This window comes from Parambassis ranga, chromosome 21, assembly GCF_900634625.1.
Source record: "Parambassis ranga chromosome 21, fParRan2.1, whole genome shotgun sequence".
Lineage (NCBI taxonomy): Eukaryota > Metazoa > Chordata > Actinopteri > Ambassidae > Parambassis > Parambassis ranga.
The window spans coordinates 3,276,770-3,409,400 of record NC_041041.1 but is presented as its reverse complement, the minus strand read 5'-3'; the positions used below and the strand labels follow the sequence as shown (position 1 = coordinate 3,409,400).

The 132,631-nt window shown below is 44.2% G+C and overlaps 6 protein-coding genes and 1 non-coding gene across 15 annotated transcripts; 2 read left to right on the top strand and 5 right to left on the bottom strand.

The window, feature by feature from the left end:
- Positions 1 to 680: 680 nt before the first annotated feature.
- Positions 681 to 18,497, bottom strand: znf385b (zinc finger protein 385B). Of its 4 annotated transcripts, none has more exons than XM_028394318.1 (8): positions 18,354 to 18,497; positions 5,324 to 5,460; positions 5,125 to 5,235; positions 3,749 to 3,911; positions 3,255 to 3,671; positions 2,494 to 2,678; positions 2,251 to 2,346; positions 681 to 1,781 (listed from the first exon to the last, which is right to left on the bottom strand). In XM_028394318.1, the coding sequence occupies exons 1-8, from the start codon at positions 18,379 to 18,381 to the stop codon at positions 1,512 to 1,514; spliced, it is 1,407 nt and encodes a 468-aa protein (XP_028250119.1). In that variant the 5' UTR covers positions 18,382 to 18,497; the 3' UTR covers positions 681 to 1,511. The 4 variants fall into 4 exon arrangements, with proteins under 4 accessions (XP_028250119.1, XP_028250118.1, XP_028250117.1 ...); XM_028394317.1 differs by lacking the exon at positions 18,354 to 18,497 and adding an exon at positions 12,087 to 12,425 and having other exon boundaries at positions 681 to 1,778; XM_028394316.1 differs by lacking the exon at positions 18,354 to 18,497 and adding an exon at positions 12,087 to 12,423.
- A 14,445-nt stretch (positions 18,498 to 32,942) lies between these two features.
- Positions 32,943 to 33,024, bottom strand: trnas-uga (transfer RNA serine (anticodon UGA)). Its single transcript has one exon. It is a non-coding gene; the product is annotated as a tRNA-Ser (tRNA).
- An 8,950-nt stretch (positions 33,025 to 41,974) lies between these two features.
- Positions 41,975 to 53,795, bottom strand: cwc22 (CWC22 spliceosome associated protein). Its single transcript, XM_028394414.1, has 20 exons — positions 53,704 to 53,795; positions 52,895 to 52,951; positions 51,594 to 51,832; positions 50,830 to 51,119; positions 50,501 to 50,746; positions 50,245 to 50,373; positions 49,808 to 49,976; positions 48,627 to 48,680; positions 48,377 to 48,512; positions 48,037 to 48,243; positions 47,898 to 47,960; positions 47,725 to 47,820; positions 47,524 to 47,605; positions 47,035 to 47,095; positions 44,894 to 44,971; positions 44,467 to 44,619; positions 44,253 to 44,380; positions 44,025 to 44,126; positions 43,608 to 43,792; positions 41,975 to 42,640 (listed from the first exon to the last, which is right to left on the bottom strand). The coding sequence occupies exons 2-20, from the start codon at positions 52,947 to 52,949 to the stop codon at positions 42,162 to 42,164; spliced, it is 2,952 nt and encodes a 983-aa protein (XP_028250215.1). The 5' UTR covers positions 52,950 to 52,951; positions 53,704 to 53,795; the 3' UTR covers positions 41,975 to 42,161.
- A 1,211-nt stretch (positions 53,796 to 55,006) lies between these two features.
- Positions 55,007 to 80,170, bottom strand: itprid2 (ITPR interacting domain containing 2). 5 transcript variants are annotated; one of them, XM_028393108.1, is made up of 23 exons: positions 80,049 to 80,170; positions 76,244 to 76,372; positions 75,589 to 75,750; positions 74,896 to 74,938; positions 73,030 to 73,079; positions 72,795 to 72,848; positions 70,275 to 70,314; positions 70,040 to 70,135; positions 67,094 to 67,153; positions 66,860 to 67,007; positions 65,703 to 65,763; positions 62,285 to 62,392; positions 61,799 to 62,150; positions 61,520 to 61,721; positions 61,127 to 61,178; positions 60,698 to 60,780; positions 58,804 to 60,534; positions 58,285 to 58,344; positions 57,970 to 58,094; positions 57,752 to 57,866; positions 56,954 to 57,019; positions 56,484 to 56,846; positions 55,007 to 56,311 (listed from the first exon to the last, which is right to left on the bottom strand). In XM_028393108.1, the coding sequence occupies exons 2-23, from the start codon at positions 76,299 to 76,301 to the stop codon at positions 56,225 to 56,227; spliced, it is 4,116 nt and encodes a 1,371-aa protein (XP_028248909.1). In that variant the 5' UTR covers positions 76,302 to 76,372; positions 80,049 to 80,170; the 3' UTR covers positions 55,007 to 56,224. The 5 variants fall into 5 exon arrangements, with proteins under 5 accessions (XP_028248909.1, XP_028248910.1, XP_028248912.1 ...); XM_028393109.1 differs by having other exon boundaries at positions 76,256 to 76,372; XM_028393111.1 differs by lacking the exon at positions 67,094 to 67,153.
- A 2,140-nt stretch (positions 80,171 to 82,310) lies between these two features.
- Positions 82,311 to 85,737, top strand: neurod1 (neuronal differentiation 1). Its single transcript, XM_028393849.1, has 4 exons — positions 82,311 to 82,397; positions 83,622 to 83,884; positions 84,600 to 84,829; positions 84,915 to 85,737. The coding sequence occupies exons 2-4, from the start codon at positions 83,634 to 83,636 to the stop codon at positions 85,469 to 85,471; spliced, it is 1,038 nt and encodes a 345-aa protein (XP_028249650.1). The 5' UTR covers positions 82,311 to 82,397; positions 83,622 to 83,633; the 3' UTR covers positions 85,472 to 85,737.
- Positions 85,738 to 88,355: 2,618 nt separating this feature from the next.
- On the top strand, positions 88,356 to 108,692 carry cerkl (CERK like autophagy regulator). Its single transcript, XM_028394003.1, has 14 exons — positions 88,356 to 88,605; positions 89,139 to 89,248; positions 94,236 to 94,466; positions 101,189 to 101,320; positions 101,867 to 101,930; positions 103,194 to 103,324; positions 103,413 to 103,487; positions 105,789 to 105,966; positions 106,101 to 106,166; positions 106,263 to 106,299; positions 106,380 to 106,486; positions 106,574 to 106,670; positions 107,844 to 108,061; positions 108,466 to 108,692. Exons 1-14 carry the CDS (start codon positions 88,427 to 88,429, stop codon positions 108,542 to 108,544), a joined length of 1,704 nt encoding a protein of 567 aa, XP_028249804.1. The 5' UTR covers positions 88,356 to 88,426; the 3' UTR covers positions 108,545 to 108,692.
- A 382-nt stretch (positions 108,693 to 109,074) lies between these two features.
- On the bottom strand, positions 109,075 to 125,292 carry itga4 (integrin alpha 4). Of its 2 annotated transcripts, none has more exons than XM_028393912.1 (29): positions 124,851 to 125,292; positions 123,686 to 123,898; positions 123,096 to 123,214; positions 122,822 to 122,922; positions 121,093 to 121,225; positions 120,281 to 120,348; positions 120,040 to 120,172; positions 118,116 to 118,201; positions 117,944 to 118,006; positions 117,729 to 117,869; positions 117,539 to 117,647; positions 116,670 to 116,764; positions 116,376 to 116,466; positions 116,247 to 116,292; positions 115,906 to 116,060; positions 115,547 to 115,701; positions 115,303 to 115,455; positions 114,881 to 114,957; positions 114,175 to 114,316; positions 113,762 to 113,863; positions 113,062 to 113,138; positions 112,860 to 112,949; positions 112,662 to 112,749; positions 112,005 to 112,112; positions 111,745 to 111,870; positions 111,406 to 111,531; positions 111,207 to 111,305; positions 110,994 to 111,113; positions 109,075 to 110,861 (listed from the first exon to the last, which is right to left on the bottom strand). In XM_028393912.1, the coding sequence occupies exons 2-29, from the start codon at positions 123,883 to 123,885 to the stop codon at positions 110,754 to 110,756; spliced, it is 3,111 nt and encodes a 1,036-aa protein (XP_028249713.1). In that variant the 5' UTR covers positions 123,886 to 123,898; positions 124,851 to 125,292; the 3' UTR covers positions 109,075 to 110,753. The 2 variants fall into 2 exon arrangements, with proteins under 2 accessions (XP_028249713.1, XP_028249714.1); XM_028393913.1 differs by having other exon boundaries at positions 113,762 to 113,860.
- Between the last annotated feature and the right edge of the window lie 7,339 nt (positions 125,293 to 132,631).

Below are 132,631 nucleotides of genomic sequence, written 5' to 3'. Positions count from 1 at the left end.
ACACCTTCTTTTCCCCATAAATCTTCCTGAGATCCAGCAGAAGGCTCCGAATGAAGCTACAAAGTGGACCTTTAAGTTGACTAAATGGATTCAGGCAGTTGTTTGAAAGCCACAAAAACAGCTTATTTGGTAAATATTTAAATATCATACCCTGTAAAATAAATTATTAGAGCACAAAAAAAGCAACCAGAGAAATAATAATAGTAGAATAATAATAGCTTTTCTCGTGGTGAGCTTATTAAAGGAACGGCGTCTGTTCGGATGCTTCCAGCTGCAGGAAAATCTGACAAACAGGCCAGTGACTGTGAAGCAGACCAGTCCACAGTCTGCAGCAGGCAGCAGAGACAACAGGGGCGACATCAGATATAAGGAGGACATCATGTACAATCCCAGCATCACACAGCAGGCAGCGACAACGACCAAACTCTTATAGAGGTTTACCCCCAATCCTCCTGCACGAGGCGCCACTGAGGACAAAGCAGTGACGTCCTCTAATAATTTGCATACATGTATATCAGATTTATTAAAATATATTTAGTTTTTTAAGCTAATTTTGGTGCTTTTCAGTCTAAATTGAATGCATGTGATCTAAGTTTTGATAAGTTGCATATCTGGCAGTGATTAACACAGAGACCAGAGGCTGGAAGACATCAACGTGGGAGGATTTCTGCTGTTTTTGGTAGTTTGTTCTTTTTTAGAAATGTTTTTAATGACAGGTAAAGATGTTCAGACATGTGACTGATAAATTTGTAGCCAAAAGAGGGAGAAACCTTAACAAGCTATAACAGGAGCTGTGAAAGTCATCTCCTACAACAGGCCACAAACATATCAATCGCCACGTTGTGAGTCATGTTTGCACATTCAGAGCAGTCACAGAAAAACAGTTTTTGGTTTCGTTCTTCTACGTCTCCATCTGGGCATGATGAACATTAAAGGACATGAGCACAGGGACGTCAGAGGGAAGACAGCTGCAGTAGTATTTGTTTTATGACATCTTATTTGTGCTGGTCTGCTTGTCCAGCAGGAGGAAGAATACCGCCTCCAACCATAAGCGGATGATCCGACCTGAGCCGGGTTCTGGACTTCTCTGTCCAGCTTGTTCTCAACACTAGCTGCTCGTCATCGCAGCACGGTGGACTTCCTGCTTCAGCTGATTCTGGAGCAATCACGACGACTTTAGACGCGTAATGAGCTGCAGAAGTTTCAATGGTCACTTATTGCTTTCTAGACAGTTTAGTAGTTTTTCCAGGACTTTTCCAGGTCTGCATAAAAGTTTGATTTAGTAACCTTTCAGCTACTGGTTCTGTTCAGGTCTGCTGTGAGTTTTCGGATCCGATCCAGACAGATGGAGGATTTGTCCTCTCATGTTTCTTTGAGAAGCCTCCAGCAGGTTCAAAGTCAGCACATTTGAACCTGCACAGCCATGACGGCAATGTTTCTTCAGCCCCCCACAGCTCCAATAAACAGCAGGTCAAAGGTCGCTGTTGGACTCCCCACTGTGACCCGTGTGATCAGTACGGCGTGAAGAGGATCGATCCTTGGCTCGTTCTGATTGGTCCGGGAGCTGGACGCAGGAAGGAGGCAGTAAAGAGGGACGTGGTGGCAGGAGGGCGTGGGTGGAGAGAGATGGCAGGGGTGAGGGGCGAGGAGGTGGGAGTTAGGAGGGTGGAGGAGGTGAGAGAGGATGCAGGGAGGGAGATGGAAGCGGTGAGGGTGGTGGGAGGAGGTGCAAAAGGTGCAGACAGGAAAGAAGGAGAGAGGGATGGCTTCACCAACTCCTTCTGAGCAAATGAAGAAAGGAGAGGAGGGGAGGAAACAAGGAAGGAGGAGGCATGACACAGGGGCATCAGAGGAAAAGGGGTAAGGAAATGAGGAGCAAGGAAGCACAGACATAAGGGAATAGGAGGAGGAACAGAGAAACAAGAGGGGAGAAGTCAAGGAAACAGGGGGAAGGAAACAAGGACATGAGAGAAGAGAAGAGGACATATAGGAAAGGAAACAAAAAGAGGAGGAAAAAGAGAGGATGAGTGAAAGAGGAAGGTAAGTAGAGAGCAGGAAAGGAGGGAGGAAAGAGAAGAAGGGGAAGAGGAAGGAGAGAAAACAAGAGTTAGGGAGGAGAGGAGTAACTAAAGGCATAAGTGATATTTTCCTATTACTGTTGTATATTAGTTATTATCTGTATTCATGGATTTTTTGATCTACAAAGCACATCTGACCTAGAAAGAGAGAGAATGGTAGAGGGACACTTACAGTGAGTGAGCTGCGCTGCTGTTTGTTATAGGGGCTGTATTTGGGTTTGCTGGGTTTTCCTGCCACTCTGTCCTTGTGCCTCCTGCTGGAGATGTGCTGCAACGACAACAACAAACAGTCTGGAAACAAGCTGGGACAGGACTGGACTGGCAGAGAGGGACTGAGCAACATTTAGGAGAAGGAAGGAAGGAAGAGGAGGGGTGTGGTGTTGTCTCACAGCCTGCAGCTGCTGACAGTTTTCACCTGTTTCAGCTGGATCTCGGAGTTGACGTGGACGTCACAGATCTGGCAGTGGAAGGTTTTGTTCTGCAGGCCGGATCCCTTCAGGGCCGAGGTGCTTCCGTTCTTCAGCTTGGCTCCGGGTCGAGGGTACGCTTTGATCGGCCCGGAGCCGCTGCGAGCCTCCAGCATTGTTTTGTGCTTTGAACCTGAAAGCAGACACACAAACACACAAGAAAACACTTTATTAATTACATTGATAAATACACTGAGGAGAGGTGGGTCAGCATTTTGTTAATGTGCACATCTGATTATTGGTTTCGACTGAAGACTTTTTAAATAATTCATTTTGTGAGATTTTAGGATTATGGTACTACAGTTACCACACGTCTCCAGCAGGGGGAGCACAGGACTGCTGAGGAATGTTAAGGGACATGTTGCTTTCACGCTTCAATCACTGTACATTTATGTTTCACACAAATACTCAGATTACTACAGCAAAAAGGACAGAGCAGGGTGTCCTTGCCACTCCAGTCTACGGATGCTCTCCTACCAGATGAAGAAGGAGCTCTGTGGTCTGAGGACGTGATCACTGGTGAGGATCACTTCATGCAGGTCCAAGCTGACATTTCCTACAAAAACTGGACTGTCTGCCATGTACTGACACTAAGCATGAACCTTTCAGTGCTGTAGGAGTCACTGTATTTCCATTTTTTAAATGGTGGAACAACCTGGTGTTGTTGATGAGAAGGTGGGTTTCCATACATCTCCTCCTTCCTGCTCACCTGCGTTATGAGCCTCCAGCTGTGACAGCGAATTGACGGCGACTTTACAAAGAGAGCAGTACAGAAGCTTCTTCGCCTTCTCTTCCTCCGACTCCACTGAGAGAGGAGCGTCCTGTGAAGGAGGAGGAGGAGGTGGTGGAAGTGAAGCAGGGGAAGAGGAGGAGGAGCAGGTGACAGGAGCTGGAGGAGGAGGAGGAGGAGGAGGAGGAGGAGGGGGAGATGCTTTGGAAGATGAAGATAAAGAGGAGGAAGAAGAGGAGGAGAGGCCTGGAGCTGGGAGACCGGAGGGAGGGCTTGAGGGAGGAGGCTCACTGCTTGCTCTGCTAGAGGAGGGGGAGGAGGAGGAGAGAGGGGAGGCGGAGGGCAGGAGGAAGGGTTTGAGAGGAGAGGAGGAGTCGGCAAGGCTGGAAAGGAGTTCTGGAAGGAGGAGGAAACAAAACAATGTCAGATAAAGACAACCTCACAGATGAGTTTTATCAGTGGACCAGACCGACCTGTGTGCTGACTGTTAGCTGATACGGGAGGGGCAGGGCCAGCAGGACTGCAGCTACTCCCATTGGTCTCTGTGGTGATTGACAGCTTGGCCTTGGCCTTGTTCTCCTGAGACTTGAGCTTCTTGGCGTGGCGGCTGCCTCTGTAATGAGCCTCGGCCTGAGACTGAGAGAAGGATGCAAACAGACAGAGAGCAGAGTTTTATCTTCCTGTTTGGGCTCAGGTGGACGTAACGAACCAAGGTGATGATGTCACTTCCTGTCAGGCCGCTTCCTATTCCTTCAAAGGAACAGATCAGGAGGAGATGGCGTCTGCAAACTCCTGTGTTCGGGTGTGAATTCAAGCAGATGAGCTCCTCGCTGTTCATGTTGAGTGTCAGCAGACAGTGTAACAGTGTACGTCCACTGTAACAGGCCCTCAGGTGGACAGTGTCCTCATGTGACTGTCTCAGTGACTCAGCTTGTTAAGCAGAACTCATGCTCTCCTCCTCAGCACTGATTCCTGTTTTTATGTTCACTCATGAATAACATTACCAGCTCATTAATTAGTCACGTTTGATTGGCATGTCAGTAACGAGGCAGCTTGTTACCTCTCCGCAGTTATGTATAAAAGCTGAGTATGGTTTTCACAACGCTGTGTTATTACAGTACAGAAGGGATCAGTGTTACAGCTAATTATTTACACAGCACCAAGACTCGTCTGTGTTAAACATTCTCCGAAATAATCGCTCTGTTTAGAGGCAGGTCCAGAGTGTGTTTGGGCTAGTTTAGCTTTAAAGGGCTCAAGGAGACAGGAACTCCAGCTCGGGTACCAGTTTGTGCAACAAGAGTTTAAAGGTGAGAATAAAGAATAAATGCGATTAATTTTTAGGATTAAAACTTGTAAAATTACTTTTTTGTGACATTCCAGTAGGGCTCGCAACAGTTAGCAAGCAAGGTTAGTGTTTTCTTTTTGAACTCCATGTTGAATAGATTTGTCACTGCTACAACTATTTTCATTTTAACACTTTAATAAGCGTTAATAAGATAACAATGTGTAAAGTGCTAAAGTTAACAATATGTTCTGGACCCAAAGACAGGACCAGGATGTATTTTTGGATAAGGAGAAACTTCTAAATCCAGCAAACGTTTAGCAATGATGAAATCAAGTCCAGCAAACACATCTATACCGATAGCTAAAAGAGAAAGTGCTCATAGCTCAAGCTAATATTAGCCTGCAAGCTAAATGTTAATTTGACAGCTGAATCAAATTCTGGCTCCTCAGTTTCACAGCCTATAAGTGCTAATGAGCTAAACTTTGTAAAAATTAAGTGCCCACACTTGTGTATAAACAAGAGGAGGTTGTGTTACTCTGTGATGACAAACACACACACACTTACATCAGAGTTGAACCTCAGTTGGCAGACGTTACAGGAGATGACCTGCTTCTTTCTGGGTACCATGGTAACGCCAAAGGTGTGGTTGATGACGGCCTTCTGCACCGGGTCCATCTACATATGACACACAGAGGTCAGAGGTCACCAGCCTGATGACAGGGTACGCATTCCCTTGCAGCTACACACACACACACTTCTGTACCGTGTTGAAGTTTGGGAAGAGTCCAACCGGTGACGTCGTCTCAACAGGAAATGACAGGAACGGTTTCATCATCACTGAGGGACCAGTGGCACCGATGAGTCCTGGCAATGATCCGCCCACTGCGCCACACCCACTTCCTGAAAAAACGGAGACGGAGAGCTTCAATTCAGCTCATTTCTAATAACATGTAACATATACAACCACGCCGACACTTTCACTGACACCTCCTGGCAAAGCATCTGAAGAACAAATGGAGGAAATTCATCCGATGTTTATGGTGTGATGACTTGAACAGACCTGAACAGCTGATCTGATTTACATTAATATAAAGAACATATGGAGCTGCAGCTGCTGGAGGCAGAGTAAGGAGATGCTACAGAGACAGTGAAGGAGCGGCTGATGTAATGAGTCCATGTGTCCAGCTGCGTGTGGGCCAGCAGGAGCTGCTCCGAACATCTGACCTCTGCAATTTAAAGAAATAATTCTTCTAACTAACCACAGCCTGAAACCTCACATACAATATTGTCAGCGCTCCACATCTACGTGAGGCACGTTACATAACGAGCAGGTGTTCTACGCACACAACATACAGAAAGCACACATCTGATGGATATTTCTGTTTCCTCTATCTGCAGATTGTTGAAGGCCGGCAGCGAGCTTTCATAACAACAGGGTGTGGGTGGAAACACTGAAGGTAACTGAATCAGCCCTGACAGAGGAGGTAGAGAGGAGGTGGACCAGGAGTCCAATTTAACTACATTTTATATACATTAACTATATTTTAATGCTCTTTAATCTACTATATTGTATTCTGATCTCATATATGTAAACACTCTAACCCATGTCAGTCAGTTTTACCTCAGTCCAAATGCACTTCAAATAAATTTGTAACTCAATAGAACCCTTTTGAACACCCAGCTATTCTGTGAGATGAGATGAAGTGAAAGAGAAATAAAGAAATAAACACACCATGAAGTCCTTTTTAACGGCACCATAACGCATTCATAGCAGATTTAAGTTCACTGCAACTCATCAAGCTACACTATAACTCACCATCAACACACTAACCCCTCCTAACACGTTCTGAACCCACTATAAACCCAAGCTAAAGACACTATAACCCACTCGGACACATCTATATACCCTCTAGTCCATGCTAACCCATCCTAAATGCACTAATGTAAGACATGCCTGGAATTCAGTAACGCCTGCAGATGACGGCTTTATATTGATCTGAATGAAATGGATTGAGAAGTTAGTTACCCAGGTCAGTGTGTGTGTGTGTGTGTGACATTAGGATAGCTGTGGATTAGCTATAGTCCACGCTGCTGCTCTCTGATTTAATCCATGTGTATTAGAGCTGTGAGTCAGTGTCTGTATTTATAACTGCATCTTATTATCGAGTTCTGAACATGACACAACACAGTGCTGTAATCAAACACACATAGCTGGACACACGACACCTCAGACCGCTGTCTGGATCAGCCGTTATTAGCTGGGAGATTATTTATGATAGTAAATGCAGATTAGGGTCTATTTTAGAAGATGGTGTAATGTGTCAGCGGGGTGGCTCCACCAAAATAAAAGCTTTGTCATTACTGATGCCAGTGCAGTGAAGACATAGCAGTTGTTCCTGCCAACTGTCAGCACTTACAAAAATAAAAGTATATCACTTCTGAATGATGACTGACAAAACGCCAAAGCCAGCTTAAAGACAAAGCAAAGAACCAACAGATCTACCCTGAAAATACCTCAAACATCCATGAGAAGAGACCCTTCAAGGCATGTTGGCATTGCGGTTGAACCTTCAACTGAACCAGTGAAACCACGGGTTTCAAGGCCTAAAAACATGGAACCATTAAAGTTCCTACAAGAACCCACCAGAACATGATATAAGATGTTCAACACATGTCCCCCCCTTACCACTGAAACCAACCCAAGAACAACTTGAACAGCTAGGAGAGCCATCCAGACTGTCCTAATACTCTCCAGAACCACTGAAACCACTGACAGATCACTCATAACATCCAGGAGAACCACCAGAGAGCCATCAAAAAAAACGAATCCACTTCAAGACGGCCTAAAACACCCGCAAGGATCATTGCTGATCACTCCTAGTTTCTCTACAATAGACAATTTCTCAGAAGGCGCTTTTCCACTGCAGGAACTAATGGGCTGTTTTTAAGGATAAAATAGAACTTACTAAGAGCTGCAGGGCAGGAACTTGACTCCGAGTGGTTCTCTCGCCGTTAAACTCTGAAGCAGAAACAAGTGAAGCGACGCAAGAAAAGAACAGACACTGACGAGGAGGTGCAGGCTTTGACTTATCACTTCATCGCAAATAAAACCTGAGATTTGAGGGCTGGTTCTATAAACATTTGTGTCACCTTGTCACTGTGGTCCTGAAGGGGGAAACCCACCTACAGATGCGTTGAAGGACCTTTCCTTTCTGGATCATGTCACCAGCACCTTCTTTGACTTTTCCCAGCTGTGAGTACCCATCTGTGCTTAGTGCTGAAATCTGGGACAAAGGACGCCTGAGAGCTCAGACTGCAGTCAAACCTGGATCTGCTCTGCTTAAACCACCTTAAAGACCACAGACAGCTTAAACCACTTCAAGGACTCCGGAACATCCTGCCGGACTATTTGGGACTTCTTGAAGACCTCTTAAGCCTTCACAAAACCCTTCATCCTGAGCTGCCTCACCACTGTCTGACCTTTTTTAGCATTTCAGCGCTCGTCAACGCAGCGTTACTCATTTTCCAGAGTGAATTCACACAATGAAACTCATCAGCATGCAGCGTGGAAGCCACGTGCAGCCCTGCGCTTCATTTGTGATCAGCCTGAATCAGAGATATTTGTCAGTAGGTGTGTATGTGTGTGATAGACGGTGTGGTGACAGAGTCGTCTTAATTCTGTCCTTCTGTCCTCTGAGATCTGGTTACAGTTCACACACAGTAACCCGTCTCTCTTACAGTAAGTTGCTGTTCTAAGAAGCTGCTATAAATACTGATGTACACATCTGCTGCCGCGCTCAAATGGAAACAGGCTGTAAGGCAGCCTGGGAACCAGCCAACACAGAGGAGACGAGCTGCGAGCTTTTATTTCAGGCTGCTGTACATTCAGGGATCATAAATCAGTCAAAATCAGGACGACTCCTTTGAAATAAATCCATCTTCCATTAGAGAATCCTCATTCTCAAAGGGACAGTTCACCCAAAAATCCTGTTGTACAGTGTTTTTTTTCTGTTTATTTTTGCATTGCCATCCTTTATATATAATAATAAACCACTTGTGGTGCCACAATGTACAAAAACGCCATCTACTGAACTACAACTGCCAATTATTGTGTCATCGTATCACTGCAAAGAAGGCAGCGTGCCTCCACTTGGAGGAAATTGTATATAACACACTTGTTTTAATGTCATAAGGACTTACGTTGAATAATTAAAGCAGTGACCACATTAAGTGACAAGCATGCTGCCTGATTCTGTCTTCTTCTTGCCTGTATTTGGACTAAGCAGGAGTTCAGGTGAAGATGCTCAGACCCTCTCACACAGACTCTTTGTGGGTAAATCTATGACGCACCCATGATGAAATGTTGACATTGATTCACACTGTCAGACGTTTGTCACCATATATTTAGCCTTCAGCCTTCTGTGCAGCGATACATTAGCAGTGTGTGCTTAGGTAGAAAAAAAAATGTTATCCCATAAAGCTGCTTCACAGTCAGGTCTGTGGATTATGTCGATAAACTGGGTCATGATTTTTTGGGAAAGAGATATTGCTGTTGGCTCCACAAACTGAGCCCTAAATCTAATTCCATTTTTTAGTGTGAAGGCAGGTTCACTCTGAGGAGTCTGTTTTTCTGCATGCCATGCATCCATCTGGCTACAAAATACACGATACACCATCAGAAAATCTGTAATCTGAAAGGATGAGCAGCAAAGAAAACACTTGATTTTTGGGTGAATCCCTCCTTTAAGTCGCCCAGTTTCAGCTCCAAACATTGAAATGGTCAGAGCGTCCCTCCTGCTGTGTCCTTCGCTGACACCAGCAGCTGCTCAGATTATACACTGATTCTAATCCTTTTCTCATTTGTAGCATCCAGCGTCCTGCTGGTCCGTCCACTTTGCTCTGCAGCGGTCAGATTTATGATTCTGGCTGCACCCGGGGCCATTTCTGGCATTCACACCTCTCACACAAACACCGATTTACACTCACAGTTAGTGCTGCTGGGAGGCTCAAATGATGAAGACATAGGGAGCTGTGTGGCGCTGCGAGCTGCAGACCGAACCTGCTGTAACCGATCCGACCTGCAGCACACCGTGTCTCTGCGGGTGTGGTTACTCAGAAATGTGGCTGATATTTAATCACTCACATTCCTCCGGTGTATGAATCCAAAAGGGCCGACCGAGTTGCAAAATAACCTTTCAGGTTCAGAAACGGAATGAACCGACACACGGAGCAGCTCTGCTGTTTGTTAAACTTATTTGTAGTGACTGAAAGAGTGGAAAGCTGCACTAATGAGTCCACTGTACACGTCCACTGGTGTTTCCTGCACAGTGGACTCTACAGATGTAGTAGTTTAGGAAAAAGGTCTGATAACAATAACATTTTAAAGATAAATGTCCCTAAAATCATAACTAGCTGGGCCTCCATCGCCGAAGCATCAAATCAGAAAGGTGAGATGGAAGCTCATCAGCCGAATAAACATTGTTCCTTATTCCATAGATGAAATGTGGACTAAGAAAGGGGAAGACTGTCCCTCTGTCTCATAAAGGATGAAAACATTATCATAATGATGTTTTGTTTCCAGTTTGTTTACTCTTTTTTTACTTTAACTTGCAGCAGTGTTGACCACATAATGGAAACAAACCTCATTTAAATGTCTTTTTCCTTTTTGGATGGAAGCGAGTTATCTCTCTTCAGAGTGTTGTTTTAAACTGTCAGATGCATTTTCTCTGTTATGTAAGTGACTTTTTTGACCTGATTTTTTTTAATGCCAGCAGAGTCTCACTGACACATTCGGAGTAATTAGCCCACAGTGCCAACGACAGTTTAACAATAAAATTCGGAGAAACTCTCTGTGGATCAAGTATTAGGATGAACCAACCCACAGCACCAGGAATTTGCTCCCAAACCATAATGACTAAAAGCAATAGAAAACACTGAGGGGGAAACAAAACACAAAAACTCATACTTTCACATGAAAAACTTTGTTCTTCTGTGTCTAAGACCCCGTTCACACTGGGGAAATCAATCTGGCTAAAGCGGAGTTTGGGCCGTATCTAGATATATTCGGATAGTTTAGAGTCTGAACAACGCGAATCCGGCTATATCCAGCTTGATTTCAATCCACCTCTCAGAGGTGGATCTAGCTAGATTGGCTCAAATGTGGCTCAGGTCTGAACGCAAATGCGGCTAGCGAATCCTGCTAGCGACATGATACTTCCGGGTTCACAGGGACAGTGTCCGGGTTGTGTACAAAAGCCATATGTAAACAACCGTCGAAATTGACCCGAGTTTATTTCCGACAGGGCTACAAAGGAATCAACTGCTTTTTGAACCAATAAAAAAATCAAAGAACGAGCAACACAGGACCAAAAAAAAAAACGCATGACGCATACTATGGCCTAAACGGACTCTGTATATTATGAGGCACCACCTAGAGGTTTGGAGGACCACAAACAAGCCAGATTAAACTGGATTGAGCGCGGACACATGTGTGTGATAGCCAGATTTGAAAATAGGTCTGAACGTATCCAGCTTAAAGGCTATCTGGATTCAATCCTACTCTAGCTGGATTGACTTTCTCCAGTATGAACGGGGCCTAACTGGATCCGCTTAACCTTCTAACATTTACACCTGCTGACATAAAAGCTACTAGTGAAAGTGGAGTCTTTGTTGTGAAGCTAATACATGCTTCACTGCAGACCAACTCATTCTGATGTGACACTGGGTTGATGTGAATATGCAAACAAAACACATTTTATTTCAAAAGTTTCATTTCTGGACATGAGATCAGTCCATTTCCAACACACACAGCATACACACTGATATATTTAAAAGAACTTGGTCACACAGAATCACTTCTGAAACTTTCCTCCTTCAGGCATTAATCAAAAATAAAGTCATGAGGTGTCAGAACTGGGCAAGAGGTATAATCTACACTCTCCCCAGCTTCACTGGCAAAGCTTTAATCAATGCATCAATTAGAAACATTAATGGTTCAGGATTCTATACCTTTATCATCACAGTCAGAGTTCTGAATGACCCATCTTTTGGAGAATATCCTGAAGGAAACAGAACGTGTGTGTGTGTGAGTGTGTGAGTGTGTGTGTGTGTGTGTGTGTGTGTGTGTGTGTGTGTGAGCTTCCATGAAACAATAAGCTCTTCATGACACTCTTTTGAAGCACACATGAAAATATGTCACTTGAATATAAGGGATGCTGTGAAGTCCTGCAGTCTAAACACACAAACACACACACACACACACACCGCAGCACTGACAGAGCTTCCTCAGATCTCTCCGCTCTAACATTCATTTCACAGCTTGCTGAATGGACTCTGCTGCACTGACTGACTTCAGCCTCATATCATCGTCATAGTGAAGCGAAACATCTGGTGCTGTTAATCAGACTGTAAAGTAATTTGAACAGATCGAGTTAAAGTGAAACGACAGCGGCAGGAACAGACAGCAGGAAGTGATGAAGGCTGAGGGTGAGGAAGAGGAAGGTGAGGAGGATGTAGGAGGTTCCTACCTGAAGCAGACGTCTGATTGTCTTTATAACTTTTCTCCGTGTTCTTTCTGCATTTATTCCTTTCTACTCGTACGACTTTACCAAACAAAAGATCAGCTAAACACACCCACCACTCACTGTGTGTGTGTGTGTGTGTGTGTGTGTGTGTGAGGGAGAGAGAGAGAGAGAGAGAGAGAGAGAGAGTATCAGGTGTCCGGAGCAAGAGTGGCATGTGTCATCGCAATCTGAACCTCCAAACCCTTCACGTCAGGTGTGTGTGTTTGTGTATATGTGGGTGTGTATATGTGGGTGTGTGTGAGTGTGTGTGTGTGTGTGACTTCCTAATCCCCTGCTGCCATTTCCCCTCTGGGGATAGAGAAGAAACTCTATCCCCAGGGACAAGAGATGGAGACAGAGAGAGAGAGAGAGAGAGAAAAGACGACCACACACACTACTTACAGATTAAACTGAAGGATTAAAGATTAAATTACCCTGCTGCTGTCTCTGCTGTGTGTGCGTATGAGATGAGATCAGAGAGCAGTTGTTGTCGATTCACACATCTCCTGTTACAGAGTGTGTGTGTGTGTGTGTGTGTGTGTGTGCTTGTATTACTCGTCCGTGGGGACATAAATCTTTTTAGGCAGTCATACTGTCGGCATCGTCTTCCCCTCTGGGTGCAGAGAGCCAGACTCCACTTCAGAAACCATTACATTTCACACATTTTTTCAGCTTGTTTACATTTGAGTCATGTGTTAGAAACAGTAATGGGAATAACAGAGCTATAACTAAACGGCGTTACTGTTTTCAGTAAGGAGTAATCAAACAAATTGCAGCGTTACTGAGCTGATCTGAGCTGATCTGAGCAGGCTGAGTGGGTCTTTGATGAGACGGGAGGTCGCGAAAACCACTATAAGTAATGACTGGCTGAGGTAGAGGACAATTACATGGTAAACCAATCGGAGGCGTGGACTGGGACATTCAGACAAACACATGCACACACCAACAAAGAAGAAGTCACACACGCTCCTATGGCGAGTCCAGTGAGTCCAAAGTCACATTGTAAATCTCATTGTCACCTCGTCGCTGCTGATAGCAGCCCAAACTCAGGCTATACCTCCGCTAACAAAGGAGACGGAGCCGCCACATCCGGGCAGATCAAGCTTGAGGTTTCTGCTTCACAACATGTTTCATAGAAAGAACTAAACAGACTGAAGGTCAGGTATGTTGTGGAAAACATGCTGCCATTAACAAAAGCTCTAAAACTTCCATTGTGCTTTATTGATCCACCAGTAATGATCATATATTGTTATTTATTGCTCAAAAACCTGCAGTTCCTCTAATGGCCACTTGAGGCTGGCTCTAAAAGTCCCCACAGACTTCCATGTTAAAAATTCCTCCTGTGTGTATTACATACAGTCTTGTGCATCATGTGTTGCCGTGGCAGCTGTCTGCCTCCGCTCTGCTCACACTCCATCGCTTTGCCTATTTTTGGATTAACGGGGAGTCAGACGACAGCAGCATGTGAAGCCACCAAAACCTGCACGTCAGAAAAACCACGAGCTGACATCTTGCAGGATTTGTCCATCTTATTTTTAACAGTCTGGAACAAGTCTGGTCCTGGCACAGCTCTTGTCTGCAGCTCAGTCTTGATGTGTATCAGTGACAGTGTAAAGACTGCTATAAGCCAGAGTGGGTTCATTTTCAACAGACACAGTCAAATTCATTTATGGAGGAATGTAATGTAATGAAAGTGCAACACAAAGAGGCGCCCTCGTTTCTGACTCATGGTCTGAAAGCATCACTGAAGGAAGCAGGCTGGCAGTTTTTAATGTGACTGGTGATGCAACAGACTTCACTGGGAAGTGCTTCATTAGGAGGGATCTCCTTATCTGTGGGGCCTTCTGGGGGTCTGCTCGGGTCTCCTTGTGCAACATGACCATTTTCCTCTTTTATCACCCAGAATTGTTGGTTTGCAGAGCAGCAGTAGTCCAAACATGTGTTGCTGCTAGCCAGCTCCAAAAAACTGAGGGCAAAATATCTAGATCACCCCCTGGTGGTCTGGCTGCACTATAGGTCATAAACTCCTATGTAAGTGGATGGGATGCTCATATATGATCGTATACGGCCTCTTAGCTAAGTTTTTCATCACACTGATCAGTGTTCATATGTTTTTTCCCCAATTTGTTTTTATTTATTAGATTGATTGCCATTGCTAGGCAATCAAACTATTGTTCTTCACCCTCCTTATTCTTCTTTTTTATTCTTCCATATGTTTTTGGCGCAGCGTAGCTTCAGCATACATTGACCGATTTCAGCCATTCAACTATCAAAATGTTCATCTCACAGAGGACATTCCAGGTCAGGTTTTTTTCAAAAAAATATAATTTTTCAAATATTAAGCAATTTGAGTGTCATTTTTAACATGGAAGTCTATGAGAGAGCCCTTCAACGAGGGTCATCTGCCAAATGTACAAATTTCAAGCTACAGATTCCATTTTAGTCTTAAAACGCTCATTAGATGCTGCTCTATCAAACTTGTATTCAGAATTTTCTAATTCCGAATCGTTTCCGCACGCCAGGCTCTCAAAGTTGGAGTGGTTTTTGAGGTCTCCTATGCTGTTACCATGGTGACAGGCTGACACACAGAGGCATACAAAGCTCTGAATTGCTCTGATTCAATCCTTCACATCAGCATTCAAAGCAATGCTTCAGCTGCAGCAATCAAACTTGCATTTTCTTCAGGAAATGCCCTTTTCTAGTTAATTATTGTTGGCTAACAAATGGAAGAAGTAGCATTGAGGTCAGTAGCCAATTGAGCAGCCAAGCTGTAAGTGGATGGGTGTCTCGGTGGAACAGTGATAATGCAGCTTCACCTCTAAACCTCTATTACGCTGACTATACTTCTAAGATGGCGTCTGTTTCCAACATGGCAGCACCTGTGAGTGATTTCAATCTAAAAGCACAGATGGAATGAGTTCTATCAGTGGTGCACCAACCACATCTTTAACTTATTGTCCAATGCTATGCTTAACCTAGCCAAATAGTGATCCAAAACAGTGGCACAAAGTAAAAAAGATTGTGAAACCAAAACTCTGTAAAGACCCTTAGACCACCTCCCAAGGAGCGGAACAAGCACTAATGGTGATGATGATCATAGGATGCAGGTCAAACATCAAGTGTGTCATGAGATGCTTCTGCAGGCACATGTCAAAAGGGTTCAGGTGGGGATAGGTGGAGCCTTATGTGCCCATTTTTAGCCTCTGGCTGTCCTTTATAACACTGTGTATGATCCCTCAACTGCTTCCCACTGCAGCTGAAAGAGCTGCACATGAAGCTTGGAAGAAGGAGGGATATTAATACACTAGTGATCCTACAGGGAGGAGAAGCCGTCTCACTACCTTCATCTGCATCTTAAACATTCCTTATCCACAGAGAGCGAGCGGTCGAGCGACATAGACTGACTGTGGATTTGCTGACGGCAGCATTAGACATCACACTGCATTATTATTATGCAGAGAAACACACACATTAGCATAACAAGCCTGTGTATGTGTGTGTGTGTGTATAACTAGGTCATGTTCAAATTCTTCTTCATCCAAAATGAACACACACACACACACACACGTTGCAGACCAATCAGGAATATGAATGCAGACAGGAGAGCTCTTGTCTGAGACTCAGTGGAAAACAGCACGTTAACCTGCAGTGTGGATGACTTCAGGAGCTCACAGACACGGCGAGAGAGCTGGGAAAAAATGTAAAGAGTGTCCTCAAGTTACTACAACCATCACTCCACATCACTGTTAACAAACATCCCATTATGAAGGATGTTTTCCCCTTTCTGTCACTGTGTGTTACCATAGAAACGTGGGTCTAAGCCTACAGGAGCTTTTTAGGCTCGAAGCGTTACTTTTTTCTGATATTTAATACACAGTGGGCGAGCGTTACCAGTTCAAACACAGCACAGGAGATGAAAGACACGTCACTTCAGCCATGGTCAAATTAACAAATGCATTCATTCTTGTTTGCAATCATCCAGAACTTTAAAAGATTAACCCAAAGCCCCCCCCCCCCCTTCTCTCTTCAGCAGATGTTCGTGGTCCACTTCCTCCTGAAGTTTAATGCTCATTAACTTCCCATAAAAGCATCACAAAACCGAGGCTAATTGGTCAAATTGAAGAGGATATTTGTGCATTAAATCTATAAAAACGAATGAATTCATTTTTTGTCTCTTTGAGTGTTTGTGTACGAAATCTGTGTGCTCAGCTGTAATGATAACGACCACAGCAGCTGTTAGCTTCACATATTCATGGTAGCTGTTTGTGTGTGATGCAGACCTTTGTGTTACATGTAAACAAACTGAAAATTGTCCACACACACAGGGGGGGGCTGCTGTAAGAGGTGAATCTGAATATACACACACACAAACACAAACACACACAGTGAACAGGGGAATCCATTGTGTGTGTGTTTGTCTCATGAACTCAGTTTGCACTGCGGTGATGAGCAGCGGTGTGTGTGTAATCACAGCAGTCACGCTATCTATAATGAGAGGAATGCTAGACACACAGGAAGTGGTCACAGACTCAGTGGACCAATCACAGCCTTTATTTTCTCCTAATCTGATTGTACTGTTTTTTATTCTGGAATCTTCTGGAGTTATTATGAAAGGATCTATAATCTTCATTTAGGAGCTGAGATTCCTGGAAAATATTCTCCTCCTCCTCCTCCTCTGAGAAGCAGTCGGATTTTTCAGGTCAAACAGACGTAAGAAGATCACAGGGAGTGAGGAAATCAGGCAGCCGAGGCGGCGCAGCGTGCAGCTGTGTTTGTAGCAGAGATCAGAAGTGAGCTCATTTCACAGACTGAATATGCAGCGAAGCTACATTCTCTTCGTTAGTGAGGATTTCTGCAGGAATGAGGAAAATTTTCCACTTTACGGACGAATATTCCACCAATTATGACCATATATATTTATGATAAGCAGTAACTGCGGTTCCTCTTTTGGCCACTGGGAGGCGGCTACAAAAATGTCCCAGCCTGGTACAGCTTTTTGATATAAATTTAAGTTTAAAGTCAGGCTTATATTTAAGTGTCTGAACGTTCAGTGACAGCTGGGCGCCATCACAGGTTGCCACCTAATGCATGGATTCATCTAGAATTAGACTCATATGCTGCCAAGGTGGCGACGGCTGGTACAGTAAGCTCGTCCCTACCAGGAAGATGCATCATTAGGTTGATATTTAAGCCATTTAACATGGAACATGTGAGCGTGTTTCCCTGCGATCGCAAGGAGGTGGTCGCTGCAAATGGCGACCAAGGAATGGAACAGTCTTCCTTGTAAACAGTGTTTACAGTTATGAATTTGTGTGTTTTAAGATGATATTTACACCTTATACTGTTTATTAACGCCCGACTGGTAGAAAATCGACAAATATTAAAAAATGGGCAAAAACAAAACAGCTCACAGTGTCAGGGGGACAAAGATTGACTTGAATAAAAGACTTATTTATCTTCATTAATGGGATTAATAAAGTATTTCTGATTCTGATAAATTGTTAAAACAACAAACATTTAAAAGCTAAATCAGAGCCACTGTTGAGTTGTAAGTTAAAATCCAGTTACTCCCCTAATCGTTTGAACAGTTGATGGATTAAATACAGATTAAAGTCTAATATCCAGATCAATGTCAAAGCAGTGATGTTTTCTGTGCTGAAACGTGTACAAAATATTAAATAACATCAAAAATGTAAATCTAGAAGGTTGAACATGAGGACAAATGTAAACTAAAGCTTTCCTAATGTTAATAGAAAAGTCAGATCACATCACATCACTGATAAAGCTATTGTCAAGTTCAGTCTTCTTCAGCCGTCATCACGTATTTTCTTCAACCAGTCAGTCAACGCAGAACAAAGACCTCGTCAGAGATTTCAGCCTTCACCTGAAATTTCTGCCGCCTCCACTCAAGGATGTTTACATTTATTAGAACATAAATAAAATCCAAACCCACGAAATGTCAGCAGCAGAGCAGAAAACAGATTAAGCATCCTAAAATTATTATAATCTGTAATCAACAGCTGATTGTGAATCACTGTTTTTAGACTTGAGCTCAGTTCAGGGTTCGAGTCCAGGCCATGACCTCCGGGTCATGTTATCCCCCACACACACACACGCATCAACACACACCTGAGTGTAAAATCAACGCATCGCCGCAACCGTCAGGCACAGAAACATACACCAGCACCGCAGACCAGACACAGAGGATGGGGAAGAAGAAGGATTTCCTACCTCGACTCAGGAAACTACTCCACATCATGGACGGGGAGACAGCTGTCTCACCTCCTCCACCTCCTCCTCCTCACTCTCCTCTCTGTCATCTGCTCCCCCGATAGCAAAAAAACCAACGAAGAGACAACGCAAAGCAAACAGAGGAGAAGCGCTGTCTGACTGAGAGACACGTGTGTGAGGGTGGAGGAGAGGGACTGCCACACAGCCAGGAAGACACAGCGTACACAGAGAGAGAGTGTGAGAGAGAGAGAATCACTGAGGTGATGATATTCAGGGTGAGCGGCGATGACAGTCCCTCTATCTCAATGGAAATCTTTCTCTCTCTCTCTCTCTGTCTGTCTGTGCTGCTCACTCTCAGCTAGTTGTAGCAAAGGAAAGGAAAGGAAAGGAAAGGAAAGGAAAGAATAATTTATCTAAATCACAACTAAATTAATTAACTACAGATTAAAAAGCAAATTATCAAAACAATAAACAAACATTTTTGTCCTTCAGTCATGACTTAGTTAGCCATGCCAGTTTTATTAATGAATGACTGCCACTAATCTATTGGGAGGACCTGAACTAGTCCTATCATACACTAGCTGTGCTAAGGTTCTCTACTGGTTAGCTGATCCATTTTCTACTAGTCCTGCCAGTTTTTGCTAATCCCACAGATCCTGTTTAGTCCTATAGGTCTGGGCTTTTTGATTTGACCTGAAGTAGATCTAGCCTTCTATTAATTCCGATATCTTTACAGGCTGGTCCTTCACCAGTCCTACTAAGCTTACACTAGACATTGGTTATCGCTAGTTGTGTTAGTCCTCCACAGCCCTCCACATGTTCAGGTTTGAACTAGAGAGCAAAGAATCATAAACTCAACTAAACCTGGTCACCTGGTCCTAAAGAGCTTCTACTAAATCTTCACTAGTACTAACTAGTTTTCATCTTGACCTCAACTAGTCCTACTAGTCTTCTATTCTGTCCACCAACATTAGACCTAGCCCTTAAACCTCACTAGTCCTCACTAGTCCTACCAGCTGTGCTAGAGGTACCAGGTTTCTACTTTGACTAGTTTAGCCTACTAGATTTGATTGATGGAGACAGCACCAGGTCTATCACTCCCTAACTGCCAATTCACTAGTACTAGACCAGTCCTTTACTTGTTACCTCAGTCCTTACCAACCCCCCCACTGAGCCCACATGAGTGTTGGTTCCAGGGTTTACAGCATCCTGGTTCATATGTGGTCATACCCCGACCCACCTCCACCTCTAAGCCTGCTATCATCACCATCCAGCTCTACGAGTGTGTGAATCTATCAGCAGGGTCTATTCATACACTGCAGAATACATCCACACAGCAACACCTGCTCGATCCCTCTGACAAACACAAACACACACACACACACACACACGCACACGCACACACACAGCTGCAATATGTGTCTATTAATAACTGTCTATTTTACCAGCTCATTATGAATGGGGTATCAGCAGGACAACATGATGACCTTTATTAGCTCAGGAGAGCTAATTAGAGCTAGCTTACACACACACAGACACACACAACCGACACAGACACACACACACACAGATACACAGATACATAGAAAAGCTGAGACAAAGAGGTGAGCAGATTTTGACATGTCCACTGTGTGTGGAAGGTCCTTCTTAATGAAACCTCAGCTGCTTCAAACAGGAGGAGGAGGGGAGCTCTAATATAATATTGTTGATGTTATTAGTCTCATGTGAGTTAACCTCTTCAGCATGTGGATCACGGGAATTCACTTCCTTTATTAGTGACCGTGTGTGTGCAGCATGTGTGTAAATGCATGCAGTATATAGGTGTGTATGCTGCCTCCTGGTGGCCACTGCCTACTACTGAGAATCTGCACAGAAACACAGTATAAACAACAATAAGAGGAAACTTTGGCTTTATTCAAACACTGCAGAGCTGTTGGTCTTTGCTTGTTTAACGCTTTATAGGCTACAATATATCTGTTTTTATTAAAACAGAAAATCACCATGCTGGGACATCTTACTGTTATTTTGTTTTGAGATGTTAATTATATTTATCAGTTTGCATATTATCAAGCAAATTATTATGCTTATTATTTATATGAGGGTAAAAGTGTTTCTGCGACATCTTTCTGCCATGGGGGACATCAATCAAGTCTTTCTCGTTACAATATCTGTGATAAAAATGTTATGTTCAACTTGTCCATAAGAGAGAAGCTACACAGATTGTGAGGGTGGACAAACAAAAGTAAATTAAAGTACTAAAACGTTTATCAAGTAAATAACCGGAATATTACAATCAGTAATAATATCGTAGTATATCACATCATTATTCTGCTATTTATTTTTTATACTTAAGAATCTGTATTTTTTTTTTAAGATAAGAAACTTTACTTAGCCCAGCCAATCATCTGTAATCACTATAGCTCAAACAGCACAACTTAATCAATACACTGCTGCTGACTGTAAGTATATTTATATAAAAAATCATCACCGCCCTCCTGAAGCTGTGTGTTTTAGTTGTGATGTCATCTGACCTGACTGCTGATAGGCTGCTCAGCCAGGTCACTGTCTCTTTCTCTCTCTCACACACACACACACACACAGACTAACACACAGACTGACACACACTCAGTGTGGCCTGAAGGAGCACTGAGTTCAGGCCAAAGAGCTTTTCATGGTCGAGCAAGCATCACATAATGACAGACAGACAGACAGACAGAGAGACAGACAGGCAGGCAGAGAGACAGAGAGAGAGACAGACAGGCAGACAGCCAGAGAGACAGACAGAGAGAGAGAGACAGACAGACAGACAGACAGACAGGCAGGCAGACAGAGAGACAGACAGGCAGGCAGAGAGACAGAGAGAGAGAGAGAGACAGACAGCCAGAAAGACAGGCAGGCAGGCAGAGAGACAGAGAGAGACAGACAGCCAGAGAGACAGGTAGACAGCCAGAGAGACAGGCAGACAGACAGAGAGACAGCCAGACAGACAAAGAGGCAGGCAGAGAGACAGGCAGACAGAGAGACAGACAGTCAGAGAGACAGGCAGACACAGACAGACAGGCAGGCAGGCAGAGAGACAGAGAGAGAGACAGGCAGAGAGACAGAGAGACAGTCAGACAGACAGAGAGACAGACAGGCAGGCAGACAGAGAGACACAGAGAGAGAGAGAGAGAGAGACAGAGAGACAAACAGAGAGACAGGTAGACAGACAGAGAGACAGGCAGACAGGCAGAGAGACAGGCAGACAGAGAGACAGACAGTCAGAGAGACAGGCAGACACAGACAGACAGGCAGGCAGGCAGAGAGACAGAGAGAGACATAGGCAGGCAGAGAGACAAACAGAGAGACAGGCAGACAGACAGAGAGACAGGCAGAGAGACAGGCAGACATTCAGAGAGACAGACAGACAGACAGTCAGAGAGACAGGCAGACACAGACAGACAGATAGGCAGGCAGAGAGACAGACAGGCAGACAGAGAGACAGACAGACACGGTCATTCATTCTGAGTGTGTGTGTGTGTCCGTCCAGGATCAGTGTTGTTGTAGCCTGCACACTGATATGGACACACCGTATGTAATTACAGCTGCTGCTCACTCACACACACTCACACAGGTGTGTGTCAGATTATCCTTCTGTTTCTGCCGTCTCTCCTAACATCATCATCTCACCTGCTGTAATTAGGTGTGTGTGTGTGTGTGTTGCACTGATCATGTAAAGAAGTTGTCCTCCTGTAAAAAGCTCTCTCAGCACTAAAACAGCACATCTCCACAGGAAGTTCTGCATTGTGTTTTTTTTTATCCACAAACTGGAACACAGTGTTTTAAGAAGATTCACACACACAAAAAAAAACGCCATGACAGCATATTTGTGTGGAGACTAATACATTAAGGGACTAAAACCCAAATAACAGCGATGTATCTGAGAAGTGTCAGCGCAGTTTCGGAGCAGTGCGGCGTCCCAGTTTAATGACCTGCTGCTGTCTGCTCCACTTTAAGTCCTCTACGACTCACAGCACGTTCTCACTCTCTTGACCGGCAGCTTGGCTTTTAAAGAACTGGGTCTGAAGCACTGAAGATGCTCCAAAACTGTTCCAGTCGCATCCGATCAAAGAACCAAAAGGAAAGGGAACCGACAATGTGAAGCACTTCACCAGAAGAGGGCACCAAACATGCCACCAAAAAACCAGAAGAAGCATTTCCTCAAGGAAATATTGATTTATTTCCCATTACAAATAATAAAAAACTACACTACACAAAGGCACTCAGGTACACAGCTTTCCATTCATTCACAACACAATGGTGCAACACTTGGATGCAAGTTCAGGATATATAAAAATGCAGCCATGGCCGAGGATCGAACCACCGATCTTACAGTTTGTCGTGACCTGAGCCCCATTTTCAGAACCCCGTTTTCTCATGCAAACATGAGCGTGGAGCTAACAGCAAGGATCACAGAGTCGTGAGCTGACATGACGGAGCAAGCATTACCCATTCAGAGGCTATAAAGCTGCAGCAGTGATCTGATTTAATGCAGGGTCAGTGTATCCTTTTAGAGCTCAATCTGAGATACGACACACACACACACACACACACAGCGACCTCTTCCAGGGGGCAGCATCTGTTAATGATGGATGAGCCAAACTCACTCTCACTCAGCAGACAGACAGTCCGACTTTACGAATTAATCTCCTGTTTAGCTCTTAATGTGCCCCTGGTTACCGTGACAACTGCATGTTTTTCAGTGACGCTGACTGGAGTGCAGCATAAAGTGCTTATTTCCTCTGGTGCAGGTAAAGAATTAACCTGCCTGTGAGCAGCAGTCTTTTATTGTACGCATCAGTAGAAGCACCAGTCCTACCTGCAGCCATGCTGGAAGGAGCACTGAGGCCTGGGCTGAGGCCTGGAGTGGGAGTCAGTCCTGCAGGCTGGGAGCTGAGACTTGTGGTCTGAGGAAGAGACCTGGACTGAGTCCCGGCTGGAATCAAAGTCAACAAAACCAGTTAGAATGTAAAAGGAGCTGACAATATTAAAGCTCTGCTGCTGCTGCTGTTGTGGTAACGTTGTATTATTGCCTCCTAAGCTGATTGTTGTACCTCTTCGGGCAGGCATTAATGTGATTACCAGCACAATCCCAGACAGTTGTAATGTACCTGCTGACTGCTGCCCCGCCTCTCCTGCCTGGAGCTGTCTCACTCTCCGGAGGTGAGACCTGCCGTTGTAGTGCAGCTGGGCCTGAGCCGCTGAGGTCAGCTGCAGGTTACACACCTCGCACAGCGAGTAAGCCCCGCCCTGACCTGCAACAAAACAGCAAGGGATGAGTCTGACCGCACGACGACATGACACACCACTGACCCAGGAGTGCGTCCGTCACCTGGGGATGGAGTCTGCTGGACGGAGAGGCTGACGGTCGTAGGTGTGGGCGAGTCCATCAGCTCATGGCACATTCCTCCAAAGGCAAAGATCTGCCCACTCTCCAGGAGCTGGGAGGGGCTCAGAGGGGTCTTCATCACTGAGGAAGAGGAGATAAACATTAAAGGTTAAGACACACATAAATGTGAAGTATGACTAAATTATTAAAAGTATGGTGGCTGATAAGGGCCATGCAAATGCACAACCCATCAACACAAATAAAAAAGCCCTGTGAAAAAGCAGCAGTGGCTCAGTGGTAGAGCAGAGTTGTCCAATAATTGGAAGGTTGGCAGTTCGATCCCAGCTCTGCCCTAGTCATTGTTGTGTGTCCTTGGGCAAGACACTTTACCCAAATTGCCTCCAGTGCACTCACTCACTGGTGTATGAATGTGTATGAATGAATCGGCGGTGGTCGGAGAGGCCGTAGGCGCACCTTGGCACGTCTCCCCCTGGGGAGCTGTGGCAGTAGTTTACTCTGTGTGAATGTGGTGTCCATGAATAATGCATCTGTAAAGCGTCTTTGAGTGTCCTAGAAAAGCACTATATAAGTTCAATGTATTATTATTATTATTTTTGTATTCGTGTTGTGGGTTTTGCATTTGTGGTCCTTCTTGGCCACCGTACAATTTTTGGCAACATTTTGACACCTGTACATAAAAAATTGCAGTTCCACCAATGACCACTTGAGGGTGGCTCAACATATCCATGATAAAAAAACAATTTTACAGCAGCAAAAACTGGTTATCTCACTATTGATTTAAGCTGTTTTGACCAAGTGTTTTGCACATTAAGGAGATTTACATGACTGTGTAGCTCAGTTCTACTCACAGCCACGCTGATAGTTGGATTAACTGAGAATTAGGTGGACTCAGGCTCTGCCAAGAGTGGGAGCCAGCAACAGTGAGCTCAAAAAATCAAATAACGTCCATCTTTGTCTGCTATACTACACATGCACAGGAGACAGCGGTACAATCTGGGTGACGTGATGACCAAAGCATGTTTGTGTGCCGGCTACAACACTTCACTATATAACCACAGATACATTTCAGCTAAAAAATACTGACAAACATTAAAAAAATGACGCTCCACTGTGATCCCACACGGCAGCACCGCATGCAGCAGTGTTGTGAAGGTGACACTGATCGTCCACATGATCTAAAAGTAGACGCAGAGTGAGGGACAGACAGGACCGAGGCCGGAATGACACCGGATGCAGAGTGTGAGGCATCAAACGCTCACAGGGAGACTGATGAAGTAATGAGTAAGAGCAGAGAGAGCAGAGAGGAAGGATGACATATGTGTGTATGTGTGTGTGTGTGTGTAGGTCAGTCCATGACTGTGTCCATCTGTTGTTCTGCACCGCTGCCAAATCACATGACCTCTGACAGGACACAGTTTCCTTTTATTCTGTTTGGTTTATTGCCACGATGCACATGATGACCGCACGGCTTTGGATCAGATCATTAAGGATTTCACGTCCAGAAGTAGTTACCTAATGACTTTTTTTCTTATGTAATGTTGCAGCATCTGATGCTAGTTCACTGCATCATGGTGCAGCATTTTGCTTTCTGGCTGCACTGATAAATTGTCCTAAAAAAACACTTCAGAAAGCTTCACAGAAAGTCAGAAAGGAGAAACCGAACTTCACAGACTTCAGCCTAAATCCCATTAAAATCTGTAATAATAGGAATATCTAAGCTAAGCTGCTTAAATGTAGATACTCCTTTTTAGCCTCTAACCAACAGTATTTCCAAGAAAAAGACACATCCATGGTTCCTGCAAACTGCTGAGGAAAGATGAAATAAGGCAACATTCAGACCAAGCCGAACCGAACCTCCGAGGACGTGAAGCCTCTGTAGAGGTGTTAAAACCAGAGTTCACACTGCGACCAAGGGGCTGGCTCCAAAAGCAAGTCCATCCCCAGGACTTCAAATTATGCATAATTATGGGCGTGGTCACATTGAGTGACAGGTATCCTGTTTCTCCGACTGTCTGCCCACCCTGTGACGCTGCTAACACGGAGACTTCAGAAACCAACAGGAACCTTGAACCTTTTTCCAGGTGTGTATGGACACATAAATCAGATCTAATTTTAAATCAGGCTTGACTTCAGGATGTGGTCCTAAATTGGAAACACATCTGATTTGTGGCCATACAACATGAATGGAAACCAGAACATCGGGCTTCACTTTAAGCCTTTTTCCACTGCAGGAACTCACACCTTTGTGTGTGTTTCCACCACAGGAACTGCTGCTGTATTTCAGGGTCAATTCTGATGACAAAACATGGCAATAAACACAGAAACGTGCTCATTAGGGAGTTCTTCCTCGAGTTCCTGCAGTAGAAAAAGGCCTTTTTAGCCCGCTATACACACAGATTACAGTACAGTATGCACCAGTTAGCCAGGAAACAATTCCTTTTTCTCTTCCAGCTGGTTGTTAGTGGTCGACTTTATGTTCTGCAGACAGCTGGTTAATCTGCCACTGTGATGAATTAGCTACAAAATGCATACACACACATACACACACACCACAGAGCCAGCTGATGCTGACATCAGCTTCAGCGAGGAAAGGATTAAATATATCTGCTCTATTGAGCTGGGAATTACACACACACACACACACACACACACACACACACACACACACAGGTAAATACATGCACACACACACACACACACACACACACACACACACACAGAGGCAGACAAAGAAAGAGTAAGTGAGCGTTCAAGATCGAAATGAAGTGTGTGCATTAACTTTTTCTGTCGTAATGTGTTTTTGTGTGTGTGTGTAAGAATCTAATCCAGGCTGACCAGGCAGTCAGTAATCGGTGAGGCCAGCTGTAGGTTATAATCCCACACACACACACACACACACACACACTCATAGTGCAAGTCAAGCAACAACGTATTTCCTGACAAAGCAGAAGAAAACGTTCAGACTTCAAAGAAACGGCAGACGGAGTGTCAGGCTCATCTCCATGTCTTTCATGTCATGCTGAAATGGAGTCAAGAGTGTAAATCTCACACTGTGCCTCGACAACTAAATCCAGAGGTGTCGGTGTGTCAGGGATAGCAGACTTAAAGATGGATGGGTTAGTGTTTTCCTCGCAGGCCCCGCCCCACGCTCCCACTATAGCACAAGGACTTTACACTGGGATAAAGTCATGTGAATATCTCTAAGTTCTAGACTCTAAGACATTTTAACACAAACCTCCCTTTATTGATTGTGAATTTATGAGTGTTAAGAGTCACTATCTGCTGTTTGAAGTGCATGAAAACACTATGCAATATTATTATGTCAAAAATTTATGTGTGAAGCAACGGATATCTTGACTTTGTAGAGGAAGATGAGGGACCACACAACAGTTTAAAAAATGTGACAACAGCTGAGGAAGCTTCAGTTGTTGCAGGTACCTCTGTAAACACTATATGACGGTCTCAGCACTCTGAGGGGAATGACACTTCTCTCTTGCTGTTTAAGCCAGAAAAATCTGCTGTTCTATCAACAACTTCATGACGAGTTTTCGGTTGCAATACAGCCAGTGTCCACTGGGGACACTTTAGTGCCAAGGCTGCACAAAGAAACAGTTTAAAAAATGACAGGGACTCCTTGACAGATGATTGAATGAATCCTCAATCACAGACTGCCCTGCAAGGAAATGCAGAAGACAGGAGGCACTAGAAAATAGCAGTTAGCATGTGAGTTTGTTCAGTAAAGACAAAAATTTCAGGGCTGAAAACTGAAGATCATGCTCAAGTGTTAAAAACTGTAGTGCTCCAAAAGTGAATCAACCCCCCCAGGGACCTCTGTGTTAACATCACATCAGAAATAAACATGTTTACAGCCTGGGAAAATAACTGGTTTAGCATTTTTAGCTGTCCGCTACCCTTAGCTCCATTCATGCTGCACCGCTTTGTCTGTATTTGGATAAAGCAGGCGTTTAGGTGGATACATGGTATACGGGTGACATTACATAAGGTTCATCCATGTTTTTTTACAGGAAAATCTAGGCATAAAAGTACATGTAAATGATAAAAACACCAAGCAAAGAGTCAGCATCATCACATCAACACATGTCTATAGCTGCACGTTCTTCCTTGCATGATGTTGATTGGTCAGAACCGCCTATGCTATGCTAAGCTCACCTGATACTCATCTAATGGTCACCCAGAATACATACATTTGTGTAAGATACAGCTGACATCCACTGTCAAACTTAAAGATGGATGCATACATTAACCCCCTAGAAAGGGTTAAACAGCATCATTATCAGTGTTTTTTAAATAAATAAATTCTGACAGGCTGAGTGATATAACAGTAATACCTCCTGGATGAAAACCTTTTATCTCCACAACGTTCGTCCATTCTTTCAGGAGCTGCCAGGAGTCTGTGTCATCGTTCACTGGAGTGTGAAATCTTTTAGGAACCATTATTCTGGTCTGAGGAGTTTTTTCAATCCACAGACGTCCTGAAAGCACGTGACCACATGAGAAATCACACATCCCACAGATTTCTAATCTTCTCCTGCACACATGCTGGCTTTTTATATGTCAGCGAGTGGACAAATGAGGGGCACGCCTGATTGGTCGAAAGCATTCATGCTGCTGGTGTTAAAAGATAAAGAGATAGAGGGCACTAATGTATGTCACTGCTCCCTGAAAGAGACTGCACACACACATACACACACACACACACACACACACACTTACAGAGTAACCTAAGGGGCTGATGGGACAAAGAAACTAATGGAGATGTGAAAAGACAGAGAGAGAGGTCTGAGAGTGGCTGTCTCTAACCCTGAGGCCTGTAACTGGTAACAACAGTGGTCACACACACACACAAACAGAGTCAACAGAGCGGTGGCCAGCAGCAGCAGCAGCAGCAGAGATGTTGAAAAGAACTAGTTTGATGTTTGTCCCTGCAGGAAGCTGAGATGTGAAGCTCACATCAGAAGAAACTGGTTAAAACAAATAAAAACAGACATTTTTTTGTTGCATTTTCCCAATAATAAATAATTTTCTGCTGTATTTTTCTACATAAATTTAGCTATTTTTCTCTTTTGATGAAAGGCACGTCATGTTTGTATCCACCAGCTAATTCAACATTGGGCTGCATCTTATTTGCATATACAGTAGCCTCTCAACACACATTAGTTGACAAACCATTGCATCACACTGTTTAGTTTCTGAGGCAACACACATCCATTATTAACTCTGGGAAAATGGTCCTGCGAGGACAAAAATGTTTACATCCCTAACTTTAGGTCGTCCAAATCAAATAAAACTCAACCTCGTTTTTTTTTTTCCAGGAACATCTAAACGTCCAGCTTTGTTTTTTTTTTTTCCTCTTCCCCGGCAGAGTTTCCTCGCAGGCTGCAGATGACCTCCGAGAGTCTCAACAAGGTCTACTCACAGCGACGCTTTTTTCTATAGAGCAGAAACTGGAGCAGCTTTGACATGAAACCACAAGATATACACTGGATTTATTGAGGTTGTAGAGAGGGAGGAGGAACTACCTGGCAGGCTGATTCCGGGCAAAAAAAAAGGTTACATCTATTTCACAGCCACAAACCAACACTGTGACAATGTGTTTCTGGGTCGAAGCTTCTGGTCAATCCAAACACAGTAAGAGAGGTGGATCGTGTCGTTTCACCAGGCTGTAAATGTGTTTATTCCTGCGATAAGTTGGACCCTTTAACACAGGAGTCTATGAGGAGTCAGCCCCCCAGAGGCCATGAGAGGAACTGCAGTTTTTGACACATCTTAGGGCTGGGCAATTAACCGAAAATATATATCGAAACCGACATTTATTCCCAGTAACCGTGGTGATTAATCGTGTGTTCCTTGCAAAATAACACTCTTATCCAGACTAATCATCTCTTCATACACTAACAACAGCTTGTTCAACCACTCTCAGACCCAACTCAGGTTTCAATGACTCACTGCTGAGGCCTGACGTGGGTCAAACCACCAGACCTTGGAATAGTAAGATGAAATGAGCCACATGAAACCTACAAATAACACTTTCTGTTGCATTAGGAACAAAGCCAAACATCATGTCTATATTTCTATATAACCAGCACCTCACTGCAAGTGTATGTAAGCCAGTCTGATGAGAGTCAGGCTGAACATGAAGACCTGCAGGAGGCAGAAACCTGAAGATGCTCTGAGGCCACTTAAAGTGATCTCCATTCAAATAATGACACCTCCTCCTATCACTCCTCCAGGTAAGGAGTTACTGCTTGATTCATTCACTGTGTGTTCATATAAAGTTGTGTTGGCTAACACTGAACCATGAAGTTCACATCCCCACAGACAAAAACAACGTGAGCCGCGTTAGCTGGATGGAAAGCTTGGACAGGTGGGAGGTCTGCAGCCTCTGTGTGTCTGTTTCCAGGTTGTCAGGGAAACGAGGCGTTGCGGTGATGTCACTGTGGTCGGTCTACACAAATACAAACACTCCTGTTTCCATCACTTCACATTACACCGACACATTCTCATTTCCTGGAGACCAAACCTTAAACAAAGTCTTCACCCCACAATTGAATCATTTATGTTATTTTAAGGGAGGCAGGTGTCCACAGTGTGACTGAGTGGACAGGCACACGTCACCACAACATGAGTAATGCACACACACACACGCAGAGAGATGAAAGGCGGCCTGTGGTCTCTCTGTTCTCTGTCCGCATGCTCATTTTTCCATCCAGATTTCTGTCCATCACTAAGAAAATAAAAATCTGTTCTCTCTTCTGTCTCAGCAGGTTTACTGAAAACCTGCTTTCAACTGAAAATCTGTCCATGCTGTCAAGACCAGTTTGTATTTTCCATGTAGAATCATACATAACAGGACATAACGGCTCCTTCTAGTACATACAAATATTATGAAAAAGAATATTAAACCAGCACCATCCAGTCACACCTTTTACACAGCTTGGCCTATAATATATATATAATGGATGCTGAGGAGCTCACTATAGATGTCAGGAGGAAAACCACACCACACATGCCCCACCAGGTGGAGTCAGCCCTGATGGCCTGATGTGGACCGCACCAACCTCCCTCAGCACAACAGCATCTCCACTTCCTGCACCAGAGGAGGAGAGTAAACCTGACCATCAGAAGCATCCAGACCAGCTGCGCTGCCTCAGACCAGCAGTGTCTCCACAGAGCTGTGAGTTTAGAGCAGTAAGTCACGCAGACCTCTTTCTCCCATCCACACAACAGCTCTGGTTGACATGTTGTGTGAGCAGAGCCCCCAAAATAATCAGAAACTCACCCTGCTCTCACCCTGTGGATATGCTACCGCAGCATGCGACGCAAAGTCCACCACCAGGCTGAAAAAAAAAGCTTCTTCTTCCTGCAGGCTGTGAAGCTACGCGACTCTTTAAAATCATACAAACACACTGTTCTGTCTGCTGAAATAATCACTCTTCAGCACTTTAGGCCGCTACACTGGGCAATAACTCACTGACTGTACACGGACCTCTGCCCTTATGTCTGGTATCTAGACTAATACACCTCAAAACTGGCATTTGCACATCTGTTACACTGCACATATCATTTATGTTGAAGTAACACACTAATCATAACTGATTGCACAATGAAAGCAGAAAGGTATACATTTATATGCTAGTTAATATGTTAATTAATACATAGAGTGTAATAAACTGACTCTAATCCAGTGCAAATTGTTGTTATTTAATCTCAGCCTTAATGTTTTTTTTTAATTGGGGCTTTTATTTTGAAAAGGTCATAGGAAACTGACAGTGACCTTCAAAAAAAAAACAATAGAGGACAACCTAGAAATATATTACAGGTTACACTCGACAGCAGTTACCTCTGTGAAATTGATTTTTGATTATTATTGATTAGTGATGGCAGACTGTTCATAGTGGAGTGAAACAGTCAGAATCTTGAAGCTCAGAAAGCAACACAGAGCGTGTTTGCATGGATTTTAATCCTCTCATGTGTACAACTGACATCATATTGTATGGTTTACATACCGCAGCAGGGATTAGACACACACATGCGCACACACACACACAGCGGGCAGGTTGTTCTGTCGGTCCAACCTTCAATCCAGGACACTGTGACTTCAGTTCTGTCTTTAAATAGCTGCTCCGCTCCACCAGGACCTGACACCTACTGCTCAAGGTGAAACTCACGACTATTGCACCGAAATCCAGGACTGAACCTCCAGCGCTAAATGCTAACAAAGTCACCCGAGACCCAAAGGGAGAGGGGGTGGCTGTCACTAATGAGCCACCTCAGTGTGCCTCCACCGGCCGCTGCACAGCAGAAGAAGACAAAGAACTGGAACTTGTCTCCGCCTGCTGATGCTTCTTTTAATCAGTATATGCAGATGCTGCTGCACATTTGGAGACCGACACAGGAAATGCAGCAGCAGAGCATCACAAAGCTTCAACACTCCTGCTTTATAACAACTGAGCAAACATGTGGAATTAATATAAAAAACTAATTCTGTTTCCTGTCTGAACAGGAAACATCACAGAGATAAACCAGATGTTCCTCCATTACAGACTGTCAGGGATTACCACACACACACACAATACACTGCATGTAGGTTACCCAGCAGGCTCTGCAGGATTTGATGAGACATGATTGGTTGAGCCAGAAGGGGATTGTGGGATTGGGATTATAATCCACAGATAAGCGTGAATGGGTGTGTGTAGAGAGTGGGTAGTTGGGGGTTGTAGCTCTGTTAGTATAATCTGAGATCTAATAATAGAGATTACCACTCTCACGCCTCTGAACATTCACTGACAGCCATCTGACTTCCTCCTCCTCCTCCTCCTCCTCCGAAGTGGCCCTCAGAAAAAAAACCTCATCTGACCTCTGTGTGTGTGTGAGGTGAACATCACTGCATTTTATACCATTCAAGGTACACATTACTGTATGATGTAATCTGAATTCATATTAATTGAGAAACCTTCATTAGTCCCACAATGGGGAAATTGTTTAAGGCAGCCCAGCAAAGAGCACCATACACCAGTGAGTACACTGGAGGCTATGCGGGTAAAGTGCCTTGGCCAAGGACACACAACAGTGACTAGGGAGGAGTTGGGATTGAACCACCAACCTTCCGGTTATTGGACAACCCTGCTCTACCACTGAGCCACTGCTGCCCAAAATGGCTGAAAAGTTTGCGAACTCTTCGCTGTGAGCAGGGTTTGAACCTGCGCGGGGAGACCCCATTGGATTTCAAGTCCAACGCCTTAACCACTCGGCCATCACAGCTACATATAGGTGTGTACTGTAGTTTTGCACAGCTAGCAGCTAAAATCAGCATTACCAAATTTGGCTAGACAGGATTTTGCTTGAGGAGTGTTGACAGCATGTAAAGCCTACAATATAAAGTTCAGTTTTTTCTGATTTGTTTGTCTGAAATCTTTTTCTAAAGATATGTGATTTGTGACAAATGGCTGCAGATCATCCACAGGGTGCTTTTGAGGAGGAGTGAAAGGAGCTAAATGGTTAAAATAATTATTTATCATTTAATCTGATGTGGACACAGAATGTCCTTATACAGCTAAGTGTAACTACGACTCACTTCCATATTGGATGCTGATTGGTCAGATCAGATTAGGACTGATGGAGACAGGAGCTCTGCTGCAGCTGCTGCTCAGTATTAAATCAAGATACAGGTCTCTGATAGTTTTTGGACTGTCTCACAAGCGCCCCCTATGGACAGTAGAAGTCAGACACTGAGACTTTTCGCTGGCATCAACAGACTGTGGACTTGCTGTTTGCCTCCTGAAGGGGCGGCGAAGAGGCCCCGAAGAGGCCCCATGTGACACAGAAACAGGAAGTGACTTCCAAACTTTTGACAAACTGCACATCAGCGCACAAACACACTGTCCGAGCACCACACAGTAGTATCAATGAACGACCCGAAGCCGCAGCCGGAAAACATTGACTCGACCCGAAAGAGGAGAAGACGGCCGTGACATCACTTCCTTCTCAACATGCTGACTCATCAAACATTCAACAGATCCTCCACTCAACAAATGGAAGAAGAAACATGAGACAAACACACAGAAACACACACCTTGTTTTTTTTTTCTTTCAGATCCTACAAACTGAAGTTTGGAGGCAGACGAGAGTTTCTCTCTCTATAAAACGAGTCAGCATCACCTTCACATGAGGGACACTGTGACTGTGTGTTTGACAGGATTACCTTTTCTGCAGTTTATCTGCTGACACACACACACACACACACAGTTTGTCTTTCACGCTCTGAGCTGGCTGAACAAACAAATCAAAAACAAAATAATGTGAAAACACTGATGAGAACAACAGCTTCTGATTTGCCGGGTTAACACAGATCAATGAATCAGAGCTAAACTTCATTACATGGCCACATGTACTTCCCTCAGCATCCTGCTGCTGTAAACAGTCTTTAAAGCAACAAATGTAGGTTAACACCCGACACATTTTCTCCCGTGTGTGTGAGAGTTGGAACGAGCGTCAAGGAATAAGTTGAATTTAACAACCTTAAAGCTACTTAAGCGAATCAAAGGGGGAAAGTGTATGTTAAGAAGTGGGAGTTAACTCCTTCCTCTCTGGAGCTGACGGTGCTGGAAAACTGTTTTTTTTTTACACGGCTGCTGTCTGGGACTACAGCTGGTGGGGTCACCACCACAGATGACCTGACTGAGGCCCATCTGCTCCAACTAAGATTAAAATGGATGCTGTATTTATTATAAACATGTTTATGAAAATTAGACACGTTAACATGGAGGTCTATGGGGATTGGCTCAAGTCTCAAGTGGCCATTTGTGGAACTGCAGTTTTTTTAAGACTTGGTGTGGGTTTGATTTGTTATTAACCCTTTTTCAACTGAGCTGATAAATATATGGATGAATGTATGTATGCATCAGTGTAAGCAGCCCACTGTGATGAACACACACACACATGCCGCTGGGTAACAAAGAAAAAGAGTGAACCCTTATTTTTTTTATAACTTCAACCATTTTATTGGAAATCAATTTTAGATCCAGATGGATTAGTGTTGACTGGCTGGCTGCCTCATAGCAGAAACTCCTGATGACTTCCTTCAGCCTCCCAACTGATGACACAGGGTGTGTGTGTGTGTGTGTGACCTTCACAACCTCAATGTGCGCGTGTAATACCACAGAGACACAAGACGCAAGGAAACACTTCATCACTGCCGTCCTATTTACACACACACACACACACACACAATCCACCTTTACACACTGTGTTCTTTCCACACACACACACACACACACACACACACACACACACTCTTGGCTCACCGCCAGGCCTCTAATTGTGTTTTTTGTAATAATCGCCCAATCACATTTCATTACTGTCATCACTTCCTCTATGTCACATGACAGGAAATTAATTAAAACTTCCTGAGACAACATGGGGAGCAGGTGCACACACACACACACACACACACACAGGTAGCTTCATAAATCACAGCAGACAGAATGGGAGTAATGAAGTCGCTAACTGTTAGCACTCTGTGCTGTGGGCACCTAGACAGTCCATATACTGAATGTAATACTGAAAACTACCACAGAGGGAACAGTTGCTGCCGAACAACGTGTGTGTGTGTGTGTGTGTGTGTGTGTAGCCTCATCAGCAACAAAACTAAACTGAGCGCACAAAACTTATCTGAGCTGTGATCAGCGTAGATTCAATGTGTTCATTCATGATGTGTTTATGCTAAGCTAGGCTAACTGGCTATATGTATTTAAGAAAGAGAGCCTCACAAGAGCCATTCTAACCCAGCAGTAGAGCAAGATATATCTGCATATAACGTTAATCCAAATTAATCTATGCTTACAGAACAACAGCAAAAATATTACAGTGAGCTCACTGCACCTGTTAGTACACACATACACACACATCACATAGTTGTAAAACAGTTTGTGCTTGCTTTCATTTGTGTGTGTGTGTGTGCGCTCTGCAGGTTTCTAAACTAATCTGTCCTGACGTAACAACATGCTGCTTCTCAATCTGCCCACTGCAGGAGTCCTGGCACGCACACACACAGATACACACACACGCACACACTCACTGTTTAGTAATGTTGTCATGTCCATAAATAGGTAAAATTGATTTGTGTGGAGGAGAACAAGAGAGACAGAGTGTTACTGTAGGACAAATGCACCTTTACTGTACGACTGGACAAAAAAAAAAACAAGCTCACACCTGTTTGTGTGACTCATACATGCACATTTTAGTCTGCTGATGACCCCAGCGAGGTAGTCCTACAGTCCTACAGTCCATAAACAGTGTGTCTCTACATGCAGGTTTAGATCTAGTATCTGGTCTTGCTAGATAACGGAGTCTACTCTCTAGTTAGTATTATTAAGCAGTGCTCTGTAATGGCAGGTTAAGGTCTTAACCCCCAGTGAGTATGGTCTCATGACAGTCCAGGTTATTGAAGAGTGGCACAGTGATGTGTAGGTATGTATAGATGTATAGATGATTTAATGACCTCAGTAAAAGATGGTGGAGGATAAAAGCAGAATGAAGCTGAACACCTCCTTTCATTCTGGTCCTCATTGATTGGAGCAAATTGTAGCAATCAGGTTAAATTGCCTTTATGAGGCTGTGTGATTGTGTGTGTACAGAGACGGACATTATGTAAAGCCATGGAGGCGTGTCGTGCTGACTGAACCGCTGCAGTGTGTGAGAACACACAGTAGCTTCGCCTTACCTATTTTTCCTCCCCGGCGCCTCCCTGAGGAGGCCCCGCCTCAGGAGGCTGCGCACTGACGGAGCTTTGTATATATTACTGATTAGCCCACTTCACCAGCCTGTTTATCCTGACGAGCACCCGGATAAAGCAACCAACAGTGGTCCAACACTGGTCTAACAGTAACGGTGCAGCTGTGATCTGATTGGACAGTACATGTTTCAGCTTTTTCAGACTTCTGCTTTAATTAAGATTACTGCTGTTAATTAGGCTCAGAGAGGCCCGAGACACACAGAGTGAAAACAAAGAGCAGCAACAGGAGGACAGGAAAGGACGGGACAAGAAAGGGAAGGGCAGGACAAGAACAGGTAAGGAAAGAAAGGAAAGGAAAGGACAGGACAAGAAAGGAAAGGAAAGGAAAGGACAAGAAAGGAAAGAAAAGGAAAGGACAGGTCAAGAAAGGAAAGGAAAGGAAAGGACAGGACAGGACAGGACAGGACAGGACAGGACAGGACAGGACAGGAAAGGACAGGACAGGACAAGCAAGGGAAGGAAAGATAATGAAGGACATGAAAGAACAGGTAAGGACGGGAAGGGAAGGAAAGGAAAGTCCGACCAATTTCATATGATTGAAAATCAATTTCTGGGTCAAATGGAGGTGGGCTGAGAGGAAGTCGGTAATAGAAGATAATAATAATAGATTAATAGAGAGAAACATTGTTTTCAGGTCACAGGAGGAAGATGGAGAATGACTCACAGACATAGGACAGGAAAGGACAGGGGACAAAAGTCAGTCTCTTTATCTCTGTCTGTCCACACTGCAGGTGGTGCTACAGTCCAGCTGGTAATCAATATCAGACCAATCCACACACACACAGCCTGTCACACTGTCAACTATGAGAAAATTAACAATATCTCTGTGACAGAGAGAGGATGTGTGTGTGTGTGTGTGTGTGTGCGTAAACTGTGTAAGGGATTATCTGACCATAATGAAGCATGTTCAAAACACACACACAGATTATGCTGTCTGTCTGGCCGGCCGTCTGTCTGTCCCTCTCCTTGAATAAAGTTTTTTTAAAATGAAACTACAAAAAATATATAATAATAAATTCCAGTCTGTGACATCACTACATATTTTCTATCGTTACTGACGCAGTAACACACCTGAGAGTGAGTCTCTGCTGCAGGATGCAGGAACATCACTACATCAGTGAGGTCACAGTGACCTTGACCTTTGACCTCTCATGGAAAATGTCTAATTCCTGAATCAGAGCCAATGTTGGTGCCAAATCCAAAAGCTCCCTCATCGCCTTCCTGAGCGCCTCCACCAGCAGAACCCACAGACTCCTGCAGAACTCTCACTGCAGCAACATACTTCCTCTGGGAGTAACTTAAAATTGTACTTGAGCAAAGGATATGAATCAAAGTGTTTACACCGCTGAATTATCTGATATGGATCCACAACAGCTGATCATTACATAAAGAACACACTTAAAGTCTTATAACTTCACATCTTAAGGTTCTGCACACCAAGCAGCAGCAGGAGACCCGTCAAATCTGTCCAATAATCGCACTTTCATTTGTTTTGGTAACTTTAAGAAACACTTCCTACTTTAATCTTGTAAATAAATGTACTTTTAAAGGCTTTTTCTCATCTTGAAGTGCATTAAGCTGAATTATTTAGACTCTGTGTGTAAAACAAGGCTCCTGAAGGTGTCACCTGTCACTCTGTGTAAACTGAACACTGAATGCACCGATCAATAAAGCTGGTACCTGTGCCTTAAAATAATAACAACAACAAAAAACCTCTTACAGCTGACTGATGCTGAATTATAAATCAAAATAATAACTGAGTTTTCTTGATCCAGATCCAGATCAGATCCAGTCACATCCACTCAGTGGGGTTTTTAAGCACTTTTCACTTCTCTTCCAGAAAATCAAACAGGTTATAATCAGGCTGAGGGAAAAGCGGACATGTGAAGAGTCAGACTTGTTTTTTCTGACTGATGGAAGAAGCCTGAAAGTGATCCGGACGGACAGACCCTGCAGCTCCGGGACGCTGGTGCGTTAAAGCCGCGGCTGCTGCTGCTGCTGCTGCTGCTCTGTCTGCTTCATCAGCTTCAAGCAAGACAGAGAAGAAAGAAGAAGGATGAAGAAGACAGGAGGAGGAAGGTGACTTACCGGAGGAAGAGGAGGAGCAGGAGGTGAGAGATGAAGAAAGTAGAGTCCTGTTGGTTTGAACCGCTGAACTCCGCTCTGACAGCTGCCGATCAATCACCGATAATCAATACTGAGCAGACCCGTGTGTCCAGGCTGCGTCTCCGCGCGGGGTTTGTCTGATCACTCATCGGTTATCCATCCATTCATCCATCAGGTATCCGGACACTGATCAACTCTGTGGGAGCAGCGGAGAGCCGCGCGCTCTGCGCCGCACTGAGAACAGAGCGGCGGGACTGCGCATGCGTTACAGAGAGAGAGAGAGAGAGAGAGAGAGAAGGGAGAGGAGGGGGGAGTTAAATTGAATCCCGTCAAACACAATTGGATGGACTGTTAAAGGAAAAATATCTGACACCAGCTATTTACCTATATGCGTCTGCGCATGCGCGGGTTTTCCTTGACTTGTTTCCAGGTTTTGTTGCTGCCAAAAACAGATAAAGCCTTTTTATTTAAAAAAAAATAAAAAAAACTGTAAATACTGGCTGCGCGGCACACACACACACACACACACACACACACACACACACACACACACACACACACACACACACCTCTATATTTACTGTCAACTCACCTGTCTATGACATTAGCAGGTGTCAGCTTAAACCATCAATTTGCATTTTCCTCACAGTAAAACTGAAACTGCAGCACTAAACCACCCAAAAATCAGAGTTCAGTGTTCAAGTGCACAAAACAACAATAAAGAAAATCTCAAAAACAAAACTGCAGTTCATTAAGTGGCCACTAGAGCTTGCTCAAAAAGCCATTTAATCCTCATAAAATGTTTTTAAGACGTGCAGCATGAATATTCAGCTTCAGTATCGTGGTCTTCGGAGCCACTTATGTGGCCAAACATTGTCAGGTGACCTACAGGGTGTGACTTCACAAACCGTTTCATCCATCTTTGTTTACATATTTGATCATTTGGGCCTCCATAGAACAAGCTCTTAGAGATCAGGGGGTTCTCTGTTGGTCCAGGGGTTTGTGGGTTAACTGGCTGCAGATTCTTTGGTACAGACAGGTGAAGTGATGTCAGAGAGCTGCCACATTTCACACTGCTGCTCTAACACATCTCAGCCCATCTGTGTGTGCACTAACACAAAGCATGATGGGAACTTTGAAAGCTGAGCGGACTCACTTAAAGACCACATGTTCTACTTAAATTATAAACTTACTGTTACAGTAGCAGCTGTTTTATGACATTTTGTGAATTTAAATAAACAACACACCTCATCTGGGATTTTAGAGCATTTGATTGATATGAGGTAAATTATCAATATAAATATGAGGTTTCCGAGAGTCGTAGCTTCTTTTAGCTCGCTGTTTTGGTTCATTTGTGGTATTATTTTGTACCCATCATCTACGACGTTCTCAGCTTTATAGCCCAGATTCAAGGCTGGTCAGGTGACACCATGATGGTTATTGTTATTTATCAGGACAGAGACACGTAAATAAAACTCTGAAAGGCATGACACGAAAATGTGTTTACGTCGTCTCTCTGCTGCCCCCAGGTGACCAAAAATACTTGAGTACTTTAATGCAGAATCTTAAAAATAAAAACATTCTTCATACGCCTGATAACTTTAGGGATCATTAATACAATTTCAATTTCCATCTCCGTCCCTTACTCAGATCTCCTTTCCCCACTTTTCTCCCCCTCCTTCTCCCAGGTCCCCACTATGCTTTCCCAGAGTTCCTTGCAGCTCCCAGGTCCCAGTGGATCCGTTCCTCCATTTGCCACGGCAGCAAACCAATCCTATCTCTGTACTTGTAAAGACATGCAGCCAATCACAACGTAGCACTGCAACGACCCATTTACACACACACACAACCTCCCTTCTCACCTTGAACATCACGTCAAGGTTGTACAAGGATACAGCAGTGTGTGTGTGACAGAGAGCACTGGGAAGGCACTACTGTAAAACAAGTGTACACACAGATTTAAAAACAAATAGATTTTAAATTGTGGTGAATTTTATTAAAATAATTCTGAATAATTCAGTCAGATTACAATAAAGCTTCAGGGAGGAAAAGGTTAGCTTAGCACAAAAAGCTCTTAGCTCTGTAAAGGTTACAAACTTCTAAAGCTTGTTATTTAACACACTAGCGTGTTGACAACCACTGGAACATCTGGAAGCCTCGGCCATCAATTTAACCAAGGCTGAAATACAGTAATGAAATAATAATGTTAAGTGTGTTTGGCCTGTGAGGATCAAATCCTGCAGGCAGATAAATATTGCATGTGTGTGTGTGTGAGGTGAAGACTGTAGAGACCATCACTGCAGCAGCAGCCACACACACACACACACACAGTTATACTGACAGCAGATCACGTCACAAGCCACACAGAGCTCAGTGGGTTTAAACAAAAGAGATGTTTAAATGGCTTACCACCATGCAGCGAGCTAAAGGCTAACACCATCAGGGATAAAAACATGATTCTTGTCTATGTAAAACACTGAAAATCTACACAAACATGGAAAAAAGCTGGTGGAACGCAACGACAGACACAACATGTGTGTCTGAAAAAATGTCGACAGTAACAACAAGAAGGTGCATTTCAGTTTACCTGTTCATTAGTCAGCTCCCTGTAGTGGGGGTTAATGTGGATCAGTGCACAGGTCACAGTACCTGTGTGGAAAAAACGTTGCAGGTAGAGCAGGACAGATGAGAAACTCTCAGCACCATTGATCCTGTAAAGGACAGAGTGAGTGAACTGCAGATGTCTGCATGTTGTCAGCTGACACCAGCAGAAAACACTGTTTACTGTAAATAATGCTTTCATAACTCATGAAGTGGCGAGGCTGCATGGGGCAGTAACATACATTTCCTTTTGGATCCTTCGATAATTTGACTTAAAGGACCAATGAGTGGAATTTAGTGACATCTAGTGGCGAGATTGCAGATTGCAACCAAATGAACTCTGCCCAACCCTCGTTTCACATCAAAATCTGAAAGTTATAAGACAGGAAGGGTATTCTACAGAGAACAATGTACACTTATGAAAAACTAATATACCTCACGGGTTATTAGCCTGTCTAGAAGACTGATCTGTGACTATACAGCTGTTTTCCAGGAGCACAGCTGCAGCTGCTCTGTCTGGACATGGTGGATGTTACCAATCTACAAGAGGACATTTTATATATGGGTCAGGGGTGACACAAAACTTCCTGCAAGTCAAGGTAAAAAGTAGTCCAGAGACTTTATGCTAAGCTAACTAGCTACAGGCTGTAGGTGTATAAGCATAGTGAAGCGACGTGTCGAATGTCAGAAATAGTTGACAAAGAAACAAAATAAAAACATCTAAAACGACTTTAATTTTTTTTTCTGATTTCATAAACATCAAAAATTAACAATACAAAAGAGAGACAGGCGGAGTGAAAGGTCCCAAACCCACAACACCAGAGTGACAGGATGAGGTAAAGAGGGGAAAGATGGAGACGTTTCAAGTCTGTCAGTCATCAGTCCATCACTGCGAGTTTTATCTCCTCCTCCTCTCCTCCCGCTCTCTGTTTCGGTCTCTGTTCTCTTTATTCCTCTCTCTGTCCCTCTCTCTCTCCTTTTGCTTCTCTCGTTCTCGCTCGCTCTCTCTCTTATCCTCAGTCTCCCTCTCCCTCGCTCGCTCTCTCTCCCTTTCCCTACCTCTGTCTCTCTCCCTCTCGCCATCTCTTTGTCTGTCCATTTTCCGCCTCCTGTCCTCCTCCTCTTCCTCCTCTTCCGATCTGTCATCTCGTCGGCCGCGGCGGGCGCCCTCACGTGCACGCTCCTCCAGCTCACGTGCACGGTCTTTCTTGTCCTTCCTGGCCTGCTTCTCGTCGTTGCTGTCGTCGTCCTCATCTCTGTCATTCTTGCGCCGTTTCTTGTCTGGCAATTTCTGCTTCTTCTTGTCCTTGTCTTTCTTCTTCTTCTCTGCAATTTGTTCTTTCCTCTTTTTCTTCTTCTTGTGTTTGCCGTCAGAGTCTGGAGGAAAAAGAGGAGTATTACTCCACATAAATGTAAATATGACTTCATGTTAAGCAAGCCAGAAATCACAGTAGGCTAGTTATAACCTCTAAGGCAGCACAAAACATCAGCTGTCACAGAGAGAAAGAAGATGCAACATATTTTACCCAATGTCTATATAACACTGCACATTTTCAGACAGTGTCTCCAGAAAGACATTTTTTTAGTGTTGCACTCAATTGCACAGATGCAATGTGCCAAAAATACGAAACCAAAAGTACTTTCTCACCTCCACACAGCGTGAAGTGGGTGTGAATGTCTGACTGCTGAGGATCTGAAGCTCAACAGAAAAGCAACAAGCAGACTAAACACCAGCGACAAACTGGACTGAAGTAACACTTCAACAGTCAGCTACACCTCGATGTGATGCGGCTTGTTAACCTTCCAGCTAATAAATGTAGCCGTGCAATGTTTTGACTGTTCAACAAGCTCTCACACGGTGATGATGTGAGTTCAAGAGAGAAATGGAGGAAACTACCGTCCACACAGTGTCTCACCATAGATGGTTTTAATGTAATTAAATTTGATTAATGTTGACTAGTTAACAAGTCCTGCATCGTTGGCCTAGTTTAACGTGGAGGCTTCTTGAAAGTCCTTTTTTCTGCCATGAAGGAAATATATTCACAGGGTGAAAACACAAGTTTATGTGGCAGAAATGAAGCAAGAAGAAAAATCTGTCAAACAGCCAAGATTTTCAGCTGTCACACAACAAGCTCAAGGAGACAGTCTGCGAAATGCAAATGATTTAGAGAGGAATCAACACGCTGCAGCAAGTCAGTCAGCAGGCTGCCTACACAAGCTGTGCTGTTGCTCATATAGACATTTTGTAGTGTGGTTCTAAACCAGGTAAAAATCTGTTGGACAGTTAACATCAGATATTTCAGGTGGATCAAACTTTGTTTTTATAAGTTTCAGACGGCTGTACCTGAGCTGCTGCTGCTGCTGCTGGAGGAGGAGGAGTCCGAGGAGTCTGAGTCGCTGGAGGAGTCTGATGAGGAGGACTCAGATGAGGAAGAGGAGGAGGAAGACGAGGAGTCTGATGATTCCACTTCCTGGTTCTGAGTCATGATCATCTTTGGTGCATTCTTTAAATGTTCCCTCAACTCATCCCTACGAGATGAAGAGAAAGAGAAAAAGAGAGAGAGAGAGAGAGAGAGAGAGAAGGTCAATTTAAAATTGTTCAGCTGCTGATTATTCTGTCTGTAAAGGCTACAAAAACCTTTTTCTAAACTGTTCTTTGTTTTGTGTGATCAGAGCCCGACATTTCTAGGATGAAGTGGAACAGCACGCCTCACCACCTGACATCAGTTTATTTGTGATTATGTTGGTATGTGTCACTTACGTCAGACCTCCCAGTCCGATAGAAGTGAAGAAGTTAATGGCAAAGCGAGTGTTTCTGGGATTATCACGAGGAAAAAGCCCTTCGAAGAACGTCTGCAGAGTCCTGAAACAAACACACACACAGGTCAGGTTGTAACTTGATAAGTCTTCTATTGTTTTCGGTGCTTCTTAAACAGGAAAACTTTGTAGTATTTGGTAACAACTGTTCAATGTGTGTGTGTGTTCGTACGGGTCTTTAAGCCTCTGGTTGAGCTTCGGGAGGCCCATGTAGGCACAGAGCTCCTGGAAAAGGATCTTTACAAAGATTCTGCTGGACGATGTGGTGGTCTCCTCGCTCATCCGGATACACTCCAATACCTGGTCAACACATTAAAGGGTTAACATTGAGTGTAGTGACTGGAATTGATTGTATGATTGTAATTGGAGTGTGTGTGTGTCCTTACACTCCAGGGTACTGAGTCTGTGTAGAGCAGGTGAGCGAACAGCCGGGCCACGTTTCTCAGTTTGTTGGTCTCCAGACGGTGAATCGTGTCGTACTGCTCCGCAAAGATCGCCTCAAAACTCTCCATGTACTCCTTCTTCAGCAGACAGAACCTCTGAGGGCACACAGACACAGACACACACACGTTAACATGTGTTTCAGTGTGCAGCTGTTACATGTCATTTCACATGTTCCTGCTCAGGGTTTATCATTTAAAAATGTATCATGAGAACCCCAATGTATACATCACTAGTGATCTGATTGGCACAAACTAATTCCCACGAGAGGACCAATATATTTTATTATCCGGACAAACTGACCCTTTAAACCAAGCCTATGTAAAATAACACCAAGTATAGTAAACACCAGGCGTGTTTACTGCATCTCACCCCGGCCAGCAGTCCAAAGAACTTCTCATAGGTCCTCTGTTGAGCGCAGCAGTCCAGGATCATGTTACACAGCTCCTTCTGTTTACACAAACACAGAACATCTCATTTACACACATACAAGCACAGATGATGTCACTATACAACTGATAAAACACACAAATACAAAACATATTCTATAAAATAAAGACAGGATTCAGGTCACTGCTTGATTTTGGTGCAATTCAAAAAGACTTTCACTTGTAGCACAGTGCTACAAAGACCAACAACCAGGAGGCTGAGGTTCATATGATCATGTGAGATCATAACTTATTAATTAAAGCTACTCGTTTAGGTTTAGGAAAGACTCGTGGTTTGGATTAAAACACTTGTTTACATGCAACAATCTTCTCAGACGTCTTGGTTTTGATGTTAATGTTGCAGCAGAAACACTTTTTTTTCTGAGACAGTGCGGCAGAGAGGGGAGTGTGTCAACGGACAAACATCTTCAAAGAGTGTGTGAGTGTGTGTGAGTGTGTTCCAGCTGTTGTGTTGAATGATTCAGTCCTAATGCTGACTGACAAGGTCACCAGCTCTGACCTCTCTTTCTCTCTCTCACACACTCACAGCTTTTATGTCAGTATACTTGTGAGGACACATTCAGTGCAGCATACAGCAGGTGTTTCTTCTCATGTCACTGAAATCCCTCCTCACACATGAACAGGTGACAGTGTGATAATGCTACAGAGATGATGGCTTTCAAAACGCCAGCATGAACTGTGGATAATCAAGTAAAGCATAATTCATCTATAATAATCGAAAATGGTTAAAAGTCTCAGTTACCACTTGATCATATGTCGCATTTTTTCCTTCACTAAGACCTTTTGTAAACAGACCAAGTGATTAAACAACTAGCATAACCTAGCATGAGAAACATGAACATTTTATTGTCGATCAGCAGCTGAAATGGTCAGAAGGTCAAAGTTTGCAGAGTTTAACTTAATTTATAGAATGACAGGTGCTGGTACGTCCCACGCGTTCCCACAGTCTGCAAGTCCACAACACGTGTGTTGCATTTCAGCATTTATGATGGGAAGTGGGGATAGACACAATTACACGATGTGTCATGAGAAGACTGCTGCACACTGACCGTTCATAAAAATAGACTTTGGCTGCTGGATTGCCATGAAGGTACATGGTGATATAAGGGTCTCTGTTTTCAGCTCAGATAAATTTGAGAAATTTAGAAGATCGTGCTGTTCATCATAGCGGAAAAAACACTGGCAGACGCTGAACAACAGTCCTTAAACACATCATGTTCAAACAAAATCTACGCTTCAAGTCATGACATCAAATCCACCTTATTATGCACACTGCACAAACAACATGGTGCATATTTAACGTGTCAAATAATTAATGGCGGCTGGAAATATAAATATAAGCAGAGATCTTCTGGTAAAACCTCACAGGCTACAAACTCACACGGTCCTCACAATGATACAAAATACCACACACACACACACACACAGCGGACTGTCCTCTCACACATTTCTCACAGTGTCTTCTCACAGCTGACCTGCAACTGTCAACGCCTGAAACCAACTATTACAGCTACACAGACGGACCTCTGGACCACACACAGCTATTAGCAAGAAGCAGACACAAAGGCAGCATAACATGGCAGCAAGGCAGTCAGACAGACATCCACTAATGCTACATGTGAAGATTCTCAGTCATCCGGGTTACATTTTTCATTTAAGTCAGAGCTTTAGTTAATGTCTGAACCGATAAGGCTTCTACCTACCCATTATTTTAACGTCTAACCAGTGGTTGTTTTTCCCTATTCACAGCTGGGAGTGAACCCACTGTCAGCTGAGACTTAAGCCTGAGTGATTCCACTGGTGATGCTATCGATTGTATCATTTCCTTTGATTGACCTCACTAATATAGCACGCATTGTCGCTGCTTATTAACTCTTTCAATCAGCTGTTTCAGCTCCATTTTCTTTTACACAATGACAACAACTGCATGTCAGCTCGTGTTATTTACCCATATGTAAGTGTCTCCATTGTTTTCAGATCCATCCTCTGCTGAGGATTTTGAATGCCGAGATAAGACAGGCTAATTAATACATCAGTGAAGCGAGTGGGGGTGTGTAAACTCACCGTCTGGCTGTCAGGGAAGTCCATCTTGATCAGTTTGTGAGCACACTCCTCAAAGTCCAAGCTGCAAAGACAATCAACCAATCAATCAACATCAGCGAGCGCACGTGAAACTGTCTGTGTGTGTGTGTTGTCTTCAGTCCCTTTTTGTGTGTAAACCTGTGAACTGATCTTCAACGTAACCATGGTAACACACATTTGTAAGGATAATTCTGTGAGGACATTCGGTGGCATAATCCATTTTCCAAGCTCTTAACCATCCAGAAAGTTTTAACTTCTGGAGGTAAAAACTTGCTCTCTCACAAAAATAGCCATCCTCTCTCTCTCCCTCTCACACACACACAGATTAAACACAGCTCTGCATATTAGTCCAACTCCATTAAATATAGCAGGAGCTGTAAATAACTGCCAACATCCTAAGAGAAATGTGAGTCATGAAACTCGCTGTGTCAGTGTGGTTTTTTTGTTGTGTTTTGCTTTGCATGTGTGTACCTAGACTGTATAGCAAGGTAGATGGTTCTTCTGAAAGCAACCAGGTTCACTTCTGTGTTATCCAAGATGGTGACCTTCGCATCTGAAAGAGAGAGAGATGAGGCATCTTTAACAGGCATCAAAGAATAAACAAAAGCAAACTTATGGAAAGTACAGGCATGACTGAAGAGGTCTAGAGTTTCCAAAAAAATCTGGCTTTACCTTCTCCTTCCTCCTCATTCTCATCTTCTTCGTCATCATCCTCGTCACTGCCGTCTCCGTCTTCCCCTGAATCGCTGCTGCCTTCGTCCAGGATATCTGACAGAACAAGGCTTATTATTTAGACTGGTTGGCCATGGCTAATTGGACATGTAAGACCGTTAACGTATTCTCACCTCTCTTGATGGTTTTGTATTTCTCCTCATTCTCCAGGAAGTCTGGGTCCATCTTGAATACATCTATGTAAACACAAACGCACACGTTAGGGCTGCCCCTTCATTGCCTGCCTCCCCTCCCTCCTGCTCTGGGTCTTACTCAAGATGTCCTCGGTGTTATACTCGTCCTCCAGCGGCAGCATGTGGGTGAACTGGTCCTCCTCATCCACCAGGTCCAGGCCTTCTGGGATCACTGGATGATCTTTGAAACCGTCTTTTCTGATGGCGAACATCACCTCGATCATGTACTGGACCCTCTTATCAATGGATGACTCATGGAGGACATTCCTGAGACGCTCAAATATGGCTGAAAAGAGTGCTCACTCGTTAATTTGAGTCATCAAATCTTCCCAGACTTCAAGATATTGAGCTAATGAACTAACTGAGATCAATTTATATCCACACAAACTGACAGTAATGAGTTAGCAGCTGCAGCTTACCATTAATTCCTCGAGGGGAGACCTCGGTCAGTTTGAGTCCACACTCCTTCAGAAAGGCGATGGCGACCTCCACGCTGTCGTCAGTTGGACGCTCGAGGAGCAGCGTGAGTATCTCCAGGCACAGAACCTCATGGGCCTGACAGAGGATGACGTTGGAGCGGACAGACAGAGACAGAGGGAGAGACCTGTAACACACTGCATCCAACACAAAAATCCTTGTTCAACCTTAAAGTTGTAATTTAAGACATACCACATTCTGGTTGATGAGATGAGCCACAAACTTCGAGGCTGTCAGGCACTGTTGCTGGAAGACAAAACACAAACTTATTTTAATACACAACTTAACTGCCAAGTTAAAATTCAGAAAGTATGGATTTGCTACAAACAGCTCGAGAACAGTAGCTGCAGCAGGTAAACACAAACTCTGGAATGTGTTCAAAAGTTTCTGGGAGTGCCAGGTAATTATCTAATTCAGCTCCAGATCCTTTCTCATCTCAGCGCTTTGGACTCACACAGAGTCAGATGGAAGACTTCCATCTCCGTCTCCAGGGGAGGGACTCTTTGATCGATTCTCCATTCAAAACCATTTCTTGGCCAAATAGATAGAAATAGGGCGCTATTTTTGGGCTCTTACTCCACTGATCTGTGAGCAGAACTATACACCCAAAGCCCACTGGGGGCCGTAGCTACCACTGAGGTCCCTGAGGTCAGGACCTCAGTATTTTGTCTAAGGTGCGTAGTAAAAAAAAGTAATGCAATTACTTTGCTTGACTGCTTTGGTGCTGCAAAGATCTTGTAAAAGGCCAACATCCCACTTTTTACTGTTATCAGTTTTGGTCATTGCAAGTTTGTTTATTGGATGATGGATATGGTGCATAATCACAGGAGTGAGGCCTCTTACTGTTAAGATCTTTGTTCAATGTGGACGTAAACCGCCACGCTGAGACAGGCAGCAATGAGCCTTTGGGCATTCAGTCTGAAATCCATAAGAAGAAGTATATGGGCGTATCTGTGCAGAGAGCTGAATGCTGTGGGCTGAGAAAAATCACTTTTACGGCCGGATTACTTGAAGTTGGACAGGGATGAAGAAATGAAGGTGTGTTGTAACGCCCCTTAATCCTGATGCATTGGCGCTGACTCGTTAGTTTCACTTGAGTGAATTAAGAAGTTAGCTGTTGTTGCTAACTTAAGCTAACTCCATCCATGAAGGCTGATTAACTGTGACTCCGAGCAGTCAGGTGGTTAAACTACATTAATTGTTTACGGCCTCCTCTCAGTATAAAAACACGATTGAGGGTGATCTACACTGAATAGTGAAAATCAGCTTTGTAACTACTAACATTATATTTCAGGAAGCAGAGTCTCTCTGAAAGCTGCTGCCTGATTGTCATGTCAGCTAATTTATTCAGGCCATAACAGACAGACGGGTACCTTGAGGTTGCGGCGGTAGCTCCTCCTGAAGGTCAGGACGAGGCGTTTGAGAATCAGTTCTCCGATCTGAGGGAACTTTGAGTTGATGATGGCGACGACAGCAGCGTAGACATGAGTGAAGATGGGAGACGCTGCCTGCGCCTGCAGCACCGAGCGAGCGAGCAGACCCCTGACGGACACAGACAGACGTCAAAGAGGCTGTCAGTCAAACAACACAAAACCTCTTATCAAGCTTCTCACTGTCTTATTCCATTATACTAATCAGGAAGTGCAACTTTCACAAAGTCAATATCTTCTAATGTATGACAGTTTTACCTTTACACTTACATCCCTGAACGCATCTAATACTCCTGACAGCTAAAAAAAAAATGTCTCTGAAACTTTTAACATTAAAACCTGTGATGAGCATTAATGTGCAGGTCTGCGTTTGCGTTCACCTTCCCCTGACGATGTTTTCCTGCAACAGCTCCTGGATGATCATGACGATGTTGGACACATTGACTTTGTTGATCAGACCGTTGATGGACTTCTTCAGAGCTTCCCAGCTCATCCTCTGATAGGCCAAGCTGCACAAGGAAGGAACTGTTTTACAATCTGCCACAAGGGTGCATTCAAGTATCTAAGAATCCTTAAACATGTAACTCAAAAAATTAAGGTGTAAAACCTACAAACTGTTTGGGTTAGACACCTCACCTGCTCTTGTCAGTGATTTGCTCCTGCATCATGCGTAGCTTGGCAGGTGGGATGTAAGCTCCGCCCGTCCTTGTCAGGATCGGATCCACCTCCTCCTTTTTCTTCTTGACTGGCGGCTCATCAGCTACAACAGGCTCCCGGTCAGCTGAAGGAGAGACGGAGCGGCCACGCCTCCTGTAATCCGAGTTTGCATCCCGTCGGCCAAAACGTCCATCCCTATCATCACGGCGATCGTCATAGCGATCCCTGGACAGAGCAGAGAAAGTTACATGAATCCCGCACGTGACAACTTTCAGAAGAACCTGCATGAATATTTATCTTTGTGTTACCGAATATAGCGCCTCCTGTCATAGCGATCCCGATCTCTCTCTCTAGATCTGGATCTGTCACGTCCTCGTGACCTGGACCTGTCTCTCCCCCTAGATCTGGATCTTGTTCTGTCTCGTCCTCTGGACCTGGATCTGTCCCTGTCCCTGGATCTTGATCTGGATCTGTCCCTCCCTCTGGATCTGGATCTTGACCTGTCTTCATCTCTAGATCTGGATCTGTCTCTCTCTCTTGATCTGGACCTGTCTCGCTCCCTGGAGCTGGACCTGGCGGGTTCTTTGGATCTGGATCTCTGGAAAAACAAACAAGTAGAGTATCAGTATCATTTCTTACATGTTAAATAAGATCACACTGCAGCACAGGCTGCTCAGAGGTCAGAAGAACATTATTAAAACACAGACAACCAGGCAGCGTCAAGTCGGTCTGGCTCAGTTCCTACATTAAGTAAAAGCCTGTAGGTACCTGGGGAGCTCATGTCTAGTGTGACAGTAATGGACACAAAGTCCGATTGGATTTGTGGTTCCGTCAATCAACAAGCTGACTCTTTATTCAGTGTCCTTCTCATGAATCAGCACAGGAGAAGCTAACCCTGGCTCCTCCAACTCACAGCAGTGTTTTAGGCTTAAAAAGGTCTGGTTGCTATGGAAACTAACTTTTCAGACAAAGCAGTTTTTTCTTGCACCAGCTGTCCAGAACAGGAAAATTTAAATGCGATCATGCCTGAATATCCAGTTTAAAAGTAGCCTCCACATTAGAGTTTGCTTACTTTGATATGAGCCACACTGCTTCTGATCTTCCGCAGCGCACCCTGCTGTTCATCTTCATCACTGCTGCTGCTGTCGCTGTCTGAGCTGCTGGAACCAGAGCTCCCCGAGCCAGAGCTCCCGGAGCGGGAGCGTGCAGCAGGACTGGCCTGATGGGGAGGCCTGTCTTTAGGGCTTTTCTCCATTGAGCTGGCCTGCTGGGGCTGCTTTGCTGCTGGACTGGACTCGTCCTCTGAAGGTCCTGTAGTCAGAAAGAGAAATAATATTAGATAAGTATGAGAGCAACTGTTACTACAGCAAATAAATAAATACAAATAACAGGTTTTACACGGATGTTCAATCCTGCCTGTCACAGTTAAGAAAAATCTGACCGTTCCTCCCCCCAACCCCTGTTTGAAACTGTCATACATGCCCTCATTTCCTCCAGAATACACTACTGCAACACCCTTTACTCAGGTATCAGTAAACATAACATTCACAGATTACAGCTGATCCAGAACACCGCCGCTAGGCTTTTATCTCATACCAGGAGAAGTGACCACATAACACCACTTCTAGCTGCCCTTCACTGGCTTCCTGTGAGTTTTAGAATTGAAATTAAAATCGTTTTTAAAGCTGTGAATGGCCTTAGCTCGCTCTTACATACACTACTTGTTAATTCCATATGAGCCTGAACACAGCCTGTGATCCTCCAGCAACGCCCTCCCGTCAGTCCCCAAGTCCTGGGCTAGTCACTAGACTTCACTGTCTACGCCCCCCAGACTGTGGAACTGCCTGCCAGAGGATCTCAGGCGGGCAAACTCAGTGTCCTCTTTTACATCTCTTCTTAAAACTATCACCTGGCTTTTCCAAGTCATCGATCAATTATCTTATATATTATCTATATTATCTACCTCAAATTGCTATTTCACGCTACACTAATCCTGTTTCATTGTTAGACACACCTGGCCCAGTCAGCCAGATCATCACAGGTAAGTATGGAAACATTGAGTGCTATTGTTTTTTAAGTTTTACCCAGACCCAGCCACTGAGGTCTGTAACCACATATAAACCATGTTTCCCCACTAAACAGTTAGAACTGATGAAGCTGCTTGGATGAGCAGTGAAACGTCTTCAAGAAAACTCTACAAGTCCAGACGCCTTGCTTCAATCTTCTCTACGTATGATAGAGTGGATGACTGAGAATCTTCATCAACCTGTTTCATTGTTGTATTCATTGATTGCCCCTTTCGGTTCCCAAACTTTAATTGTGAAGTGTGTTTTTGAAAAGTACTATACAAATAAAGTTATTATTATTACTCACCATTCTCCTCATTCTGGGCAGGACGGGGACTTCCATTTCTGCTCGGAGAGTCCATACCTAAAAAAATGATAGAAAGTTGAAGATGGAAAAGGCCTTAACCACAGGTATTCCACAGACACTCATAAATTCACATGAAAATATCCAGTATAACATTAGGATAATTCCTGACTTAAATACTTTGTGACGGCGCCTACGCTGCCCTTAGAAAAAAACAAGGTTCATAAAGAAAGTGGTGGCACAAAATCACACAAGACATATTACACCAACTCTTCAGACCCACGTCAGTTCGGTTGTTGCTGTACTCAGGGACAATAACAGTTCAGGGGACAATAGCTGCGGAGAGGACGTAATGTTTACGTAAAGATTTGATTATCATACACAGTCAACTAGGATTCAACCTGAGATGAGTTATTGCTTTCACAACTTTGAATAATGGTTATCACTTCAAACAAGTATATATTAGCCAGTAGCTAAGACACAAGAACAGCTAACACTATTAGTGATTTGTTGGATGGAACAGTGCTGAAATAATACGATTTTAAATCTATTGCTCTGTGGAGCAAGACATTACCCCAACAATTCCACCTAATTGTTACTAAACCGTTTCAAACGAGCGCCTCATTTCTTTATCGCCATGTGTGTTTGGATGAGCTGTTAGCTAGTTTGCTAATCCTGTTTTAGCACCGACTAGCTAAACTGGTAGCTGTTTGCTAGTCTGTCGTTAAAACACACAACTTCTTCCTTCTCTATTTTAAAGGAGAAACGTTGACTTTTTATTGTGTGTGGTTTGTCTTCTAATATCGTCTTACCGCTTCGTTTTCGGACTTTTCTTAAATCACTGACGTTCTAATGGCGGAAAACTTCCTACAATGACCACTTCCGGTTTACAAGTCGCTTCCGGTGTTGTGCCAAAAAGTGATCGTCTGCTAAAAACTAATTTCTGTCGCGGGAGCGCGCACGGAGCTGAGCTACAGACAACTCGGCGCTGCAGCTTTAAGGCGCCGTGCGCGCTTCCGCGACGGAAATCAGTTTTTGGCAGACGATCCCTTTTTGGCAAAACACCGGATTTCACAATAAAAGATTCTAGATTTGAACGTAAGGCTATTTCGCCCCCTGGTGGTTAAATGTGGCCACCTGCGCCTGCCAGCATCTGGCATGTTTGAAAATACAAAATATTTTTATAATATAATATATATATATTTAATGTGTACTTTAAAAATATATTAAAGTACACATTTTTTTGGTGTTGATATCCTCACACAGACCCACAAAATAATGTCTGAAGCACTGATTTGTATGGAAAATAAATACATCTTTATTATTCTCATCTCTACAGAGTGACCCCTCCCTGTGTCCCGCTTACAAGACATCAGTACAAAATACACATCTGCATTATTAAGACATCAACAAAAATTAAGAGACACCAACAGTAAGGTGTAATTAGAAGTGTGGGAAAGATTCTTGATCAGTTAAAAAAAAAAACACAAAACAGTGAGTGCTGTTCCAGCAGAGCAGAGTTTGTGATCAACATGAAAAATAAACAAAAAGTCAATAAACTTTGATGTATTGTTTTTCTAAAGATCAAGAACAAAGACATTCATGCACAAAAAAAAAAACAGGTGTTGAGGAGCTGCCTTTCATTGCAGACAGCTCCCAGGTCGCTGACGGCGGTGCTTTCAGAAACCTGTGAGACAACATACAGGCTCTAATCCTGAAGAGATTAGTGATTAATGGCGCTGTGATCAAACCTTTCACTGGATTCTGTGAGAAGAGGAAGAACCTTTCTTCAGATTAATCTGTATTTGACACGCAGTTTGATGACTGAACACTCCTGAAATGTTAGCAGTGATTTATTGACAACTTATTAACAATAATCTCTCTTTATATGTATTATTTATGTTCACATTATTGCACAGATGTGTGATCAGACAGGGTGAAGCTAACATTGCTAACACATCAGAAGCTTACTAAGCCCCTTCCTCTGACCAGCTACATCATCATCATCACCATCGTCATCATCACTGTTACCATGACAACTTACCAAGACCTCCGACCTCCAGGCCTCAGCACCTCATGACCTAAGACCCGATCACCTGCTCAGTTTGAACCAACACTCGTACACACACACACCGGGCTTTCCTACAATTTCAGGAAGCTTTTTCTTAGCCTAGCCTAGCTTAGCACAGAGAGTGGAGCTGAAAAAAACGATGGTTTAAGCTACAGCTGCTACTGATAGCATGCTAACAGATGCTAACACTTTTATCTTTTGAACGTCTGTCCTTAATGTGATGGAATTTAGCGATTTAGTGAGACAACAATGAAACTGAGATTGAGCAGTGAATGAGGTGCAAGTAACAGAAGCATGATGATGATGACGATGATGTGATGATGATGTAATTAAATCCTTTATATGTGTACTTTAGAACCATCATAAAGGCGAAATGTGCATGGAATGGGTGACTCTGAGCTCAGTTTGGCCCTCAGTTGATTCATTAGAGGCTTTAGGGAATGTAAAGAAGGCATGAGTGCATAGATTAAAGGACGATTAAGGCATTAAGGCAAGCTCAATTTAAGATAAATAATAATTCTCTCTCTTCCCTTTTCTTGTAGGATTTCTGCCTCTACTCAACACCATTTAAGACGAAGAGGGGCTTATTTGTGGTGTTCACAGCACTTGAAACTGACATTTCTGTATATATCATTTATAGCTTCAAGGTAAAAGCCTCAGACAGACGCAACACATTGTGGCTCCATGTGCTGCATTCCCTTAAAAGGTAGAAAAAAACATCTTCTGACACGTTTTAACTCCAACATCTGTTGATCATTCAGACTTTCTTTGCTGTAAGCACCACAACATAAACACACTTTATCGTCCTGATGAGTTGGAGGCACACCTGACAACACAAACAGCTGACAGATCAGAAACATATAAAGTATTATTTGTAATGTGGGTGAATGGACCCTTTCATTGATCTGCTTTTGAACACTGATGTCACGATTTGTTTTATAAAAAATATATATTTATATCGGCCTAAACAGGCAGTATGAGACAGCCCTAAGTATGTCTCAGGTTTTTGATCTCGGTCATCTTGATGGAGACATTGACAGGACTGGGATTAGTAGTGGTGATACTGGTAGCAGTGTTTTTAGTGGTATTTAGAGGCTCTGGACCACAGGTGGGGCGGGGTGGGGCGGATGTGTTTATCATCAGTGTCACAGACATACAGTGTTACTGACACGTAGTGTTCCACAGTGTTGCTCAGCTATACAGTGTTACAGACAGGACAGTGGTGTGGTTAAGGCTAAAGGTGAAAGAGACTGTTGTCATGACTACAGGGGGTGTTGCCGTGGCACCACAGCAGCCATCAGCTCGCTGTAGATCTCCCGTCGGACCTCCTGCGCGACGCTCTCTCGAATCTGAAAAAAAAACAACAGAGGACAGAAGTGGTAAAAACACACTTTAAACGGCCCAGGAGGAAAACGCTTCAGTCGGTCATCTGTCGGTGGAAACAGGAAACGACAACGTCCAAGAAACTGGACTGAAAACAAAAAGTACAACAGGAAGCGCGTCGGAAACAGAACATGTTACCTCTCTGATGAGCTGCTGCAGGTTGTCCACTTTGAGTCCCTCCACAGCTGGAGCTTCTCCTCCTCTTGCTTTTTCTACTTCTTCTTCTGCTGCTGCTCCTCCACTGTCCCTCTGCCCCTCCTCCTCTTCGTCGTCCTCCTCCTCCTCCTCCTCAGTCAGTGTAACAGGTCGAGGAGGGGGAACAGGGTTTATGTTGATTGATGCTCGATACACTCCTTGTTTATGCTCACCATCTCCTCCTCCTCCTCCTCCTCTTCCTCGGACTGGACTGGAGGCCCGTGATGAGGGGTTGGTGGACGGGGTGTGGCCACCATAACTGAGCTCTGACTGGAGGAAGAGCTGCTCTCTGAGGAGGTCCGACATCTGGACAAGCAGGAAGGAGGGGCACGTGAAGACATTTGAAAGTGTTTATAGACGTGTGTGTATATATGTGTGTGTGTATATGTGTGCGTGTGTGTGTGTGTACTCACCGGCTCCATGGCTCTCAGTGCAGAGGTGGTGGACAGACTGTCAACACTGCCGTCTTTATGAAGACCCTGAGGAAGAAAACAGAATTATGACACATTGTCTATTTGTCTAATCTGAGTACAGAATGTTTAGATGGTGCTGTGTGTGCTTTGCTATGTGTTGTGTAAATAAACAAAAAATGTAAACTAATATTTGGAATAAACTGATGAATCTGAAATAGATGTCACATGTACATACATTCACTGCATGCATTAATGCCACTATAATTGCACAATTTGGATTCTTTGCCATTATTGTTACGATACCTCTACACTCAACACAAACTCATCTGTGCAAACTGTGAAAAGAAACCTCTACTGTCAGCTTATTATGGAGAGGATACACATGCAGAAACTTAACACTTTCAATATACAAATTTAGCTTATTTATAAAGGCTAGTTAAAAAAATGAGGAAAAAAAAAACTCTAGTCAAACAATTACGTGGTAAATCTCGATCACAGACACCCCTGTCATGTGATACTGGAGCATTTTCTATATAATGTGATTTATAATTATGACTTTCTAATCTTAAACATGAGCTTGAGCTGCTGCTGAAGGAGAGACGCGGCAGATCAGACGGTTTATGTTATGCAATTGCATTTTAAAAAAGCGCTGCCAGGAAACACAAAAGACAAATACTTACACACACGGACAGCGTATGTGTAACTTTGTCCAAACCTTTGTGTGTATATATACACTGAGCCGGGTGTATTTACTTTTTTAATGTGTACATATGCTGTGTGTCTGCAGTGTGCATTTACTCTACGACGTGCGTTGTGTGTCAGCTCTATCAGCCTGTCCTCCAGCTGTTGTTCCAGCTCCTGCAGCTCCTCTCTGACCGCCGACCTCAGAGACTGAAGCTGCTCCACCTCCAGCCTGCAAACACACACACACACACGCACACAAGTTTACTCACATACATCCACAGCCCAGGTCACTGTGACACATCTACAGTATGTGTTTGCTGTGTGTGAGTCACCTGTCTGCAGGGCTCAGGTGTTTGTAGACCAGGGCCTGCTGTCGGATGATTGACAGCTCCAGGTCCATCATCTGACTGCGGAACAAGTTCAGACTCCGCCTCTTCTGCTGGAATTCAGCTAAAGACTGAAAACAGAAAGAAGTGCAGATTGCAGTATTTGCATACACCGTGATGGAAAATAATTAAATATGGATCAGACAGGTCAGAGGAACGTCATGGAAAAACCAGTGAACGCTAAACATGGTGAGGTTTAAATAGACTTCAACAGGGACAAACCCTGCTGGGTTTAACCCATGCAGGGACTGTCATCAGTACCTGGTGGTTGGGCAGACTCCCTCTGTGTTCGCTGAACGCATCCGGAGTGTCAGCTTGGTTCTAAAAGGAAAGGACAGCAATGTGAGGAGAGGAAGTGGAACATGACAAGGACATGTTTAAGAAAAATAAAGAAAATACGTTAATAAAGCGAAAAAATGACCTAATTTTCTGTCTAAAGCATTCATTAACCTTTAGACTGCTGCTTCTAACCTCTAAAGCCTTAAACCATCAGAGAGTTTGAAACACATCTTTCTTTAAAAAAAAAACAATAAGCAGAAGAACGGTTATAGTCATAATCATCTACTTGTCTCAATTTAAAAATCTACCAAAAGGTCTGCACAAAGAAGATTCTGTAAAACACAAAATATTCTGCACTCCTGAGCACAACTAGAAGGCCGTGAATAACACAACTGATAAATACAACCTTGTAAAAACAGGTAAAGTAAGATAAAGATAAGATAGGATAAGATAAGATAAAGTATGGTAACACCTGTGTGAAAAGAAAAGAAGAGAACCAACCTGGTTCAGACTCTGAACCGTTCCTTTGATCTCATGCAGAACTCTCCTCAGCTGCATCTCGGTGCTGGACGTGCCCTGGCTGAGTCCTGGACCTGAAGCAGCAGCAGGAGTATGTGTGAGCCCTGGACCAAGGGGTGATCCAAGGCCTGAGAGGAAGCCCGGAGCAGCAGGTACAAGCCCTGGGTGAAGACTGTGTTCTGGAGCCAGTGGTGGATACTGAGGGAAAGGATGTGGGAAGTGTGGGTTCATGGTGTACCCTGGGTAACCAAGGTAAGGCGAGGCGAACGGCAGGCCGTGAGGAGTGGGATGGTACAGTGATGGGTGACTGTACGGATGACCGTACCCGTGGAGGGGCACCGGGGGACTTCCAGGATGTGAGTGACTCAGACCGATGTGGTGAGGGACTGCGGACGCAGAGGCCTGATGTAAGTTGGACAGGCTGCCGTGTGGGGGTACAGGGGAAGTTGCAGGGTGGTGGAGACTGGTTAGACTGGAATGGTGGTTTAAGGAGGGGTTGTGCGGGTGAAGGAGGTTAGGAAGACTAGTGTACGGATGGAGAGTGGAGGGATACTGCAGATTACAGGGATATGGGCTGGTGTTGAAGCTGGGACTAGGATTAGGGCTGTGGTCAGAGAACTGAGCGGACCGGTTGGGATTAGGAGACATCATCTGCCCTGGATTCCAACCCTGCTGGTTCTGGTTGGCGCTCAAATTCTGCTGGAACTGGACAGGCTGCTGCTGATTGGATGAGAGATCAGGAACACTCTGGGTGCTCCAGGAGTGGGCGTGGCCTCCGGGTGACCAATCAGGAGGAGGGCTGGAGCTCTGCAGGGAATAGGACGACCGCATCAGGTAGCGAGGGATGGGCTTAGGAGGAATGGCAGTCGTCGTTTTTTTGTTAGATGAGGACGCAGGGTTAATGAGCAGAGTAGACAGACAGATGCTTGTTCTTTCCTGCTCCTCCTCGTCCTCCTCCTCCTCCTTATCTTCCTCCTCCTCTCCATCTTCATGGGTGTATTTATAAGAGTACCTTGGTCTGGTGCAGGATGCATGGCCTTGTCCAAACTGGATCCTGACAGAAGACACGACCCTGGAGGGTGAGAGGAGCGAGGACGGCAGGGAGGACGACCTCTGCAGGGGAATGGTGCCACGTCTTCCTCGCCCTCTTCCTGGAGTTTGGAGTGATTCGCTGCTCTGGGGTTCGCCCTGCTGGCCCATCTGACTCAACTGGTTCCGTTTGGCTCGGTTTAGAGCACTGAGAACTGGGGACGGTGGAGCGACAGGACAAAGTGAATCAGAACCATCTACTTTGTCCTCAGCGGACGCTCCCTCTGTGGGCAGACTTGTGCCTGCTGCAGTCTCGGACAGGTTCTGCGTTTGTTCTGGTTCTTGTGCTGAAGACTGATCCTGGGTGCCTTCTGGTTCCTGTTGTGAATCTTGCACAGCTGCGGACATATTCTGAACTGTCTCTGGTTTTGGGTCCTCCTGCTCCCTTGCTGGTCTGCTCCTGGGAAGATGGTGAGCCGTGTACTGTGGAATCTGCTCTGAGCTGTCTTTAGGCACCTCTTCATCCTTGGACCTGCCACCATCCTCACCAGGCGCCGCCACTTCCTCTTGGCCATCTGGCAGAATAAATGCAGGCTGGTCCAGAGCATGAGGCGTGGCCACATCTTGTGAAGGATGCGAGGTCACAGTGGTCTCACTGTCACAGCTGTCGCTGCTTTCCTGTATCTGATAAACAAATCCAAAATGAATTGTCCTTTCGCAGACATTTATACCCATTTCATTTTAATGTTTAGGTTTTATTTTGTGCTCTTAACATGCAAATAATACACACATGCACAATAATACATGTTTTTTTATATCGATATCTAAGACACAAACTCTGACAGACCTTGAAGCAGCTGTTGCAGTCAACAGAGGGCTCCTCAGCAAAACCACTGCTGTCTGACTGCTGACTGACTGTCCTCAACAAGTCTGAGAAATGAGAATGAAAAAAAATAACATGAGTCTTCCTGCAGTGCATCATCTGTCCTGCAGGTGGCAGAGTCAAAACGTTTATCCTGATCATTAAGCACAGCGTGAACAGACAGGGCGGTCTGTCCTGGCTGAGATCTACTGAAACACGTTCCCAGCATTCAGAACAGCACATTTACACAGATACTACAGAAATACAATGAACAAAGACTCAGTTCCTGTGAGGATACTACACTGATAGGATGATTCAAATAGTTCCAGAACTCTGTTTGCAAATGTTGCATTTTGTTTTGTATTGAATGTAAGCTTAGTTTGTTTACAGCGGGCTGATGAACCACAAACTCACCACTGGATCTGGACAGTCTGGATGGTAGAGCTTCATCTTCGTTACTCTGAATCTGAATGACAGACAGACAGAATTTAACATGTGTGACAGTCACCCGTCCGCCGTCCATTACACCAAACACCTGCCTTCCGTGCACTAATTCACGGATCAATGCAGTTACACTGTGGGCTTCCTGATGAGGACACGGAGCCCTCGTGCTGTCACCTCTGTGAATGTTCATATTTCTCCTCTGGTGTTCTGATACAACAAAGAAGTATTTATAGCTTTATTTGCATAAATTTGAGTGCTAGAGTTTCTTAGCAGGCTGTGTTTACTGGCAACAGGGGAAGTGGATCATGCACGTCAATGTTCACACGACACCATAACAAACGACTCAAAGATCAAACCGGTTACCTCCTCCATATCGAAAGAATCTGCGGTTTCTGTGCGGAGCTGGGCCAGCTGAGGCGGGGCCAAGGTGGGAACAGGTTTCTCTGGGGTGGAGGTCAGGTTGTTCTCCTCTTTGACCACCGGAGCTCCCTCCTCTTCGGTTCTCTGATTCTGAAGGTTAGCTGACTCTGAATGATGCTCTGGTCCGGTGCTGCTCTGTTCAGGACTGATAGGAGGTTAGACAGTGTAAGTGGCGAGGACATGTATTTGTTATTTTAGCTAGCTGACACTAGCACCTGTTACCTGTCTTCTATCAGCTCTACATCCCCATTGGTTTCCTCGGTGACCGTTGCCAGGGAAAAGTCTTTTTTGCGGATGTGTTTCTGGCTAACAGTCTCCATCTGGTGGTCAGAGTCCGTTCTGCATCCGTCCTGTTCCGGGCCAGCGTGACCGTTGGTGTGTGCGTGCTCAGAGGGGGCGTGTCCGTTCAGCTGCGGGTGCTGGTTAGGCGTCTGTGCTTCGGACAGCTCGGGGGTGTTTGCCAGCAGGTGGTGTTTGCTGATGGTTTTCTTGAGCAATTTGGCAACAGCTGAGTTATTCCTCTTCAGGGGAGGGGTTTTCTCTTCACCTCCTTCTGGTTCTCCTGCTTCTTCTCCTAAAAACAACACAAGACAAAGAAATCCGAATAAAAGCTTAATTTCCTACAGTCCATCTTCATTATACGTCCTGGTCAGTCCCTCTGCTTCTCTACGCTGACAAACTGTCCTCAGGTGCGGTCGCCATGGTTACCTTGGTCCTTGGAGCTGATGCATTGGACAGGGTGTCCAGAAACCTGACTGTAGAGCTGGAAGAACTCGTTAGCAACCGTCGTCAAGACCTCGATCTGACGGAAACGGCCTGAGAGAAACAGAAAGAATAAATAAAACACAAAGAAATGTTCTGGTGGGACACAGAGTCAGGGCTGTTACAAAGGTTAAGAGCAAAGCAGCAAGCTGAAGTCTGAGCAAGTCCGGCACCCTTCGATTTTTACATTCATTTTGCAAACTTTCTGCATGTTGGGACTGAACAAAGACGTCACAGCTGCTCCTCCCCCCTTCCTCCTCTCTCCTCCCCCCTTCGGTTGTGTAAGTTAAGCTGTCAGTGTCATCTCTAACAGGATGGCGACTTGCATACTTTCCTGCCTGCCCTCCTCCCCTCCATCTCCTCCAACACACACTGTCAAAATACCCATCAGGTCTATTATGAAACACAGACTTCTGTCTTCCGTCACTCTTTAAACAGCCCATGACTGGACCTGGACTGCAGCACAGGCCTGCTCTCATACGTCCTCACCTCTGACCTCTCACCTTTTTTCTTTCATGTAAAATCTTCAAAGAAGGACTGCTCCTCTTTTACTGTATCTGGATTAACCAGAAGATTAGGCAGACTCACATGTTCCCCACATGGTGACCCATCAATATGGCTGACTGATCGACTACAGGTTTTTTCTCTTTTTTCCCCTCATCTATGGTCTGAACCAGAATTAAATAAGCCTGAATACTAGTCTCCGTTTCACCAGGGGGGGACTCAAAGGCAACTCCAGCTGGACAATCAGGTTCTCAGAGTAAGCCGCCCTTTGCTAAGCCTGAACAGCTGCACACATCGACTCTTCTGCCTAAAAAACTCAGTTAATGCCTCTTTAAAAAGCTGCAAGCCTGTCTGTCACTCAGTCAGTATACTCCCATCTACACATGCCAACAGAACGTCTTATTACAGCAGCCAGCTGTGTGTGATGATAGTAACACTGAGCAAGTGTGTTTCCTGCTGACCGCTGACTCCGCATTATTGCTTATTCAGAGGATCCTAAAACAGGAAGTGAGAAATAAGCGAAAACCACACACACACACGTTTTTTTTTTCTTTCTCTCCATTCCAGGAGATTTTTTTTTTTTTTTGGATGGTGAGAACAGAGCTTACATAACAAACAACAACACACACATGTGTGTGCGTGTCTGGGATCCAGGGAACCGATGGAAGAGTATGAGAATGTTCTGGAAACCACAGAGTGGCCAGGCAGTGTGAAAGGAGCCCAAAACACAGATCTGGCGCTGCACACTTTCATGAAGCGAGTCAGTTTTAAACCAATGAGTGAATAAATGAATCAAGTGTGAACGCTGGGATGACGCATTACTCTTAAAGCCAAAACAATCCTTTCAAAATAAAGGTTTGTTTTTTTAACAGCGTTTAAAACCTGCAATACAAACTAATACACTCAGTAATGTGCAGCAGCTCCTCTGCTGTTTGTCATTGAGCTTCAGCGTGCGTGACACCAAACAGCTCATGACTCATACAGCTGTTATCTGTTGATAACAAGAAAATTAGGTTGCGATCCAGAGATAAGCAGAGATGGAAACACAATATTGATATGTAATGTATGAGCGGCCACGCCTGCTCTCTGCCTTCAAAATGCATCATGTTGTTTGTTTTAAAAGAAATTCAACATAAGGGGTTAATGTGTGGATGGCCAACAGACTAATCTGTATCCCTATTCATTCTAAATGGAAGGGACTGATGAGAAACCAGCGTTTCTTTGTTACTGCCGCCTCTGATCAACCACAAACTGAACAAATAACAGAGCTCTGATCTCCACATAAACTCTGGGATTGTATTTCTTACACCGACTACACCCACAGAACTCTGGTAAGATATTCAACATGTCCCAAACAACTAACCTGTCGAGGAAAATGCATGCAAATCCTGTGTACCTGCGAGGTGCAGCAACATGGTGCTGTCAGGTTACCACCCTCCTCCCTGCTTTAAAAATGAATGATTGTCTGTCTGACCGATAGACTGTATATAAAGATGGAGGACACAGCTCCACCGCCGCTCATTGTAAAAAAGTGAGGCCACAGTATCTCGCACATAGGTGCTGCCATTCTGGAAAAAAGACGCCATCTTGAAACCAAAGTCTTCTGCGTAGAGGTCGAGAGCTGAAGCTGCAGTGTTACCGTTTCACCCACTTCTGCATTGAGCCAGCAGCTTGGCTGCATTGTAAGCTACTGACTGCACTGTTACTGTATCCTTTCCTCTGGCCATCAGTAACTAGTTGGACATTCAAATGGACATTTGAACAGAGATCCATGTGGTAAAACTAGCTAACAAGCCAATAACTACCTCAAGGAAAATTTTGAGTACAACACAGAATTTTTTTCTCTGTCGATCAGGACACTATTAGCAACTATCAGCAACCTCTGGAACAGAGGCCAAAGCCATGGCAGTCCATGTAGTTTCAGAAACTGCAGTTCCCCCAGTGGCCTGTGGGGGGCTGCCAACAAAAGTGAGTCTATCTCCACAGATCTCAATGTGAAAAAAAATGTCCTATTGGGAGTTGTAGTAGGGAAGATAAGAGATGGTCTGAGCATCTGACAGAGACTCAGCACAGCTACTACGGGTGACATTATGGATGTTTTTTTTTTTTTTTTACAGTCTGTGTGACAGCATAAAAAACAGTTTTCTTTGCTTAAAAAACATAAAACACTACAGATGAGCAGTGACAGAAATCCCAGTCTAAACTGATTTACTCCAATCCACTAATTGTTTGCCTCAAATGAACTGTGACGAGTGTTGAAACAGGTCAAACAGGCATCGAGGCGTAAAATCAGACTTCATTCAGCGGTGGAGCTGCAGATTCACCTCCTCACACACACACAGAGGATCTTTGGCAAAGACTTTTTTTTACAGCACCAAGATAGTTAAAGTGTCAACAAGTAGAAGAGTGTCAGCTGCAGGTATGTGTGTGTGTGTGTGTGTCTGTGTGTGTTCAATTACTGAGCCAGTACCTCCATGTGAGTTGAAAACAAAAAGAGGCCAGGATGTTAGCGGAGCAGGTCTGTGTGTGTGTGTGTGTGTGTGTGTCTGTGGAAGTACATGTGCGCATGTGTGCGTGTGTGTGTGTGTGTGTCTGAGACAAACAGATCTTTGTCCGTGCTGGCAGTGTTGTCCAGGCAGTTGGCAGAACAGCTAAAAAAGCTGAAGGACCCCACAAAGCACCACAATTAATACTGAGGATAGAACACACACGCGGTTGTTGAGCTTCACTTCCTCCGTCTACAGTTTCAGGACATGAGTCTATGGACTTCTCATCTCTAACATGTTTAACCCTCCTCTCCACTGCAGCCGCTGAGGATGTTAACCCATAAAAAAAAAACAGAAGGGATGGAGGAACGTACTTGTCAGAGCGTAGTTGGGGTTCTCCAGTTCTGTGCGCTGCAGCTGAGCTTTCAGGTAGACCTGCAAGTGAATCACAGGAAGTGATGTCATTACCTATTATCTGTAGGTAAATGCTGTACTGTATTAGGCTGCATAGGCAGAGTTATAAAAGAGGTATGAGTGCTGCTGAGGCTGCTGCTCTGACACAGTTTATAGTGAGGGAAACACTAATTATATGCAACAGTCCTGTGTGCAGTGAATCAAGAGGGGGTCAAGCCAAAACACACACACTCCTAAACTTCAGCGAGGTTAGAAACACCACACGTTCAAATAGTAGCAGCCTCATAATCGCTTCACATAAAGTGTCACATCATCTCCCCTTCCTGCTGTATCTGCAGGGAAACACTCTGCAGATACAGTGCATTATAATTAGACACATTAGAGGAAATGCAAACTTTTTGCAAACACAGGAGGCAAATTTATCGGAATGCAGTAAAAAATACACAGCGCTGCTTGAAAGTTTGTGAATCCTTTCGAATTTTCTGCATTTCCGCACAAACATGATCCAAAAACAAAGTAATGAAAGTAAACCCAGTTAAACAAGTGTAATATTTACAGCATATGTAAAGATCAGCAAGTGTATCATGGCGTTAATCAAAGTTGTTGCTGCTCATCAGGCTGGAAAAGGTTACACAACCATCTCTAGAGAGTCTGGACTCCACAACTCCACACAGACAGACAGAGTGTGTAGAGATGGAGGACATTCAGGACCAACCTCCGCACCAAAAACAGGTCATGGCTACAAAGGAACCCAGGGTACTCTGTAAGCAGCTAAAGGCCTCTCTTAGCTAATGTTAATATTCATGAATCCTCCATCAGGAGAACAGTGAACACCCATGGTGTGCATGGCTGCCTGGCTGCAGTTTGGTAAAGCTCATGTGGACAAACCAGAGGGCTGCTGGGTAAATATTTAGTGTACAGATGAGACCAGAACACTTTTTTGGCTTAATGCTGGGAGACATAATGCACTGCATCCCAGTTTATAAACCTATCCCATCTATTAAACATGGAGGTGGTAGTATCATGGTTTGGGCCTCTGTTTTGCTGCAAAGGTGCCATAACGACACGTCTCACTCCAGAACTGGACAGATGTTCTACTAAAATGTGTTCTCCGTACCTTGATGTCGATGCCTCGTGCTGAGGAGGTGCTGTTGAAGAACCTGGATGGGATCTTGGAGGACAGATCAGGTTCTTCTCGACCAAAACCCAGATTCAAGAGGATCTCCTCGGGGTCTTCCTCGTACAGGTCCAGCAACTCTGACACACTGTGGACACACACACACACAACCAGTAACAATCCACACCCAGTCAGCTGGTGAGTTAGTCTGCTGGTTAGTTTAGTCGGTCTAACCGCAGGGTAAGAAGGATGTCCACTGGCTGCTCTTCTGACTGCTCGAACACCTCTGAAAAACTACGAGAACACAGACATCCAGTTAGTAGCTTTCACACACAGTGTGCTGTTAAGGGGTTAAAGCTGGATTTACACCAGACGCGCAACGTAAGCGTAGAGACAGCCGCGTTTCAGAGGTTTTTCAGAGGCGTATCTTCACGCTGCTCCGCGACAGATACACAACGGTTCTATGTTTGAACCGTGTTGCACCCAAGACTCGTCAATTTACACGGACAGGAAGTCCGGCTCCAGAACACCAGAGAGTTCTGTAGAATTTCAAAATAAAATGCTGTGAGACTGAACTCTCACTGATTTCTGCAACCAGCAGAGAAACACAGCCACAGTCATGTAGGAGGAGAGATTCATTTTGGAAGTAGAGATTTTTATATGATGTAACAAGCTTTTTATTCGGACCACATCAGAGAGGAAATGGCAGGGAGAGAAGCAGCAGGTGTTCTCAGAGTGGAAGGTGAGGAGCTGCCCTGTGTGTCCGTGTGTTGATGGAGTAAACTGAGGTTTCAGTAACTGCTCTGTAACCCAGCCTGATCCATGTAGGGAGGACATCGACCATCAGGTAAACAGGCAGGTTACGGATACACTGCGCTTCAGAACCGGGTCTGGTTAGGATTGATGCTGCGGTAGAGACGCGATAAAAGAAACGCGCAGCTTACGTTGCGCAGTGGTTTGGAGGCTGGTGTAAATCCGTCTGTTAGTGAATTCATTATTTGGTCTTTAGTACCGCAGCCTCCCCGATGATTGAAACAAGGCTCCGCTCCCTGAAAGAAACAAAGACCAGAGGAAACCTGACCAGCAGCTCAGCTTCAGTCCATCCAGGATCTTTTTTTTTTTTGCTTGGTTTTTGCTTTAAGACCTGGTTAGTGTCATACAAAAGCTGACATTCAGCTGTGATGTGTATTAGATCATTCAGAGGTTAATAGGAAATTCTCCTAATTCCAGGAATGTAGTCGTTATGATGTTTTAATGGGCTGGTAGCTGTAACTCTGAGGTTAAATAGCCTGATAGGGATGTACATATCTCTCCTGAACTAAACTATCTGACACTTTTATTATAACTGGAAAAGCTGCCGGAGAAGTTCCAGACACACACAGTGAGTGTCATGGCTGCGCTTTCATGTAAAGATTTAGTTTTTGTCACAAGAATGTTGCATTAATTCTTGTGACCACAAGATGCCTGGAGGGACTGTTGAATGTAGTAAACCTGGATCTGCATCCAGCGCCATTCATTCATTCATTGATATTTTTTAATTGGTGGTGCATTGAAGGTCTTTATACCACATAATTGCTGAGTGTCTGCTGCAGCAGTGAATCATTCACCCGTCCGTCCTCGTCCACTGACAGTGGAGGAGTGAAGGAGCTTAAAGCGGCTCCAGGAAGCTCTGCAGTCTGTCTGTAAATCCGTCATATTTCCACACACGCTTTTGTTTCTGCAAATCTTTCAAACACGGCCATCAATCACATAAATAACAGATTACCCACAATGCACCACTCACAACACATTATTAACCAGAACACCATTTACCACAGCCTGGCAACAGCCAGCCACCCCCCCACCCCAACGCCCCCCCCCCACCCCGCTGTGAACTCATCACCATCCACCACGGCCACCCATCGCCACCACAATCACACAGTAAGCTCAGCGGCAAACACAAATCTGCTGATGCACCTCAGACATTTAACCATTTAACCACATGTGCCTCAGTGACGGAGAGCTGGAAACCGAACACGCTGGTGACACTGAGAGCTGTTATTGTTATTCCAACCTGTCAAATCTTACTAGGAGGACGTCCGAGGGGAAAATCACGTAGCTTCAGTGCACTACAGAGAAGAAGCGCCCGCTCTCCACTGTCCAGTGCATACATGACCTGATATGTGTGTGTGTGTGTGTGTGTGTGAGGTGTTTGAGGCCAGAAAATAAGTAACTACGCTGTGACATGGATACAGTGTGCGCACAGAGGCATGTTTTATAGGTGCAAATATTTGGTTAGCAGTGGCAGCACCTTTAAAGAGCTCTGATACGACTGTCAGAGAGTGGGCAGTAAACAGAGAGGCTGATATCAGAGAGATCAAATTAGAAACTGAACCACTCAGTCGCATGTGTTTCCTCTGTTATCCCCTCATGTGCGTACAGGCAATTTACACCATCGAGCTCCACTGACAATAAACACCACCTGAAAATGTGCTACTGTAAGAAAAACTTTCGACAGACATTTGATGTTTCTAATCATCATCTGCTCCAGTCCCTCAGTTCTTGTTAAAGCCTCTAATAATCAGTTTTCATAAGGAACAGTTAGGATTCCATGGGACTAGATGGAAAAATGGTCTTTGGCTGCATGATGGTAAAACACAGTGTTTGGCTGTTCAGATGTGACTTCTTTCTTTCTTTCTCTTCTTTTGAAGGATCGCAGTGTTCCCCTGTGGGCTCTCAATGGAATCCTATCTATCTCTCTATCGATCTACGGTCACCTTGTGCAGCAACTTGCTAGATTTGTACTGGACAGTATCAAAAAAGATCGTGTGTGTTATCAGAATTTATCCATCATCAATCAGATCAATCAGGGCACTGACGAGGACTCCGTGAGTTTTGTACAGGCCACCTAAACTGGTTTGAAGTTTAATAACAGCCCTTTGTGTCTCTGTGTCCGTGTCTCTGTGTCTGTCTGTGTGTCTGTCTCTCTGTGTCTCTGTGTCCATGTCTCTCTGTCTGTCTCTCTGCGTCTGTCTCTCTGTGTCTGTGTGTTTTTGTGTGTCTGTGTCTGCACCTCTGTGTCTCTATTTGTCTGTCTCTGTGTCTCCGTCTCTCTACGTCTCTGCATCTGTGTGTTTCTGTGTCTCTGTGTCTCCACCCCTCCACCTGAGTGTTGCTGAGTTTCGACTGATGTGAACTGACCTGGACACCGTGCTGCTCTTCCCTGATCCCGTGGAGTTCATACTTCTTCCTCGCTCTTTATACTGACTCCTCTTCTGATCAGCCGCAAATCCCAAACTACACACAACACACAACACGTTACACACAGAAACATCAGCCAGAGGAGAGAGAGAGAGACAGAGACAGAGACAAAGAGAGAGAGAGAGAGAGAGGGAGAAGCTGCTGTGTACTGAATGTAAAATGAAAGTAAACTCACCAGGATTCAGCTTTATTGTTGCTGGATAGAAGATGGTTAGCTGCAGAGACAAATATAAAAATTTAAATTAATTTTATTTAATTAATTAAATTAATTGACATGAATCAGAAGGACCTCAAGCCTCCACCAAACAACTACAGCACTGCATTCCTGCTTTTCTGTCTCTACAGTGAGAGCTGTGAGCTTCAGCTATTATCTAAGAAGACATCAGTGCTGTGAGATGTTCAATATGTTCCTGTGCTGCTGGTTCTAATGTCTGAAAGGTTCAAGGTTTGTGTGTGTGGGGTGTTTGTAGCCATCAGCTCCATATTTACAATAAAACTCTCCGAGCTACAGCCAGCTGCTCCCTGCCAGGCCGAGCCGTGATCAGCTCATAAAGAGCTGCTGGATGCTTCAGCTCTTTATTGCTGCCACTGACACAAGAAAGAGTTCAGCAGGAGAACTTTCACCCTGTCAGATAACCGAGCCGTCACCTGCCTGAGGTGTGACCGCTGCTAGTTTCCATGTCAGAGGAGCCTGTTGAGACCTGCAGCGAGGTCTGCGTGAGCGTGTCTCTGTTTTCCACTTCAGCAGAGTGTCTCTGAATGCTCCCTGCTCCCTGACAGACACCCTGGATTACAGCAGCTAAGCACCACAACAGTTCACCTCCACTCACTGATTCACAGATTCACCGACATCCCATTCACCTGGAACCCATTTAATTCACTGATTCACTTCCATCCCATTCACCCGTTAACCCTTTAATCCGCTCCTATCCCGACCTGACATCAGTGCAGACGATCAGGATCTGTTCATACATGACATGATGTTAGCAGCTGCTGTGAAACATCCCACTCCCACTCCACACTTAGCAACAAGCAGCAGACAGAGTCTCACACTGAGGAGCCGACAGTGTCCTGTCCATACAACGATCAATAACTGTCCTGTGTTCGCCCACATGTCCTTATGCAATGTTTGATTTACATGTATATATATTAATGCTGTAAAGCTGCACATGTGGGCGGGTTGACCTAAAACAGCCTCTCCTGGCTGTCCTCCACCGGCTGCCTGTTTATCATAGAACTGATTTGATCATTTTATTGATCACTTTCAAGGTTGCTTCTCGTGCTTCTCTCTCTATCACTTCTATCTGCCCTCAAATGGCTCTTATTGTGTCTTTTTTAGCTTTTGACTTAGCATTACATTCTGCACTTTGCCACCCACGACTCCATTTGTCAGTGTTAACGTCTTTAAGCTCGTCACTCCTCCTCCGAGTTTATTATCCTGCTTCTCTTACATCACCAGAGCACGACTCTTTGCAGCAGCTGCTGCTGCGCCTCTATGATCACATCTACGATAACCTGTCAGCATCGACTAATTAACATCTATTCATCCCCAGATTCCATCAGCTGACCCCCAACTCTACACACACACACACACACACACACCCTCTCAGTATCAGAGCAGTTTCTGATGTGTTCAGAGCCAGTCATATGAATAATAAACACACACACAGGTCCTCAGATGAGGCTCGGTTGTGCATGCAGTGCGTCTCCACACCTCCACACCTCTGCCACTGTTGACTTTGGCGTCATGAAGAAACAAGACAGAGGAATGAAGCTGGAGCGGAGCATCACAAGACGCTCTGTTGACTCAGCCGACACTGTTTGGATTGTCAGGAGTCTGCCCTCCACTCACGCTCATGTGATCCAGCTCATTATAATAACACATGCTTAAACAAAGAGCCACAAAGTCATGGAACAGCATCGACGCCATACTGTCCCCCTGGGGGTCCAGGGGGGGTCCAAAAAAACCCACTCATTATGGCGATGTCAGTATTTAGTTGCCATTCTTCAGCCTGCAGACCGGCTGGATCGACCAGTTTCTGAGGCTTCACTTCATCCACTCAGCAACATTTTTCTTTCTATTCACTGGTTTGGAGTTATTGCAGACGTGTTGCATCACATTAATGTTGAGCAAATCACCAAAAAAAGGCAAAACCACTTCCTGTTTTTTTACAATTTCACGCAAGTGTCCAAAATTACTCACTTTATAGCACAATAAAATCAAAGTATCATCCACAACACATACACTACGGAGCACATTATCATGCATGGCAACTACACAACTCACCACCTGACACACAATGATTCTGATTAATAAGTTAAAGTTTGTTTTGGACGCACAAAGAGGACAAAAAGCGCTGACGTCAGATCTGCTGACGTCACATCCTGATCAGCAGGAGCTGCACCACCTTGTTTGGTTTCGCTCGATCGCTCTCAACACTCAACAATGGTTTTTTTTTTGTCCAAACTCTGACAGAGTGTGTTGCAGTTTTATAACCGCTGTATCTACAACAAACTGTGGTGCCCTTCCAATATCAGCCATCACTGCAGGAGAATTCACCAAAAACAGAACAGTACCCAGGATGCAGCTTTATCTTTACATCAGAATACAAAATACAGAATTAAGGGAAGCTGCTAACAATGAGCAGACTTTGCTAATCTTGTTTGTATTGTGGTGTTTTTCCCTTGAACTGACCTTCAGCTCCCAGTGAAAGGTCATCTTCAAAGCTGCAGCCGTTCCTCAGCGCTCCTGTTCACACAGAACAGTGAAGTTATGAAATGTCCTCAGTAAGCAGTGTCACACATTTACCACCATTCCCCAACAATTCTGACACACACACACACACACAGGTGGCAAACGTATGGCTATAAGCTAAAACATCCAACGACCAAAGGTTGAGTCTGTGTCAACAACACAAAGTGTAGATTACCTCTGCTGGGAGAAGCACTCTGCTCATCCAGAGAAGCTCCAAGAGGAGTCCTAGAGAGGAGACACAGAGACGGTAAGGAGTGAAATAAACTACTACGACTAGCATATAACATATTATAGCAACACGACCAGCAGAAAAAGTATGTATAAAGCCAAATGTGCCAACCCACAATGCTACCAGTGTGTTCTGGTAGCTAGTCTGCTAACTGACACCAGTCTGTTTGCTAAATCTTAGGCTACATGCTAGCACGGTAGGCAAAGTATCACATAGTAGTTAGTGAAAATATCAGCCTAGCTTAGGCTAATCACACGAGGCTAGCTGTCTGTAAAGCTACAGCTAACTATACCTTGTTAGCTGCCTGCATGACAGTCAGCTGTGACCTTGGCTAACGGCCTGTAAGACTCTACTTTTGTATTTCTCAGGAGAAGGCTAGCTATCCCAAGCTAACAAGGCTAAGAGTAGCAGCACAACTGCAAGGAGGGCTAAATCTACATTATCTAGTCTAACTACCAATTAACCAAAAACTGACTAACCCAACACCAGAACCCATCACAACAATTAACCCAGGCCAACTGGCAGGCTAAGCCTTACTAACCCATGTTAAATGGTCGCCAGGTTAAAACTAACACCGAACCTGTCAGTGGAATGAAGGCTAGCTATCTATGTCAGACAAAAGCTGTATAGCCTCTTCCCAAAAGATGACTATGCTAGCGCTACATGGCCAAGTAAGCCAAAATAACTGAGCTAAGTCTAAGTAACCCATGCTAAAGGACTGTCAGGCTAAGTAACCTAAGCAAACTATCTCAAGCTGACTCCAGGTCAGGTCAGGCTGATGTTTTACTCAGTTAACCAACACTAAATATCCCAGGTTAAATCCTGTTTTGTAGCCAAGCCTCTGTGTTCTACTGACCAGACTGACTGTCCCAGGCTAACTAGCTGACTAGGCTAGTTGACAGTAGCAGCAAGGCAGCGGGTCTGAGCTGCTGTCTACAGCCGGACACTGGAAACACTGAGCTGTTACACAACCTGCAGCTCTTATCAATGGGACAAACTTCATGCCACTATTCCACACACACACACACACACACACACACACAGACACACACGCGCGGTTGTGTAACAGTGCGCAGCCGCAGTGTTTCGCTGATCCTCCCACTTTCCACTGACAGCCATGTTGGCCCTGGGCCCCCTGCCCTGCAGCTGTTGCTATAGTAACCTGTGATTCAGATTGTGCCAGTCCTGTTGCCGCGGTGATGTTGCAGCCAGCGTGTCAGAGCGCTGCGTAGGGTTGTGAATGACAGCGGTTAGAAGTGTGTGTGCGTGTGATAAGAGTGTTGACTCTGCAGAAGGAACCCCTCCTCTGTTTACTCTCCTGTCTTTTTTCTGCCTTTCTTTCCGTCTTCTGTCGGCTTCTTCCTGCATCTTTCTTTTCCTTCTTACTTTCCTACTGCTCTATGCGACCTATCTCTGGGTGTGGGTCTGCTTCTTTTGTGTGTGTGTTGTCTGGGGTTCTGTGTGTTGTATGTCTAGGTGTGGGCCGTGTGTGTGTGTGTCAGTTCTACGTCAGCGGCTGATAAAACCGCTCCTAAGTACACACACCTCCAGACAACAAAGAAAACACATCAATAAACCAATGAGCCACAAAACCAGTTAGCCGGTCTGTCACTCAAACAAGTCAGAACTTAAAGGTCCATACCACTGTTTTTCATATTCCTGATCATTCGTTCATTTTTCATATCATTTAACAGTTTGTGGCTTAAACTGACATTCATGAGAACAGTCAGCACCGCAGGCTAAAACATTAAAAAACAAAACATTAAAAACACCGGTATGGTCCTTTAATCGGGCGAGGAGTGTGTGCCGTACCTGCATTCACTCAGCCAGCTGGCGATCTTGTTAGGAACTTGCCCTGGCAGAGAGAGACGCATGTTAAACAGGTCGCCAGATGCTGCACTGTGCAGTGATTACAACATGCTATAAACCCATGACAGCGGTGCCAGACTTCAGGATTAACTCTTCACTGATTATGGTGCCAGGCTGCACTTTCACAGGTTTACACAAGGACGTTTGTTCAGGTCTAGTTCACACCTCTGTAGCTATGTTCATGGATCAATATGTGGATTTTTTTCATTTGTGGAATAATCTAATGATCGTTTCCCACAAGCTTCTGTTCAGTGCTGACAGTTTTAGATTTCCTAGAAGTGTCTGTCTCACTGAAAGTTTCCCGTCATGTAGGAAGTCCTCAGGTTTCCCTGCTGCACCACTGCTGGGAGCTAAAGGATAAAATCACCTTGCTAACAATACCACTGCTAATGTTCAGCATCTTAGCTTAGCTTGTTGGCAGCTTTGCAGAGGCTGACAGGAAAGGCTGACATGATGTTTTTACATTTTCCTGTTGACTAAAGCTGCCGTTTCAGGCGCTGCAGAGACTCTAACGCAGGTGTGATGTGATAAAATCATCAGATAACCAGAAGGATTCCGTTACAGACAGTTCACTGCCGACACAGGGTCACAGACATGTGAAGTCCAGCTGCAGCGCTGGCTTGTTGTCGGTCTAACCTGGTTCCTCCGAGGTTCTCCGTGTCTCCCCGTTTCTCTGGCTCTGCTGGGACCCCTGGGGGTCGCAGTGCTCCGGCTTCGATTCCTGCCAGATGGATTCTTTGCTCTGAGCCCAGGCTTGGCGCCGCAGACAGGCCATAGTGACCGGCTTCCCTCTGGGATCTGATGATCAATGAATCAAGCAAACTGTCCATCAGCACGCGTGCTGTGAAGCTATCGATCAGGTTTAGCAGGCTTTCAGCAAGACAAACCGGAATCTATGCCTGAGTCAGTGAGAAGCAAACACAGCAGGGGGTTCACAGCCTGATCCTGGGGGGTGTGGCTGCTAATTATTTCAGTTTGGATCCATGAGTTTATTCTGTAAATATTTTACTGAATCTACATTTGGTACAGTTATAAACTGGCTACAAGTAGAGTGGAGCACTTCATGTATCTCAGAGGGACTAAAGGGAGCGAGGGATGGACAGGCGGCTCGGGGAGGTGTCCACGGTAATGAATTCCTTTTAGAGATAAGGTTAGTAGCTCCATCATCATCCAGGAGGGATCTGGGCTTCCCTGCTGAGCCTGCTGCCCCCCCATATGAATAGACTGATGGATGAACTGACTATGAGGACATGCAGCTCATGGTTTCCCTTTCAGGGGACTGTGTACCCACCTGATGACCCACCCTGAGGAGCAGCACTGGCTTCCACCCCCACAGCTCCACTCTCCATATGTGTGTCTGGTTGTGGTCAGTCTGAGCAGACTGACAGCGTTACAGCAACATCAGCAACAGGTAGCACGCCTGCAGGGAGAGAGAGAGGGGGGAGAGAGAGAGAGATGAGTGTGATGCACCAACAATACTGGAGAATAAAAGGTTAAAAAAAACGCTGCCTGGTGTCATATTCTTAATATCTGCTGCTGCATTGGAGTGATAAACCGAGAACTTGAACAACATGCAGCATGGATCCACCCTTCTCAGCACACTCTGGTCTCCTCAGTACAAACTGAGCATTTCTTTATCACCACAGCCTGCCTGAGTATTGCTGCTGACCTTGTCCATCTCTTTATGAGCCCAGTGGACGGCTCCTTCCAGCAGCCATGTGACACAGCTCCTGTCCTATCAGACCTTGTGTTTCTTGTCTGCTCTGGCTGACTCTGTCTGTAGTTTTATATCCAGTTATCTCTCTCTCAGCTTCAGTCACTTCATGTTTTGTCTTGATGACATATAGAGCTGCGTGTCATCAGCATAGCTGTGGACATTTCTGCTCTGTCTCCTGTCTCCATCGTCCTGCGACCCTGTGCTGAATGATCCCCCACCCAGCTGTCAATCACTGATCAATTTTCCAAGTGTCTCTTTGCTGGAAGTAACAAACCCATGTGTTTAACTGAGCTCCACGCTGGAGGGATGAAACAGAGAGAGGGCAGTTTGTGGTGAGAGGAGAAGAGGAGAAGATGAGAAGATGTCTTTATTATTGATGACCCAGCTGACATTACACACACACACACACACACAGGGTGCTTCTGAACACTGAGACACCCAGCTCTGATTTTACAGATGAATTCTTCGAGGGTAAACTACAGCGGACAGAAAACATGGATTCAACAAACAAACCACAGAAGTCAAAACAGAATCATGCTTAAAGAGCCACGGGGGAGCAGAGGGGGAGGAGGAGGAGGAGAAAACTGGAGGAGCGTGCAGCCAAATCTAAAGGAGAACGTGTGAAACAGGAAACAAGTGTTTACAATGAAGGACAGAACAACTTCCTGTCCGAGAGAGAGAGAGGGGGGGGGGGTTATTTTTAGGTTCTTGCAAATTCAAAACAAACTGGGACGCCAGAAAATAACAACAAGCACACAGAGAGTGGACAGCAGCGACGTCCTCCACAGGATCACCGATGTCCTCCGTCCTCATAAATCACTTAAAGGAGGTCATGGAGACGTTTCATCGAGACAGAAGGAGGCCTCAGCTGTGACATGAAAGGATCCAAACCACGATGATCATCATCATCAAGATTAAACTGAACTCATTTAAACTTAGACATTCCCACATGGCCACATGTCAGACTCCCAGATGTGGGTCAGCATGGTGGAGCAGATCCAACCAGCTCACCTCCGTTTCCATAGCAGCCAGCAGAGATACAGGCGGAGGGGGTGGATGACAGAGGGCAGAGGAGAAACACTGAGAACAAGATGGAGGTGAACCTCGCACATCTGGCTAATGTCATGACTCTTCATCACTCCGAGCTTTCAGGAACATTCATATAAAACTAAACATCTGAAGGAAGCCAGAAATGATGCTTCAGCTTCAGCTTCAGCTTCAGCTCACAGGGACACAACATGGCAACAACCAGCCACTAAAGCACCGTGTAACAACAACAAACTACACACAACCTGAGGATCACAATGTGCCAGCTCACACACTGACAATGATCCGAATATTCATCACTGCTACTACTACTGACAGCTTATTACTGACTAAGCATGAAGTAACTATTAAAATGTACAAATACACATAATATAAGCAGGAGGAACTCCACGCTTGGCTCTGAGCTGAACCTGCAGACTCTCTGTCTCTCCTCAGTTTAATCTCACTGTAAACTGGACGTCTCCGACAGGAGAGGGTGGCCCACTGTTTCCTGACCTGTCCACTCAGACACAGACCAGACCCACAGGTCACAGATGGAACGCTGTCCCCGACGGCAGGACAGAGACTGCACACAGACTCCACAAAGAGACTCACCAGAGATTCCACAGAGAGTCCACAGAGACACCTCCACAGAGACACCTCCACAGAGAGTCCACAGAGACACCTCCACAGAGACACCTCCACAGAGAGTCCACAGAGATTCCACAGAGACTCCACAGAGACACCTCCACAGAGACACCTCTACAGAGACACCTCCACAGAGAGTCCACAGAGACTCCACAGAGAGACCTCCACAGAGAGTCCACAGAGACTCCACAGAGACTGCACAGAGACTCCACAAACAGTCCACAGAGAGTCCACAGAGACACCTCCACAGAGACTCCACAGAGACACCTCCACAGAGACTGCACAAAGACTCCACAGAGACACCTCCACAGAGAGTCCACAGAGACTCCACAGAGACTGCACAGAGACTCCACAAACAGTCCACAGAGACTCCACAGAGAGTCCACAGAGACACCTCCACAGAGACTGCAAAGAGACTGCACAGAGACTCCACAGAGAGTCCACGGAGACACCTCCACAGAGTCCACGGAGACCGCACAAAGACTCCACGGAGACACCACAGGGAGTCCACAGAGACACCTCCACAGAGAGTCCACAGAGACTGCACAGGGACTGCACAAAGTGTCCACAGAGACTCCACAAATCACATCACAGAGGTGTTTACCTTCATGAACATTAGGGACAACAAACTATATTTAACATCAAAATTGAACTTTTTGCATTTATACAATTTTTTCCCCAAATTTTTTTTTTATTTCATGATTTGACGTTTTTCCTGTCAGAAATCAGAATAAATGACACTTCTAAACTGTTGGTGTATATTGACATGTATAAACTGGCAGGGTGAAATGAAATTAAACAGCACGCCAAAACGGTTAAAACCAGCTCCACCACTTCCACAGTAAGATGCTGAATAAACATGAATCGATGACTAATACTAATTATTGGAAAATGACCCATCATCACACTCACAGCTGCACTTTCACTGTGATTTCATTGTATTGTTTATATGTTACATAATGACCTTTATAATTTAGGACTTAACTGTTTGTATAAACATCAGAGCAGTGACTGCATGTAGGTCCTGTACGTAGAGTTAATCATTTATGTGAGAAGTTAGCTGGCAGTAAATCACTTGGAGCTGAGTGACCGACGACTTTATCTGTCCCCAAATACATTAACAGATCAATAAACACACTGCAGCACTGAAGGAAATCGAATTAATTTCAATTTAACAAAAAGTCAATAATAATATTAATAAAAAACATTTGACATTAAAATTATATCAAAATTTCATATTTAAATTGTTTTTTTAATTATTTCTAAAAATCAATAAACTCCCAGTCTCTGCTTCATTCACTACCAAAAACAAACTGATCCATTAATCAATCAATAAACTGTCGATAATTAGATCCAGTGTAAAGACGCACTTTTTTGTCAACATGTTTTTACAACACACACACACACAGTCAGGAGGACATAACAGATGTTAATCTGCCTTTATATCTTTAAATCTTCTGATTTAACTCTTTCAGTCTGAGCTCTGCTCTCTGTGGACCCGCCACCAGACTCCTCTGCTCTTTCTCCAGATCAGACTAACTTGTTGATCCTGTTCCTGCTCTGTCTGTGTGTCTGACACGGAGGACAAGACCTGACAGCAAGAAGCAGCGAGAAGCAGCAAAAAGCGGCTCTGCACAGCCGCAGGCAGCCGCAGCGGCTCCGCAGGCCGCGCCGCCGCTGTCCGCGGGGCTCCGGGGGGACTCACCGTCATGGTCCTCCGCTGTTTGCGTCTCTGATCCCGAACTGTCACAAATGTCCAAACTTTTCTAAAAAACACTCCAACATTCCTGCTTCCGCTTCCTGAAACCAGCAGCAGCAGCAGTGGCAGCATGCAGGGAGGAGGAGGAGGAGGAGGAGGAAGGAGGAGGTGTGTCCTCCAGAGGCTGCAGTGGAGGACCAGCGCCACCTGCCGGACAAACTCTGTCCACACAACACACCTGAATATGTTTGTCATGATTAATTCTACATTCATAAACTATAGGCCTAGTTCACAGCAATTATATATTTTTCATTCAATACATTTTTTATTTTTTTTATTAGGTTGGTGTAAAAAAAACGCTTCATATTCCCAGGAGTGAATTGGTTTAGTTTGATCAACCCAATAATATGCTGTTAAATATTGAATATTGATTATTATGACTTTGTTTTTGGGGTAAAATAAAGAAGATTATTTCATCTGAACTATATGGCGAGCCTGCAGTACCGACACCTACCGCCAGATGGAGCCCTTTAAACACCTTTAAACTTCACATCTGAACAGGTCCGGTCAGCTCATGGATCATACTGAAAACAACACGCTCTGCAGCTTCCTGTTCACTGTGCTGTGAAACTGAGACAACAACAACAATCTGCTGCTCTGTGTGGATCCATTTAAAATTTGAATTTAACCTGCATGTTTCTTTATCTGTCTTATTTAAAACTAAATGTTTTAATTGTCTGAGGCTGTTTAATTCTCCATATTTATTTAAGTTTTCACCCCTGGATTATTGAGCTGCTCTGTTTTCTACCCCTTTTAAAAATAAGATGGTTTATCCTGGGTAAATAAGTAGCATTAGCTGTTAGCTTCTATTAGCTGTACGTAAACATTGATTTATATAGATGCTGCAGTATAAACTGTTGATGTGGGTTCCATAGGTTTTACTGAAAAACTTGGGTAATCTGACCTTCCACACACACACACACACACACACACACAATAATGATTCCTATTCAACATTAGATGCTGTTTGTTCACTTTGCTTTGAATAACAACAGAAGCTGTATATTTTTATCATTGTTGAAATATAAACAGTAAACTTTAAACGCCTTCAGTTTGTTCATGAATCCTGAAGTGAGCAGCAGACATTGATTCTGTGTTAACCATTAGCTGTCAGAGGGTCCACACTGATGGGACAGACACACCGGTCCTCCAGAGTTGCCTGGTAACCACCTAGCAACCGGTTTATCATCACCCCGGCAACCTCTTCACTGCAGGACAGCAAGGTCCAAAGTCCACTGCCGCCTTCCTATTGGTCGAAGTCAGGTTGTGTCTAGCTCTTCGGAGACGAGACGGATGCTGGAGTAGAAAGTGACACACTTATGATGAGGTAATATAATATGTTTAAATGAGCAAGTCTGTAATTTGCACTTTAAAAACAGAAAAATAAAACATCTTAGCGCTAGAGTGGACTTTTGTTGTCATGGTAACAACACTCCCTTCATATCTACTAGAGGGTGCCGTTATTTGAAATGTAGCTTTGAGTGGCTAAAAACTTCTTTTAATCTAATATCTGACATGGATTAAATGGATAATCCTCATCATCATCATCATCAAAATCAGTGTCTTGTTGCCATCACTACCTTCATCATCATCAGTGTCCTCCTCTTCATCACCTTCATCACAATTAACCTGTTATAATTAACACTGTCGACCATGTCATCATCAGCTTCATGATTATCTTCATCGGTTACACTGTGCTTTTATCATCTTTATCATTGTCTTCCTCATCATTAGTGTCATCATCATCAAACGATCACCATCCTCTTCATCAGCAACACATCATTATCAGTGTCACCTGCATCATCAGCATCTTCATCACACATCGTCTTCTTCTGTTTCAGAACGCGCATCATTTTCAAATATCATCACACGCACCACATCACACCTTCCAGGAGTGTCTCCTGTGTGCGCATGCGTATTTTATTTTTTTAGGCGACAGATGGTCAACTTTCCTCACAAAGAGAGAGAGAGAGGGAGAGAGAGAGAGAGAGAGAGAGAGAGAGACTCCTTGGCCGATACAAATGGAAGATTTGTCACGTGATCCCCGGGGCCGTTTTAATGACGTAAGCACCATATGGCGCGTGCCGGGAGGGCTGGGCCTGGATATGCTAATTATCCCCCCCAACCCTTCTTGGGTGTGTGTGTGTGTGTGTGTGTGCTGAGTATAAAAGCGGCAGCATCATACACACACACACCTCAGAAAGCTCACTGCAGATCACGCACAGTCACGCACGGACACGCAGAAAGAGCGCGCGGGATGCGTGCTATCTGACGGACATCAACTTATTACAACAGGTAGGAATCTGTTTCTTCTTTTTAACGGTTAATAATCAATGTGGGGGATAGTTTCATCCCGTGTCTGCCTCCTCGCGCCTCTGTGAAAGGTCAGAATACAAACTCTCATTAGTTATTACTGCGTTATTACGAATTAATCTATCAGTGATAATTCAGTAATAATTTACCATCATTATCTGAATTTATCTCATCACAATAAATCAAGAGCCGCAGGAAATAATTCGAATTCATTTAAAATCAAGTCCGGCTCCTCTTTTTATTTTATTTTCAGTTTCTATATAATTTTATTTTGTTATTATCTACATATTCGAGTATTAATAGAAAATCTTACATTTTAAAAATGTTTTAGTTTTATTTAGTTTTTATGGGTTGAAGTTTTTGCCCACCTGTCTGTCTGATGGAGCAGAAAGCGGGAAGAAACAGATGTTATAGACCTAAATCCATATTATAAATATATTAAACAACCATAATAATTATTATTACTGTACCATCATCATCATCATTATTATTATTATTATGAAGCTTACTTTGAATAAGTAAGTGTGGGATTTTCTTTAAAATATTTTTCTCTGCTACTAAAATAAACAGAACGAACTGCAGGCCGTCATTTTGTTTTTAATGTAAAAGTAGAACACGTTTTTTTTTAGCCAATCAGAAATTAATCCTAATTATTAATTTCGCGATTCAAAGCAGTGACTGAAGTTTCGTAATTTGCGATTTTGGTTTTTATACAAATGAAGCCTCTAAATTAAAAAAATCCCCGAGCTGTGTGTGTGTGTACATTTGATGAGTATAAATTAAATTAATTTCGGTTTTGTTGTTTTGTTTTGTTAAAGTTTTTATCCGCAACAGAACAAACCACGAACACTTCGCCTAATTTAACAGAATGTTTTCGGTTCTGATGGATCCGTGTGCCGCGCAAACTGAAACATCTTCCACGTTGTAGCATTTCGATCTTTGTCTTTCTTTCTTTCTTGTAAATACTTACATGTAATAACTTAACTAAGTGTTTTTTGTGTTTAAATTAAAATAAAATTAGTTTGATACCTGCTGAGAATTTTACAAAATAATAATATTTTAAAAATCATTAAAATGTTACACAAAATTAGAAAAGATCATCGTCTTTAAAGTGTTATTAATAATTTTCTTCTATAAAACATGACGGTGGTGTTGTGACCTGTGTCTGGATTTGCCTGTAATGAATCCTTCTCTTCCGTCTTTCAGAGAATCAGCATCATGACCAGGTCTGTGCGGGAGGAGCAGGTGTCAGTGGAGTCCGAGGAGCAGCAGGAGCTCCACAGCCCTGCAGGAAGGGAGGCAGAGCGAGGAGGGAAAGAGGAGGAGGAGGACCCCCTTCACCATCTGGAGGACGACGAGGAAGACGACGATGAGGAGGAAGAGGAAGAGGAGGAGGAGGAGGACGGCGAAAACAAACCCAAAAGACGAGGGCCGAAGAAAAAGAAGATGACAAAGGCTCGACTGCAGAGGTAGTTTAATTTTTCTCCTCCTGGCACAAGATGAAAGGGTTAAAATCAACAGGGTTCATCCTCTGAGGAGCGGAATGAATGTGATGCACGAGCTGGATGGTTGCTCCTCTGAAGGAGAAAAAAAATCACAACCTGAGGGATAGAAGACGACTAAAATGTTTCCAAGCCTCACATTTCAGTTTCACATAGTGTCGCTTTAGCAAAAATCAAACAACCGTCACTGTACACCACCTGCTCAGCACCAGATGTAACCTACGGTGAGGCCAAAGAGGAGGTGGAGGCCGGACAGAGAATGCTCCGTCACCACAGATATGACCCCAGACCAGTGATAACCTCCGCTCTGATCACTTCCTGCCAGCTCACAGGAGGATACAGTTGAACCTCTTAAAACCTCTCTGTGGATTCAGCCTCTCAGGCCTCAGACAGCACCGGCTGCTCTGTGGTGGACTAGAGTGGCCTCATTCAGTAAACAGATAGAGTCTGACACTTTAGAAATCAACAGTGTAAGCTCTATTGTATATTCAAAATCTTTAAATTCCTAAAATTTGCATCAGTGCGTTCCTGCATAACTACATTAACTTCCCTGTACTTTGAGCTGTGGGTGCTGTGGGTGCATAGGGTAGAAAAGCTGTCTGCTAACGTGCTAACTTTGCCTTCATATTCCTTCAGAATACGGACATCGGTAACATGCTAACTGTGTCCTAACTTTCTGCAGGTTTAAGGTCCGCCGGATGAAGGCTAACGCCCGGGAGAGGAACCGCATGCACGGCCTGAACGACGCTCTGGAGAGTCTCCGAAAAGTCGTCCCCTGTTACTCCAAAACACAGAAGCTCTCCAAAATCGAGACGCTCCGCCTCGCCAAGAACTACATCTGGGCCCTGAGCGAGATCCTGCGTTCCGGCAAGGCGCCCGACCTCATGAGCTTCGTGCAGGCTCTCTGCAAAGGTAAGAACAGCGCCAGACCCGAAGCCTCAGCCTGACCTCAATAAGATCAATAAGCTTTAACTGATCATCGACTCCGTCCTCTCAGGTCTGTCTCAGCCGACCACTAACCTGGTGGCGGGCTGCCTGCAGCTGAACCCTCGCACTTTCCTGCCGGAGCAGACGCCCGACCTCCCGGCTCACCTCCCTCCTGCCGGCGCCACTGCCTATCCTGGACACTTCTCCTATCAGAGCCCCGGTTTGACGCCTGGCTTGCCTAGCCCCCCTTACGGCACTATGGACCCCTCCCACATCTTCCACCAGGTCAAAGGTCAACCTTACGGCCCGCTGGAGCCCTTCTTTGATGGCGTCCTGGTGTCAGACGGTCCGTCGTTCGATCCGCCCCTCAGTCCGCCTCTCAGCATCAACGGGAACTTCTCCTCATCCTTCAAGCACGAGGCCGTCACCGCCGCCGACTACGACAAGAGCTTCTCCTTCAGCGTACACTACAGCGGAGGCGGAGGACACCCCCCCATCTACGGTGGCGGGGGGCCCAACCCGAGGTGCGGTGAACTGCAGGTGGACGGGATGATGGGCTTTGATGGACACTCGCACCACGAGCGGTTGATGAACGCCCAGCTGAACGCCATCTTCCACGACTCCTGAGGAAGAGGCCGCAGGGCTGAGAGACTGATGAAGACAGAAAGACCGTTATGTGGAGAGACAGACAGCCATGTGTACTCGTTTCGTTTCATCTCTCTGTCTGTCCTCGCTCTTCTTCTTTCTGTTTTGCTCTTCGGCGACATCACGCTGATGATGTCGCCTTCTTTGTAGCGCTTCATCCTGCAGGGGACACTCTTTGAATGTCTCATTATTATCCACATTGTCACTTAAAAATAATCAATAATCAATGAGCAATAATCTGGAGTAAACTATGCAATTTTGTTAAAACCTGAGCGACGCTCAGCTGTTGATTCCAAATGTTGAAAGAATAAAGATTTCTCTATTTTTTGGGTCTGTGTGTGAGGCCGCACTGGGCCGAGCTGGGCCACATGGGGCCATGCTGGGCCGAGCTGGGCCATGCTGGGCCACATGGGGCCGAGCTGGGCTACGCTGGGCCGAGCTGGGCCACGTGGGGCCGCAGTGTTCATGGTGTTCATGTGGTTTTTACTTTTTGCTTTTTATAATGTTCTGTAGCGTTCTGTTGACATTTCATGTGACTCTTGTTCATATTTTATAAGATAGATGTTTATAAAGGCCTTTTATTAAAAGGAAATCAATGTGATCCACCTGAGAGACTCTGTTCATCTGCAACCACACAACAGAACACGTCTGCAGCAGGGACCCGTCCCACAGACTAAACTAAGGAGTGCATTAAGCACTCAGGCTGTACGGACGCCTAGCTACTCTACTTGTTAAATATTTGTAAAGTCTGATGAAGGGTGATAATTACATAAGCACCTTTAGGCTTGTTTTTTTAGGTCGAGTAGACACACCGCTGAGTTTTTTTTAAAACTCTTAAGACCTTAACAGGATTCTGAGAAGCAGCTGTGGATTCATTGGTCAGCAAAAAAACCAGACCCGACGCTTCAAAGAGTGAAGAACTCGCTCCAGATTATGACGCTGAACACATGAGGAGAAAACACATCATCTCTCCTTACAGAGATAACTCTGTTAACGACACTATCACAGCGTCTGAAGGACAAAACCAGGATTACGCTGTGTGTGTGTGTGTGTGTGTGAAGGGCACAGATGTTCGTTCTGCAGGCAAGATTTTAATTTATGAAAATGATCTCGTTTATGCATGAGAGCCCCCCCTCCACACACACACACACACACACAATCACACACACACACACACACACACTGTCCTGCTGTGTGTGTGTGTGTGTGTGTGTAGAAGTCAACAGGGACAATATGGTGGCCATATCCCACCATTTAGCTTCCCTGTTAAAGTGGAATAATAATGAGAGAAAGTCAGACTGACTGAGATTCACTTACAACATTAGCATATTAGCATGGAGCAAAAATATCAAGTTATTTAATTCATTTATTATTTTAATTCATGCATTTTGTTTTTGGTTTTAGACCAGAATGTTACAAAAGCTTCTTTTAAAGGACTAGCAGACACTGTAGAGGAAACACAGAGTGCATCCTCATAACAACGTCCCTGAAAAAATCCAAACCTGCACACAGGGAAATAACACATGAATAATAACATGACGCTCAGAATAGTATCGGTACTACCAGTAATAATAGTATTAGCTGCAGCCTTTGTGATTGTGGTTTTGTGTTTCAGTCTCTTGGCTGATCATAACACTGATTAATGCAGCTTAAACTCCGCCATCTGTCAGCAACACTCACGCTGCGTGCGTGCGTGTGTGTGTGTGAGCTGCAGCTCTTAATATGGTATTTACACCGCAGTCACCCTCCTCGCTGATTGGCTAGCAGGTGTCTGTTAAGTCATGTAGCGTGGCTGAGGACGCACACCTCGACAGTAATTAAGGTATATTAAAAACTGCAGCACGCCATAGCAACAGCAGCAGTGATGCCTCACGCTCAGTTCGGTGAGATAAACTGGGTCCGGACATGACGGAGGGTTTACACACACACAGCTCGCCTTTGGTCACCACAACAGATTCACCCACACTGGGTTCACATCTGAAAACGATATCACACCTGAACTGGACACAAAATCGAGATTGTGATTTTGCTTTTATACAGGTGTAAATTTCGAACACAACATGTTACAGTGGTAAATCCCATTGTGTCCACTCTTTATGCTAAGCTAAGCTAAACTGATGGGTGACTGGTACTTTGTAGTGTATGCTGTTTGGCCACAAGGGGCAGCATCGAGTCTTTTACACACTTATATAATAATGTTACAGCTGACTAAACGAGCCGCTTTAAGGTTTACCCAAATTTTTTATGGTTTACACAGACATTAAAATAAAAATGATGACGAGTTTCTTCAGTATATTGATGTTTAAATATGAACAAATATGGACACAATTCAACAGTTAGCATTACAGTTTAAACTAGGTGTGAATAGGTAAACAGCTGAGTCAGGTAGTTTTAATTTACTGTTAATGTGTCTTTTTAGGTAGATATTCAAATTGCCTTCAACAGTAGAATCACTGTTGAAAATCTAAATGTATGTAAATAATAATACACTGTTAGAGTGGTGTTTATCTTGCATGAATAACTGTATAATAATATATAATTATACATATAATAATATATGTAGCTATAATAATGTTTAACCTGCAGAACAAATCTTCCATTAAAAGATGGCGGCTCTTTCCTGACTCCCTCACCATGCAAAGGAAAAAAAAATGTGCACCATCAATCAAACTGCATAATAATCGATGACAAACTGATCGAGTTACGTATCAATTAACTGATTGATAGGGTTCATTCTTTGCGCGCTCCCGCCTGGGGCCGCGCACGGCCGACGTATCTGCCCGCGTGCCTGAGCTCCCGTAAAGCCGCAGCCTGTCTCCATAGCGACGAGACCCCGGAAATACACCGTGATCAGCTTACAGCATGTTTGTGAGTGAGTGAACCAACTCACACGCGCCGAGATTGTTTGTTTATTTGTTTGTTTCTTCGCCGGTAAACATGTCGGAGCCTGAGGAGGAGCTGCAGGAGGAGCAGAGAGAAAGCACGAAGAAGAAGAAGAAGAAGAAGAAGAAGAAGATGAGGAAAGAGAAGCGGAGCGGGAGGAAGAAGGAGGAGGAGGAGGAGGAGGAGGAGAAGCGGGAAGAAGAGGAGCAGGTGGAGGAAGAGGAGGAGCAGAGGTGAGTGGTGATTCTACACAGAACCCAGCGGAAAGGTTCGTAAGAGGAGAGAGGAGCTGTGTTTACACCGGCTCCATGGTCACCACAGCAGACCCTTTCAAAGTAAAAGCCCTGCAGCAGGAGCTGCTGATATGAACACACCAGCCTGTGGATAAGAGTCACATGTTAACATGTTACCACTTTGTAACGTGGTTACTATTAAACCACAGAAGAAGACTCACCATGTAGCACACATGTACAATGTTGTGGTTGATATTCTACAGATTGTATAAGATGACATATTCAGACATATTCCATAAATGGCCGCTGCCAGTTTACACTGTTGATAAAAAAAGGATCACTTCCTGTATGTATGCCCCGCCCCCTCAGCACACTGATGATGAGAAAGACCTGCAGCCTGAGAGCCCTCTGTAACCTTAGCTGTGTAAAGAGATACAACCTGTTCAAATCAATGTTAATGATAAAACCAGTCACATTGATAAATGACGTCTTGATTGGTTGAAATGATCTGTGTGTGTCTTGCTGTGTGTCAGTGAGTGTGTTGTGCTGCGTGGGATCTTTAAACTGGGGAAGAAGAGTCACGATGTTCTGCTCACCCGAACCAGACTGACCTGGACCCCCATCATGCCGGAGACGCCTACAGGTCAGTGACCATGGTGATGGGTTGTCATGGCGATCATATTCCTGCCAGTGTTAGAGAGAGAGAGAGAGAGAGAGAAACAGACTGTGCCTGCGTGTGTGTGTGTGTGTTGGCAGCTGGTATTGTAATGGAGAAGTTCAGTCTTGTTGAGACCACCTGAAAGATGACATCTGGGCAGACACACACACACATGTTGTGCTCTGCTCTTTGTAGATGGCGGGAACATAAATCAGATCAACATTTGCCAAACAGACAAACTGATATTTTCCCTTCTACATGAAAACAGTTTAAATAAGTGTCATTTTGTCCTCTTTAAAGGTGAGAGGAGATTTCAATCTGATGCACTTTTTGTTAAATTACTGTAACTTCTCTTTACAATCCGATAGCAACCGATTAGTTCGGCAGTTTCGCTTTAAAACGAAGAATATGAATCATCTGTGGAAGCTATAAATTCTAAAAACATCAGCCAATCCTCTGGGTGGACCCTGCACGGAGTATTGGCTGGTTGTCACTCTCTTCCTGCTCTGCGCGCACCAGAGAGGTACGTGCATGATGGCCGAAGTCACAGACAGGTTGGGAGGCGTGGCTTCGGGGTGAGCTCCGAGAGAAAGGGGCGTGTGTTTACTTTCAAAATCTGGCTGACTCTCACTGAGTTTCCAAAATCTCCTACCCGACCTTTAAATGACAGCAGTGAACACCAAAGATGCACAGTTGTTCTCATGCGGCTTTCACATGCGTACAGATGAAATGATTAGAAAACACACACATCTCTTACATTTTGCAAGAACTACATCCACAGTAGCCAACAAATGTATTTGTTGATTAGTAGTTGGTGACATCATCACGGTTCTCTATGTGGAGCTGAACTAATCGTCAGTTTTCTGGAGGTGATGATGTAATGAGTTGCGCATCAGTCATAGGACAAAATAATTTTTCAAATGGTAACACAATCATACAAAGTTCAGGAACATTGTGCACTTTGTGCAACTGCATCTGCAAGGTGGAGCTTTGTAGGATCACGTCCATAATGACTGAACATGTGTAGTTTTCCAATAATAATAATAATACACCAATGTCACAACGAGATCGTTATAATACAGATGGACACATGTACACACAGATTGTGTGTACATGTTTCTTGCTATATTATGATTAAAATGCATGAGTCTGGGTTATATTGACTATTAACTATTTTTAAATACACAACTTATTAACTAAGCTTAGCACCAAAACTGTCACCAGATATCAGATATGAAGGCGCTGGATTACTGTAAACATGGCCGAATATGGCTTTGAATATAGCACGTTTTCGTAAAAATTGTGAAAGACGACATAGTAAAAGACCTCCTGTGGCCTTTTGTTGCAAGATATAAATATACTGGTGGTATTTCCTGGCAGAGACATATTATAACTGTATCAAATATCAGCTCTCCATACAGACCAGCGATGCAGAGAAGTTGGACAACTCTTTGCTTTTATTGGTTTTAGCCAATGTTTAGACATTCATCACGCCCAAACTATTTAAGGTAGGGCTAATTTGATTGAAAAATCAGATTTTATGGGAAAAGTTAACCCTTTACAGCAAACACCAGATTCCTACATGCAGCAGAGGCCGTGCAGTGGAAGCTTAAACTTGGCCGAAAAACTAATATTGATAGATGTACATCAGTGAAAAATATCTGAGGGGGGTCGTCCAGCTGATGGCCCTGAGGATGGAGGCCTCCACCCTTACAGCCTCCATCACAGGCCGCCTCCATCTCCATCACAGTTTTAGTTTGTACTTTAAAGCCAGTTTGACAGCCCCTGCTTCTGGCTGACAGACTGCTTTACTCGTGTTGTGGTAATGTTGTGGTGTTATTTTGCTGATGTCCTGTTGTGTGTTAGATTTTTGGTTGAAATCCATTCAGACAGAACTGGTTAGTGAAGCGGGATGAAAGTGTAAATTCACTCTGTCTGTGTGTGTGTGTGTGTGTGTGTGTGTGTGGTTGAAGCCAATCTGTTTTGCTGTATTTCATCCAAGGTAATGTCATTAAGCCAGCACTGTGTGTGTGTGTGTGTGTGTTGGCAGTAGCAGAGAGCAGTTGGTTCAGCCCATGGGGGGTTATTAGAGTCTCTCAGTGTGAGGAGATTAACACACACACATACAAACATACACACACACATCCAGCCTGTCAGCTGTGTGTGTTGATTAGATATTTCTATATAAATGGATCAGCTGTTGTTGTTTATTTGTACACATGAATTCATTCCGTCTCTCGGTCTGTCTGTGTGTCTGTCAGCGAGGTGAGACGTGACATAACGCGTGTTTTCCTTGTGCAGAAACATGCAGCAAAATGAGAGAATTCAGATTCTTCCAAAGCGTTTCAGCGCTTTGTGCTAACGGGCTGTGAAGTGTGTTTCAGGGGTGTCACAATAAACTGACATACTGGTGGAAAGAAGTGGTGAGAATGAGACCTTCTATACAAACACATAAAAAAGTTAACACTGGAAAAATGACAGTAAACACTCTCAGGTCATTGTAGGCAAGCGTAAAGTTCTGGGATATATAAGCTGCTACGAAGGAAGACAGGAAAAGGAAGACAGAGAGGCCATTTCCATGTGTCGTGCTGAGAAATCCTGCAGGCAGTGAAGTATCTCTGGAGGAATCCAGAACCAGTGAGAAGTGTGAAGGGACAACAAATAATCAATGTACAATCAATCATCTGTATCAGAGCAGTTTACATGATCAGTGACACTGAGAGAGAGAGAGAGAGAGAGAGAGAGAGAGACATACATCTCTGGTCATTTTGGGGACTCACAACACCACAGTGTGCAAAACATAAATCAATAAAGATAGAATAATAGGAAATAAATACAATTAATGTGATGTCCTCTGAGGGGATGGAGGCACACAGAGTGTGTGTGTGTGTGTGTATGATCCATAACTCCCCGCAGTGACCACATGGCTGGGTCACCATGAGACCGGACTGCCTCAGAGTGTGTGTGTGTGTGTGTGAGAGCCATCCCTACACCTATAACAATTGTTATCAAGATTTTCATGTTTTTAGTCTTTGTAATGTATTAATGAACAGACTATGCTTAAAGTATGCACACACACACACACAGTATATTTATTTATTTATTACTGTGTGTGTGTATGTGTGTTGGCACAGTGGGTTGTGAGGGCATGATGGGAAACTCATCTCCATCTGGAACCAACCTGTGTGTGTGTGTGTGTGTGTGCGGCGGCTCTGTAGGTTCTGTCAGCTCAGATCAGAGTCATCTTCATTGGGGTGGATGGAAAATGTGGCTCTCTTTTCTTTCACTTACGTTTTTTTTAACTGTGGACCTTCTTTGTGTGTATTTGTGTAGCTGACATGTTATTAGAAAGACTAGAACCTGAACACAAACACACACACTGTTGGATATTGATCGGTTTGTTAGCATTCAGAGCATTTTTGTAGCCGCTTTACAGTAACATAGATCTGTGTTTGAGTGTTTAAAGCTTGAATACAACTTCAATATGTGAAAAATTAACTGGACCGACAGACACACAGACCAGCTCTGCACACACACACACACACACACTGTGACCCTGACATATGGATGCTGGCCTCTCCGGAGGAAGAGGGGTGGGTGTTTTGGGGGTAGTTGGTGTTTGATAACAGCAGGAGGGTATTTCATACAGAGAGGAGGGGGTTAATCAGCTATCATCATTTATAACCTGATGGATCTGTCCGCGCTGAGCTGTTTACTCCGGGTTTATGTCGCAGGTGCTCGGATGTTCCTTCTTTTTTTTTTTTTACCATCAATATTATTGATTATTGTCACTTTGTAAATGTTGGCAAAGCAGCAGCTCGGTGCTTTTACAATCAAAATAAAGTCATTAAATAATAAATTAGGTACATTTATATTTGTATTATTTGTATTATTAGGTTGTTTCTGCCTGTATGTTTGCACACATCCTGCAGTGTTTTACAGTATTTATTAATCACACTGATTATAATCTGTCTGGGTAAATATTGTTTTTAAAATAATCTCAGATGATTAAACAGGATTAACGTATCTCATTATGGAGTTTGTTTTTTTTCACATGCATGTTTGTCCACCTGCTGCGACATGAAGCCAGTTTTTCCCACGTCAGCTTTACACAAACATGTATGTAATGTTATTATTTTCTTGGAGAAATAATCTGCTGGCTTACTTAGCAGTAGAGATTGTATTTATTTATTAATTGTATATATATTTTCAGAAAATTATATTAAGCAAAGTGTGCTCCAAAAAATGCTGCTGTGGAAATACAAGGTTCAGATCCCTCACTGATGGACTGTATAGTTAATTTTTTTATATTTTAGATTCTAATTATTATGAATTATTTTGTGAACTTTAGCATTTTAGCTCCTGCTGCACAGACAAAAGTTCTGGGCATCCTACAAATATTTTTTAAAAAACGAAACAATCATAACTGAGGAGTTGTTTTTTTAGTTGTAGTACCACTGTCGGCCACTAGGAGAACCTGTGGCCAGCGCAGCCTGCTACAACACTTCAGCTCAGTTAATTAAGAAGAAACGTGGTATGGATGAGTGTGTGTGTGTGTGTGTGTGTGTGTGTGTGTTATCTAACTGTGAGTGTAATGTCTCAAGTCTGCTGACAGCATCCTCACAGGATTGGGATTGAATGATTAATCTGATGTGGACCAATCAGATTTCAGAATTCATCCCTGATTATGCTGTTTGATTGACAGGTGCGGCTGTGCGTCCTGCTGATCAATGGATTAATGACTCAGTAAATTATATTATGTAACCAGCAGTGGTGTGGTACGTTCATATTTTCATGAGGGGGGGTGGACAAAATAATATGAACACACTGTAAAATGGTTAACTCGGTGTTCTTGGTGTCCTAGCTTAGCATAAAGGCTAGGAAGCGGTGGGAATCTGGTGGCCTGGCTCTTGTGTATTAAACATCAACGCTGTCTTCAGGTGCTGTGCGTTAATTCTACCTTTCTCCGCAGGCGAGGCGAGCACGCTTGAGCCGGGCGTGCTGCTGCTGCAGGACGTGTTGGCGGTGAAGGTGAAGCGGCGGCGAGCAGCGGGCCAGGAGTCAGGCGGAGCCGTGCTCGGCGTGGCTCTCTTCTGCTGCAGGCGGAGAGGGAGGAGGCTGGAGGAGGACACGCTGCACCTCCACAACGCCTCCGCTGAACACACACACACCTGGTACAACACTCTGAAGGAGCTGCTGACAGGTAACACACACATTCAGAGGCGTTCATTCACATCACACGTGATAGATGTGATTAACAGTGTAATAAACAGTGTAATAAACAGACCATGAGGGCTGAGTCCAGGAGCCCTGTTTGACCTCACGTGGCGCCTCTCACTCTGATGGGTGACTGGAAGATTGGCAGTTTGTGTTACATAACAGCTGAAAGCCTGGAAACATGAGTCATTACCTCTGTGAGTGTCATACAGTAAGATGATTATACACACACACACACACAGCTGAGTAATGCTGGTATAATAAGCACTAGCACTGTTAGCATCTCTCCACCAGATAGACATGGATGGATGGGGAGATATAATATATATATATTTGTTTTTTTTCAGCTAGTCTTGTTGAATTACTGGAAGGTGTAGGTCAGCCTTGAAGTAGCACAGCAGGCAGTGACTGAATCGCCACCATGAGGTTGAAGTAAAGCTGAAGTTTGTCAGCAGGTCGGCTTTAATTTTGTCCAACAATTATAAATACCTTTGTTACATTTTCATCATTGTGAGAGTCACTTGCTGTTTACATTCATTTACTGTTTACTTCTTCTTATGCTGGGAGCGTCCACACCTGTTTGAGGTGTGTGTCTGTTGGGTCGAATGGTATGTGTGTTGCCCTGTGATGGACTGGTGACCTGTCCAGGTTGTACCCCGCCTCTCACCCAAAGCTAGCTGGAATAGGCTCCAGCCCCTGTGACCCTAGCGGGTTAAGAGAAGATGGATGGATGGAAGAACCAAATCCCAAACGTCTAGAAATCGGGCCAGAAATGTGTGTTTAAGAGAAGTCGACAGGGAAACGTGTGGTGTCGCTCAAAAGCTTTGCTGCTTTTTATCAAGTTTTAGGACACGAGGGCTGGTTCTGGCCTGCAGGCTGTACTTAAACTAACAGACATAGCAAATAAATATGGCTGCTGAAGAGGCGTGCACCACCCATGGTCATGAAATCTGAAATCACAAATTATTGAATATCCACAGGTTGATCAGACCTACTCTCTAGATTAAGTGAAAAGTTAGTGTACATAGGTCGGGCATCTGGTTAGGATGCCCCCCCTTTAAAGAGGCACCAGCATCTGGGTGGAGACCACAACGCTGACCCAGGACCTGCTGGAGATCTTACATCTCCTGGATTTCCTGGGAGCAGCTAGGGATCCCTCAGGAGGAGCTGGATTGGGAACCTGCTGGAGACAGGATGGTAAACATGGAAAACATGAGCTGGACGACATTTCTGACTGAGTCACAACACACATGTGTGAACATATATATTGATGACTTCCATTAACGCTCTGAGACATTCCAGGGTTCAGCTGCTCAGATTAAAATGTAATTGTTTTCTATCCTCCTCTTCATCACTCAGATTAATGAGGTGAGTCAGAGTTACATCAGACAGAAGAGCTAATCTGCTAATCCACAGGAACAAAGACACACCGATTACACACACACACACACATTCAGCAGGAACGTGCTGTCAGCAGTTGAATCATGTTGTCTGCTGGACAGATTAGCTGGAATACTGTCTACATGAACACGTGTGTGTGCGGCAGGTTCACTTTTAGTTCACAAGAAACAACACAAAGTGGATTTATTATTCTCATCGCTGCACATTTGTTTCAGTTCTAATCCTTTCAGGGTGAATCGACGGCGATTCTCACCAAATTCTCACGATTTTCACCAAATAAACACAATTATTGTTAACAGAGCGTTAATATTAGATTAAATCTACCAGGTTGAGGACTGACTTTGCAGCTTGTCTTGATAAACAGTGTGAATGTGTGTTCAGATTTCGTATATTTAACATACTTCTATAAGGTTGCAGAGATTCAGCAGAGCTCCCAGACGCCGGCGTCCCAGGTGCACTGTAGTGGGCGGTCCCCAGCTGACAGTTAACGCACAATAGAAATAGCGTGCGTGCTTGGTGTATGGATTTAAGTCGCTTCACACTGGCTCTCTTCTGTTCGTCCAGCCGACTCCAACAGAGACATTACAAGCGCTCCTTAAAAGGTGGAGGTCAAAGGTCACCCGCACGCACCCTTCGCTCCGTCACCATGGCATCGGTCTGACGCCTTATCGCCGGTCACCTGTCTGTCTGTCCGTCCGACCCGTCCATCAAACCAGATTACCCATGAGGCCCTGCAGCAAAGTCACAACTTCTTCAAGTGGGTCGCTCTGGCCTCAGACTCACACACATGAATGGCTCGCAGGTCGCGTGTCAGCTTGAGTGGTCACACTGCACATCAAGCTCTGACGGCTTTTGTGACTTTACACACCGCGGTTAAGGAGCCTCTGTGTGTGTGTGTGTGAAAGGTAAACACAGTCGGTCGCTCCGCGGACACTAAGCCTATTTTCCAGGCAGGGGTCAATGTAAAAAGCGTATTGTTGTGCGAATCGTGGCATCGCTGAGCGGGCAGTCCCGCCGCCGCAGACACCACCGCCACTTCTTAACCTCCAGGTCCAAACAGTCAGCTGCACAATGGCGAGCAGAGAGCAGACACTTCCTGTTTCCAGAGTGTTATTCTGTGCCATTCGCTGTGTGAAGCAGCTGCAGAATGCAGCACAGACACTGAATGGCAGTCAGACTGACAAAAGGCCAGCGTTGACGCTGTATAGAGTCCGTCTTCACACACGCAGTCACACTGCGGAGGAGATTGACTGCAGTTGTTTAACAGTACAACAGACTGACAGGCCGGTGGCGGCGGCGGCGGAACTCACGGGACGACCGGGCCGAGCTCGCCCAGGACACCAGGTGCCTGTGCGACTCCTCCCAGGTCAATTGTCTTGTCAATCCCATGCCAAGTTTACAGAGCTGTTACTGTGGGTCCACGGTGACACACAGTGGGGTCAGACGGGTCGTTGTGGAGGGTGCCATAAGATCAAAACGACAGAGTCTCATAGGATTTTTTAATTCAAATTCAGCCTTTTAACCATGTTTGTTGTACTAACTAAAAAGCTGATACATCAACACACACCAAAGATTTTACCTTGGTTTACACCGAAGGATGGTGCAGATGCATCCATTTAATCTTAATCCATCACAATACAATGCTACCTGAATGGGCTACATTGTGTTTCCAATAGAAAGTCAATGGAAAGTGAGTAAACTCTGGATCCCATGATCCCACGAAGACTCGCACAAACAACTTGCTTTGCTTTATTTAACAGTGCTAAGTAGAGAGACAGGACTTCATGCAGCAGAGGCTGCAGGCTGGAACTGAACCTGCACCACTGCAGCGAGGAATACAGCCTTCATTTATTGGATGCTCTCTGGGTGCTCTACAGAATATAACGAATCCTTTATTATTTCCTTGATCTGTAAAATCACTGTGTTCTAAAACCCTAAAAAGATCCTTAAAGTTATCAGCTCAATATATGAAATATAGATTCATATCAAAATAGTTGCTGCTATATTTTTTAAAAATAAGTATAAGGTCTAACGTGAAGCTGACTTTGTGTCTTTTACCTGCAGCGAGGAGGATGTGTCTACAAACAGCTTTATGGTCCGTCAGACATCCGTGTGTGCAGGTCTGTGTTTACATATTAACTTGCGACCATGGCGACTTGATGGGAGAAGCCTGCCACCCTGTCTGCCTCTCCTTCATATTCAGGTCGGAGAGTTTATTAGTTTGTCAGGAAGCAGGTTTTTATTGCGCGGCGGCACACATTGATTACTCACCCACACAGTTAGTGTACAGGTCACATGCTCGCATGGTGCATTTTTAATACAAGTCAAACATCACTTGAGACAATAAATAAATACATGCGGCCCGAGGTCACTGTGCGTGGACGAGCAGAGCCTGGTATTGAACCGCCAACCCTGTGATCAGCAGGCTCAAACCAGCAAAATGTTCATTATTCATGGAATCAGATAACTCAACTAATCGTTTGAAAAACATCAAGATAAAGGCTGATGTCTAAAAGCTTAGATTACCCCCCGCCCCCCGCTGACCTCAAACACAACCTGTTTTTGTCAAAAACATTCGGCGGCCCAGTCTTACAGTAAGTCCCCCAGTCCGAAACTTAACACTCCCTTTTTGACAACACTGGGATTGTTTACCATGGCAACGCTCCGGCAGCGTCATAGCAACCCGCTGCTGATCCCGAGGCTGCGAGATGATCTGATGGAGGCTTGACCTCCTTACATCGACGTGTCCGCCGGCCTTTCTTCACACACAAATATCAGCAGCGTGAATGACATCATCTCCTGTGAGACCTTGTGTTAGAGAGAGAGAGAGAGAGGGCGAGAGAGCATCACCAGCCATGAGAGGACAGATGTAACCAAGATTTCTACATGTTTTAAACATGAATTCTATGAACAGATATACTACAACTAATAACATTAATAGAATGCTTTACCTTTCAAAGTGACAGCTCGGCATCATGGGAAAGATTAGATTAGATTAGATTATTATTAATAATAATAATAATGCATCGAACGTATACAGCACTTTTCTAGGACACTCGAAGACGCTTTACAGATGCATTATACATTCACACAGAGTGGCAGTGGTGAACTACAGATGTAGCCACAGCTCCCCAGGGGGAGACTGACGGAGACGTGTCTGCCAAGGTGCGCCTACAGCCTCTCCGACCACTGCCGATTCATTCATACACATTCATACACCAGTGAGTGAGTGCACTGGAGGCAACGTGGGTAAAGTGCCTTGCCCAAGGACACACAACAATGACTAGGGAGGAGCTGGGGTCGAACCGCCCACCTTCCGATTATTGGACAACCCTGCTGTACCACTGCTGCCCAGATTAGTTTAGATTGACTTTATTAAAGGGACGTTATTTTTCAAACTACTAGCAAAGATCACTGATACATCATCAGAACTTTGTGTGCTGGCTTTGTGTGAACATTGTCCTACCTGTGAAGCATGGTGGTGGAAGCATCATGTGGCTGCATCACATAGCCATGGAAGGCTTGCCATCACTGCTGGGGCAGAGAATTCAAGGCTGTGTATGCGTGCCTACATGCATCCCAATAACCAGGGGGTACTCTTCTGGCTCCCACCTCTGGTCTGCTGTAAAGTTCTCCTCTCTCTTCTTATTAAATCCTGCAGTGGACTTTGTGGGGGCGGAGCTTCTGGTAATGCTGGGGGTCCGGGGTGGTTTGGAGGTGTCGGGTGGCTCCTCACAGGAACCCTGGTGAACCTGGTCCGGGCCGTGGGGTGGAGTGATGGCAGGAGGCGCACTGTGTGTGTGTGTGTGTGGGGTCATTAACAGGGCGAGGTCACAGCCTTTTGGGAGCAGATTATAGTAATGAGCTGGATAATGGAGCTGGTGTGTGTGTATTGATCTGAGCTGGTCTGTGGGGATTCATAATGCGGTCTCTAAATCTGCCTAATGATGAGCTGTACAGGGGGTCAGAGTGTGTGTGTGTGTGTGTGTGTAGCTTAAAGTCAATACTATGAAACTGAACTACACACATTCTATCAAGCAGTGTTGGAGATGTAAATGATATTATTTATGTTATATGTTATATGTTATATACAATATGTTACCACAGGCCACCTACTGAGGGTAAAACACAGAATATACAGGTGTGTCATCTGTACACACTCCCTGAACAACAAAGTTGTGCACCAGCAACAGTGTGCACTACACTTTAACTATTTATGTGCACATATAGTCTAAAGAAAAGGTGAGAAACAAGCACTCTGCGGTCTGAACCCGTCACAAAGCAGGGAGCTATTGGTGCATGGTGGATGTTATTCAAAGTCACTCAACTAAAACCAAAATATATTCTGTTTACATGTGATATAAAACGAATAAAAAGCATCTAATCTGTTAAACTAACACGTCAAATTCATCAATCACAGGCAGAACTGCAGGGGAGAGTGAGACCTGTAACTCCAGAGCACTATGAGTGATGAAAGCTTTACATCACATGCTACCATTGTGATCATTTTAACACACTGCTGTCAAGTAGGTGTGATATCAGTGCAGGAGGAAATCAGTATATATTTTGTAGACCCTACCCAACCCTCCACAAACAGCCAGTGGGATTCTTCCATTGTCTGTTTGGATTGCTGTAGAAAATAAACAAAAGCTTTTATGATCTTCTAAAGCCTAAATATGACGACCAGATGTTACATTATTAATAAGCTGCAGCATAGTCACATGATGTCGCATTTCCTAGTCCAATTGTTAGCAACTAGGGATGTCCCGATCAGGTTTTTTTGCCCTCGAGTCCGAGTCTGAGTCATTTGATTTTGAGTATCTGCCGATACCGAGTCCCGATCCGATACTTTCTATAAAGGCACTCATTGCGACAAAACCTGTGTGTGTGGCCACACTAGGAGATTTCACACACACAGCACATCAAGGTCTCGATAATAAATATATATCTGAGTCCTGATCGGGAGGTAATGTCCGATTCCAATCAAGTCTGAAATCACGTAATCGGTTTCCGATCACATGATCGGATCGGGACATCCCTATTAGCAACCAAGAAAAATGAAGAATAAAAGGGAAAAATCTGCTTGTGTCAAACTTATTCAAACCAAAAACCCTGTGACTTCCGGACAATGGAGCAGGAAGTGCTAAGATGTTTGTTAGCATGCTAACAGACTGCTAACAGCTTATCTTCTGAGGACCACGAATGTCTTTACAAAACACAAAAAATAACCATTGTTGGGATATTTATAACATGTTGCTAGCGTGGCAAAGTGCAGACCATTTCTTAGCTGTGTGTGTGTGTGTGCAGGGTTCAGAAGTCGTCCCAAGTATCTGAAGGTGTTCATCAACCCCAGCAGTCACAAAAAGGAGGCCGTTCACATCTACAGAGAACATGTGGCTCCTCTGTTCAAGATGGCCGACATCCGCACTGACATCACCGGTGAGTTTGTTCTGCAGGTGACACAAAGAATAAAAAAGTATTTTTAATGTGATCAGTGGCAGAGGTTCAAAAAATGTTATTGACATCAGAGAAGACGATATGAAGTGTGTGTGCGGAGGAGGTCCAAAGGTTAGAGTTAATGGCAGTCCCTAGTCACTAGGTAACCTGATACAGGGGGCGGAGCTTAGTCCATCTGTTGTGACAGGAAAAAAACCCCTCCCCTTGTTTCCTCTCCTTTCCTCTTCCCTTGCCTTGTCACCTCCTTTTCTCCTCCCCCCTTCCCTCTGTCTCCTCTCCTCTCCTCTCCTCTCCTCTCCTCTCCTCTCCTCTCCTCTCCTCTCCTCTCCCTCCTCATTCCTCTTCCTCTCAGCAGATGGTGTGATATCCGTTGTCCCACTTTTTTTTTGGCAGTCATCGAACACACACTCTGTGTACATCTGACCACACACAAGCATGAACACTTTATCTCCGTCCATCTCAATGTCTCTCCATCTGCTTAACTCTCCTTTTCCTCCCCTCTCTCTCTCTCTACCTGTCTGTCTGCAGTAACAGAGAGGAAGGGCCACGCTCTGTCAGTGATGAAGGAATGCAAACTGGATGAATATGATGGGTTTGTTGTCTCTCAGTCTTTGAAAATACATATTATTATATTTTGCCACATAACTAACCTGCCATTTTAGTACAAAAGGTCTTGTTTATCTTCATTTATCTTGATTTAACAGCTACTTTACAACTTTTACTGAGGTTCAAAGGACATCATGATGAAGGGAAAGATTTGTGTTCTCAAATTAGATTCAGTCAGAGATTAAATTGAGACTTTAAGGTTATCTGAAACAAGCAGATGTAATTAATCCAGTTTAGCACCAAAATTTGATTAAACCATAAATAAAGATGGAGACATAGAGGTGAAGTTATTGTACCAGACATTTTAACATGGAAGTCTACAGGGATTGACTCACTTTTTGAGTCAGCCCTCCAGAGGCCATGCAGGGAACTGCAGTTTATCACACTTATTTTACAAGCTTCATTACTCAGCCCTAAATGTTGCTGCTTGATTTTAAGATGTCTGAGACTTAAACTTGTACATGATGTGATGTCACACTGACATGTTGAGTGTAGATAACTGTAAGGTGTCCGAACTGTGACATCATCCTTACACACACACACACACACACACACACACACACACAGGTGAAATAAAAACAGATGTAACATTAAAGAACTCATATGCTCATAAAACACCTTCAGTACAAGAACAAAAGCACTGATCAAACTCATCACTCTATCTGTGATGGTGTGTATGCGTGTCGGTGTGTGTGTGTGTGTGTGTGTGTGTGGGTGTGTAAGCAGCTTTTGTGCTCAGCCCTCATAAAGCTTAATGTGCTTAGAGCAGATTAGCTCAGCGTTGCTAAGCTAGCTGCTGAGCGTGTGTGTGTGTGTGTGAGGCTGCGCTGGTGAGGATTTGGTTGAAACCTACATTTGCCAATTAGGCTGGCTGTCACCGTGGCGACCAGAGCTCCAGGTAATCCCATACACAAGAGGAGGAAGTGGAGGAGGGGGAGGAGGTGGAGTCTGTTTACCTTCCATTTACGGCAAACATGAACTCTGAAGATGCACCTTCTCACTTTTTCTTTAATAAGACAAATCACACATCTCCGATGTGGACCAAACATGGACCAAAAGACAAATGAAACATAGAGGGTTAAAAAAAATCTAAAATCAAGTCTGTAACCCCTTCAACCCCTAAAAAAACTTGAGAGGTCACCGGCAGCCTTTCAAAATAAAATGTCCTCTGTCTTCATTATAAAAGGCTGAGACATGTGCCCACCTGTCCTTCTGTCCTCACGCTGGTCTGTCTCACTCCGTCCCTCAGGGTGGTGTGCGTCGGTGGGGACGGCTCGGTGGCAGAGCTGTGTCATGCTCTGGTCCTCAGGGCCCAGCTGGATGCAGACTCTCCAGAAAAACCAGTGCAGCCAGTGCTCCCATTAGGAATCATCCCTGCTGGTGAGACAGAAGACGTCCATCAGTGTAATGTAAAGACAGCTGGACACGCTGGACTCTGGTAACTGTGTTCATGTTTGTTTGTTTACAGGGTCTACAGATGTGGTTTCCTGTTCTGTTCATGGAGTCAGAGATCCAGTCACTGCAGCCCTCCACATCGTGCTCGGTAGGGTCTAGTTGTTCTGGATCTGTTCTAATTATCATAGATCTATAGCCACACTGCTTGGATGAGTCCTACCTGTTACAGATGACAGCTGGGATTATTCTAGACCTTTAGGTCTATAAGAACAGATTAAGAGAGTAATAATAATGATACCATCAGTGGGATCTACCTGTTTCAGATCTATAGTGTAGGGGGTGGTGCTGGGTGACTTCTACTTCTAATACATCTATTGGGTCATTTAAGTTACCTGAGGCATCTTACAGGCAGCCAATAGGAGTGCGCGTTCTTGCCCAGCTTGGCTGTGATTGGCTGACAGCCTGTCGGTGCAGCGGCAGGGACAGTTTGAGAACAAACGGACCTGCAGACAGACGGCGTGACTGGACTGTGAGGGAGTGAGCGGACAGATGTCTAACAGCAGGATCAGTTTCACTCTAAATCACAGGGTTACACCGCACTCTGTGGCCCCGCCCCCTTTCACATACACTGAGGTGAACTAGCCGACCAATTGAATGACAGGTTGCAGCGGGATAGTGGTTGATTATAACTAATTAATACTGGAAGCTGTGTGTGTGTGTGTGTGCGACAGATGGGAGTACTGAAAAGGTTTTAACGAGACTAATTCCTGAACAATAGAAAACAGTTAAAAACTCCCAGGTAGGAAGTTGTTCCCACGGACGATCACAACAACACCCGCAGTGTCTCGACATGATATGATATCAGCGCATTGAGTTAACTGCTGACAACATCACTGCTGTTGCTATAGTTACCAGCTGATTGACAGGTAGTAGCATCACAGAGAACTGACCACATTCTCATTTCATGCCTTTGACTTTACTTTTCCAACTATATTACACATGACAGCTTAGCTTAGCTTAGCTTAGCTTAGCATAAATGAATTGGAAAAGAAAGGTTTGTGACTTTATCTTAGTCACTATGTGGCAACCCCCGACATGAATATCTTGGCTAAACGCTCGGTTGCCATTAGCAACAGTAAACGCTGCCATTTTCTCTGAACTGTAACCAAACTCTGACATGATTCTAAATCTTTTTAAAAATAATTTCTGCTTCACTTTCTTTTTTTGTGATTTTATTAGCTTTATTATTAACTCTAACTTTAAACTAATGTTTACTAGATTATTTAAATTTCGGTCATTGACTGTGGTCTTTCTACTAACTAACTACTCTTAACTTCAGCAGCTAGCATAAGAGCTAGCATATATACATGTGATTTTTTATGTATTACATCAAGACGGAAGTGTAGGAAAACAACATAAAAAATATAAACTGCCTTTTTAAATAGTGAAATTAGTTGTATACAAGTGAATTAGAGCATTAAAAGTGTTGGAAAAATACCCAATGTTTACTAAAACATTATTTTTTTATCGTCATTATTTCTTTAAAGGGAAAAACAGAAACATACTGTAAAATTGTAGCACCAGTTTGTTTTGACCTGATGTTTATGCTGTAAATAAGTAATCGGTAGGACCTTGAAGAAGCGCTGCAGCTTTGATCTCAGTGACACACTGACCGTCTCAGCTTCAATCCTGCACATCACACACAGACACACAAACACGCTGACAACATGCCATATGGTGAGGAAATCAGATTCTGTCCAAAGAGAGAGAGACAGACAGGCAGGCAGGCAGAGAGACAGGGAGACAGGCAGGTAGAGAGAGAGACAGGCAGGCAGGCAGGCAGGCAGCAGTTCAGTAGGTTACAGCAGGTATGTGGCCAGATGGCACACTGTGTGTGTGTGTGTGTGTGTGTGTGTGTGACAGCATGTGTGTATCCATCTGAAAACTGATCGAGCGTCTCACTGAATGGTCCTGATGGAGAAATCTGGTTGATTAACTTTTATTTAAATTACTGCTTTTGCCATGTGCTGCGTTCAGATGCGCTGGGAGAAAATAAGAAAAGGGAAATAAACTCTAAGGGAAGCTTCTGAGGAGGTGGAGGCCTGAATATTCTGAGGATAATCTCCATGTTTTAGTGTGAGAACATGGACATCGGTTTTAGTCGTCTGCTGCCTCGGCGTCCAGGGCTGATCACACTGGGGATCCATGAGGACACAGAGGCAGCAGGAGGAGGAGGAGGCGCCTGAATTCAAATGTTCAATTTCTCAAAAACACGACACTCACTGCCTTCAAACTATCTTCATAAGCACTCAAACAGAACTGTGTGAGAGCTGTGTGACTCCTTCCATCAGCATCAGACATATTGATTGATTGATTGATTTTGTTCTATAACGTTTGGGTGGAGGCTTCTAAATGTTTGCTGATACATTGCTGATGTCTGTGTCTGCAGGCCACCAGCAGCAGGTGGACATGTGCAGCTTCTCGTCTCTCGGTCAGTTGGTGCGATTCGGTTTCTCCGCCATGTTTGGCTTTGGCGGGCGGAGTCTAGCACGGGCAGAGAAGAAGAGGTGGATGCCGTCGTCAAGGCGACGAGAGTACGCTCTGGTGAAGACACTGGCCAGACTGAGGTGTTTTTTTTTTCTCTAAGACTATGTGATGATGCGGGGGATATTTAAACTTGTCAACATGCTAATAGGCATTAGCATTAGCAGTTCTACACGGTCGGTCCTGCTCCTCATTTCTTCTTCTTTGTCTCCTTCAGACCAGAGGACTGTCAGCTGTCGTTTTTACCAGTGAAGAAGTCAAACAGTGTAATGTTTGGACATAGGTGAGTTTCAAGACAGTTATCCTTCTACTTTAATAAGCAGATGTGATCATTACAGCTGCTCCAAGTCTGAACTGAATTTATTCTCCTGTTTTGCAGAGACCAGGACCAGGACTCAGACTCAGGTGAGCCATATGTTTTTATCTGCCTTCAGATTTTAGTATTTGTCAACAATTCTGTCTTTACCTTGTCTCTCTTTGATTGGACTGTGCAGAGGAGGCGGAGTCCTGGACGACCAATGAGGGGCTGTACCTGAGCATCAGCATCATGTCCATCCCCTGTCTGACTACGCACGCACCCCAAGGCCTGGCGCCGAACACCAGGTACGCACCAGCACCACGTGCAGCACCACGGTGGTGTTCTTATCGTGGTCTCTGCTACTGCTAACAGCCACTTCCTGTTTGTGACAGCGTGGCCAATGGCACGGCGTCGCTGATCGCAGTAGGAAACACGTCCAGGTCAGAGTTCATCAAGCACCTGAAGAGATACAGCAGCTCCAGTGGACAGGTGAGAGCAGGACCCAGGAGGGACTGCAGACAGCATGTGTAATTTAGAGATTATAATTTCAGATTATTGCGATAATCTGAAATCATTTAGCAGCTGCAGAGACATGGTTGGACAGGCTGAATATTGCCTGAATTAATAATAATAATAATATATGTAATAGGTTCAGGTTTAAACGGATGTTAACTGTTTGAGGAATGTGGGTTACTGTGTCACTCCCAAACTGGCCATCTTAAGGTTCCGCTTCTCACCACAGGACAGAAAAAACTAGTTAGCGAGTAGATTAGCCTGGTTCAGTGCGGCCTGGTCTGGCCTGAGAGACCGCACACTAACCCACTTACTAAATATACTGACACTGTGGCGTTCGCTGTCCTGAAGAGTAAACAGCCTGTTTACTGGCTGACCTACATCCTGTTTAGCCTGTTAAGGAGCCCGGCGAGGTCCAAGTAGAGCCACCGAAAACTGTGGCGGCGCAAGTCCCAAAATGGATGACGAGCGACACCTGTCAATCATGGTGGTGAAAAACGGAACCTACAGTCATCACAAACATCCAGTCTGTGTCTCTGTCCTTTAAGAGGTCAGACACAGCCTTATGTATCCTGCCAGCTACAGCCCTTAAATATTTAAGTGTAAGGGTTTCTGTGCTTACACCTGGCCCCGTGTTGACACGGTGTACACTACACAAGAAACGACTAAAAAAAGTGCAGCCATATTGTCATAATAAAGCATAAAGTATATTAATTCATGCCCTTAAAAGTACTTTGTGTGATTTCATCTGTTGTTTTTGCACTGAATCAGTCCTTTCAGTTTTATTTAGAGACAGACCTGAAGGAAAAACCAGCAGAGGGATGGACAGACAGGTGCTCAGTCTGTCTGTCCGTCTGCTGGTCTTTGCTGCCCCCTGTGGGAGCTGCACAGTGGTACAGCAGAGGAATAAACAGGAAGAAAGCCAGACACTGCAGCGCTTTAACAAGCTGCTTTACAAGGATCCTAAGACTTCCTGTCCTTAGATCAGCTCTGACACATTAACTCTGTGAGGATGTAGTGCCTGGGCCCTTAGCCTAACCGTGTTCACCTTCAAACAGCCATTTTAAAGGTTTTAAAAAGTGAGGAGCAGCCAAAGTATCCTCAATGGTTGTACACACACACACAGTCTGACTTACTGTCTGCCTGCAGTTCAACTTCTCCTTTGTGGAAGCCCACGCCGTGTCAGCAGTGAAGGTCAGACCCCGCTCTCTGATAGGCTGTTCAGAGGAGGAGGAGGATGAGGAGGAAGATGAGAGCAACAATGAGGGTGACTCCAAAATCACACCCATCATCCAGTCAGAGGGAGCCGCCTTCCCCTGGAACATCGACGGAGAGCTGGTGGAGATCACGAACGAAGTGCTCATCAGGTGTGACATCACACTGAGAAATACGATCTGATCAGTACACTACTCACAACTATTGATTAACTGACAGCTATGTGATCAGAAAGTGATCGGGGTCACATCCCATAATTATATTTGATCACTTCCCTTTGAAACAAATGAAGACAAAAAAAATGCAGAGCAGTGAGTAAAGAGGTCACTCATTATGTCATCAAGCCTGACCTGGTTCCAATTTGATGGTTAAACAGCAGGTGGCGCCGCTGAGCACAGAAACTTAACATTTTGGGAATAAAACAAAATTTTGTGTTTTTGGCCGCTGCATTATTTTACATTTAAATACTATATACCATTTAAATATTATACAACATCTGCCGTGACCATGGTGACCCCTCATGTTTTACCTGACTCTCCACCCGTGGTGCATTCAGGGTCCATCCGAGGCTCATCACTCTGTACGGTGAGGAAGTAGACGAGGCCGAGATGCCGATGTCCTGCAGCTGCATCTGAGGACAAACAACAAGACACTCTGTGTCCTGGTGACCGGACATCACCGCGGTAACCACAGCGACTCCACAGCGCCCTCTCAGGTCATTGTGGTTTCCATGGCAACATGAAAACAGATGTGTAATTCAAAATGGCAAAAAAAAAACCAGCTCTGCAGCTTATTTTTTTCAGATTTATCTTTAAAATTAACTGATTAAGAATATTTCACATTCAAAATTATGTTTACATTTTTATTTTTTTATTAGACTTTAATTTGGTTTGTGTTTTTTTAATTTTCTCGTCTGCTTTCTGCTTTATTTTATATTTAAAAAACTATTTCCTGATAATTGCATTGAGTCCTTCTGCACAGGCTGGATCAGATCACACTAAACTTTTTATATTTCATCAATAATACTGAGCTGTTTTTTTTTTTTATTCTGATCATGTAATCATGATGAAAAACATTTTTTTTTTAAATAGAAAATGTTTTATTTTAATAGAAAAGTGTTGATAAAAGCAGTGAGACTCTCCAGTGCAGAACAACATCACACTAATAAAAACAACAATGTCATTTATTAAAATATTTTAACACTGGTTGGTGTCATGTGCATTTGTAACAAACAGAGGGGAGGGTGGCAGCTGTTTTAACCGTCTGCATTCACAGAACACACACAGTTAAAACAAAGCTTTTAACACTTTTTAATCAACTTTCTTTAAAGAGGATTTCAAGTAATTGTCAGTCGTTCAACCCTGTGGCTCCATTTGCTGATGGCTGGGTCACACTGGTAGTTTAGCGCTTTATAAATTACGTGTATTATTAAAGAACTCCCGCAGGACAAACGTGTGGACACGGCTTGATTCTGGAGACTAGGACGGCTCAGTGTCACATGATATTTGTCTCCATGGAGCGTGGCTCATTTTTCTGTCATCTGTGCTCCACTCAGCTCCACACAGCAGACGAGAGAACAGAGAAACCAGTGTGGAGAGCCCGGTAACACCAGAGCAGCTCAGATGAGTTTATCCGGTGACAAATATCTTCTGGCTCATGACATGGAGGTCCACCGAGGTCCACCTGTCCCTTACATGTCTCTATGGCTTTGACAGATGTTTGATTTTTGTCTTCTTTAACTTGATTAGGACGTTTTTTTTCTTCCCACTCTTAAGTGCATCTTGGTGTATTATTATTGGTCCGGCAGAGTCACCCTGACCTGCTGTGACACGGCGTGTGTCATGAATATCCGCAGTCAGCAGGATGCTGCAGGGACTGAGGATGTCACGGAGGGTGAGTACATTTCCTGCATTTCCTCACACCTTCCTCAGAGAGCAAAAAGTTTGTTAGCAAAATGTGTGCTAACCACTAACACACAGGCCAGAGAGGTACATGCTAACACTGATCGTCCTGCAGCGGGGTGTTTAGTCCTTGCTTGGATTTTAATTTGAAACATTATGATTTATGCTCTGGTCTCTCTCCAGTGGTTAATGACTAACAAAAAAAAGAGTGGAGTCTAAACTACTGTGGCCCTGGAGGGACAAATAAAGGATGAAGTAGCACCTACTGGAATTTGTCTAATGACGTATTTACACAAAGGATTCTTCCTCTGTAGAGCCCAAAAAAAGAGGTTAAATAAAAGATAAATAAAATTCATACTGGGCTTGTTATTGGTGAGACTGGGCCTTTAAAGGGACAGAAAATCGAACAAATCCCACAGCGAGCAAAGGTTGAAGGACAAAATTCATCGCGGCCTCACTTCATGACACATCCCAGCGTCCGCCTGCATCATCAGCGCCATCTTCTGTTGAAGCAGCATCCAGTGTGGGCTACAGGCGTCACATGAGGCAACAAAGAATCAAAGGAAGATGTTCAGAGCCCAACAGATCCCCTGAGCTCTTTGGTTTCCTCTCAAAAGAGTCAAGGTGGAGGTGATCGGTAACAGTGTCACCACATTCGATGGTGTAACTCGGGAAGCTCTGAGATCTTCTGATTGGTCCCGATTCGACTGTTTCAGGTTCACTTCCCTTTTCGTTGCTCTTCCACCCATCACTGCAGTCATTCTTTTTATATATATATATATATCACGCAAAGTACTTTGAAAGGTCACATTCAGGAAGCGCTCAGTGTCACTGTCACAGCGCAAATTACATTCACCAGAAGTCTGTAGCACCTGAACATCTCATTAAAACGGCCACAGTGTGAGCTCCACCTGCAGGTCACAGACAGGTACGACAGGCGGGGTTAGGTCGTGCTCTCTCTTTTGTTCTGTTTAGGAACGTAGTCCCAGCTGTCCCTGTTGAACTCCTCCTCCTCCTTCTTCTTCTTCAACTCTCTCCTAAAGAAACCAGCCTGGAGGACAGACAGCAGCAGACGTCATGAAGGTGAACTTTAAGATGTCATTATAGTGCTGAAGCTGTAACATTGTAAATGCGCAGCTTTAGCTGGTCTGTTTTCAGTTTAGGCGTCAGCTTCAATATTTACCTTCCACAGACACCAGATGAGAGCTGCCAGGATTATCAGTCCTAAAATTAAACTGACAGCGATGATGAAAATCTGCACCGCCATCGAAGGTTTCTGGGTGAAAACAGCTTCGACCACCACCTGGAAACACACACAAACAAATGGTTAAAAAAAACAGCACAACCAGAGTCCTGAGTATGTGGGCTGGTCTCTGACTGGCTGCTGGGTGTTTACCTGTGCTAAAGGCTGACCCTGGATGAGGACAGTGTGAGGATCTGATTTGGGAGACAACATCATGGCCGTGCTCTCCAAAATCATGATACCATGACGACCCTGAAGCAAACACACAAACAACCAGAGCTCATTACTGCCACCTGCTGACAGTGGAACAGTGTTAGATTACCTTATGATGGGGTGTGGGTGTGTGTGTTACCGGAGCTTGCAGCAGTACAGCAGGGTTCAGTTTGATCTCCAGTTGGATGGTAGCATCTCTTCCCGCCTCCAGGTTACCAAGGCGACACACCAATCGCTCACACAGCTGGTCACCACGTCCACAAAACTGCAAACACACACACAAAGTTCAAAGTTGTTGTGTATTTGGAGCACTTACATCTTTATCTCAGACGCTGGTAGATTATTTACTGCTCTCTGATTGGGCCTGTAGACGGGCGGCTACCTTTAAACAGCCTGTTTTTTATTGATAAAAAGTAACATTTCTCAGAATACACACATCTAGGGAAGTGTGTGTGTGTGTGTGTGTGTGTGTATATACCATGGTGCGTTTGGAGGTGGGGGAGAAGAAGAAGACGAGTTGTTTGATGAGGGAAGCCTGAGGGACGTCACAGTCGTCGATGACTGAAACAGTCGTGTCACTGATGGAACACACACCCTGAGACGACTGAAGAAAAACACAACATGTATTAATATGACACAGTGCGTTCAACCACTGAAACACTATACTACCACAGCACAGACACTACAAAGAGTGTTTATGCCGACTGCTTCCTTTTCCCGTGGGGGGGGGGGGCATACCTGCCACTCGAGCACCTGCAGCAGTCTGTGATGGTACGGGACCAGGATCTTTGGCAGCGCAATGTCCACCACAGTGTCCATTGACCTGCTGGGACCAGAGTTTATCACCTGCAGCCAGAAAAAGACACAGAAATGCTTAATACAGAGAGTTTTTTTAATTGGTGATAGACTCCTGAGATGGTGAAAGAAACACTAAACATTAGGCATGCGACTGGAGACAAATCTGGCAACTGACATGATGTCCTCAAGGAGCAGCGGGTGTAACTGTGAACTCCTCCCCACCACAAAGATGGTAATTAAAGGGATCCCTTTGGATAATGACGCTATATATTTTATGCTGATCTGAGGTATTTCCTGAGAAAAAAACTAAACAATGTACACCTGTGACCTCAGAACCGCCCCCCCACCATACTAAACATCAAGTCTAGATGACCACAGCTCATTCAAAAGCTGTTTTTGTGAATCACTTTCTACAGAAAGCTGATGGTGAAACAGAGTCCACGGCAGCTTCCTCCATCCCCGCTTTCACTTCCCTTTAAACATCAGTACAATCGTGCCAGCCTGCTACATACAGATATTTTTTTTTACAGATCAGGATCCAGAGTTTGTCCCTGTTGGTCTTTCTGTTGTGGACACATATGAACCAGACTGATGTACCTTGTATGTATAGTTGAATCTTTCAGAGTAACAATCAGCTGGAATCAACTCTTCATCTCCAAAAACAAAAGAGGTGGGAGTCACAAAGCTGCAGGGAGACAGATGGAGAGAGGTCAGCCGGTGGAGGCAGAGACATGAAGGGGTTTTTATCTGTTATCCTGATACATCCTGATACATCGTATATATCTGCTGACTCACCCATGGATGTTGACGTTGACTCCGTATTTGAGTCGGAGTGGGAGGCTGACAGCGTTGTCATGGAGATACTCCTCCCTCTCATAGTTATCGCTGAAGATTTAATGCATCATTAAAGCATGATTTATCAGCCCGGATCACAGCTTCTTTATAAAGCTGTTTCTAACTTGTTGATTGTCTTCAGTGTGTAAGCTGAGGCTCCTACCTGCTGGTGTTGACGTGAACGTGGATGTCTCCAGGTGTGCTGTTCTGATTGACGTCCAATAGAAAGCTGATATTCAGCTTTAACAGAACAAAGAAGAAACATTCAGACTTCTCACATTGCATGTTTGTTTTAATGTGATGCTGGATGATCTCATTTTCATTTTCCTGTTTTACTGCATGATGCTGTAAAGACCACTTCTTTAGCACTTGTTTACATGTCGGATTATGTCGAGCTTAGATTAGCAGTTTTTGGGGAATTTGGATATTTCAACACTGTTTCACAACACTTTCTTACAAAAAACAACATAGTGAGAACAAAGAAAATGTGAAGAGGAAGCACAGACACAGAGACACCATCAGTTCGTTTAACATCCATGGTTTTCAGTTAATTATTCCTCATAATTTGGCTTCTAATCCTGTTATTTGTTTTCCTCTAGCACCACCTTAAGGTGCACATTTGGGCTGTAGAGTGAAATCTCTCAGATAATTCAGATAATCTGACTCTTAATCTCCTTTTTTACTTTGTCAAACACCTGCAACACACCCATTCCTGCTGTGTGACGTGAAACTTTAGCATGCTAACCCAACTTTAGCGTGGCTTGATAAGCGTGCAAAACATCTGCTGGTAGCAATTAGCTTCAGAGCGGCAGCTACAGCGGTGTGGGTGTCCTACAACCTCGCAGTGGTGTGTGTGTGATTACCTGGGAGACGGCTGGAAGGATGAGGCTGGTGACGCTGCAGTCAACTCCCACCGTCGTGGTGTCGACTTCCTGTGTGACATCACAGCTGATCGCGTTGTCCTGCTGCAGACACACACACAGACACATTGACGGCTCAGATTGTCCTCACATGAACGATGTTTTGACAGGATAAAACACGGCATGTCAGTCTCCTACCACCGAGTATCAGAGCAGAATTAAATTACAGCTAATCTAATGTAAAGCCAGCAGAAAACAAAAAGGCTTTTTTGGTAGAAGAGCTGCAGGAAACAACATATTTGTCGGGCTGTTGATTGATTACTTTGCCTTCTGCTTCTGCCGTTTATGGTTTCTTTGCATTATGAAGAAAAATACAGTTTAAATCAAACCTGTCCGATCAGGTGGCTTTGACTCACATTTTGCAGCACTTTGATGTAGTGGATGTTGTTGGGGAATCGCAGCGTCAGTCGCGGCAGGAAGGCGTCGTCTCCAGAGTTCAGTAGTGTGGTTTTCAGCAGGATGGTCTGTCCAGAGCCCAAAGCGTAGTAGTCCTGGTGCCTGATGACAAACAACACGAAACATCATCACCACCGGTGTACTGCTAGAGGAATCATACAGAGCACTTCTCAAACTAGCCGCTAGAGGACGAGCTAATTAAAGTGTAGCTCAAAATCACAGACCTCTGGTGCAAATCCCTCCTTCCTCTAAAGTGCAATTTATTTTTATTTTTATTGAATCTATGTTTTTTACGTGTTTTTTTTTAATAAAAGCAGAAGATATGAAACATCTGTCATCGTGCCAGCAGCAGAGACATCACAGACATCAACATGATTCTGTTTGATCTTGTTATGAATGATTCCTCTTGGATTAGCCGGCAGCTAATGAGCATCATGTGCTGCCTGTGAGGGGAACTCCTTGGTTTTTGTTATTTTTAGAGACTCATCTTGGATTTTCTGGTACATAAAGCACAGCTGAAGACAAGTCATCACTGCTGTGAGTTATACGCTATGTTCCGGCTAAGCTAATAAAACACAATGCTGCATTGTTTCCGTCTGCTCCTCCGTGCTTCTTTGTGATTCCCACACCACTCCCCGCTGTGTGTGTCTGTGTGTGTGTTCTTACTGCGGCAGCACAAGCTGAGTTGACAGCTGAATGTTGGTCGAACAGTTCGCCAGAGAACAGGAACGAGCAAACCAAGTCTGAATGAGCATAAGAGGGGAGAAAAAAAGGAGGATGATGATAAATGTATGGAAGCAGTCATCACTTCCTCATTGCAAACAATTCCTGCGACCTCTGACCCCTGACCTCAGGAGTTACAGATGACTAACATTAACATCCTGATGAATACATCCAGCTGTTCCTGCCCCTGTCTGTTGAGTCAGTGGGACATGGGGCGGACACACACACACAGGAGCAGGATAATGTGCAGCAGATGAGGTAGTGCAGCTGTAAACACATCTGGAAGGGCAGGAAGGCAGTGGGTGCTGTGGAAGCTTTCATCCCCCTGTATCGTGCACACAGTGTGACTGTACTGTAGCTGGTACCTGGTTGGTGATGGTGTTTCGATGCCCGGCGTTCTCCTGCAGAATGGGTTTTAACGGAGGGAAAGTTTTGGAGGACCCTCTGTGGGAGTGGGTTTCTCTGAGACTGTAGGAAACCTCAAACTGAATGGGGGTAAAAATGTCCCTCACATCTTTCTATAGGAGGAAAAACCGAGTTCAGATATTAGCAACATGGTTATTTTGTCTTGTTTACATATATTTATTTGCATCTGTGTGTGTGTGTTACCCTTTGGTAGGCCAAGTGTGTCATACATGTGAGATGGCCGTGTCGTGCTCTCACACGCCCCCGTGTGCTATTGGACGAGCCGTTACCATGGAAATAGAAGCGATGCGGGAAGGATGGTTTATGGAGGAGGTCAGAGGTCAAATTATACTGAAGATCTGAGAAAGAGAAGCAAAGTTTCAGCGGAGCTGCCCTGCTCTTTCCTGGATTTGGAACATATTATACTGCAGATATCCTAATGACTCTGCATTCCATTATAGGAACCCATCCCATCTGTGAAGCATGGTGGTGATAGTATCATGGTCACATGTCACATGACTGAAAATTCATCCTATAAACCTAAGTTAGCATCTCTTCTGTACCTATAGAGCCTCTGAACTGTCTGGACTTCACAGTGAAGCAGATGGTCACATTGAAGCACACAGTCGGAGTCTTGTGGTCACGGCACAGCGCCACCTGCCGGTCGATATGCTCAGGCAGCAGCAGAGACGCCTTCACCTGAATCACTGGACGGGTCCTGCAGCACCAAAGTATGCGGTGAGTCAAAGGATGTCGTGTCAGTAATATTTTCACAACATTTTCAGCAGGTGTTGGAAACTTTCATCATATTAAGACGCCCTGCTTCTATTTATTATTGCTGCTCCATTATTAAAGGAGGCAGTTCAACGGCTTGAACGTCTCCAGGTGAAAGTTTGGACTTTACCTGAGAACCACAGCTGAGTCTGAGAGGAACGCACCGACGGCTACGTCTGCAGAAACAGAGTTCAACCTGGTGTTAAAACAGATCTAAGCGTACAGTGAGGCAGAGGTCATGGATCTGGAAACTGTTTACCCTGGTAGCCATTCTCATCGATGTCAATGCCAGAACTGAGCGACTGTCCGAACATCCTGAGGTCGCGACCCAGGGAAGATCCAGTAATCCTCTGAAAACACACACATACAGCATACTGTGTGTGAGACATCACACACCTAACCGAGTACAGTTACTCAATTTATGGCACTTACATTGATTAATTGTTGTCATTTTGATGCTTAAACTTGAATAAAATATAGTCTGGGCACAGTGTAGGTGTAACTATCTTCTATGATGCTTTTCTATCTTGTGTTCTTGTGTCAGTGTTTGTACCTGGGATGGCGTTGGTGAGATTCCATCTTTCCTGCCGTTATAGATGTAAACAGCTCCCTTAAGGTCGTCTTCCTGTGGGGCTCCGACCGCCACATCTACACAGAACACACATAAAGTCTGCATTAATCCCCTGATGACAACATTGGAGGACCCTTTAACCCACATCATCAACCTTTAACCCGCAAACTCACTTCCTTCCTTTCATGTAGACATGCGTTCGTGTTGCTTTTTATCCTTTTTAGACTTGAAACTTGTTGCGTTAAAAATCAAATAATCCTTAAATCACAGATTATTTTTTTTCCTTGTCCAAAAGTACAAGTACATAAACATGAGAAAACAGCAGCATGGTCCTTTAATATTTAACCTGAGCTCTTTGAAGATGTCTGAAAGTCAAACAAAGAGCGGGCTACTGGAACACACACACACACACACACACAGGTATCACTTCAAAGGACATTACACCAACATACACCTAACCTAACCATAACCTTTAACATTCAGTCCCCCACAACATGAGTAATACAAGTACACACACACACACACACACACACACACACACACGCACACAGCCTTTTATCTAGCTGTGCAAGCTATGTCAGATTAGAGGGTACAGAGCAGCAACAGTTTGTCATTATGGTTTAATGAAGTTAATAACACACTCCGCCCGCACACACACACAAAGAGAGAAGGTGTGTGGGTTTGTATGCATGTGTTAGTGTGCTGTGGTGTTGTCAAAGTGATGTTGATGAGTTTTCAGGAAGTGCTGAAGTGTACTGCAGAAGCACTCATGAAGGATTAGAGTGAACAAAGCTCACGTCTGACTCACTGTGACACAAATTTAACTGAAAGCGACCACAGTGACTAATTACCGGGGTAACCGTCATCATCCAGGTCTCCGAGGTCAGCGATGGTCTCTCCAAACCGGGCGGCGTAGGCATCGCTGCCACTCAGCTGAAACTCCGCCTCCAGCATCTGCGCCTTGAGACAGAAAACACACACTTTGCAATGATGGTCAGGGAGGCGTTCCCACTCCACAAGCTGATCCCACATTAATATTACCTCTCCCTGGTTGATGTAGACGTGAACCCTTCCCTCCTCTCGGATGGTTCCTGTTGCCATGGGTGCACCGATCAAAAGATCTGACAGACCATCAGCGTTCAGATCCACCACGCACACGCTGGAGCCAAAGTACGCCCCCAGCTGCACAGACAGACGCACATGCTGCATGTTGCATTGTTTTTAATGGTGAATGCTAATGCTAGGTAGCTTCTTACCTGTGTTCCAGACACTTCAGAGACGATCCGCAGCATGTGTTTGTCTATTGTGAAGATGAAGACCTGCAAAGCGCACACATGAACTCGTCACACAATATCAACACACATTACTGAGGTCAGCCATCTTACTGCTGAGAAGCCAAACGTTAAGAGACAGGAAGTCACGTCCTACCTTGCCCTTCTGGTTGTATTGGGGAGCTCCACCCACCACCTCCATGGTAGCAGGACTCAGAAAGTGACCGGCTCCGACAGAGTAACCTGAACAGCAGCAGCACACAGAGGCACAGTGTCAGACCTCTGCAGAGACAGGCTGCATGTACCGTACCATTACAACAGAGCAATAGTGAAGCTTTTATTACTGGAATTGGTCAAATTGCACAATGCATCTTTCTTTCACATCTCTGCACACGTGTGAATACTGATCTGGAAGTGACAGCTACACGTCAAATAAGGCAGAGAAATAGAAAAGAGACGACCAGAAATCCCATTTTCAGCTGCCCGGGTCACATCCAACACTGTGCGCCGTAGCCACGGTCATTCTTTTGTTGCCTGTCTATCGGCAGCCCCACCCCATCATCCTCCTCACAGGCGCTGGCTTCCTCTTTGGAGAGAGAGGAGGTGTTATTGTGAACACTCCCCACTCTCTGCTGAGTTGAGCTTAACGTTTCCGTTCATTCAAGTTTTCTGTCTTTTACAAGCAATGAATATAAAAACATAATCCTAAATGTAGATTGTAACACAACAAAACACAAATCCAAAACATTTCAAGCTGAAAGGTGACAATAAGACACTTTTTTTTTTAACAGGAAGTAACCAGAGCACTGAGGGGGGACGTGATGAGTGTGAGGTCAGCCAGGAGGAGAGATTTTAATAATAACACTGAAAACACGATTCTAGCTCAGCTCACAGATAACAGGTAGGTGGCTCAGCTGGTCCAGGCTTTGTCTTAAGCTAACTTTCTGCTTGTTATATTTTCATATATGGACAGTGGTGGAGGAAGTACTGAGACTTGGCGCTTAAGTAAAAGTAGAAGTGTGAAAGGCTTAAGCACTTTTAAATGTACTTAATGTAAGGTGTCTCTCAATATCTAGGTGGGCTGCTTCTCAAAATGAGATTCGAGAAGCAGAACTTGGTCGGTCGACGCGGTGTGACCAAACATGGTTTTGCTGAAGGCTGCTGCAGGAAACTTTTGCTTGTAGTTGAGGTCAATTTCACAGAAACGTGTGTTTAGTCTTTGCTACAAATAATGTGCGAAAGCTTAAAGGCCACCATATTGTTCACACTAAAGCTGTTACTTCCTGTTGTCAATCAGGGTGTTCAACTGGCGCACGTGTAAGAACCTACACAGTGTAACCTGAGAACAGAAGACGTGTAAAAAAACATCACTTCTTTTCTGCATGACTTCCTTTTCAGCACGCTTACTCTTCATCATGCTGTTTCAGACTTTAAGGGGACAAACAGCCTGATGGGAAAGTGGTCAGAATGACACCATGTGCACGACAAAAAGAAGAAGAATTACCAATGCAAAGATTTACGTCACATTATTCTTATCATGCTGCTCAGATGATACAATAAGTGCTTCTGGTTGTAGCCGTTTTTTTAGAACCACCAAGTGAACGGAAGCTGAATCCTTTAGGTTTCTACAGTTCTGTACAGGAACAGTAATTTATTCTTTGAAGTTTCTCTTCACATCTAGGATAACCTGCACAGTTTAATCAATATGTGATGATCAGTACAGTTGATCTGACATCCAAAGCTTGAATAAAATGTGTTCATATTATCAAGTAATTGGACTTTATATGTTGTTCAAGCTTTGCTGATCAATAATTACTGTAATCTGGACCCTGAGCACCCATACCGTAACACCTTGTATAGATGCTCATCTAAACTCCTTGTGCCAGCTGAAGTGACAGACAGCAGCAAGCAATGGCGCCACTGCTCAGGACAGACTGTTGGCACCTACCAAGTCCAGCCAGTATTACATGACTTTCATTAAATGCTCCTTGAATACCACCTCAGTGGGAGCTACAGCCAGGTATCTGTACACTGGCAGTGAAATTTGCACCACTGCTGCATTCAACAGGTGTGATAATTACCCAGGTAGCTTCCAAATCTGACGGCTCCCGTCTCGTCATCCAGGTACACTGACATCCCTCTACTGGACGTGTTGTAGACCAGGACTGAACCTGTCCAATAAGACGTCCCTGGTGCCCCCATGATGATCAGGTCCTGAAACAGAGGGACAGTCTGAGCACATACGATGGTTCTGTGTGAACCAGCCGATTTCTGGTTCACACAGTGAAGACTACAGAAGTCTGTGGCCTGTGTGTTACTGACCTCTGTCAGGATGTTGGAGATGCCCGCCTGACATGATCCATAATCCTCTCCAAACTTCCTCTGGTGGTCTGTGAGAGACGACAATGTGGAAAGGTGGTGGTGGACAAATAAATAAAAAGACAAAATCCAAATGTTTCCCTCAAGCAGCCCAACAACAACGATAACAATATGTACACAAAGGAATGAGGCTGTGACATAATTCTCAAATCCGAATGTAAGACACAGAACATGTGAATCTCTCCAACCGTACGGTTACAGTGACGATGAAGCAATTCCTTTAAACGGGAAGTAACCCTGAGCGCTGAGGGGTGACCCATCTGTCTGAGGTCGGCCAGGAAGAGACATTTTAATCATAACAATGTCAGAACAATTTGACAACTTCAGAAAATCTTTATGATAAAATAAATGATGACACAAGTCAAAGAGACAACATTGCCTGTTAAAAACATAAACGTACACCACCTGACTTTACAGTGAGCGTCGGCTCGTTGTTTAACCTTAACTTCACTGTCAGACTGAGTCAGCATGTATGTTGTGTTTGAGACCATTCCTCCAGGCTGTTCCTCTGCAGCTGAAGGCTGAGGGATGATCATGTTACAGTGTTTAAGGTGTGACAGGAATCATCATTTATTTTACCAAGATCTCCACGAGAGTCGCTGGTATGCTACAGAACTGGAGGCTGTAACATTTTCCCTTTATGAATCATGATAAAATCTATATCCATCCTCACAGGTATGTGGGCTAAAGAGTGAAGAAATAACCAGTACTTGGCTGAACAATGTGTATATATGTGTGTGTGTGTGTGTGTGTACCTCTGTAGCAGGGTATAAAGGGTTGAGCATGCGCCAGGTCGCTGCCGTAGCGATAACAGACCCCGTTAGGCAGCTTGTTGTTCTGACTGTCTTTCTTTGAGTAGAACACATTCTTCCAGCGGTGAGCACAGGCCTAAACAACACACACACACACACAACATGTGACAGGGACTCATTAGAAAGTCACAGGTTAGCAGCAGAGTGTTGTTATCCATCTCATGATCCATGTCACTGTGACAGACGCTGTGTGACGGACATCAGCCGGCTGTGTTTTCAGTGTATTATTTTTATCAGTCACGGTGAGGCTGTTATGTAAAGAGACAAACACAGGAAACAGACAGTTGGTCTCTCAAGCATTTAAAGAGTTTTAAATGTAACTCTCACTCGGTTATGTAGAGACTGCATAAATGGCGGAAATGTTTATTTTAGCATTCTTTATATTGTTGTTTTTCCTGTGTTTAATTGCTCATACTGAAATAAATCTCTATCACTGGTGTTTGTTTCTGATTTTGTGTATTTATTTTCCTCTGTGACATGTTTGTGTGCTCCACAAGTTGTGATTTTTCACACTGCACTTTAACCTCCTGAGCTCTACGTGTGAAATGCAGATGTGCAACAGTCTCAATTTTAAAAAATCTCCCAAAAAAAACAAGTGTGTGCACTGGAAATTCTGCAAAAGACAACAAAATTCTGCACAACTAGGAAGTCTTACTTGTGACACGAGCAGCTACATGACAAAAATTCAGTATTTTCAAAGTTGATGTGTAGAGTAGAGGTTTTAAAACCACAAATAATTAGCAGTCATTACAACATTTTGTTTCATTTGTGTGTGTTTTTATGACGTCTGGCTTTCTAGCTGTGTTAAATTTGAACAAAGACAGGTCCGAGTTCTCCCTGGTCATAGCTATGACTGTGCTGTTTCCATAGAGGTGCAGGAGTTTATATTACCCGTGAACAATGAGCCCACTGTGACGGAAAAAAATGAGTGTAAAATACACAGAAACTGCTGTGTGGTGCTCACAAGGTTAAAGCACTGTTGTCAGTGGGCAGTAAGTTATAAGCTAATACAGTTTAACAGCACCAGCGGCCTCTCACAAATGTTGAATGGGTTGATGTGTGGGTCCAGTGTTGTTCCAGAGCGAGTCTGAAGCCCCTTTCACACAGTCAACGCACCTTTCCATTATGCGTCTGACCACACTGTTGTAGCAGAGGAGCGGTGCGCCCAGCTCTGTTTTATGTATGTGAATACAGAATAAACAGGGCCCCTTCTGCAAGATTGGGGATTCATTTCTTAAATTCTGCTGACAGCTTGTTTTTGCATTCATAGTGTTGCATCTTGTTCACATGCAAAGTTCTGCAAATAGTTGTGTAACATAAAAAGACAAGCGTGAAAGAAAACTTCTCAGCCTCCTTAAAGAGGAAATAAAACATTTACTATTGTTAGTATAATTAACAGATGTTTACACATCTTAAAAACCCTGCTACATGAGTTCAGGGTAATCAGAGGCCCCAGTCAGCTGATTTAGCTTTATTAATTAACTAATTAAGTAATTAACAGTGGCCTCAGCCACTAAATCCTAATGGTAGTGTGAGTTGTTGCCATGGAGTGTTAATAGGAAATAAACAAATAGCTCTGGCTTCCTTCCTGTTGGCCTCCAGTCCTCATCATCATAGATGCACAGCCAGTTATTATAACTACCAGCAGAAAGAGAAGGTGGGTGTGAGTTACCAGGACGTGTCCTCCAAGGTCTCCCGGCTGTCTGGACAGACTGACTCCCAGCCACTGGTGATCATTGTCTGCTTCACACGTCTTTCCACAGCTCTGCACGTCTGCACCACACGTTCACCAACAGAAAACCACACAGGCCTGTTGGTTAATGTTTCATTGCACTTTCAGTGCAGCATGTGCATGCTTGCCCAATGCTCATAACACACTAACTGTAAGCAGACAGAACTGTTTACTATTCTTATGGCCTAACTTGAGAAGGACAGCAGATACATACCGGCGTGCATTTGATGGCAGCGGCGGTGCTCAGAGGTGATGTTGCAGCGAAAAATGGCTCCTGGTGATCGAGACGACAGGCTGGAGGACGAGTTTGCTACTGGAGCTCCAACCACCAACCTGTGAGAGAGACAGAGGCAGTGAAGACAGGATCAGTCTGAATGGGGTCTGTGTGTGGACCCTCATCAAAGAACAGCTCTCACAGGCCAGACGTGGCTAATTAGCATGTGCACAAACACACAGTCATGCTATGTGAAGACGGAGGATTCTGGAGCTTATATTAATTGATCTCTGCAGCGATCAATTCGTTTGACCATTTGCAGCTCACAGTTCATGATGGAGGAGACACTGACATGCATCAATCTATGTAGATCAGTAGGGATCAATGACAAATCAATAGTAGATAAATGATGATCAACAACAGACTGACAAATATTCAAGTAAAGAGTCACACAGGACCAATGTTAATCAATGACAGATTAAGAGGACTAATCTCTTAGTAAACTAGAGTAATAGAGGATCAATAGTAGACTACATGACAATCAGCAGTTCAATAGCGGATCAATAACATTGATAAAGTCAATATCTGACCAGCTGTGAGTTCTGTGCCGATGCAGAAGGACCGAGTATCCAAACATGGAGGAGGGTGGGCCGCTGAACTCCAGACTGTGTTCCACATCCAGACTGTATCCAGCAGCAGGACGGACCAGGACCTGAACCAGGACCAGGACCAAGACCTGGACCTGGGCCAGGCTGCTACACGTGTGCATGCTGGCTGCTGAGCAGTGCATGATGGAGCACCAACTGCAGAAAAACAGAGATGATGGTGATCAATCAATCAATCAATATAGGGTAAGTATCAATATGTTTAAACACACATAACTTCATACATTTAGTGGAGCTAACATAGAAATATACATATATTGACATATATTGATATTTATTGATCAGGAAACTGAGTCTGTTCCAGTGTCTGTAATGCAAGGCAACCATTATGGAACAGTTAGCGTAGCTTAGCATGGACTATAAAGATTAAGATTAAGATTAACTTTACTCCAGAAAAGGGAGGAAACAGGTAGCCCGCTGACACAAACACCAAACAGCACCATAAAGTAGTGTGTAGCAGCCATGACATGTTAGGCTAGCTGCTAGCTACAAGCATTACCCTGCTTCTTGTCTTTATGCTAAGCTAAACTGACTTTGACCAGGTTCATGCTTCATATCTAAACAACAGATATGAGTGTGAGGTGTCAATGTTCTCGTCTAAAAGTGAGCACAACGGTGAAAAGGTTTTTGTTTTTTTTCTGTAACTTAATTTCAGGGTGTTAAGATTGAGATTAAAATGAACTGTATTAATCCCTGTAAGCAAATTAGGTAAATGTTAATGACACACACAGCTCTTCATAAAAGGTTAACTACAAAGACAATTACTTCTTTACTAGTAGACTTCTACTGATGGCAGAGAATAAAGTCATGATAAGATCATCCATCAGCCCATGTGGTGTAGACCTGTTGCTTGTTCAAACATACCTGCTCTGTTACATTAACACTTTATTTAGAAATTTGCTGGTGGTGTTAAAATAATTAGATATTTTTATTTTGCTCAAATAAAACACTGAATTTGAGCCTTTTTAAATGGCGGTTGTTTAAAATATTTAAGACTAACAGTCCAGTTTAAGCTGAAAACCGGATCCATTCATGTTCTCACCATCATCACTGATCAGTAAACTAACGGTTAACTCTGAGGTTACTGTACCGTGCAGACAGCAGAGAGCCTATCCCGGGTCAGACGGCTGTTATCCCGGGTCAGACAGCGGGTTCCCTTCGGTGCCGGCCAGATGTGTAGTCGGTACCGGGCGGACAGCCTCTAAAGAGCCGCTGTTCCTCACAGGGGTCCCCCCCGGTATAAATCCTGCCTGCGCTCCCGGCGCTCGTGAAGCCTCCTGTTGCTCCTCCGGTCAGGCTCGCGCGAGTGTGTGTGTGTGTGCGCGCGAACCGGCTGAGCACGAGGCTCCGGGACAGAGAGAGAGAGAGAGAGACACGCGCTCAGATAAAAAAGAAAAACAGTAAAAACTGAACTTCAGCGGAGTTTGACATGAAGTCAGAGACACTGAGGAGAGCTGAGCGCGCGGAGACACTCCCCACTGCGCTCCGAGTAACGGTGTTTCCTCTCACCAGCCCCCCAGAGGAGTGCGTGTGTGTGTGCGCGCGCGCGCGCCAGAGAGAGTGTGTGTGTGTGTGTGTGTGAGAGAGAGAGAGAGAGAGTGCGTGTGTGAGAGAGAGAGAGAGAGAGTGCGTGTGTGTGTGAGAGAGAGAGTGCGTGTGTGTGTGTGTGTGTGTGTGAGAAAGAGAGAGAGAGAGAGTGCGTGTGTGTGTGTGTGTGAGAGAGAGAGAGTGTGTGTGTGTGAGAGAGAGAGCGAGAGAGAGAGTGCGTGTGTGTGTGTGTGAGAGAGAGCGAGAGAGAGAGTGCGTGTGTGTGTGTGTGAGAGAGAGAGAGAGTGTGTGTGTGTGTGTGTGTGTGAGAGAGAGAGAGAGAGAGAGAGAGTGCGTGTGTGTGTGTGTGCGCGCGCGCGCGCCGGGGTGTTTCCTCTTCAGTTATCACCACGGTGTGAATGGGCTCAGTGTGGTTGTAATCTGATTTCACTGTCTGAACGTTAAAACACCAACTCAACAAATACAGACTGAAGAACAACACAAACACAAAACACAACACACACATTAATCTGAAGGTCTGTTTTTAAGATTCATTAAAATAATTCATCTTAAGTTTCTCCCTTCCCCACTGTTGTATCATAAAACTAAAAAAAAAGATCATTATTGTATTTTTACACTGAAGGCCTCTATCATTCTTCCATTGGAGTGTAACCACAGTGTGACATCACAACTGACGTGTGGTCTGTAATTAAGCCAACTGAAGTGTAATTATGACTGCATTCACACTAACAGTGCCACACGAGCGACAACAGTTTGTAACTTGTAGGTTTTCTTAAACATTTTGTCTCCCGCTGCGACACATTATCAAAATAAACCCAAATAAAAGTCTTATCTAATCTTGTTATTACTAATTAGCTGTTATCTAGAAAGTGATAAGCACACAACCATCGCTGGGCTGTGTGACATTTAACTGTGTGCTAACTTTTAACCCCCATTCCTCCTCAGTAGCTACAGACAACAACATGCTAACAATGCTAACATGTGGATGGTACAGTCTACAATGGTCAATCTGTACAAAAATCATTGTGTAGTAGCTACCGCTGCTTCTTGTTCTAGCTTATGCTAAGCTAAGCTAGCTTTCTCCTAGCTGTAGATTCATATCGTAAATGCATACATGGATGTGTGGTGTCAAACTTCTCATCTAAAAGTGAGCAAAAATTTTAACCTAATCCGAATCATAATCATCATCATCATCCTTCTTCATCAGCAAAAAACGTAGAGCCTACTCTGGTTAGCCCTTGCTATTACACATTAAGAAATACTGTGGGTTGATTAGATTCCAGTATACATATGAGATAAATTAGCTTCACCGTCTTAGATTGTTAGCCTTATATCAGCTAATTATCACTAAACATCACTACTGTCTGACCCATGGATCAATAAAGTGTGCCCTCTGCTTAGTTAAACCTGTCAACATCACGCATGCTAACACATTTAGCCCATCTCACACAACTGTTAGCTGTCTGCAGACTATTAGCTTTGTTATTTTGTCTGTTTGTTACCAAGGCAACATGTAAAGTTATTGTTTCGGGGACTTGATAAACAATGACTTTACAAGCAGTGGTGTGTTAGCGATGTTTGGTGGATGTTCAAGAGAAGAGTATTTGTCCTGAAAGTCATTGAAGAGCTCCAAGTCCCTGTGTGATTTATTCCAGAGGTTCAACTAGTGATCATTAAATAAACCAGAGACACATTTTGGATTTTTTATCATCAACTATCAACCTGATTCGAACCATTGTGATAAAAATAGCTCCAGACGGTTACGGAGCAGACTGTTTTGGTCAATGTCGGACAGGAACTCTGCTTCACGCACACATGCACATTCACTCAGTCTGTTTGTTGGTATTTCCTGTTAATGACCCTGCAGTTATTATGTTGGAATCTGACCGGCTACTGCTCCCACACTCCCACACACGGAGTATCCTCAAAGTCATTTTTCCTCCAGTGTATGAGTGCATAATTGTCTGACATCACAACACCTGGAAGTGGTGCTGTGATGTCAGACAAGTTGTTTTTAAAAATGTCTTCCATGCTTTAAGGTGTGTTTGTATTCAGTTGAACTTATTTCTTAGTGACAAAAGGTGTTTAAATTCAGAGGCTGCATCCTTCAAAGGAGGCATTTATAGGCTGAACGTGTTCTGACAAGGCTGTCTCAAATCCTCCTCTTCTTTTAAGGATGCATCAGGTGTATCCCTCCTGACTATAATATATATCCCAGGATTCATTGCGCACTGCTCTGTATTCTACTAGAATAAAGAGCAGTATTCTAGTTACTTCTAGTTAATTCTACTTACAGTAGAATACAGAGGTTCGCCACAAACTTTTTAGATGTCAGTATCAACTGCAGGTTGCTAGGCAACAGCAGCAGCAGCAGCAGCACATAACGATAAACAGGAAGTCTTTCAACAGAGCTAAACATCCCATTTAACAACTGACACCCCTCAAGGTCTACACAGGACACACAGCTGTAGTTTGAAGCTATAGTGTTGTTGCTATGGTTACCTGCAGCAGCATGAACATGAGATCATCAAGTTGAACACAGTGGTTCATTGGACTTTTACAATGTAGAGTCTAAAGCCCAATGAAATTTTACATATCATGTTTTGTACATATTAGGTGAACGTCACACATGACATGTAGAGTATGAGAAAAACCTGAAAACATTTGATCCCATTTGTGTTTAATAATGCAGTTAATCCTGTAAAAGCTACCTAGCTAGATAGGCTGATGGTAACCAGAATTGCACATCCTGGCTGCTCAGATCAGGCTTTAAAGTAGAGTAAGGACACCAGTTCCTGGACAGACATTAACACAGAACTCGACCTCACCAGGATATCGTTACTTAGTTAGCGCCCTCTTGTGGATGTTAGAATAGTGCGTGTAGAAGCTTTGGTAAGTTATCCTTTTGTAAGTACTGGAGCAAAGCACAAACCTGTCCACTCCTCCTCCATGTTTGGTTCGACATGTTTGGATTCAAAATAAACTGTCTGCTGGCACTTTGACAGGAAGCTCCTTAACATCAAAGCTGATGGAACAAGACCACGAGCACCCGTGCACAGAGGTCGGCGATTCCATCTTTCCAAACTTTTACAAACCTGCTGTGAATACCTTTTACTTTTTTTACTAGTTAATTACTGCTTTTAACCTTTACCAGCTTTAAATGCAGCTTTTAATTAACAACGCAGGGACAAGACTTTAGTCGTCAGCAGACCAGCATCTGTCCCACCCAGGTGAAGAATGTGATGGACTGTTTTGCATTTAACAGATAAAGAGAAACAAGAAATATAGACATTCACAATAAAGCCTCCGTTTGGCTGTGAGGTCACAGTGAACCTCCTCTCAGCCTGCAATTAGTGTCAGAGGTCAGGGCACACAGTGGATGGATGAGAGGAAGATGCGAAGCAGATAAGATGCTACAAGGAGATGAAAGATGAAGTCTCTCGCTGTCAGAGATTCAAAGGAAACCACAGGCAGGAAAGAAAGCAGAAAGACCATGTAAAACACAACAACCAGTGTAAGCAATTAGCCCCCCCCCCCTCTCCCTCTGTGTCCTGTCATGCCTTCATCATGTGGTAATTTAGAATTTTCATGAAAATTTGCTGACATTCTGACACTTCCTCTGTTCTTTTTCATTTCCCTCTTTTTTTTTTCTATCTCTCAAAGCAGCACACACAGCACACTGCTGGTTAGCATTTAGATCCTATGGCCCATTAATACACACATTTTTTCCCATCAGCTGTCTGATAAGAGAAAAATGTGTACAGCCACAGTATGTTGTAAATGCTATGACCGTCTTGGCAGAGGTCAGCTAAGTTATGGTTGATCCAAATATGGACAAAATGGTGGTTGACCTTTCACCACAGTTAATCCAAATACAGGCAAAGACTGGAGCCTACGACACTTCTCATGCACTTAATTATGTGAAGAATTATGTAAAAATTCTCCCTAAAAAGGTCATGACATAAACCTGTCAACAATGAAAACAGCTTTTGAACCAGGCTGTAAACATGAGTCCATGTTTAATCCTCATGGTCCATGAGGATTGGAGAAAATGGAGCTTTGTAGGAACCCTCTGCATTGTTTCCTATAGCAGGAAGTGGAAGATAAAAAGCAGTGCCTATCAAAGCTCCGTCTTCTGAGGGTTCAGCCTGTCGTTGTGCTGTGATGAGGTTGATCAGTTTTTAAACTTTGTTGCTGAAATTGTTCAAATTGATTTGCCTTCTTTGGTTTTCTGAGACATGAGCAGTGGTTTTTGCCCTTGTCTTAAAAACATCATGCATTTTCAGAGCATGCTCAACAAAGCTGGGAAAACCCCTTTTTAAAAATACCCATGTGTGTCTCTGAAGCAGCAGCTCACCTGCATTGTGTTCAGCTCACACTGTGTGTGTGTGATCAGAACAGAATGAATCTAACAGCAACTTCCTGTCCTCAGATGTGTTGCAGATTTCAGTGATGTGAAAAAGCAAAACTGTGAAGAGCAGCGCAAAAATCCTCCTCACAGAGCAGGTCGCAGTGACAGCAGTGGAGCAGTGGCGCTGTGGTTATGACAACATGTATACACACACACAGGAAGTGAAACAACATCAGTGTAATTTAACAGCAAAGTGCTGATCAGAGAACCTGAGAAAGTTCATTTAGTGTCAATGTTCGTATAAGAAACAAATTCATACACAGTTCACATAAATAATGAGAAAAATGTTTTAAAAAAAGCACAATTTTGTCAGAGCAAGTAACAACTGCTGTCATTAGTAAACAAACAAACAAACGAAAAGCAGATCTGTTTGTTTGTATCCTTGGCTGATAGAGCTCCACATGAGAGCTCCACTCACTACATGATCCAGACCCTGTGTGTGTTATCTGTGGTATGCTAATAGAAGGTTGATTCCTGCTGTGTTCACATCAATTGATCACAGATCAGAACCAGATACAAAGCTTTGATCTCTATCTGTCTGTCTGTGTGTGTGTGTTTGTGTGTGTGTGTGTGTGTAGGAGGCTATGTGGGATTCAGGGAAGCTGGGAGGAGAGCATCGGGCGTAGCTACTGACATTACTGAAAATGGAAGGAAATGAGTGTTTATTTCTACGCGCACACACACACACACACACACACACACACACACACACACACACTGAACTACTGACCAATTTCCTCTTATAGTGACAGAAAGTTTCTGATTGGCTGTCACTTCTCTGCTCCTGAAGTCACAGGAGATTGTCTGGACTCTGGAGGGTTGTGGAATATTCAAACTGAGGCAACTGAACTCAGAGCATCGTTTCCTCCGTCGAGTGGCTTCAGCAGCTCTGATGAGAAGCAGAGCCACTTGCCCTGATTTTAAACTTTGTGATATACACTTGGAGAAACAATCATTAACCCCTCATGCAAATTTCATGTTTAAATTTGTCCCATCTCCAATGATCTGTGTAACAGGACAAACACACATTCAGTTAGATGTAATTTGTAATATAGCTGCCCAGATTTTCTACTCTTTTTGTTGCCCCTGTCCAGTTCCTTATAATAGTATGAGGCATATCGCATACAATCATCTGATATGACAGCCTTTCACGCTGTTAGTTTGTCCTTCTTTGTGTCGAGGGTTGAGTCTTAATTGGGACCATGTTTGGTTTAGTCATTTGTACTGATGATTACACTCAGAGCTGCGCTCCAGCTATGACTCACGCATCATTTACTATGGGAAAAAATGAAAGAGGGGCTTTTACGTCTGGACCTTACGGGGCAACAAAAAGTCTGACGCCCACTGAGCTGTAAGTGTCCTGTAGATGTAGGAAGACGTCCAGCAGTGCTAATGTGTGTGGAACAGATTCAGTGTGAAGGGATCCTCTGACAGAAAACGGCCAGATTTTAGACATGAGGACACACGGAGTACTGAGAAGATCCCCGCCATATATGGAGATGTTCCTGTGGCTGAGGTCATGGACAGTTAGCCATGATATCACACACACACACACACAGAGATTAATGTAGGTCAGTAATATAAACGGTAAAACACAGAGGACTGTAAATATTTTAGCAGTGATGTATGTGGAGTCACACACACACACACACACACACACACACACACACACAGACCCCCTGGCAGGAGAGTGGGGGTGTGTGAACAGCTTGTGACGTCTCCAGGCCATGATAACGTCTGCTAATTGGTTCCATCAGGCCTCTCAGTGTGTGTGTGTGTGTGTGTGTGTGTGTACAGCTATCTGTGAGATCCAATTTGAGTTTTAGACCATTAAAGTGAGGATAGTTGGTTTTTAGGTTAAAGGTTAGAAATAGGTTAAGGTGGGGCTACGGTGACATGCGCGAGTGTGTGTGTGTGTGTGTGTGTAGTTCAGTGTATTCCTTCCTTTGCTTTCCAAAAGAAAGCAACAGAAATGTTTCACAGAAAAATAAGGAAGCACCAACAAAATGACATCATCATCAAAACTGGATTCAAAAAGTCTGTGAGAAATCATCCGTTTCAGCATTTTGAGAAAATCTGACATGGAAAAGGAGAAATTATAAGAAATATAAATTGTATTTTTTTTGTAATTATAAATTTGTACATTTCTGCACTAGAACTTGAAGGTCAGATTTCCCTGAGCTGAAGCAGCATTCAGAAAACAACACAGGTGGATCTGGTCCAGTCACAGACCTCTTAAAGAAAATCAACTTAAACCCATTGATCACTTTATATATGTTATTAAAAATGGATGTGGCCTACTTTCTCAGAGGAACACTGTCCCATCTGGCTTTTGTCTGCAAACAGAAAGCAGCTTCATCACTGAATTTGCTAAATGAGGAACACTGTTGCACTGTAGGAGTGATCTCACAGTGTAAGATCCTCTCATGTGAGGCGGGGAAACAAGGGGTGAGCCAAGACGTTCAGCATTTCATGGTGGATGATGGAAGAAAGAGTCTTCCTTACTGATGAGTCACAGAAGTAACAAAGGGGTGTATGTATGGAAAGAGGAGGACACCACAGCGGCATGCTCTCCCCTACTTTAGTCCATAGTCACCACGCCGCTCAAGTCATTTAACCACGAAACAGACACACAGATGAAATAATACAAGTGTATTTTTGGAATTGAAACAAATGCAAAGTACTTTCAGAGGCTGCTGCAGGTGCTGAGATTTGGAGATAAACTGTGTGACTCATAGACTCCTATGTAACTATGGACGAACATCTGTGATGTCACACACAGGTGTCTGAAAAGCTGCATCAGTTGGGCGCTCCAAACATCGCTATGTTCGCCCTAAACCTCCAACCACAGAAAAAAGAGGAGAAGCAGCAGCAGGAAGCTCACGCTGCACACACATGATGTGTGTAAATAT

Bases quoted from the DNA above. Each gene is read 5' to 3' on its own strand.
- znf385b (XM_028394316.1), bottom strand. From the start codon at position 12,297: ATGCCACTCTTGCTCCGGACACCTGATACTCTCTCTCTCTCTCTCTCT. The intron at 5,236-5,323 runs GTACAGAAGTGT...TGTCATATGTAG, and splicing joins TCTTCCCAAACTTCAACACG to ATGGACCCGGTGCAGAAGGC. The intron at 1,782-2,250 runs GTAAGTGTCCCT...TCATTTGCTCAG, and splicing joins AGCAGCGCAGCTCACTCACT to AAGGAGTTGGTGAAGCCATC.
- cwc22 (XM_028394414.1), bottom strand. From the start codon at position 52,949: ATGGACTCTCCGAGCAGAAATGGAAGTCCCCGTCCTGCCCAGAATGAG. The intron at 51,120-51,593 runs GTAAGCAAACTC...TTGTTTTTCCAG, and splicing joins GCAGTGTGGCTCATATCAAA to AGATCCAGATCCAAAGAACC. The intron at 50,747-50,829 runs GTAACACAAAGA...TGCTCTGTCCAG, and splicing joins GACAGGAGGCGCTATATTCG to GGATCGCTATGACGATCGCC.
- itprid2 (XM_028393108.1), bottom strand. From the start codon at position 76,301: ATGGAGAGTGGAGCTGTGGGGGTGGAAGCCAGTGCTGCTCCTCAGGGT. The intron at 60,535-60,697 runs GTCTGTCAGAGT...TTTGTTTATCAG, and splicing joins ACTGCAACAGCTGCTTCAAG to ATACAGGAAAGCAGCGACAG. The intron at 57,020-57,751 runs GTAAATGCACAC...TTTCTTCCTCAG, and splicing joins CACACAACGCACGTCGTAGA to GGTCTTCATAAAGACGGCAG.
- neurod1 (XM_028393849.1), top strand. From the start codon at position 83,634: ATGACCAGGTCTGTGCGGGAGGAGCAGGTGTCAGTGGAGTCCGAGGAG. The intron at 83,885-84,599 runs GTAGTTTAATTT...AACTTTCTGCAG, and splicing joins ACAAAGGCTCGACTGCAGAG to GTTTAAGGTCCGCCGGATGA. The intron at 84,830-84,914 runs GTAAGAACAGCG...CCGTCCTCTCAG, and splicing joins CGTGCAGGCTCTCTGCAAAG to GTCTGTCTCAGCCGACCACT.
- cerkl (XM_028394003.1), top strand. From the start codon at position 88,427: ATGTCGGAGCCTGAGGAGGAGCTGCAGGAGGAGCAGAGAGAAAGCACG. The intron at 101,931-103,193 runs GTTTGTTGTCTC...TCCGTCCCTCAG, and splicing joins AAACTGGATGAATATGATGG to GGTGGTGTGCGTCGGTGGGG. The intron at 103,488-105,788 runs GTAGGGTCTAGT...CTGTGTCTGCAG, and splicing joins AGCCCTCCACATCGTGCTCG to GCCACCAGCAGCAGGTGGAC.
- itga4 (XM_028393912.1), bottom strand. From the start codon at position 123,885: ATGCACTGCTCAGCAGCCAGCATGCACACGTGTAGCAGCCTGGCCCAG. The intron at 122,923-123,095 runs GTATGTATCTGC...CGTGTGGTGCAG, and splicing joins CTGCCATCAAATGCACGCCG to ACGTGCAGAGCTGTGGAAAG. The intron at 114,958-115,302 runs GTACCAGCTACA...ATGCTCATTCAG, and splicing joins GAAACACCATCACCAACCAG to ACTTGGTTTGCTCGTTCCTG.